We start from the raw sequence: 144,179 nt of genomic DNA on the forward strand, positions 1-144,179 counted from the left end.
GGTACACTTCTCTCAAAGAGAAGTATTATATACTTCTGGTATTAGTAAAATGTTACCGAAATCTTTGGCTCTTTTCACTCTCTCTTTATAAAGACTTACTTAGCCCGTCATGACAATATTGGAATTTTTCGGGCAACCATTATAAATGTTGACGGCATATCAACCCCAAAGGCCATGATGACCTTCTATAGGATGTAGCGAAACAGTATTCTATAAGTTGAAGGGTACGGACGTTATTCCGTTTTGGAAGATGTTTTTACATTTCTGGGTGCCATTTTTATGATGACCCTGGATTGCTTAAAGGGATGTACAATCCGTTATGTAGGGGCGGGGCCTATATCAAGTTTATCTTCTATCAAATACACTTTGAAATATTGTTCTTGCTAAGCCCCTATGTAATGCAATTATGATCCCTTTAAAATGTCCTTGCAAAGTTTCAGCTTCCTATGTAAAGAAGTTTCGGCCGAGAGTTCAATATTAGTCAGGAATTTTTCCTTACAGCCGCAAAACGTTTCTTAACGATTTTGTTGTTCTTTTAAAAGTCGAAATGCATTATTAAATGGTTATCTGGCTATTTCATTCTCCCTTTAATCAGCACGATAAAAGTGCGTGATCCGGTGGGCTATCATTCGGGGGTAAATAGCCTTGGCCGCGCGGAACGTTCTATTTGCCCCCGAAAATTCAAAGCCAGGATTTTCGGGGGCAAATAGCAATCGCCGCGCGGCCAAAGCTATTTGCCCCCGAAAATCGGGGCTTCGTTGTTTTCAGGGGTAAATAGCAGGCAGCCGCATCAAGGCTATTTAGCCCCGAAAATAGGGGTTCAGATTTTCGGGGGTAAATAGTGTTGGCCGCGCGGCGATTGCTATTTACCCCCGTAAATATAGGAGCCCCGATTTTCGGGGCTAAATAGTGTCCAAAGCAGTTCTGAACTATTTAGCCCCGAAAATCGGGGCTAAATAGCGTGACACTATTTGCCCCTGATTTTCGGGGCAAAATAGCAACGGCCGTAAAATTTATCCCAGGCTACAGCTGATTGATGTGTCCTAGCTGTCACAGATAATAATGTAGTAATTCATTGATCTACCAGTAAGATTAATAATTAATTTGAACATACCAACAGTATTCATAATGTCTGGCTTTTATCTCAAGTTCTCAACCGAAGTTAATGTAGCCTATTCCTATAACATGAACATAACGGCAACGCTACCTTGACCTAGGCTTAGCGAAATTGGCTTAGCGAAATTGGTCAATAATAAAATATTCTGTTGGCTTTTAAATTTAAAATTAATTTTAGTAAATTTCATTGACGTTTTTTGTTGTGAAAACAATAAAAATCATACCTAATTAGCCTCCAGTTTAATTCCAAATCCAAAATTTTAATTTTAACCGAGAGCTCAAACGCCATGTTTTTCTTGCTTAATATCCCTCTAACGGCGTGAATCACGACACAAACGCCGTAAGTCCAATATAAAAAATGAGGGCTAAAATGCGTGTCTCTAACAGTGGTAAAACGCCGTAATTCCAATACCCAAAACAACTTAAGTCAAAGATTCAAACGTACGAAATCTTAAATCAGCCACCTATGGATTTCAGCAGTTAGTGTTGCAACCGACCAGAGTTACTCTGACAACTAGCACTCTTGTTGATCACATATACACAAATATCCCAACAAAAATCATACAGGCAACTAACATCCCACTGGGTATCTCGGATCATGACCTAATCCTATGTATTCGGAAAACCAAATGTCCAAAAATCATAAGAAAAGTTACGCAAGTTAGGAACTATCGCAACGCTAATTCAGACTCCTTTGTTTCTGATGTTCGTTATAAACTTAGCAAGGAAATAGGAAGCATAACAAATGTGGATACTGCAGTTGAAAAATTATGTTCCTCGATAACTGACACGCTGAACGTTCATGCACCCTTTATAAACAAAAGAAACACAGTAGCAGACCCGCCTTGGTTAAACCGTGAGGTAAAACACCTCATGCACTTACGCGATGTCTGTCACAGAAAAAGTAGAATCCCTGGACTAAGATACTATGAGGTCATATACAAAAGATACAGAAACCAAGTCACCGAAAAAATTCGCACTGAGAAGAGAGACTACTTTGACAAAAATATCAATATTAAAGACAAGGGAACTAGCGGTGCTTGGAAAACTCTGAAGCCTTTCCTCAAAGCTAAAAACTCAAGCATCAACATAATTGACTCAAACGGTAGCACAATAACGACCTCGAAAGAAATAGCGTCAGTATTTAGTACATTCTTTGCCGTAGAATTACCTGCAACACCTGCACCTAAATACATACCACAATCATGCCCGGAAAGAATTAAAGAAACACTTCGCTTCCACTCTGTGAGTGAAGAATCTGTTTTCCAATATATAAAAAATATATCACCCGGTAAAGCCATTGGTCTTGATAACTTACCTCCAAAAATTATCAAATCATTAGCAGGAATAATAACACCCTTTGTAACAAAAACTATTAATATATCTTTTGAGACTGGTACATTTCCACTAAGCTGGAAAAGAGCGAAAGTTACTCCTATATATAAAAAGGGCGACCACATGAATATGGGAAATTACAGGCCAGTCTCGGTCCTACCATGCTTATCCAAACCGCTGGAACATTTTGCACAAGTGCAACTCTATGAATTCTACGAAAGAAACAATCTCCTGTACAGACTACAATCAGGCTTTGGACCAGGCTACTCCACAACAACGAGTATCTTCTACCTACTTGAGACGATAGTGAAGAGGTTAAGCAAAGGACACTATGTAGGAGTGCTCTTTGCTGACTTAAGCAAAGCCTTTGATACCGTAGACCACTGTGTCCTTTTATCCATACTGGAAAACAACAACCTGTCTGAGACTACTGTAAACTGGTTTAGATCTTATCTCACAGATAGACAACAGGCAGTGGTTATTGGTGGCGAAATTTCTACTGACTCCAAAGTTACAAGAGGTGTCCCTCAGGGAAGTATACTTGGGCCAACCCTTTTTAATACGTACACTAGTGACATAAATCAGCATCTAAAGTCAAGTATATCGAAGGAATATGCTGATGATGCTGCTTTAATAAACTCCGCAGATAATATTGTAGATCTAATGAAAGTTATGCGAACCGAGGCTGAAGTACTAAAATACACTTTAGGTTCGAGAAGCCTAATACTCAACGAATCAAAAACTGAATTTATGCTTTTCTGCCCAAACGGAAAACCATTATCGCCTGAGCAGGAGACCAAAATAGAAGGCACAGAAATCAAGAGAGTAACTTCCTATAAATATCTCGGCATCATAATAGATGAAACCTTATCATGGAAGCAATACATTGACTATGTCATCAGGAAAACAAATAGTAGGCTGGGCATCCTAAGGCCACTCTATACATCATTGGACTCCGACGTTCTAAATCTACTGTACAAAGCACTAATTGAACCAATTTTTACCTACGGGGACATTTTTTACAACTCGGCAAATGAGTCTTACTTGAAGAAACTACAAGTAGCCCATAATAATGGTGCCCGCTTCGCAGCCAAAAAGAAGAAACGCTCATCAGCAACAAATTCGCGAAAACAACTAGGATGGCTATCACTAAACCAGCTGTATAGACGAAATACTCTTATATAATGTACAAGGTATTCAAAGGCAAATGTCCAGAATACCTCCTTGACCACTTTATAAAGCCGTCCACGCTACACAAGTTTTCAACACGTGGATCTGACCTCAACTACCATGTTGAAAAATTAGAGACATCACTTCGTAAAAAAAGCTCCAAACATCGCGGTGTAACTATGTGGAACGATCTTAAACCGGATATAAAACAAATTGACTCTTTTAATAAATTTAAGGACGCGATTTCCAAACTGGTATTGATTGTGTAAATTGAGTTTTTATTTTATCTTAAAAAATCTACTATTGCTAATTTAATTTAATTAATGGACCTCTTTGTAAATCAGATTCACTGAAAGAGTCATCCAAATAAAGCCTTTTATTATTATTATTATTATTATTATAAAGTATGTGTTAATAATGATAAAAATCAATACTTAAACTTAATTTATCTTAATGAAACTAAGGAAAGGCACATCTATGGACTGTTATCTTTCATTTAAGATGGTTCCCAAACGTAAAGAATGAATAGTTTTCTTTGTATACAATCTCAATTAAGGTCATTTTTCAAAAAAATCCCATGTTATCTCTATGGAAGAATATAGTATTTTTCACCAAATGTCTTAATTATTTTATGGATTCTAAAACCACCCTTAACAACTTTTTTCTTTATAGAATTAACTATTAGTTGAATCTCTTTGAAATTTTAACCACAAAATTAGGGCCCAAATTTTAGTTCACTGGCAATATTTCAAAGCAGCAAACACAATACGAAAAAAGTTACGGCCAATCAAAGAACCCTCCTTTAGCATTAGAGACAGTATCAGGTCTTATCTAAGAGAGCGACCGCTCTCCTAGAATTTTAAATTGCCTCTTTTCCTTCTCATTTCCAAGTATCACATTATCTAAAATGTATAATGGAAGTTCAAATGAAGCCTTATCCGCTTTTCGTAATACCAGTAGTATCTACTTCTCTTCGAGAGAAGTGTACCACAAAGCGATGTATGTGTAACGTCATTCTTCCTAACATCGGAACGTTTGGAGCAAGGTTACTAATCGAATCACATATCCGATAAATAGTTCCCCCATCATTTCTCTATTAGCGCTTAACTATTTGGCAAAACGCTTTTGCAGATTTTTGACCCACCCCAAGACGAGGTTTGTGGGTTGATTGCTAGGGATTTAGTGCCAAACAATTATATAAAAAACTCTTGGTTTTTAACAAGGCCGAAAAAACAAACGATATGTGTGAGGTTTATCAATTGCCTGAAGTTCAGATATTGCAAATTTTTTTAGTTATTTTTATCCATTTAATCCTTAATCAATAGTAACTTCAATCAACTGATTTTACAGTTAGTCGATCTATTCACTCTAAATTAAAAAATTACATATCTATGCTTTTTCAAGACAATCACATTTTCCGAAAACATTTTATCATGAAATTAATTATTTAAAGGGAGTGCGTGTTGAGGTATCAATATTGAATATTTGAAATACACTTTCTAAGCGAACTTTAACATAATTCGAAAGGAAAATGTAAATATTTAATAGTGGATGCCAAACCAGGGTGTTGCACGAATTCATGCATTTAATTTCGTATATCGAAATGCTACATTTCTAATGTCGCGACTATGAAGGAAAGGTTGCACTTCAATTTCCCTCTCCGTACTTTAGAATTTCTTTGTCATAGCTCAGTTTTCATTGGAAACGTGTCACGGCTATATTTTTAGATCCAGCTTTTGTTCAGAAATACATTTCTTTTTGTAAATTCCCAGTTTTACTAATTATTCCCAAATGGTTACCTGCTCTCAGGTAATTCCGAGAATCCTTTCTTACGCTTATTCCTACGGCGGTCTCCTCAGTACTGGCTTGTCAAAGAACCCAATTTTATTACAGTCATTCATTCTCCCTATCTCTCTTTTTCTATACGAAAAATGTCCAAGCCAAAGTTTTTGGGTAGGGGTTAAACTGTACATATATCTGGTTAAGCATCTATATTTTTATTTTGTTGGTTCAGGCCATTTGAACAATATTTTTGTATTTTTTTTATCTCTATATTTGGAAAGTTGGACCATTCGCGTACCTGGTACAACTGATTAATTGCTCTCTCTCGGGAGACATTTGGTGCCGAGAAATTTACTCTCTCTCTCTCTCTCTTGTCGACCTTTGAACCTTTACCGGAGTTCGGAAAACTAAACCAATTAGACCAAATCTCGGTACACGATTGACTAAAGAGAAAGTATCCGCAAAAAAGAAGAATTGAGGGACTGAACTTGGAGGTCGAGAAGAATTAGTTCTTGACGAGGACTCGACCAGGAAGGAGAGCAACGTTTTGCTGCTCCTAGACTACGACAAGGAAAGAGCCCTCGAGACTTGGACGTTTTCAAGTTTCCTGTTCGATCGTCCTGAGACTTAGATTTTAAGAAGACCGCAGCGCGTTGAGACTTAGGCGTTCAGAGTAACCACGCCAATCGAAGTAGAACCACTGACCTGTCCCGTCTCTCGTCAGCTAAAAAGTAGCCCCTTCCGCTATTCTTGCTCGTTAAACAGAGAGAGAGAGAGAGAGCCAACGAGTTTTGGGTATTGTTAAAACAATTTTAAATTCGAACCATTAAGTGTTAATATTATTTTGGGGGCTAGTGTGCATGCGAATATTATTCTGGGGTTCCTTCTTTATATATCTATATAGTGTGGATTTTAATATTATTTTGGGGGTTAATGTAAATAAAATAGGGGGATTTAAATTAACTGTTTGTCTTTGTTGGTCAGGGCCTTCTGCCTTGATTAGTTGTTTTATGTTATTAAACTTGATTTCGCTTGGACATTGAAACCCGTACTAGTTTTTTCTCCTACCTTCATACCCTAGACTTAAATTGAACCCACAGTCAGATTACGAGAAGCCTGGTATTTTATGTTTTCCGCTAGTGCAGGGAAACCAGGAAAAAGTGATTACACAACTGGGGTAACTGGACTTAAGGACTTGATTTTCTGTCAAATAATGATATGCTCGTAGATTTTTCCGATAGTACTTATTGTTCGAAGGCCTATTCTACAGAAATTCACAGATTCGCCGACAACGTTGAAGAGCCTAATGTTAGTGTAAATAATTTTTAGTTGACAAGTATATGTTTGCCGGGCAGGACGATTCCGTTGATGCCGAAGAACTTGGTTGTTATGCCTTGAACTATGTAATAAGCGAGACTTCAAGTAACAGTAGTTAAGAGATGTTTATTGCGGCTAAGCCAAAGCTCGAATGAATTAGTACAATCTATGTAACTCTATAAGATAACTCGTGTGCACATGCGCGCCCTCTATGTACACGTGACTTATTTTGTAACATGTTCCTTTTTTTTCAACTTAAACAACTTAAACTAGGATTAGACAAACTGTTGATTATTAATATTACACTTGAACCTAAATTACACAAAACAAACAAATAAGGAAGGATTTTCTCTTAAAATGCTTGGTTTCTATCCGGTAGTTTCACTTGTCTCCCATAGCGTGTTCTTATATGTGGCGTTGTTGGTAATTGTTGCGTCTGGACTAGATTCGGTGTAAGATTGGTCCCTTGTCCTATGTTCCATGTGACGTGACCACGGCTTGTCGGTATAATAGGTGTGTTCCCGGCTGGTGATTCTAGTGTCCTACGTATTTCATTTCGGACGTCATCTTGAATAATTTTTCCGCCGTTGGTTTGAGATGCAGTTTGTTTCGTCGATATTGAGCACCTTCAGGTTTGCTAATAACATAGTAATCAGCTTTTCTCGTATGGCTGATAACTCTTGCTAATTTCCAGTTTCGTGGACTGACGTAAAATCTGACCCAATCGCCTACTTTGAAAGACGAGTTTTGTCCTTTCTGTTTCTAGGCATCTTTTAACATTCGTGTTCTACGTTCCTGAAACGCTTGCCATGTTTGATTTAAAACGAGGTTTTAGTGCGGCCCTGGTTGTTGTTTCTGGCGTGCGAATCATCCTCCCTATCAGCATCTCGGAAGGCGCAGGAAGATCTTGTAGAGTCGTGGCTCGATATTGTAGAAGGCTATACTGTGAATCGACCCCCGTTTGGCGCCCTTCATTAGCAAGTTTTTGACCGTTCGAATATGTCTTTCTGCCATCCCGTTAGCCAGTGCTTGAGGTCTTGTGATTTATACCCCATTGGAAGAGAAAGTCAGCGAGGACCGTTATCACTGATGATGATTTGAGGTATTCCATGTCTTGCAAAATGCGGTTTGGGCGCATTTATGACTGATTTGGCGTCAGTTAACTTTAATTCGTCCACCTCCACGAATTTTGAATGATAGTCCACGCTTAGTAAGGCAGGTCTTCCTTGATTATGAAACAGATCTACTCCAACTGTTTCCCAAGGGAGACTCGGTATTTCATGTGGCGTTGTTACTCTGTACGTATTAGCTTTTGATCTATTGAGACACGTGCTGCACCTTTGGATCGCTTTAGTTATTTCTTCTGTCATTCCTGGCCAATAGAGGTGAGTTCTAGCTTTCCGAATACAGGCATTAATTCCTTGGTGCGCTCCATGAAGTTGATTGATAATTGTTGGGCACAAAGCCAGCGGTACCAATAATCGTTCTTCTCGGTATAATAAGCCTTCGTTTTCATGAAGCTCTTCTTTTATTGTCCAAAAATATGATAATCCTGTTGCCACCCTCGATGCATATTTTGGCCACCCATAGCGAATATAATGTTGTAGTTTCTGCATGTCTTCATCTTTGAGGATACTTTGCCGGAATTGGTGCGATTTGTTTTCAGACAGTACTGTCATGGAGTGTAGCGCAGCCATTGGGCCTTCTAGAAGTTCCGTATTTATTTCTTTGGTTTTTGCAGGTGAGCGCGATAAGGCATCAGCGATATACATCTGAGATCCTGAGACGAATCGAAGTGTTTGATTGTAACGAGCTAAGCGAAGTTCCATTCGCGTTAATCTGCGGTGAGCGACTGTGCTCCTTGACAGTCAAAAGAATCTCGCTTTCTTTGGAACCGGCGCCACTAAAGAAATCTCGGATCGAGAGAAAAAGGATGGGGGAAATGACGTTGATGGCAGTGGACTGAGCCATACGGGCTGAACATATTCCCCAAAATCGGAAAGCGCAAAGTTCCTCTCTCCGTCGTCTGTAACGCGCGAAACCGTTGCAATCTTTTATCCTAATTCTATTGATTGATTTATAGAATAACTAAAACATTTTGAGTCGTCGGCACAATAAGTGGGAACCAATGGTATCATTGCCGTATAAAAGAAGACGTGGAACCAAAACACCCAAAAGTGACGTTTAATATGTCAATATGAAGAAAGATAAAATTCCACACTCGAATATTTATTCTAATACTTTTCATGCGAACAATTTTAATACCAAAAACAATATAGATTGAATAATCTGTCTTTGCACGTGCTCTTTCGAAAACAATTTGAGTTTAATTTTGGTGAAAAAACGACGTTAAATATTTTTTTAAAATAATTGATGTTTTATAATCATGTGTTTAAACTGAAAAATTTTCGGTCATTCAATTTTCTTCTCTTATCGTATACTTTTTCTAGTCTTCGTCCACTGAGACATTTTTTATTAATCTAATTAGAGACAAAACTACAACAAAGAAGGATCCAAAAACTTCTGCCGGCCAACAACGTGTTCTGGCCTCGAACGAAATTCAAACGTTTTAGGCTCTATTCCGACCGTTTTTGGGACTTGGTGTGATACAGGGGTATCCTAGTCGGCACTCCTCAGACATGATCCATTACAAGCAGGTCATGCTAGTTAAAGCTCTAGGGTTCCCTAAATCTACTTTACAATTGGATTCATATAAAATCATTTTTGAAACTTGATTAACAAGTTGCTCCTTTTATTATTTGATAATATAAAAGCCATTAGTGAAACTTTAAGGCATATGTTTAGTTTTAGACTTAAGCTAGATTCCCACTCGACCGAAAAAAACCGGCGGAAATCACACAGCCAACGGTAAAAATTTTAACTTACGCCGGCGTCCGGCGGTAGACCGTTCACACTTCGACTGAATTTTCAGTTTGGCGGTAGATATTTTTGGGTCACGTGACAGATTTGAGTTGTTTCCACAACATCGATTTCACACTCTGAATTGGTATCTTTGGCCCCTTGTCGCTTAGATCGTAAAATAAGGGATATTTTCTAACCTACTCAGTAAAGTCTTCCTTATTAACATCTTATCTCTTTTTACTTTCGCAAGTTTAAATTTTCTTTCTTGGTGGTACGTTTCCAATAAGCCTTGGTCAACCACAAAAAAATGGCGGCTATCAATCGATCTCGCGTGTGCGTGTGCTCTTGAAATTTATGACGTTGTCAGTGGGGTAATTTCATTGGCTGAGACATCGACGTAACGCCGAAGACGACCGAAAAAATAGAACACAACTTACGCCCGACCGAACGGAAATTCCGTCAGGCTCGGCGTAAAGATTTTTCGGTGAAACCCCTTTCTGCCGGGTTTCCGTCGTGTTTTCCGTCGAGTGGGAATCTAGCTTAATACTGCGATTGTAAAATGTATTTTGGGCTGCGCAAATGTTTAGGAACAGAAAAATTAAGAGCATTTAATAGAGTCGAGAGCGGAAGAATGTTAAGAACTAACTTGCGAATAAAAGTAACATGATTCAGTCATTAAATTTGAGGAGATCAAAGATTGTCAATAATAGTCCATAATTATAAATAGCTTTAGGCAAAAAGTATTTATGACTGAACTCTATAAAATTACGCTGTACTGCTTCTACTGTTTTTTAGGAGAAATTGGCTATACAGCTACCCCAGGCAACCCAACCAAACAGCAACCTGGAACGAACTAGGCTTAAATATAAGATGCGGAAATGACGAAGAGATTTCAACTGACGACAAACCTTAAGCGAAATCTTTAAGGAGCGACGACATAAGCTAATAGTCTTGGTGACGTGCCTACAAAAATGTAACTTAGCGTCGAATATAGTACTCAAATCTTTAGTTTAAGTTGCTTTGCGGATGGGTTTGGAGTCAATTAAGTAGGAGTTCAGCAACATTCAAACGAACTGGTTATTAGAAAACTATTATTCTTTCATTGATAAAACGAGACATTACCATGCAAAGACGGAAGCGCCGGTACTTTCATTTTAAGCCATCACTGCTCATTCCACTGATAGATTTCCTAACGTTCGGATTATTTTGGAAATAACCGAAATATACATTCACTTCTGTGTTTCTGAAACTCGAAAATGGGAATTTACAACCCATATTTATTTAAGAAATAATAAATTTAAATCATAAAGACAAACTACTCCCAAAATTATACATTTAATATTGCAAAACTCATGAACTTAAACATATTTTTAATTTTATTGTTTTGTAATAAACAATTTGTATGTTGTGTTTAAAACATGGTGGGAAATACATTTTAAAATCTATCTTTTAACACAAATATTCACCTTTTTATTAAGATTTGAACTAACATTATTTATATCTACACCAATGTTGTAAAACGAAGCATTTTAAATTTCGCGCCAAAGTGTAGATTTTCCCGCCATCTACGTGTTGCTGTTGGAAGAAAAACATCCAGTGGTTACCGCGCATGTCAATGGGCGGGGCTTTACCTTTCCCCACTCGGTCTATATCCCACTCTAGTTTTTTTGATAGATTATGAGGTGAAAAAAACTATGCCGTAAAAACTTTTTGCCGGAAATGATTAGTTAAAAAGTTATAGCAAAAAGAAAATTGGCATATATTAGCGCGGTACACATTTTATGGGCTACCGGCTTCGCCGGGACCCTCCACATATTGGCTAATATATGCCAATTTTCTTTTTGCGATAACTTTTTAACTAATCATTTCCGGCGAAAACGTTTTACGGCATAATTTTTTTCGCCTCATAATCTATCAAAAAAACCAAACCAGAAGAAAATCCGAGAAAATTTGATAGGAATATATGTAGATATCTCTTTCAGTAGATAATTGTTGATTTTGATTTTAAAGATTCATTGAGTTAACTGAAATACTGATACCCATTTTTTTAAGCTTTGATATCAACATCGGTTAATTTACGATATGGGCTTATGATTCTATCCTGTTTATGAGTTAATTCGTTACTTCAAGTGTCACTAGACAGTATCTACCTTCAAATTCGAGAGTTAGTAACTTTAAAACAATCTCCTCGTCACAGGATATCCGAGGGTGAATATATTACATCACTGATATGTGATATAATAAGGCTCACTATAGCTCAGTCGACTTTTGGCAAGGCCTAATACCGTTTTGCTTGACTGTCGTCGTCAAATTCCTTTCTAAGCATAGATCATATAGTGCCCACCCTTGATTTTTCTTTCTTAAAAAACGTTGGATTCGTAAACTTCGATGCGCACCATGATTAGGAGCATTAAAACACAAAAACAACACACTGACCACATACATTTTAGTTAATAACATCCAACTACAGCTGTTTTCGGGGAGCCTTGTGAGTTGCGACTGAATAAAAATAGAGGGCGATAAAGAAAAAACAACCCCCGGGTTAAAGGGGGTAATTTCGAGGGAACGAAATTCAAATGCAAGGCGCGTCCATTCAAAAAAAAAAAAAATAAAATTCTTGCGAATAAGGACGTTTTACGCAATTATAATATTGAAAATTTATACAATTAAATAATATTTAAGAAAACAAAGCACTCATTTTAAAGTCTAAACTTTAAAAATACTACGCTATGATATGGACAAAAAACGGGGCTTGGAGGGGCAAAAAAATTTTTTTTATTAAATGCCAAAAATACACTGTAAGCCAAGGCTTAGCTTTATTTCACCGCCTTAAAAAGTGCCAAGTTTAGAAATAGATTGTGGGACAATAAAAAGGTAGAACATGAAATTAGGTTTATGTAAAAGCTTGAAGCCAACATTATATTATATTATATTTAAAATCCAGCCTTGTGCAAATCCTCAAAAAATATGAAAATGACAATGAAAAAAAAAACCCACTCTCAACTTTTTTCCCCCTTAAAAAAAATGGCGGCGAAAAAAGGAGTTTAAAAGGCGAAAAGAGCTATCCAAATTACGATTTGGCCGGCCATCTGGCTGCCGAAATGTTTAGATAGGGTTTGAACCAAAATAAATGTTATTTGCAGTTACAGAATACTGATTAGTGCCATTTGGGGATGAATCGACCCCAAATCCAAAGCATTTGTATTAGGAACCATCCAAATGTAGTTAGAGAATAGGGTCCCAGATCCCGAATATAGGGAAAGGGAGTGAGCTGTCCAAGTGGAAAGAAGGGCAGATACTGAATTGAAAACCAAATTAGATGTATTCTGCTTTTCGAAATCGCTTAAAAGCGATTACATCGTCTTGCCTGCCAATTCGTCCATTTTCACTAACCCGATCTTTCATGAAAATTACGAGAAAGGGTTATTGATATGCGCTCCTTTCATAAATTTTTCAGTGCAAACTAATATAGTTTTAAATTTTATTTAGAATTCTCGTCTTTTTCGACAAGAAAGCGTTTAGTTACTATGATTTCCCAAGCGATTACGCCATGGATTTCAGTAAATGGGAACGTCCAATAAAGACAACGTCAGTCCTTACGTTATTCGCTGTCTGTAGCGCCTTTTACCTCACTTTTTCGGCTTTATCCATTTAGTTCGCCATGTTGTTTGTTGAAATAATCCTCGGTTGGAAGAAATATAGAATCGATTAAAGGGAAAATTGATTTCGAAATAATGGCAATATTTGCAACGACGTAAAGTCTTACAACTTTGAACCGAAAATAATTTTTTTATTGTTGTTGATTTAACAATTCTTTATAATTTAATTTAATTTAATTATATTAAACCTTTTTCAAATGGCTTGTAGATTTTATATCAGCAATAAAACGTAACCTTAAGTACGATGACTTAATTATTAAAGACTAAGCAATCTCTCGAAAAATGTAGGAGTTGTAACAATACGTTGGTATAGAAATGCTTCTATATTTATAAATGTGGTGTTTAACGATTTTCGAGAAACAAACAAAACTCAATTCATTAAAGACATTGAGAGCAATTAAATAAGCTTTGGAGGTACATTACTTCAAAGTCAATCATACGATATTGTCCTCTATCGTTTCGTTACGACTACGAAAACTAGTCAGGTCAAGCGCAAAAGTAAGCGAAACGCGAAGTGAGTAAATACACATAATGTAAGATGTTACCTGCAAAACATTTCTTGTCGTAATAATGATTTCGGGCAATAGGAGTTATTGCTATAAAAAATAACGCCTACGTAAAAACCTTATTTACGTGGCGCTTGGTTCGCAAGAATGCCAAAGAACGCTTCGTCGCTTTAGCAATATATTTTGGTAAAATTTGATAACTACAGCTACAATTCATTTTTCAAAAGCGTACATTTTTAATCTCCTTAAAAAGATCAATATAAATAATTAGGAAAACTAAATTTCCCATTTCTGTAAGTTTCAAGAGCGATTCATTCACTGCGTGAAGGAGTTCACAGATGTCGGCCGCCACTGCTAAATATGAAAAACTGTTTCCCGATAGATACTTCAAGTACAAGTAAGTACTTTGAACGTTACCGAGCCTTATGATTAGTTCTTTCATCGCACGCTAAACGCAATTAAGTATATTAATATTTTTCCGATTGATTGCTTTCGGTCGTAATGTTTTCAGAAACCGGGTATTTAACTGTCAGCTAATGAAGTAAATAAATGGAACGTTTAACGATGTTCGGCAAAACAAAGAAAATTGAAGTCCTTTCTAACATTAGATATATTCAGCATGATTAAAAAAGGTAATCATAAGAAGCTGTCCTTTGTTTTGCACGACGTATTCTAGACATGTCACGCGCAAAAGTAAGCGAAACGCGAAGTGAGTTAACAACTTAACACAAATAATGAAAGGTGTTTTTTACAAAACACTTCTTGCCGTTATTGGCCTTTAAAAATTAGCGAATGAGTTACAGTAAAAAAACGTGTTCACATGGTTCGGAAGAATAATAAACTATGCTTTGTCGCTTTGGCAACGGATTTTGGCATAATTTGATAACAACAGCGATAATACATTTTTGAGAATCGTATTCAAAGAGATCAATATAAAAAATTGGGAAAATTCATTTGTCTCTTTGCCTTGAACGTCATGGAAATTCCCAAGGGTGCAGAATTAACAACTGCAAGCAACAGAGTTGCACCGTTAGCGTAGAGGGAAATCCCTCTAAATTGTATGGAGTTCATCATACCCCTTAGAAGATTTTATCTAGAACACATTGTGTTCATTTGTTAGTATTCAGAGTTCAGCGTCCATATTCTCTTAAAATCTAAATCATTTGGACGAGGATCCAAATCTTAACGTTTGGATTGGTTCCATTTGGACAGGGCGCTTAAAACTGTATTCTCTGACCCAAATGCAAATCGACATTTGGATCTCTCGCCAAACCTTTATCAAAACCAAATGTACGTCACTTCCTCTTTCAATATGTAATTTTACTTAGTGTTTTTTGGTCTGTTCTTTTGCAGCGTTTAATATAAAAGTAAAATGTTTTTAAGCCTTGGATTTTTGCAGTTAGATTGTAATAATTTTGTAAAATTAAGAAACCTCTTAATTTGATAGTTTAAGGTTATTAGGCCTAATTCATATTAATTGGGAAAGTAAATTTGAATGAAAAATAGGTGGATATCTTTTATTAACTGGAAAATGATGCACACATTTTACATATAAATTTTGGAAGTAAACATTTATTTTGTGTACATAAAATTCAGCATTAATTTCTCTAAGGCAATAAATTAATTACCTACGAGGAATTAATTAGTACATATGTTTAATATTAGAATTTAACTCGTTTCAAAACTAATAAGGTTTTGAACCGGTTTTTTGCAGTTTAATTAATTAAATTTGTGATTGTCCATTGGTCAATATTGTAAATTAACCAATGCTGGAACAAATATTTTTTTAAACTCAATGAAACTGAAATATCAATCAATCATCTACTGAAAGAGGTATCAACCTACTTTTTTTTCAAAGTAAGGTGAATAAGGATTAGATGGCTTGCTGCTTCAAACAAGATTTTTAATCATGAAGAGAATATTTTGTTAATTTTAGTCAAATTTAGATATTCGGTAATCGAGTTGATATGAATAAAGCCCTTTTTGCTCATGTCTATTTTAAACTTTAATCACAGATTTCGATTACCATTTTACAAGCATAATAAACACTACTGAAGGGCGCAAATCTATCTGTGATCGGTAATGGTGACCAATATAGCAATTTGCCCAATTAATCGGTTTGAACTTCATTTGCACATTTCTACTCGTTAATTCGAAATGTTGCGAGAAATTTGAATGGAATATAAGTAGATATCTCTTTCAGTAGATAATTTTTGATGTTGATATTGAAGATTCATGGAGTTAAAAAATTGGTATTGGTATTTCAATTAAGCTTTGATATCAACATCGTTTAATTTACGATATGGGCTTATGATGGTAGTCTGTTTTTAAGACTAAATCGTTACTTTAAGTGTCACTAGACAGTATCTACCTCCAAAATCGAAATTTAGTAAATTTATAACCATCTCCTAGATATCCGAGGGTAAATTTCTTATATCATTGACATGTGATAATTTGACGAAGGCTTACTATAGCTTAGTCAACTTTTGGCAAGGCCTAATACCGTTTTTGCATGACTGTCGCCGTCAAATTCCTTTTAAAGCATAGATCATTAGATCATATAGTATCCACCCTTGACTTTCATTACGCAACACACGTTGGATTCGTAAACCTCGACGTGCACCACGATTAGAAGCATTAAAATGCAAAAACAACACACTGACCGCATACATTTTTGGTAAATAACAGAGTCACTACAGTCTACAGCTGTTTTCGGGGCTGAACGAGCGACCGAGAGGGCGTAAAAGAAAAAGCCTCCGGCGGCCGGTCTCTTAAAGGGGGTAGTTTCGAGGGAACGAAATTCAAATGCAAGGCGCGTCCCTTCAACAAAAAACATTGAATTCGTTTTACGCAATTACAGAAGTTCATTTACATCTGGCACTTATAATATTGAAATTTTATACAATTAAGTAATATTTAAGAAAACAAAGCACTACTTTCAAAGTCTAAACTTTAAAAGTACGACGATACGAGAAGGCGAAGTAACGGGCAACGAGAAATAAACATTTTTATAAACGGCAAAAATTAACGGTAAGCCAAGGCTTAGCGCAATTTCACCGCCTTAAAAAAAGTGCCAAGTTTACAAATAGATTGTGGGACAATAAAAAGGTGGAAAATTATGAAATTAGGCTTATATTAAAGCTTGAAACCTACTTTATATTATATTTAAAATCCATCCATGAGCAAATCCTCAAAACATATGAAAATGACAACGAAAAAGGACCCACTCTAAAATGTTTTCCCCTTAAAAAAAATGGCGGCCACAAACGGCCCAAAACGGGGTGAAAAGGGGAAAAGAGCTATTAAAGCAGTGTTATCTCACTATCGATAGGCCATTTCAACCAAAAGGCATTAAGAATAAACTATCGGATTATTATGAGGGAACTATACGTAAAAAAGGCCAATATTGGTCGCACTGATATCTACTAATAAAACAGTGTATCCATGCTAAAATATCGCAGATTGGGGTAGTTTTTAAAATTTTAAATTAAACATACTTAAAATTAATTTTTCTCAAAAACCTTAAAAATGGTCCTAGAAAAAGGTTTAAATTTTGATATAAAACCGTTCCCAAACGTAACGAACGAATATTTCATTTCAAAAGGGTGGCGACAATATGGCTAAATTTGAAAAAACGCCATGTTATTTCTATGGGAAAATTTAACTTTTTCACCAAAAGGGCTGATTAATTTTATGGAAATGAAAACCACCCTTAGCAACTTTATTTTTATACAATAAACTAATGGGTGGATCGTCTTGAAATTTTAACCACATATTGAGGGCCCGAATTGTAGTTCTGTGGAATGTTTTCAAAGCAGTTAATACGATACAAAAAAGTTATAACCAATCAAAAAAACATCCTTATACATTAAAGTCGGTATGAAGTCTTATCTAAGAGAGCTATCGCTCTCCTAGAATAATTTGAAAATATTCAAGATGTATTTTTTTCCAAGTATTCATGATGCATTTTTTCTCAATATATTCATGAAGAATTTTTTTTCAAATATTCAAGATGGATTTTTCTAAATATTCATGATAGATTTTTTCTTAGTTATCATGATTGATTTTTCTAAATTTTCATGATTAAATTCTGGAAAATATTCATGATGAGATTCTTAAAAATGTTCATGATCAAATTTTCAAAAATATTCATGATTCAAATTTTCAAAAATATTCATGATTCAAATTTTCAAAAATATTTATGATTCAATTTTTCCAAATATTCATGATAAAATTCCTGAATATTTTCATTAGTGAATAAACGTAAATCGTAACATCATCTCCAACGTAGGCAGGCACTTGTTTACCGTGATTATACACTTTGGCGTGGCTGATGAATTAAGTGATTGCCATGCTGTAAGCTTAAAAAACAAGGCAGTCTACCTACTCGGAAACAAAATACAAAAGGTATTTTTATCTCGTTTCATGAAGCCCAGCCCCTATTATTATTATTATTATTATTATGATGATGTTGATGACTGTGTAAATTCAAGTGAACTACTTATATAGTTTTTTATATACACATTAGAAATCCATTTCATTCATTTTTGGAAGACTACTTTTTTAAATACAACGTTCTATAATTAACCTTAGATTTAACAAAAAATATATGGCATTCTAAAAGTTAAAGTCATAGTTGTCTCATTTCAAAAGTGGTGGAAAAATTAAACTTCCAGACAAAAGGATAAGTATTCGAATATCAATATTTTCATGTCATTAGAACAAGTGAGTCTTTTTAAATTAAATAATATAATAATTCTAACCATTATCTTCGGAGAATACCATCCATTTCGCAATGAAAATTAATATTCGCATCCTTCTTCAAGAATTTGTCGTTGTTAGATTCTTCTCTAATTCATGTCATCATGAATCTTCATTCCCGATTTTCCGCTACATTTCCATGGTAGACACGTCACCTATTCTGCAAACTGGAGTTCTGCCACGATATTTATTCTCCAAGCACTCGAAACATTTCCTTACAAATTCCAACCAAACATTTATTACCGAAAGACACCAAACATTAATCACCAAAAAGCCACCCTCCCGGAAGCGACACAAAATATTGTTTCTTTAAGAGTTTAAAACATTTACTACAGAAAAGCCACAAAAGAATTAAACCCAAACCGCAATCTTCGCGCATTATAGAATATTTGCAAAATTTTTAAATTCGAAAACCCTTCCACTTTATCAATCACAACTTTTTTATTATTCCATATTCACAGACTTAACACTACCCTGCACACAAATCCAAAATTTCTACTTTCCAAAGCGCCATCCAAAACCTTTATTTCTAAGTTGGAACCCTATTGTCCTTTTAAAATCAAGACCCTACTGGCAATTAACTAATAAATTGCCACATTACTGAACGTAATTCTTAAAACATCAGAGTAAAACTATGCTATGGCTTGAACATCCTGTTTTTCTGATCGTAATGTTTTACTACTGAGCTAAGTTGATATAGAAGAAATAAATAATCGTTAGGCTTATTTGCCAATGTTTTGATCGTCATGTTTTAGTCATAACTTTTGATTGACTGAACCGATTGACAATTTGAAAACAGTTTTGGAATCTACGTGACAAGTTGCGTGCAACGATAGCATTGTTGATCCATTTGAAGCATTATTTCGTAACGTCATTATCGGGGGGTTTTACTATTTCCGCTTTGGCTAACGCCCTATTAGTGCCATAGTGTCATTTTTAATTTTAAAATAATCTTGAGAAGTCAACCTATTTAGAAAGTCCTATTTTGTTACTTCAGCTCAAATAGGAACAGAATGGCAGCCAAATGAAAATGTCCAGAAACTTTTGTCCGGGACTGTAACCCCGGCATCGCCGACAGGATGCAAAAGGAGATCACGGCCTTGGCCCCCAGTACGATGAAGATCAAGATCTTCGTTCCCCCCGAGAGGAAGTACTCTGTCTGGATCGGAGGATCCATTTTAGCGTCCTTGTCCACCTTCCAACAGATGTGGATCTTTAAACAAGAATACGACGCGTCTTGACCCAGCATCGTCCATCGTAAATGCATCTAAAGGGCTTCTTTTTAAGCGGCGTTGCCATTCCGGCGTTGAACGTCAGGAAACAAATCATTCCTTTATTACTTGTCCCCCACGTTCCTATTTATTGATTAAAATTAAAACCATGTAAATTTAATGATATTTTAATTTTTTTTGTTGCGCTATTGTTTCGCCCACCGCTCGTTTTCCTTAATTAAAATTAAACAAAGGAGAAATAATAAAACTTGCTAATTTTTTTGGAAATTTCGAACATTTTATTTTTATAAAAAAAATATTAGTTCATATTCATTTCATTTCTTTTTCTCGTTTAAGACTTAACGTTAATTCTAAAATCATTAAGAGTACTTTAGAACGAAATATAAGTCATCAAATTGCTAGTATTTCTACTTGAAACTAATTTTAATGACTCTCGAGGCTTTCTGTACATTTAAATGTATCGAATTTTTTAATAAAAAAAATTCGGACATTTCCCATATAGCAAAAACACGTCGTAACTACGGTTTTTTCAACACGTCTCTCACACGTCTAGCGTGTCACCAGTTTTCACGTGTTTTACACGAATTTATGTACCTTTGCAACACGACTCTTTTCAGTTAATTTTAAATATAAGTAACGTATGCTACTTGATAATTATAAAAATATAGTTTAAATCATTGTAAATGAAGCATTTTCATTTGCTGGAGTGCTAAGCCTTAGTCAAAATGAGTCCCAGGTGCCCCCCCCCCCCCAGGCAAGATTTGTTCTGTTTTGAGCTGTACCCAAAAAGGAAATTCCAAATGTGTAAGTATAGTTAAGTGAGTTTAAATTACTCCCAATAATTGTCAATTGTATTTCACATTTCTTACCATAGTTTACCTTTGTTAGAAAACAAATCCTTGAGATTGCTTTGACTTAAGAAAATCCGCCGCCGAGACTTCATTTAAAAACCAATAAAGTACATTTATGTGCGTTCAAAACATTTTAAAAGGTCTGATTATGACTCTGGATGTGGAAATGGCAAGAATATACTGAAGAAAGGGACGGTTCCTTCTGTATTTACGGGGGATTTTACCACTGGTACCAAAATATTTGACTCTGCAGACACTGTGGCTGAAAGTTTATATAATACCGAAGATCAGGAATCTGTTGTTAAAGATATGGTATCGGATATGATCACGGTTGTCACTTCAACAGAGGAGTACATGCCATCCGTAGCCATTTATTGTAATTGTGAATGTTCGAAGAAAGTGAAAGAGTTGGAAGTGCAAGCGATAGAGATGGAAGCGAAAGCGAAAGAGTTGGAAGCGAAAGTGGAAGAATTGGAAGCAAAAGGGAAAGAATTAGAAGCGTGCATCGCTGAACTAAACTTCAAAGTATCTATCAACAACTCAAAAAAGTAGAAAAGGACTCACTTGATGTAAAGCATAGGGCCAAAATTGCTGAGCAGAGCAATAATGAGGTTAAACCTAGTATAGACAGAATAAAGGATCACAACAAGGATATATATTATTCTGCACTGGCCTGCCTTGTTATGATAAACCAATCTGCAATACTTTTTTGATATCCCGAGATTGGAAATATCAGACCGCCATTATCAGCCGCGTTCAAATTCATAACTGAGGACCGTAAAAGTTGAATTAAATAATTGATTTAAATAACAAGCACAAGGCGTATGAAACAGCTCCAGCGAGAGCACCGTCGCCATTTTGGTGTACTTGTATTTCTATGGATTAATAGACTCCGGTAATGAACACTGAAATTTAATAACAACGGGTTTGTACAACGTCGTCATCCTGACCAAAACTATTGATCGCGTCTGCTAGAACTTAAGATGGAGTAATAAACATTTTAAAAATAGATAGGAACATGGAGTATTATACATTGAGTAGAACTAGGTTATGACAGGTGGACTAGGACAGTACAGTGGAGAAAATCCCGTTGCCGGTGGACGGCGAGACGGAAATGGTCGGGGGGTCGAGACTATAACCGAACCTTCGTTTGTCCCTGAATTAGGTTCCGCCAGCCAGAGGAAACCCTTACCGAAAAAAAACCTCTAAAAAACGTCTTCAGCCCAACCTAAGACGTGCTTTAGAGGTGGTATTTTCGGTAAGGGAAAGACCTCAGTCTACAGGTTCAGAGGGATCTAAAAAGAAAAGGAGGGTGAAGCCCATCATCGAGACGGACAAGTTACAAAAACAAATCAATCTTGATGAGATAATGACCCAGATATTGGCCGATCCTGAAGAGGATAAATTTTTTTCACTCTTTCTTTTCATTTATATACTAAACAATAAAAAATTTAAAATATCTTCACCCTCCCATAGGCGTAGAGTTCTATAGGCCCGTGGGGCCCGAGCCCCCTCAAAAATTTGTCATCCATAATACCGATTTCATGAAGATAGTGACTTCAAACTGATGATTACATTAAACTTAAAAATGACCCAACTGATAGGATAGATAAAAAAGCACATGTTATAGTTAATGATGCTATAAAAAACCAAGAAATAGAGAAAGATAAAAAATTTCAATATTTTCCACCAATATTAAAAATTCCCCATATATATGGATTAGTAAAAATCCATAAAAAGGACAACCCACTTAGAATAATAGTATCATCAATTAATAGTCCCACATATACTTGTGCGAAACAAATAGTGAGACTATTATCTCCGTTAATAGGAACAACCAATAATGGGATAAAAAACACCCAAGAATTTGCATCAGATATTAGAAACCAAGAACTAGATTATGATGATGAAATTTGTAGTCTTGATGTCGTTAATTTATATGGAAGTATACCAATACCGTTAGCTTTAACAATATTAAAAACAAAATTAAAATCGGATAAAACACTTAAAAATAGAACAACCTTGAGCCTCGAAACTATCCTAAAATTGACAGAAATTTGTTTAACAGACACATATTTTTTATTTGAAAATAATTTTTATGCACAAAAAAACGGCCTAGCAATGGGAAACCCTTTATCAGCACCAATAGCAAATTTAGTTATGGAACATATTGAGATGAGCATTTTAAGGAAAACAATAGTAAAACAAAATATAATATTATGAAAAAGATTCATGGATGATGTCTTCCTAATCAAGAAGAAATCGTTAAAAACCGAAAAATTGTTAGAGATAGTAAATAAAATACAGAAAGACATCCAATTTACATATGTAGGGGAAAATTATAAGTGCTTACCATTCCTAGACTTGCTAGTGAGACATAAAAATAAAAATTTTTCGTGTTCAACGTATCAAAAACCCACACATGCTAAAACCTTTTTAAATTTCCAATCATCTCATAGTGATAATATTAAAATAGGAATTGTAAAATCATTTAAAAATAGAATAGAAATTTTATCGGATGATCCGTTAAAGGACAAAAATAAATTTAAAAAACAATTCATAACAAGTGGGTACCCAGAACACATTGTTAATCAAATTTTGAAAACCATGACGTAAAGAACAATAACCCAAAAGAAAAAACAGAACACATAATTTCATTACCATATATTAAAGGAATATCAGAAAAAACGAAGAGGCAATTCAAAAAATATAATTTAACTTTAGTTAGTAAAATAACAAATACATTAAAATCTGAATTAATTAGAAACAAACCAAAAATAGATAAAATGAAAAAAACTGGAGTGGTATACGAAATTGAATGTAATTGCAAAAAGAAATATGTAGGACAAACAAAACGTCAATTGAGGAAACGACAGACAGAGCACAAAAATTGTGTTAAAACGTTTAATGAAAACAATGGGTTAGCGGTACATCTTAAACAAAATGACGACCATCAAATTGATTGGGATTCAGTAGAAATTTTATGTCAGGAGACGAATTGGTATAAACGTTGTTTCAAGGAAGCGGTTTATATTAAGCATAGAGCCAATTTAAATTTAGACCAAGGATCAATGAAAATAAATGGGTGGGGAAGTTTTCACTTACAAAAAAGAATATACAAAAAAAAATTAAGAGTAAGACGATATGGGGTAGTATTGCTTAAAAAAACATATGTAAAAAAACTGTAAAAAATTGTTAAAAATTAGTTCTCATTCGGATAATTTTATCACATTATTGTCAAAGTTGCAGCTGAAGAGGGACCGCGGTCCGAGAGCTCCTGCGTATATTTAAATTAATAAATAATTTTAAAATCTCCATGAAGTATCAGACTCATTTTATTTAAATTTAAATAATTAATAGAACCATGGACCAGAAGTTTAACATTTATGATTACATCACTATTATATGAAAAACTAACTGATACCAAAATAGCAAATGCTACTTTGCATTAACATAGCAGAGCGTGGTTTCGATCCACGGACCTCTGGGTTATGGGCCCAGCACGCTTCCATTGCGCCAATCTGCTTACATGATCATTGTATGAACAAACTAACTTATATCAAAATAGTAAGTGCTATTTTGCATTAATTTAGCAGAGCGTGGTTTCGATCCACGGACCTCTGGGTTATGGGCCCAGCGCGCTTCCACTGCGCCACTCTGCTTACATCGCCGTTATATGAAAAACTAACTGATACCAAAATAGCAAATGCTAATTTTCAATAACATGGCAGAGCGTGGTTTCGATCCACGGACCTCTGGGTTTTGGGCCCAGCGCGCTTCCACTGCGCCACTCTGCTTAAAACACCATTATATGAAAAACTAACTGATACCAAAATAGCAAATGCTACTTTTCAATAACATGGCAGAGCGAGGTTTCGATCCACGGACCTCTGGGTTTTGGGCCCAGCGCGCTTCCACTGCGCCATTCTGCTTACATCACCATTATATGAAAAACTAACTGATAGCAAAATAGCAAATGCTACTTTGCAATAACATAGCAGAGCGTGGTTTCGATCCACGGACCTCTGGGTTATGGGCCCAGCACGCTTCCACTGTGCCACACTGCTTACATCACCATTACATGAAAAACTAACTGATAGCAAAATAGCAAGTGCTATTTTGCTTTAATTTAGAAGAGCGTGGTTTCGATCCACGGACCTCTGGGTTATGGGCCCAGCACGATTCCACTGCGCCATTCTGCTTACATCACCATTATATGAAAAACTAACTGATACCAAAATAGCAAGTGCTATTTTTCTTTAATTTAGCAGAGCGTGGTTTCGATCCACGGACCTCTGGGTTATGGGCCCAGCACGCTTCCACTGCGCCACACTGCTTACATCACCATTACATGAAAAACTAACTGATAGCAAAATAGCAAGTGCTATTTTGCTTTAATTTAGAAGAGCGTGGTTTCGATCCACGGACCTCTGGGTTTTGGGCCCAGCACGCTTCCACTGCGCCATTCTGCTTACATGATCATCGTATGAACAAACTAACTTATATCAAAATAGCAAGTGCTATTTTTCTTTAATTTAGCAGAGCGTGGTTTCGATCCACGGACCTCTGGGTTATGGGCCCAGCACGCTTCCACTGCGCCACTCTGCTTACATCACCATTATATGAAAAACTAACTCATACCAAAATAGCAAATGCTACTTTGCATTAACATAGCAGAGCGTGGTTTCGATCCACGGACCTCTGGGTTATGGGCCCAGCACGCTTCCACTGCGCCACTCTGCTTACATCACCATTATATGAAAAACTAACTGATACCAAAATAGCAAATGCTACTTTTCAATAACATAGCAGAGCGTGGTTTCGATCCACGGACCTCTGGGTTATGGGCCCAGCACGCTTCCAATGCGCCACTCTGCTTACATAACCATTATATGAAAAACTAACTGATACCAAAATAGCAAATGCTACTTTGCATTAACATAGCAGAGCGTGGTTTCGATCCACGGACATCTGGGTTATGGGCCCAGCACGCTACACTGCGCCACTCTGCTTACATCACCATTATATGAAAAACTAACTGATACCAAAATAGCAAATGCTACTTTTCAACAACATAGCAGAGCGTGGTCTCGATCCACGGACCTCTGGGTTATGGGCCCAGCACGCTTCCATTGCGCCACTCTGCTTACATGATCATTGTATGAACAAACAAACTTATATCAAAATAGCAAGTGCTATTTTGCGTTAATTTAGCAGAGCGTGGTTTCGATCCACGGACCTCTGGGTTATGGGCCCAGTACGCTTCCACTGCGCCACTCTGCTTACATCACCATTATATGAAAAACTAACTCATACCAAAATAGCAAATGCTACTTTGCATTAACATAGCAGAGCGTGGTTTCGATCCACGGACCTCTGGGTTTTGGGCCCAGCACGCTTCCACTGCGCCACTCTGCTTACATCACCATTATATGAAAAACTAACTGATACCAAAATAGCAAATGCTACTTTGCAATAACATAGCAGAGCGTGGTTTCGATCCACGGACCTCTGGGTTTTGGGCCCAGCACGCTTCCACTGCGCCACTCTGCTTACATCACCATTATATGAAAAACTAACTCATACCAAAATAGCAAATGCTACTTTGCATTAACATAGCAGAGCGTGGTTTCGATCCACGGACCTCTGGGTTATGGGCCCAGCACGCTTCCACTGCGCCACTCTGCTTACACCACAATTATATGAAAAACTAACTGATACCATAAGAGCAAATGCTACTTTGCATTAACATAGCAGAGCGTGGTTTCGATCCACGGACCTCTGGGTTATGGGTCCAGCACGCTTCCACTGCGCCACTCTGCCTACATAACCATTATATGAAAAACTAACTGATAGCAAAATAGCAAAGCGTGGTTTCGATCCACTGACCTCTGGGTTATGGGCCCAGCACGCTTCCACTGCGCCATTCTGCTTACATGATCATTGTATGAACAAACTAACTTATATCAAAATAGCAAGTGCTATTTTGCTTTAATTTAGCAGAGCGTGGTTTCGATCCACGGACCTCTGGGTTATGGGCCCAGCACGCTTCCACTGCGCCACTCTGCTTACATCACCAATATATGAAAAACTAACTGATACCAAAAGAGCAAATGCTACTTTGCATTAACATAGCAGAGCGTGGTTTCGATCCACGGACCTCTGGGTTATGGGCCCAGCACGCTTCCACTGCGCCACTCTGCTTACATCACCATTATATAAAAAATTAACTGATACCAAAATAGCAAATGCTACTTTGCATTAACATAGCAGAGCGTGGTTTCGATCCACGGACCTCTGTGTTATGGGCCCAGCACGCTTCCACTGCGCCACTCTGCTTACACCACAATTATATGAAAAACTAACTCATACCAAAATAGCAAATGCTACTTTGCATTAACATAGCAGAGCGTGGTTTCGATCCACGGACCTCTGGGTTATGGGCCCAGCACGCTTCCACTGCGCCACTCTGCTTACATCGCCATTATATGAAAAACTAACTGATACCAAAATAGCAAATGCTACTTTGCATTAACATAGCAGAGCGTGGTTTCGATCCACGGACCTCTGGGTTTTGGGCCCAGCACGCTTCCACTGCGCCACTCTGCTTACATCACCATTATATGAAAAACTAACTGATACCATAAGAGCAAATGCTACTTTGCATTAACATAGCAGAGCGTGGTTTCGATCCACGGACCTCTGGGTTATGGGCCCAGTACGCTTCCACTGCGCCACTCTGCTTACATCGCCATTATATGAAAAACTAACTGATACCAAAATAGCAAATGCTACTTTGCATTAACATAGCAGAGCGTGGTTTCGATCCACGGACCTCTGGGTTTTGGGCCCAGCACGCTTCCACTGCGCCACTCTGCTTACATCACCATTATATGAAAAACTAACTGATACCAAAATAGCAAATGCTACTTTGCAATAACATAGCAGAGCGTGGTTTCGATCCACGGACCTCTGGGTTTTGGGCCCAGCACGCTTCCACTGCGCCACTCTGCTTACATCACCATTATATGAAAAACTAACTCATACCAAAATAGCAAATGCTACTTTGCATTAACATAGCAGAGCGTGGTTTCGATCCACGGACCTCTGGGTTATGGGCCCAGCACGCTTCCACTGCGCCACTCTGCTTACATCACCATTATATGAAAAACTAACTGATACCAAAATAGCAAATGCTACTTTGCATTAACATAGCAGAGCGTGGTTTCGATCCACGGACCTCTGGGTTATGGGCCCAGCACGCTTCCACTGCGCCACTCTGCTTACATCACCATTATATGAAAAACTAACTGATACCAAAATAGCAAATGCTACTTTGCATTAACATAGCAGAGCGTGGTTTCGATCCACGGACCTCTGGGTTATGGGCCCAGCACGCTTCCACTGCGCCACTCTGCTTACATCACCATTATATGAACAAACTAACTTATATCAAAATAGCAAGTGCTATTTTGCTTTAATTTAGCAGAGCGTGGTTTCGATCCACGGACCTCTGGGTTATGGGCCCAGTACGCTTCCACTGCGCCACTCTGCTTACATCGCCATTATATGAAAAACTAACTGATACCAAAATAGCAAATGCTACTTTGCATTAACATAGCAGAGCGTGGTTTCGATCCACGGACCTCTGGGTTTTGGGCCCAGCACGCTTCCACTGCGCCACTCTGCTTACATCACCATTATATGAAAAACTAACTGATACCAAAATAGCAAATGCTACTTTGCAATAACATAGCAGAGCGTGGTTTCGATCCACGGACCTCTGGGTTTTGGGCCCAGCACGCTTCCACTGCGCCACTCTGCTTACATCACCATTATATGAAAAACTAACTCATACCAAAATAGCAAATGCTAATTTTCAATAACATGGCAGAGCGTGGTTTCGATCCACGGACCTCTGGGTTTTGGGCCCAGCACGCTTCCACTGCGCCACTCTGCTTACATCAACATTATATGAAAAACTAACTGATACCAAAATAGCAAATGCTACTTTGCATTAACATAGCAGAGCGTGGTTTCGATCCACGGATCTGTGTTATGGGCCCAGCACGCTTCCACTGCGCCACTCTGCTTACATCACCATTATATGAAAAACTAACTCATACCAAAATAGCAAATGCTACTTTGCATTAACATAGCAGAGCGTGGTTTCGATCCACGGACCTCTGGGCTATGGGCCCAGCACGCTTCCACTGCGCCACTCTGCTTACATCACCATTATATGAAAAACTAACTGATACCAAAATAGCAAATGCTACTTTTCAATAACATAGCAGAGCGTGGTTTCGATCCACGGACCTCTGGGTTATGGGCCCAGCACGCTTCCACTGCGCCACTCTGCTTACATCACCAATATATGAAAAACTAACTGATACCATAAGAGCAAATGCTACTTTGCATTAACATAGCAGAGCGTGGTTTCGATCCACGGACCTCTGGGTTATGGGTCCAGCACGCTTCCACTGCGCCACTCTGCCTACATAACCATTATATGAAAAACTAACTGATAGCAAAATAGCAAAGCGTGGTTTCGATCCACTGACCTCTGGGTTATGGGCCCAGCACGCTTCCACTGCGCCATTCTGCTTACATGATCATTGTATGAACAAACTAACTTATATCAAAATAGCAAGTGCTATTTTGCTTTAATTTAGCAGAGCGTGGTTTCGATCCACGGACCTCTGGGTTATGGGCCCAGCACGCTTCCACTGCGCCACTCTGCTTACATCACCAATATATGAAAAACTAACTGATACCAAAAGAGCAAATGCTACTTTGCATTAACATAGCAGAGCGTGGTTTCGATCCACGGACCTCTGGGTTATGGGCCCAGCACGCTTCCACTGCGCCACTCTGCTTACATCACCATTATATGAAAAACTAACTGATACCAAAATAGCAAATACTACTTTGCATTAACATAGCAGAGCGTGGTTTCGATCCACGGACCTCTGGGTTATGGGCCCAGCACGCTTCCACTGCGCCACTCTGCTTACATCACAATTATATGAAAAACTAACTCATACCAAAATAGCAAATGCTACTTTGCATTAACATAGCAGAGCGTGGTTTCGATCCACGGACCTCTGGGTTATGGGCCCAGCACGCTTCCACTGCGCCACTCTGCTTACATCACCATTATATGAAAAACTAACTGATACCAAAATAGCAAATGCTACTTTGCATTAACATAGCAGAGCGTGGTTTCGATCCACGGATCTGTGTTATGGGCCCAGCACGCTTCCACTGCGCCACTCTGCTTACATCACCATTATATGAAAAACTAACTCATACCAAAATAGCAAATGCTACTTTGCATTAACATAGCAGAGCGTGGTTTCGATCCACGGACCTCTGGGCTATGGGCCCAGCACGCTTCCACTGCGCCACTCTGCTTACATCACCATTATATGAAAAACTAACTGATACCAAAATAGCAAATGCTACTTTTCAATAACATAGCAGAGCGTGGTTTCGATCCACGGACCTCTGGGTTATGGGCCCAGCACGCTTCCACTGCGCCACTCTGCTTACATCACCAATATATGAAAAACTAACTGATACCATAAGAGCAAATGCTACTTTGCATTAACATAGCAGAGCGTGGTTTCGATCCACGGACCTCTGGGTTATGGGTCCAGCACGCTTCCACTGCGCCACTCTGCCTACATAACCATTATATGAAAAACTAACTGATAGCAAAATAGCAAAGCGTGGTTTCGATCCACTGACCTCTGGGTTATGGGCCCAGCACGCTTCCACTGCGCCATTCTGCTTACATGATCATTGTATGAACAAACTAACTTATATCAAAATAGCAAGTGCTATTTTGCTTTAATTTAGCAGAGCGTGGTTTCGATCCACGGACCTCTGGGTTATGGGCCCAGCACGCTTCCACTGCGCCACTCTGCTTACATCACCAATATATGAAAAACTAACTGATACCAAAAGAGAAAATGCTACTTTGCATTAACATAGCAGAGCGTGGTTTCGATCCACGGACCTCTGGGTTATGGGCCCAGCACGCTTCCACTGCGCCACTCTGCTTACATCACCATTATATGAAAAACTAACTGATACCAAAATAGCAAATACTACTTTGCATTAACATAGCAGAGCGTGGTTTCGATCCACGGACCTCTGGGTTATGGGCCCAGCACGCTTCCACTGCGCCACTCTGCTTACATCACAATTATATGAAAAACTAACTCATACCAAAATAGCAAATGCTACTTTGCATTAACATAGCAGAGCGTGGTTTCGATCCACGGACCTCTGGGTTATGGGCCCAGCACGCTTCCACTGCGCCACTCTGCTTACATCACCATTATATGAAAAACTAACTGATACCAAAATAGCAAATGCTACTTTGCATTAACATAGCAGAGCGTGGTTTCGATCCACGGATCTGTGTTATGGGCCCAGCACGCTTCCACTGCGCCACTCTGCTTACATCACCATTATATGAAAAACTAACTCATACCAAAATAGCAAATGCTACTTTGCATTAACATAGCAGAGCGTGGTTTCGATCCACGGACCTCTGGGCTATGGGCCCAGCACGCTTCCACTGCGCCACTCTGCTTACATCACCATTATATGAAAAACTAACTGATACCAAAATAGCAAATGCTACTTTTCAATAACATAGCAGAGCGTGGTTTCGATCCACGGACCTCTGGGTTATGGGCCCAGCACGCTTCCACTGCGCCACTCTGCTTACATCACCAATATATGAAAAACTAACTGATACCATAAGAGCAAATGCTACTTTGCATTAACATAGCAGAGCGTGGTTTCGATCCACGGACCTCTGGGTTATGGGTCCAGCACGCTTCCACTGCGCCACTCTGCCTACATAACCATTATATGAAAAACTAACTGATAGCAAAATAGCAAAGCGTGGTTTCGATCCACTGACCTCTGGGTTATGGGCCCAGCACGCTTCCACTGCGCCATTCTGCTTACATGATCATTGTATGAACAAACTAACTTATATCAAAATAGCAAGTGCTATTTTGCTTTAATTTAGCAGAGCGTGGTTTCGATCCACGGACCTCTGGGTTATGGGCCCAGCACGCTTCCACTGCGCCACTCTGCTTACATCACCAATATATGAAAAACTAACTGATACCAAAAGAGCAAATGCTACTTTGCATTAACATAGCAGAGCGTGGTTTCGATCCACGGACCTCTGGGTTATGGGCCCAGCACGCTTCCACTGCGCCACTCTGCTTACATCACCATTATATGAAAAACTAACTGATACCAAAATAGCAAATACTACTTTGCATTAACATAGCAGAGCGTGGTTTCGATCCACGGACCTCTGGGTTATGGGCCCAGCACGCTTCCACTGCGCCACTCTGCTTACATCACAATTATATGAAAAACTAACTCATACCAAAATAGCAAATGCTACTTTGCATTAACATAGCAGAGCGTGGTTTCGATCCACGGACCTCTGGGTTATGGGCCCAGCACGCTTCCACTGCGCCACTCTGCTTACATCACCATTATATGAAAAACTAACTGATACCAAAATAGCAAATGCTACTTTGCATTAACATAGCAGAGCGTGGTTTCGATCCACGGACCTCTGGGTTATGGGCCCAGCACGCTTCCACTGCGCCACTCTGCTTACATCACAATTATATGAAAAACTAACTCATACCAAAATAGCAAATGCTACTTTGCATTAACATAGCAGAGCGTGGTTTCGATCCACGGACCTCTGGGTTATGGGCCCAGCACGCTTCCACTGCGCCACTCTGCTTACATCACCATTATATGAAAAACTAACTGATACCATAAGAGGAAATGCTACTTTGCATTAACATAGCAGAGCGTGGTTTCGATCCACGGACCTCTGGGTTATGGGCCAAGCACGCTTCCACTGCGCCACTCTGCTTACATCACCATTATATGGTTAGCATGGACTTGATCCAGCGGCCAAGAGTGGCGCTGATGCCAAATCTCTCAACAGCTTCAGTAATAACCGAGCTAGAGACCTTGTCAAAGGCCCCCTCGATATCGAGGAAGACAGCCAGTGAAATTTCCTGAAACTCGAATGCCCTATCCAGGCAATTCGTAAGGCCGTGAAGGGCCGTCTCAGTGGATTTGCCTTTTTGGTAGGCAAATTGTGAAGAAGAGAGAGGAGTTACCGAAAGTACCTCGTCTCTGATGTACCTGTCCACCAACTTCTCCAGAATTTTGAGGAAGATTGAGGTCAGGCATATGGGTCTAAATGCTTTCGCCTCGAGATAGGAAGCCTTCCCGGGCTTGGGAATAAAGATGACCCTAGAGCGTTTCCAGTCACGAGGTATGTGACCGAGAGCAATGCAAAGTCTGTAGATCTTGCATAGCGGAGAGGCGATGTGGTCTAAGCCCTCCTGCAAAAGCAGAGGGAAGACCCCATCGGGTCCCGGAGACTTGTAGGGCTCAAAACAGTTGACAGCCCACCGAAGCTTGGGAATCGTGACAACCTGTCTGGCTACAAGCCAGTCTTCCCTCTTAGCCCTGTGCAGGACGGTATGTTATCGATTGGGCGTGTTATCAAAACAGCATTGTCCAAAACGGCTTTTTCATAAACGCGTTTGCCATTATAGCCATTTCTCGTTATAGCGCATTTTGATTACAGCGTTTATATCTTGAGCGTACGAAAGTACGCCTTTTCCAAAATGTTGTTGTTTATCTTCATTAACTTCCCAAAATAATATGCCTTTTCCAAAAAATTATATTTTATATTTACTTCCGATAAAACATTACTCCTTTTTGCATAATATTGTTCTTTGTCCTATATACTTAATATAATAGAGATTTCCCTCCCTATCATTCACAGTTTGGTCGGAAACAGCAACCGCTGTTTTGGGAAATAGCGCTGTATTGAGAAACGCGGAAACAGCAACCGCGGTTTTGCTTGTACGCGGTTTTGCAAACCGCTGTTTTGGGAACCGCTTTATTCCAAAACGCTCTTTTGAAACCCAAAAAACCTATTGTTTTCGATTAATTTCACATTAAATATGGTTATTAAAGGAATAGCGACGTGATTTAAAAATTATCTCAAATCTAAAGAAAACCTTACTTTTTTGAGAGTTTAAACTCTTCTGATTCCAAAAATATGCTTGATTAATATTTAAATATGAAGGAAAACACAGAAAAAACACTTTGAAAACTTGAAATTTGGGGGGCAAAAGCAAATTTGCGAAGAAGATTTTTGGCGGGTTTTCTCCTTGCTACGTCACTCACGGCATCTCGCGGAAAAGCCAAGCGCGCGCGCCCGAGACTCCCGAGTCTACTAATGCTGCGCGCGCGCGAGCAAACAAAATATAGAACTATCTCTGCGCGCGAGTCTGAATAAATTAGGCTTAACGCGGCGCGGCGACATTAACAGGCGCGTCACGTGAGCGACATCTAGAGTGAAAGTTTCTCCTTACTACGTCATCAAGCGAAACAAATTTTTAACTAGGCCTTTTCCAAACACTAAACTTTGATTGCAATTTTACAAATTTCTACGAAACCAAATACAAAAGTAAACATATCATAATAAACTAGATTTTTCAAGGATTTTTTTAGCATTTTAAGTTTGTGGGTGACGAAAATTATGTCACTAACACTTTAAGTTGAAATTAACAACTTATCTTCTTTTACTAGTGTTATTTCAGTTTATTATACGAGTTTGAACAAGAAATTCTCCCTAACTGCAAACTTTAGAGGCGTGACTGTTTGACTCTTGCGGAACGATCACTATTTTGCCCCATAACTTTTAAATATCGCTCCTTTTCAAAATGGGGAAAAATGCTTTTAAATGACAATTTAATTAATCGTAAGAATTAAACAGGAAAGTGGAGGCTGGGTGAAAGATAAGTGTAGTTTTAATTTTAATTTGTTAGTTTAATTATAAGATATCCATGAATTTACCCAAAACACGAATCTTTCACATTAATTAAACTTGATTGAGTTTAATTTAACGACTTATCTTGTTTATCTAGTGTGGATTTAGTTTATAATACAAGTTTCAATAAAATATTAACTTTAATTGCAATCACCCTAAAATTTTAATGTATGCGCTTTAGATGTATTTTAACGATCATTTAAATTAATTTGAAAGTGAAATAGGAAACTACTGTGGCTGTACGAAAAACTTGTGATGTTTTAATCTTAATTTGAGCGTGTTTCGTGAGAGTGGATTAAGCTTAAAATTTATTTGAATTTTTTACCCTAATTGCAATGTTTAGAGCAGTTTAATATTTTTGCCATATATTCGTCATTAAGGTACCCTGAACTTTTGAATTTCGCGGCAATTAATGTACTTTAAAGATAGTTTAAATTAACTTAAGTGTGAAATAGGAAATATTGGGCTTTACCAATGGCTTGGGTAGTTTTAATCATAATTAAACAGTTTATTTAAAAGTTATTTGAGATTTTATCCAAAAATGTATATTTTGGTTTAATTTCACGTTAATTATATTAAATTGAGTTAAAATTAACGTAGGATTGTGTTTTGGCAGTGTACATTTAGGTTATAAAAATGAGTTTAAATGTATGCATCACCTTAATTGCAATTTTTAGTGGAGTTTTAGATTCTCATTTTACGCTAAAGTTTTGAATTTCGCGCCTATTAAGGTACTTTGAAGATAATTTAAATTAGCTTATGTGTGGGGCTTTACCAACGGCTTGGGTAGATACAATCTTAATCAAGAACATCATTTAAGAGTTATCTGAGTTTTCATCCAAAAAATGTATATTTGGGGTTTAATTTCACGTTAATTATACTTAATTACGTTGAAATAAACTTGTCGTCAGTGCTCATTAAGCTTATAAAATGACTTTCAACAATTACTTCACCTTAATTCTAATGTTTAGAGGAGTTTTTGATTACTTCCAACACATTGCGTTCAATTTTTATCATATCCTGTTCTAGGTTTGTGGTAAGGTAAAGATTATCTATACAATATGTTAATGAATGATGTTATTCTATAGTTTAGCTTAAATACCAGTAATTAAATCAAATACCTATACAATTCATAGCAATTTAAACCAATAAACAAACGGCAATGGGGACTATGGAAATAGCAAACAACGTAACCCTCCGTTTCTAACGTGGTTACGTTGAGAGAATCTGTGATGTAAACCTGAAAATTATTTCACTAATTAAATTATATAACAACACTGTCCTACTGCATTAACCAGTACCACTGCTACTTATGAATTAAACAATCCACTGTTGGTAACAAATGATAACGTAACATCACAGTATGACTGATTCAATATGATCAAAATTGTTTTAACGAATAATCTGGTCCTCTACATTGGTTTAGTTTCAGGAATTATATCACACACCTTCACAATTAGTAGCATTTTAGTGAGATTAACAAATAATGAAACCGTGTAAACAAGACTCTTTTAACTGCCGTAGGGAAAACACATTGAGCATTTTGTCATCTTTCCTGTAATATTTTGAAGTTGAATTCTTCACAGGGTGAAAACACTACCGTTGATTTCTAAACCATAATAATTTGGATAGATATGCCATTTTTTACTTAAAACTAGAAGCGCCAACAAACAGTCATGATGAATACAGTATTAAGAATTTAAGTAGCGTAAAACCTAGGCCCTAGGTCTAGGATTTGTAGCATGAATCGAAGCAGACTGCGTATTTTTGTAATTCCAATCCAAAACAGTGCTGGAAATAAGCTTTCTTATAATCTTTAAAAGGAAAGACACTATAAACACTATATTACATAGACAAACTAAAACTTAAGCCTTGGCCGTAAAGAACGTCGAAAAGCTTACTTTAAATGATATAAAAACCTCTATTAACTGTAATTATTTACCTGAATTACTTTTCTAGACGAAAATTCGACCTGATAACGTCGTATTTCTTATTAAGGGTGCTACAGTTAATTAGAAAATACATATAAAGATGCTCAAGCTCGGATGAAATACCAAAGTAATTTGTTAGCGTCTACTGCTAAGAAATTAGGAAAATCAGCAAGAAAGCCAACATTTACATTATGTCAACGTAACTTGTTAGCACCCACAAACCTAGGCCATTCTAGTTGTCAACCAGAACGGAATGAAGAAATAGGTTGAAGCGCGCTATAAGGTTAGGCTGACCTCTGACCCAAAAGTAATTTTTTGACGTACTTTGTTAATTAGTTGAAGTACAATACTTAGACTTCATTAATTAAAAATCGCAACAGGTAAGTTTCTCATTTAAGAAATGCTTGTTAATTTAGAAGTATTCCGAAAACAAACTTCGCTATAGTTTTTCCGTATGGCCGGCTTCAATTGCCTTAAAAAACCGAAAATTTTTAAAAAATATTAAAGCAACGAAATATAATATAGGAGAGGAGTGAAAGATCCCCCGCTCCACAAGCGTAAATACCTATCTTCCCCCAGTAGTCTAGTGGAAGGGGCGATTTCCTTTCCGACCCTCTTTGTAGGCACATATAGTATAAATACATCGTTGGGTCTCTAACAGTAACAAATAACATTTTTCTTGAACCTTTCGACGAAAATATGTCAGCCCACCAGAGCCACAGTGCAAATGCTCAGGCGATTAAAAGGAAGGCTTAAGATATTGAAGAGCTTCGGGAGGAAGTGAAAAGATTAAAGGAAGAAGTTGAGAAGCTAAAGGCAAAGCCGTTAATGCGGAATGCTGCGGTTCAGGTCGACCAGGAGTCATTTTCACTAATTAGGGAGAAAGAAAGGAAGAGAAAGGAGAGAGTAGAGAAGATTATTAAGAGCAGAGTCCATCGACTTGATCTCCGAATGCTTACGCCGCCGACGCCAAAACTAGGTGTCCAGTATTTGGATTAATCAATTTCGATAAAAAAACGGCCCTTTTAAGGGCCACCCCAAATTTTGATATGGGTTTGACCTTAAAATGTATTGTGCCAAATTCCAATATTTTTTCCTGGGTTCTCGAGCGACTTGGTAATTCCCTCGAACTCTTTTTCGATGTTATCATGAACTAAACCGCAATGCTCACGGAAAAGCCCTGGGAAGGTGAGAGAGATGGCTTCGGTTGGAAAATAGCAAAAACACACTCTCTCTCGCATCTCTCAGATTTTCCATACTTCTTATTGGCCAAAAAAAAGGTTTTCAAGTCGTTCAAAAACTATAAATAGGAAAGGGCGCTCTCCAATGTCCATTCTCTTGCGACTTCTCCTCCAAGACTAGTACGTTTTCAAAGCCTTTTTAAATCTTCACAGTTTCATTAAGACTTTAATTTCCTCAACAGTCCTAGTACTGTTTCCAAACAGCTTTTTTAAAAGCTAAAATTCAATTTAAACTTGAATTCGTTTTAAGTTGCGTGTTTTGTAAGATTTTTAAAACTTTAGCGCGCGAACGCCTCTTTTTGGACCACCTGATTAGAAGAATTAGAAGAATTAGAATTTCCGTATTTTTTATTCAATTACATACTTTCAAATATGGTTTTGAATTTTTTAAGTGGTTATCCCCTTGACTATATTCCGTATAATTTATTTAACCTTAAATTTTTGATACAATATACGCCATATACGAGGGGCTATCCACTTTCAATATGTTTTGGAAATTCATTAGTGGTTATCGCTTAGAGGCTAGACCAGAGCTGTGCTAATTAGCTGACAACTAATTGAATTAGAATTAGCAATTAGATAAATATTTATGAACTAATTAGTTAGCCAATTAGCAATTAGACATAGAATATAATTAAATTCAATTGCTCTGTGAACTAAATTCCGTAATATCCCCAATTCATGTATTTAACTTACTAGATGGATGAGTTCAATCAGTTGCTGAATTTTTATCGCGGCATGCAAGATGTAAATAAATTTAAACAAGAAGGTAAATAGCTTATTTTTATACTTTTTATGATTTCGGGTAAATCAGAAAATATATTCCTTATCTGTACAGTTTTGTCCACGGCAAACGAGAGGTTGGCCGAAGAAAATGGTTTGCTGACCAGTAAAGTGAACACATTGACTGTGGAAAATGAGTCCTTGCATTCCCAAATAAAGACCCTGCAAGAAGCTCTTAAGGCTCGTTTTCAATCAAGCTTTTCTCAGTAAAAAAGCGCGCTTTTGCTTTAAAAATTCAAGCAAAACGCGTAAGCGAAAATGGTACCCGTTTTTGCGTGAGCGTGAAGCTTCCTACACCACGCTTTTGCGTCAATATTCGTTAAAGCTCATATCTATTTAGGATAGATATTTGCTTGAGCTTTGCGCGATCGGAGCTACAAATGTTCTGACGTCACTACTAGGCCTCCAATCACAGTTGGGTTTAGGACGACGAGGGTGAAAATCTCCGATTGACAGCGGTTTATAAAAGGATTTTAGATATTTTATTTTGATATCAAACGGTAATGGCACCAAACAAAAAAGAGTTGAAAGAACTTCTAAAATTAGAAAAAGAATGCGAGAAAAAGAAGGAAGCGGAAGTGAAAGAGGCGCTGATTTCTTTAGTACAAAACCATCCAAATATATGGAACCGAGGCTTAGTTGAGTATAAAGATAGGGACTTAACAGAAAACTCTTGGAAGGAAATTTCCATGGAACTGGGGTTGTCAAGTGAGTACACACATTAATTGCCTATTAAACGATAAGTTTTAAGTAATGTTACTTAATCTATTCATTAGAGGATCTTTGCAAAAAGAAATGGAAGTCTTGTTTCGACACATTTCGAAATCATTACCACCTTGCGACAACCTCCAAGAGTGGGCAAGAAGCCGACGATTCACTTTTAGATTCCATTACCTGGCCTTATTTTAAAATGTTGATGTTTCTAAAAGACATAGTTAAAAGGAGACCGTATGTATAATATTTAGTAGCCTAGAACTTTCCACACTTTCACCCTTGTCCTTTCAAACACAAACTATTCTAACCAGAACCAAACCCTGTTATATATTTGTGAGGTTTTTAATAATAGTACTATCGTATATTATTGTTAGCACTATCTCCAATTTCTCCACTGCCAAATTGAATGTGGAAGATAACTCGACCAAGAGTACGGAGGAAGAAATTTCCTCGACATTGCCCAAGGCTGCGGGTGGAGATTCTGGGACATTCACTTGCTCATTCATGGGTAAAGAATTCACTGTGAACGAGGAAATCTCGGATCACGAAGACGATAATGAGATTCAGGACCTCAATAACCCAACCCCTGGATCGTCAAAAATAAACTCAGGGGAATCAAAGAGTTCGGAAGAAGCCAGTAGTGAGAAAATTAGTGTGGCCAAAAGGAAACAGATGTATGACAGAGCTGCAGAAAAATCGAAAAAAAAGAAGGAATATCATTCCATTCCACCTTCTTCAGTTTTAGAAGCCTTGGCGGAATGTAATAAGTAGGTATTTAAAATAATTATCAGCAAATATTCTGCAGAAAATTATGAAACACATTTTCCATAATTTTCAAACAAAACACATTTGGAACGGACTGACGTATATGCATTTATCTCTAAAAATATGCTTATATTTTGAAAGCCATTCTCACTGAATTTTATGAATGAACCGAAACTATTTCTGAGAAAATAATTAGTTTTTCTTGACTTTTGATTTGATTTATTTGATCTTATCTTATAATTAATATATGTTTAATTTCAGACAATTGAATAAGCCTGATGATTCAGCAACAGCATTCGCTGATTATGCGGCAAGTTTATTGAGAGATGTTGATCCCAGGAAACGACGCCGATGTGAAAGAGATGTAATTGACATCATAATAAATTATATTGAAGACAACAATTAAGTTTAGCAAATATTTTAATAAAATTTTATGATCTCATTCATCAGTCGGTTTTTTTACACCCTTCAAATCCCATTGCCAGTCTACGCTGCCTGCTCCTTCAAAATATTTCGCATAATTATTCCTAATCTCGGCCACTTTCCTGCTGTAATTTCTTGCTGATGTAGCCTTTGGCATTTGAAATGCTTTCGCTGGGTCAGCTCTCAGTTTATCATGCAATTTGCCTTTAACAATTTTTCCTGTTTTATCAACAACATCGGCAAAGTCATTTGGACAATACTGTTTTTGTTGCAACTTTTCTTCTTCGATTAGCAAAAAATTGTGTAAAACTACACAGGCTCGAATAACTTTATCAACATTTGTTGGTTTCAAATGAAGGGGTCTTCGGAAGACCCTCCAACGTGTAGTTAGTATGCCAAATGCATTTTCACTGCACCTCCTGAAAATGTGGACATATTTAATGCAAAACTAAAATATTTAAATATTAATATAATATATACCTAGCTCTACTTAACCGATAGTTGAAAATCATTTGAGAATTTGAAAGACGACCATCTCGAGAATAGGGTTTCATGAAATTGGGTAATAATTGGAATGCATCATCTCCGACAAGTACGTGAGGAGAAATTATGTTGGTGTTTGGCAAAATGACTGGCGGTGGAAATTCAGCTTCGTTATTCTCAACAGCTTGTCCAAAAGAGGACGATTTAAATATGCCACCATCAGAATGGGACCCATATCCACCAACATCGACAACGAGGAACCTGTATTTAGCATCTACGACTGCCATCAAAACTATGGAGTTGAAACTCTGACCAAAAGAATCATAATAATTATACAAAATTTAGAATATAGGCCTACATATACTTTTCACCACCTTGAAAGGCTTACTTTATAATTATAATACAAGGTTCCACTGTTTGACGGTTGTTGAATCATTACATGCTTGCCGTCAACGGCACCGCAACATGTAGGATAATTCCATCGTGTGCGAAACTCGGCTTCGGCCATCTTCCAAATATCTTCCGTGGGTTGCTAAAGATTTTATTATAATTATAATTTTGAAAAGGGATTTCTATATTCAAAACAATTCTTACTGCTAAATACAAAGGTTGGAGAACATCCCAAAGGGCCTGACAGGTTTCTTTAATGATGTTGTGAGTTGTAGTTTTTCCAAGGCGGACGGCATATGCCATGGAATCGAATCCATCTCCAGTAGCCAAATATCTAATATTGAAATCAAATTATCACATGTCGATTAAAATTTTTATTAAGATATACCGCAACGTAAGCGCAAGTCTTTCTCCTGGGGTAATTGGTTTTCGACCAGGAGGATTCTTCTTCAGATGAGATGATACCAACTCCAAAAGTTTATCAAATAATTTTGGTTCCATTCTCGTAACATTTGAAAACTTTTTTCCATCTGTTGTTCTCATAGTTCTCATCTAATTAAGTTTAAACAATAAGAAATTCAACATGTAAATACTGTTAACAAATATTTCAAGGCTCATGTCAGGAATAACATATTTACATACCAGAGTATTATAATGTCCTTCGACACTTCGTTTCCTCCAAATAGGGTGAACCCACCATCTCTTACGTTTATATTTTTTTGGCATTTAAGGTAATTACATAATACAATTGTATTAATAGTAATGTATCCCTCGTTACAAATTATTTAAAATAAAAGGGGATTCTCCCGAGGGCCATAAAATGAATAAAGATAACTTACAGTTTAATATCCAAATTCAACAACGATTTTATTTAGTTAACTGATATAGGGATAAACCCGTAACCGACTAGTACAAAAAACGCTCCGTCTTAGGAGAAATCATAACAAGAACTGATTGACAAAATATAAACTAAACTTGATCACAGCTTTGGAAGAGGGAGTGGCTTGTAACATGGAGGCTAGATATGCCCTGCCAGAACCAACATGTCCTCCAACCAACATGAAGCTCCAAGAATTCTGGCAGCCATGTTACATCCCCCCTCTTTAGGAACTTTTGTTTATACAAGAATATAGAATAGAAAATTCTTTTCAGTTTAGGGTTACCCCGAGGAACCCTTAAAATCATTAGCAGGGGTATAGGTATTTTTAAGTTCGTTCACAAAATGTTTTTCACAGAAAAATGATTTTTTCTTCATTGGTGCTGCATGAGCTTCTGTTCAATCTTCATACCCGAAAGGCTTCCCTTTTACTGTGATATTAGTCTCTCCTTACGGAGGATCAAAGTATATATGGGTAGTGGACGTCCACCTTCGGTCAACTAAAATTAGATATATTAGTAATTTCTCTTTGTTGCTTGGGAGATAAATTCCCAAGGGAAAACAGAGATTGGTTCTCGGGAAAAACAGAAATATTCCCTTTTTAGGTTCAGGACGTTATTATTATTAAGGTAAAATTGGACCTCATAAGGTGACCTTAACCTTTTATTATCAGGAGGTCGATAATAGATATCAACTTCATTACCTCCGGGCTGAACCGTCGCCCTCTTACATACCTCTCTTCGCCATCCCAATTTAAAAGGTTCTAGATAAATATCGGGTAATGTAGCCCTATTTAAACGAGGAGTTCTCATAGACTCCGACAACGTGGTCGATGAACTGTCAGACGCACACAGCGATTGGGATTGCGAGTGAGGAGGCTGTTCAGGTGTTGATATTTCTTCCGAAGGAGTAGAATTCTGATCAGGAGGTACTATTTCCTCCGAAAAACCAGAAGAAGGAGAATGGTGTAACGCCGGTTCTGATACTGATTGGTCAGTCGTTGATGTGTGTTCCGGCGTGAGAATTTCTTCCGTAAAACTGGAGGTTGACTTGTGTAGCTCTGGTTCCGCGACTGATTTTTGATGATCAGACGGGGAAACCTTCCCTGCCGCAGAAGGCGGACTATCCGTAGATGGATGATTGAGCTGGAAAGATCTCATATCATGATAGGTATGGAGGAGGAGAGGAGGGTCTTCAAAAAGGGCCATGCCCGGTTCACTATCAGAGTCCGTTGGTTGCTGTGAATCATCTGGAATTGCAGGAGGAATCTGTTGATCCGCTGCTTGATCTTCTAGTGGACTTGATGTCGAAGTTTGGGAGACATCTGGAATAGCAGGAACGATCAGTTGATCGATTTCCTGTCCTTCCTGAGGCGGTGACGGTGAAGTAGAAGATGATGATGATTCAGATGAAGTTGTTGGATTACTGGGCTCATCTGCAACCTAAGACTGAGAAGAGGGGGCATTTCCGGCGTTATCAAAGACAGCTACGTTAGTCCAGTAGAGTTTTAGATGCTCTAGATTGACTTTTCCTACATTCTGCCCTGAGTTAGCGTCTTCTAACTCGTAGACAACGGGAGAATGTTTTGCTACTATTATAACGGGACCTGCCCATTTGGTCAGCTTTTTCATAAGCTGACCTGTCGTACTTGATAAAGGATGCGTTTCCGTCCATACTAATGTTCCTACCTCAAACTCTAGAGGGTCATGGCGGAGGTCATAGTATATCTTTTGGTGGGCTTTTGCTAACTTAGACAATTCATTACTGAATTCTAATTGTTCCTTAAAAACCTTCAAAGCCTTACTACGACTGGGGTCATCAGGGTCCTGAATGGGTTCTTCAATGTCTAAATCCCAAGGGAGACGTGGCTCCCGCCCTAAATTCAAAAAGAAAGGGGATCTGCCCGTGGTTTCATGGGGTGCGGAATTGATAGCAAATTGAAGGAGGTCAAGGGATTCATCCCATCTATCATGATGATTCCCTACATAGAATGATATTAGTTCACCTAATAGTCTGTTTACTCGTTCGGTGGGATTTCCCTTAGGCGTGTAGGGGGTGGTAAACTTTGGGTTTATTCTAAAAGCTCTGCACGTCTGCAGCCAAAGTTTCGAAGTAAACTGTACCCCTCTATCACTAAGAATAGCTTTTGGTGCTCCCCACCTAGTAATAATAGACTTGAAAGCCTGACACAAGTCTTGGCAGTAATAGTTTTTAGTGGAATCATTTCCACGAATTTAGTCATATAATCAACAAAGACTATTAAATATTAAAGTGGTGTCTACTCTGAGGGAAAGGTCCCATTATGTCGACACTGATTTGGTCCAAAGGACTGGTTATTTCAGAGGGTTGCAAAAGCCCTGGCTTTTTCCTATTTCTAGCCTTAAATTGTTGGCATAAAGAGCATCCTCTAACATAGTCCTGGACATCATTAGCTATGGTTGGCCACCAATACCTAAATATCACTTTACTGAGGGTCTTATCTTTGCCCCTGTGAGCTGATAGTGGGTGGTCATGCAATAACCTCATGGCTTCTAGCCTTAAGCAAGGAGATAAATAATTTTTTTCAGGATAGTTCCTGTATGGTCTTCTATAGAGAAGATTATTTCTTAATTCGAAAAGTTTATGCCTAACGGGGTTAGGTTCTTGCAAGGAATTAATAATAGGGGAAGCAAAAGGGTCTTCCCGTTGGTTTTTTCTTACATCTTCCGATGTAAACACAGAATATAAGGTTCTAGGACCTGGGGGACGTATACGACCTTCGATAGAATCGCTAGAGGACGTACTACTACTACTGGTAGTATTTGTACTTGGGCTACTACTAATTGGATCCACATTACTAGCAGAATTCGAAGTAGAGGAGCTAAAGCTAATGCTTAAAACGTTTATCGGAGCTCTCGATAAAGCGTCTGCTACTACATTTTCTACTCCTTTCTTATGCTTAATAGTAAAGTCAAATGTGATGAATCAAAAACTCTTTGACTTTTATTAACATAAATTGAACATAAATTAAATATAAATCATAAAGACGAGACTGAACCATGAGGTTCAGCAAAAATGTTGACGACTACATTGTACCCGGGTGTCAATGCGAATGCGTTAATACAAGGTAAAATTTCTCTTTTATTCCTTCTCAGTGGGATGCTAACTCCTTTCCGCAAAGGGGGGAAGGGTGGCAACCGGAAAGAGCTGGATATTCGGGGCTACGATAGTTACTTGACGGTAGTGGACTGAGCATAAACCAGAGGTTTGAAATTTTTAGCTTTCGTCCACTGTCGTCTTCAACGGTTTCTGGGCGAAACCGCTGCAAAAGGAAGCGGGTCTCACCCTTCAGTTGAAAAAATGTCGTTTCGCTCAAAAAGAAGCTACCATATTTGGTCACATAGTCAATGAAAAAGGAGTGCATATAGATCCTTCTAAGATAGAAGCCATTCAGAATTTCCCTCCACCTAAAAATGTTAAGGAAGTCCAGAGATTTTTAGGGATGGCAGGATGGCATAATAGGTTTATTGGTCACTACTCCCAAATAGTAGCCCCTATTAACAAGCTTAGAAGGAAGGATCAAAAATTTATTTGGGGTATCGAACAGCAACAGGCGTTCGAAAAGATAAAGGAAGAAATCTGTAAGGCTCATCCCTTAGCTTCCTTTAGAAGGGATTCCCCGTGCATTTTAACTACTGATGCTAGTGATGCAGGGCTAGGTGCCCTTCTTTCCCAAATACAAGATAATGTCGAAGTTCCTATAGCTTATGCTAGTACAGGACTAAAAGATGCGGAAAAGAGGTACTCCACTAGCGAGAAAGAATGTTTAGCCATTTTTTGGGCGGTTAAGAAATTTAGGCCCTTTCTAGAAGGTCGTAAATTCACTGTCCTCACTGACCATCAGGCTCTACAATGGTTATCTATATCTATATAAATCAAAGTCCTGACTGACTGACTGATTGACTGACTGACTGACAGACTGACTGATAATCAACGCCCAGCCCAAACCGCTTGATCTAGAAGGCTGAAACTTTGCAGGATTGTTACTCATAAGTAGTAGGCGCGTACTAAGGAAGATTTTTCCCATCCGACGCCATCTTAATAAATGGCGCCCAGAAATGTAAAAAACCTTCTCTATGCAACAAAGTCCGCGCGCTTCAACTGAATTCGCAAATATTTAGTACGCCGGTTTCCTTTAATTTAAAGACGAGCTGAGTGATCTTTCGGGTTCGATTTTTTGCCATCTTTTTAAATGGCGGCCGAAAAATTAAAAACCCTTCTTTATGGAATAATGTCCGCATGAAAATTAATATAAAAATGTCCCTAGGGGCTGACGGGCAACGCCGAGTGCCTTCGCTCCTAGGGTGCTACAAAAATATTAGTTATCAGTAAAATCTACCCATTCTTTATGAAGTTTTGATGGAAATTCTTATTACACGCGAGCCACGCCGCGGGTAAGAGCTAGTTTAACATAAGGGAACCAAATTCTCGACTAATTAAATGGGCTATGTACCTTCAGACATTTGACTTTACTATTAAGCATAAGAAAGGAGTAGAAAATGTAGTAGCAGACGCTTCATCGAGAGCTCCGATAAACGTTTTAAGCATTAGCTTTAGCTCCTCTACTTCGAATTCTGCTAGTAATGTGGATCCAACTAGTAGTAGCCCAAGTACAAATACTACCAGTAGTAGTAGTACGTCCTCTAGCGATTCTCTCGAAGGTCGTATACGTCCCCCAGGTCCTAGAACCTTATATTCTGTGTTTACATCGGAAGATGTAAGAAAAAACCAACGGGAAGACCCTTTTGCTTCCCCTATTATTAATTCCTTGTAAGAACCTAACCCCGTTAGGCATAAACTTTTCGAATTAAGAAATAATCTTCTCTATAGAAGACCATACAGGAACTATCCTGAAAAAATTTATTTACCTCCTTGTTTAAGGCTAGAAGCCATGAGGTTATTGCATGACCACCCACTATCAGCTCACAGGGGCAAAGATAAGACCCTCAGTAAAGTGACATTTAGGTATTGGTGGCCAACCATAGCTAATGATGTCCAGGACTATGTTAGAGGATGCTCTTTATGCCAACAATTTAAGGCTAGAAATAGGAAAAAGCCAGGGCTTATGCAACCCTCTGAAATAACAAGTCCTTTTGACCAAATCAGTGTCGACATAATGAGACCTTTCCCTCAGTGTAGACACCACTTTAAATATTTAATAGTCTTTGTTGATTATATGACTAAATTCGTGGAAATGATTCCACTAAAAACTATTACTGCCAAGACTTGTGTCAGGCTTTCAAGTCTATTATTACTAGGTGGGGAGCACCAAAAGCTATTCTTAGTGATAGAGGGGTACAGTTTACTTCGAAACTTTGGCTGCAGACGTGCAGAGCTTTAAGAATAAACCCAAAGTTTACCACCCCCTACACGCCTAAGGGAAATCCCACCGAACGAGTAAACAGACTAATAGGTGAACTAATATCATTCTATGTAGGGAATCATCATGATAGATGGGATGAATCCCTTGACCTCCTTCAATTTGCTATCAATTCCGCACCCCATGAAACCACGGGCAGATCCCCTTTCTTTTTGAATTTAGGGCGGGAGCCACGTCTCCCTTGGGATTTAGACATTGAAGAACCCATTCAGGACCCTGATTACCCCAGTCGTAGTAAGGCTTTGAAGGTTCTTAAGGAACAATTAGAATTCAGTAATGAATTGTCTAAGTTAGCAAAAGCCCACCAAAAGATATACTATGACCTCCGCCATGACCCTCTAGAGTTTGAGGTAGGAACATTAGTATGGACGGAAACGCATCCTTTATCAAGTACGACAGGTCAGCTTATGAAAAAGCTGACCAAATGGGCAGGTCCCGTTATAATAGTAGCAAAACATTCTCCCGTTGTCTACGACAGGGTTGCCACAGTACCTGGAAAACCTGGAAAAGTCAGGGAATTTGAAAAAGGGTGTAAAAAGTCAGGGAAAAGTCAGGGAATTTGAAAATTGTCGGAAAAGTCAGGGAAAAGTCAGGGAATTTCCGTTGCATACCGACTTGAGAAAATCTATAGTCACGACCAACTAGGCGCACCAGCTTAAATACGCGACAATGATAAACATAATCCCGGATTCTAAGCAGGCAGCCAGTTAAAAGTTGGCCATGTAGTCTAGTAGATATTATTCCCCCTCGAGCAGCCAGTTATAAGTTGGCCATGTAGTCTAGTAGATATTATTCCCCCTCGAGCAGCCAGTTATAAGTTGGCCATGTAGTCTAGTAGATATTATTCCCGCGCGAGCAGCGTGATCGAGTAGGCTATTACTTTCTCAGCAAAACCAAGCGAAGAGTCGTCTGCTCTTCAGGCTATGTATCCAAGGGACCGGGACTTAAAACTGTATGTCTGATGGTAAGAAATATACAATACAAATTTTAGTTTACATGAATATTATTAATGTAGTTAACAAAAGCGCATCTCAGTTTCATAATCTGTGAAAAATGCCGAACAAACTGACTAGATTTAATTTGGATTGGATAAATGAAGAACTTCACGAAGAATGGGCTTTGTGGCTGAAGCCTGTAAATAATGATATATTTTCTGCATACTGTAAGGTTTGCAATAGAAAATTTTCCCTAAGTAACATGGGCGTCCAAGCAATAAAAAGTCATCAGACAAGTTCTGGCCATAGGAAAAAAGTTAATCAAGGAATTGCTTGTAAGGAACAAACCAAAATAGACTCTTTACTAAAAAAGAAAGAACTTGCATGCGTCGGTGAAGATACAAAAATGAAACCAGAATCTTCGTCCAATGTATTCGCAAGCTCCTGCCCTTCCACTTCTACTGGCGAAGTCTGTGATAACTCAAAGAAAGAGACTGAAAATCAAATAACGTCCAAGAAAAGCTCAATTAGCAATTTTCTACTGAAGGAAGAGGTTATTAAAGCTGAAGCTTTGTGGACAATGCGACTTGTTATGACTCAAGCATCATATAATTCTGTAAACCATGACTCCGAAATTTTCAAAAATATGTTCCCTGATAGTCAAATTGCTGAGAAATTTAGCTTAGGACGAACAAAAGCTAGTTATATCGTTACTTTTGGATTGGCACCTTATTTTGACAATGTTTTGCGCCAGAATTTGGCAACTTGTTCCCTTTATGTTGTTTGTTTTGACGAAGCTCTAAATAAAGTAAGCCAAAGAGGCCAGATGGATATACACGTGCGGTTCTGGAGTGGAGTTGGTCAAACTTCAACACGGTATTTGAAGTCTGTTTTTATGGGTCATGCTAAAGCTGACGATATACTTGCGAAGTTCAAAGAAGGCCTTGATGGTTTGCCACTGGAAAATATGCTTCAGATCAGTATGGACGGACCAAATACTAATTGGAGTTTTATTACGAAGCTTAAAGCAGAATTAGAAGACGGCTCACAGGCAGATATCCCTAAGTTGCTCGACTTAGGTTCATGCGGCCTACACGTTGTTCACGGCGCCCTTCAAACTGGTCACAGAGCTGTTAAGTGGAACATTAATAATTTTTTAAGAGGTATTTATTACCTTCTCAAGGACTGTCCAGCACGGAGAGCAGATTATACATCACTTACCGGAAGCACAACTTTTCCAAAGAAGTTTTGCCAAGTTCGTTGGGTGGAAAATGCCTCTTGTGCCGAAAGAGCATTAACCATTTACCAATTCATCAAGAAATTCATTTCGTCGTCAAAATTGCCAGGGACTATTTCAGTTGAAAACGTAAAAAAATGCATGGAAGATCCTTTGATGCAAGCAAAGTTGGCATTTTTTAAGACTGTGGCTTCCGAACTTGAGCCATTCTTAAGAAAATTTCAATCTCCTGAGCCCTTGGCGCCTCTGTTGTACATGGATCTCATGAACCTTCTTCAACTTCTCTTGCGACGATTTGTTAAAGGAAACATAATCGACAATGCTACAACTTTGAAAAAGCTTCTTGCAATTGACTTTTCAGAAAAATCAGAAAACCTGCTTCCGTATAGAGATGTGGATGTAGGTTTTGGTGCAGCAAAATATTTTGGAGAGAAAGACCTCAGTGAACGTATGAAAGTCGAATTCAAAATGGAATGTAGCAAATTTTTATCCGCGACTGTCTCAAAAATATTGGAAAGATCACCATTAAAATATAGCCTTACGCGATGTATATCTGCGTTTGACCCAAGAGTCGTCATTGAAAAACCGGATATCGCCAAAGATCGTGTAAAATTAGCTTTGAAGATTCTTCACGAAAGCAACCGAATTGACGAAAGTGTTGCTGAAAGATCGAAACAGCAATTCGTTTCTTTTGTTAGACTGGTAAAAACGAAGCACAAAGAAATTTTTAATAAGTATAAGGAGAAGCATTTTGCCCTTGATCAATTGTATCGTGATATATTTGACGGTGAAGATGACTTTAAAGATCTTTGGCAAGTTATAAAAATTGTTTTAATTTTATCACATGGAAATGCCTCTGTTGAGGGCGGATTTTCAATCAACAAAAGTTTACTTGTTGAGAATTTACATGAAAACTCAATTATCGCTCTGCGACAAGTCTACGATGGAGTTAAAAATCTTGGAGGAATTAAAAATGTTACAGTGGATGCAAGTTTAATAAGGTCCATTCGTGGATCCAGAATTCGATACCAGCATGAATTAGAAGAAAAGAAAAAAAAAGAGGAAAACGCAGTTAAAGTCGCAGATACTAGAAAAAGACATCTAAAGACGTTGAAGGAGCTTCGAGCAAAGAAATCTAAGTTAAGTCAAACCCACATACTAGAAAACGAAGAGGTGGACAAAGAAATTCTAAAATTGGGGAAGACCTTGAGTCATCTTTTGCCATGAACATGTTCAATCCTATATTATTCTAGTCTTAAATACAAGTGATTTTTTTAAACTGTTTCAGATAGTTCCTAATAAAGTTTCAAGTATTAAATAGTAATTCAATTAAAAACTGTGATAAATTTAGCATAATTGTACAAAGCAGATAATAAATAAGGAATTTTTAAAGGTTTCATTCTGACTTTTCAGCTAGTGTAAATTTCAAAATTGGCCAGGGAAATTGGCTTTGGATGGTCAGGGAAAACCTGGAAAAGTCAGGGAATTTTGAAATGAAAAATCTGTGGCAACCCTGTACGAGTTAGAAGACGCTAACTCAGGGCAGAATGTAGGAAAAGTCAATCTAGAGCATCTAAAACTCTACTGGACTAACGTAGCTGTCTTTGATAACGCCGGAAATGCCCCCTCTTCTCAGTCTTAGGTTGCAGATGAGCCCAGTCATCCAACAACTTCATCTGAATCATCATCATCTTCTACTTCACCGTCACCGCCTCAGGACGGACAGGAAATCGATCAACTGATTGTTCCTGCTATTCCAGATGTCTCCCAAACTTCGACATCAAGTCCACTAGAAGATCAAGCAAAGGATCAACAGATTCCTCCTGCAATTCCAGATGATTCACAGCAACCAACGGACTCTGATAGTGAACCGGGCATGGCCCTTTTTGAAGACCCTCCTCTCCTCCTCCATACCTATCATGATATGAGATCTTTCCAGCTCAATCATCCATCTACGGATAGTCCGCCTTCTGCGGCAGGGAAGGTTTCCCCGTCTGATCATCAAAAATCAGTCGCGGAACCAGATCTACACAAGTCAACCTCCAGTTTTACGGAAGAAATTCTCACGCCGGAACACACATCAACGACTGAACAATCAGTATCAGAACCGGCGTTACACCATTCTCCTTCTTCTGGTTTTTCGGAGGAAATAGTACCTCCTGAACAGAATTCTACTCCTTCGGAAGAAATATCAACACCTGAACCGCCTCCTCACTCGCAATCCCAATCGCTGTGTGCGTCTGACAGTTATCGACCACGTTGTCGGAGTCTATGAGAACTCCTCGTTTAAATAGGGCTACATTACCCGATATTTATCTAGAACCTTTTAAATTGGGATGGCGAAGAGAGGTATTTAAGAGGGCGACGGTTCAGCCCGGAGGTAATGAAGTTGATATCTATTATCGACCTCCTGATAATAAAAGGTTAAGGTCACCTTATGAGGTCCAATTTTACCTTAATAATAATAACGTCCTGAACCTAAAAAGGGAATATTTCTGTTTTTCCCGAGAACCAATCTCTGTTTTCCCTTGGGAATTTATCTCCCAAGCAACAAAGAGAAATTACTAATATATCTAATTTTAGTTGACCGAAGGTGGACGTCCACTACCCATATATACTTTGATCCTCCGTAAGGAGAGACTAATATCACAGTAAAAGGGAAGCCTTTCGGGTATGAAGATTGAACAGAAGCTCATGCAGCACCAATGAAGAAAAAATCATTTTTCTGTGAAAAACATTTTCTGAACTAACTTAAAAATACCTATACCCCTGCTAATGATTTTAAGGGTTCCTCGGGGTAACCCTAAACTGAAAAGAATTTTCTATTCTATATTCTTGTATAAACAAAAGTTCCTAAAGAGGGGGGATGTAACATGGCTGCCAGAATTCTTGGAGCTTCATGTTGGTTGGAGGACATGTTGGTTCTGGCAGGGCATATCTAGCCTCCATGTTACAAGCCACTCCCTCTTCCAAAGCTGTGATCAAGTTTAGTTTATATTTTGTCAATCAGTTCTTGTTATGATTTCTCCTAAGACGGAGCGTTTTTTGTACTAGTCGGTTACGGGTTTATCCCTATATCAGTTAACTAAATAAAATCGTTGTTGAATTTGGATATTAAACTGTAAGTTGTCTTTATTCATTTTATGGCCCTCGGGAGAATCCCCTTTTATTTTAAATAATTTGTAACGAGGGATACATTACTATTAATACAATTGTATTATGTAATTACCTTAAATGCCAAAAAAATATAAACGTAAGAGATGGTGGGTTCACCCTATTTGGAGGAAACGAAGTGTCGAAGGACATTATAATACTCTGGTATGTAAATATGTTATTCCTGACATGAGCCTTGAAATATTTGTTAACAGTATTTACATGTTGAATTTCTTATTGTTTAAACTTAATTAGATGAGAACTATGAGAACAACAGATGGAAAAAAGTTTTCAAATGTTACGAGAATGGAACCAAAATTATTTGATAAACTTTTGGAGTTGGTATCATCTCATCTGAAGAAGAATCCTCCTGGTCGAAAACCAATTACCCCAGGAGAAAGACTTGCGCTTACGTTGCGGTATATCTTAATAAAAATTTTAATCGACATGTGATAATTTGATTTCAATATTAGATATTTGGCTACTGGAGATGGATTCGATTCCATGGCATATGCCGTCCGCCTTGGAAAAACTACAACTCACAACATCATTAAAGAAACCTGTCAGGCCCTTTGGGATGTTCTCCAACCTTTGTATTTAGCAGTAAGAATTGTTTTGAATATAGAAATCCCTTTTCAAAATTACAATTATAATAAAATCTTTAGCAACCCACGGAAGATATTTGGAAGATGGCCGAAGCCGAGTTTCGCACACGATGAAATTATCCTACATGTTGCGGTGCCGTTGACGGCAAGCATGTAATGATTCAACAACCGTCAAACAGTGGAACCTTGTATTATAATTATAAAGTAAGTTTTTCACGGTAGTGAAAAGTATATGTAGGCCTATATTCTAAATTTTGTATAATTATTGTGATTTTTTTGATCAGAGTTTCAACTCCATATTTTTGATAGCAATCGTAGATGATAAAAACAGGTTCCTCGTTGTCGATTTTGGTGGATATGGGTCCCATTCTGATGGTGGCATATTTAAATTGTCCTCTTTTGGACAAGCTGTTGAGAATAACGAAGCTGAATTTCCACCGCCATCCATTTTGCCAAACACCAACATAATTTCTCCTCACGTACTTGTCGGAGGTGATGCATTCCAATTATTACCCAATTTCATGAAACCCTATCTCTAGATGGTCGTCTTTCAAATTCGCAAATAATTTTCAACTATCGGTTAAGTAGAGCTAGTTATATATTATATTAATATTTAAATATTTTAGTTTTGCATTAAATATGTCCACATTTTCAGGAGGTGCAGTGAAAATGCATTTGGCATACTAACTACACGTTGGAGGGTCTTCTGAAGACCCCTTCATTTGAAACCAACAAATGTTGATAAAGTTATTCGAGCCTGTGTAGTTTTACACAATTTTTTGCTAATCGAAGAAGAAAAGTTGCAACAAAAACTGTATTGTCCAAATGACTTTGCCAATGTTGTTGATAAAACAGGAAAAATTGTTAAGGGCAAATGGCATGATAAACTGAGAGCTGACCCAGCGAAAGCATTTAAAATGCCAAAGGCTAAATCAGCAAGAAATTACAGCAGGAAAGTGGCCGAGATTAGGAATAATTATGCGAAATATTTTGAAGGAGCAGGCAGCGTAGACTGGCAATGGGATTTGAAGGGTGTAAAAAAACCGACTGATGAATGAGATCATTAAATTTTATTAAAATATTTGCTAAACTTAATTGTTGTCTTCAATATTATTTATTATGATGTCAATTACATCTCTTTCCCATCGGCGTTGTTTCCTGGGATCAACATCTCTCAATAAACTTGCCGCATAATCAGCGAATGCTGTTGCTGAATCATCAGGCTTATTCAATTGTCTGAAATTAAACATATATTAATTATAAGATAAGAGCAAATATATTAAATCAAAACTCAAGAAAAACTAATTATTTTCTCAGAAAAAGTTTTGGTTCATTCATAAAATTCAGTGAGAATGGCTTTCAAAATATAAGCCTATTTTTAGAGATAAATGCATATACGTCAGTCCGTTCCAAATGTGTTTTGTTTGAAAATTATGGAAAATGTGTTTCATAATTTTCTGCAGAATATTTGCTGATAATTATTTTAAATACTTACTTATTACATTCCGCCAAGGCTAATAAAACTGAAGAAGGTGGAATGGAATGATGTTCCTTCTTTTTAAGCATGGGCGAATACCAGTTTTTGACTGTCGAGACGAATATCGAATAGTGAAAAATTTTCTTATCGAATACCGAGACGAATAGTTGTTTGGGAACCGAATATCGAATAATTAGGCTTAACTTAAAATTGCCCTTATCGAATAGTTATCGAATAGTCAGAAATAGAAGGATTAATTAAAATCAATTTAAATTATATTTAGAATTTAGATGCGCTATAGAGTAGTAGCACTTCAGGCCTATTTTCCCATAGAAACTTATACATTAAAAAGTGTAACTGCCATTACTTTTTTAAAACATTTTTAGGGTTAATATTTTTGTTTTCTTGAATAGTTAATCGAATATTTAACGAATAGTTAATCGAATATTTAACGAATAGTTAGTCGAATATTTAACGAATAGTAGGCCCGAATAGTAAAATTCACTATTCGTTATTCGTTCGAATACCCGAAATGGGGCTTATCGAATATCGAGACGGTTATTCGTCTCGATATTCGATCGAGTTATTCGTGTTACTCGAGTATTCGCCCATGCTTACTTCTTTTTTTTTGATTTTTCTGCAGCTCTGTCATACATCTGTTTCCTTTTGGCCTCGCTAATTTTCTCAGTACTGGCTTCTTCGGAACTCTTTTGATTCCCCTGAGTTTATTTTTGACGATCCAAGGGTTGGGTTATTGAGGTCCTGAATCTTATTATCGTCTTCGTGATCCGAGATTTCTTCGTTCACAATGAACTCTTTACCCATGAATGAGCAAGTGAATGTCCCAGAATCTCCACCCACAGCCTTGGGCAATGCCGAAGAAATTTCTTCCTCCGTACTCTTGGTCGAGTTATCTTCCACATTTAATTTGGCAGTGGAGAAATTAGAGATGGTGCTAACAATAATATACGATAGTACTATTATTAAAAACCTCACAAATATATAACAGGGTTTGGTTCTGGTTAGAATAGTTTGTGTTTGAAAGGACAACGGTGAAAGTGTGGAAAGTTCTAGGCTACTAAATATTATACATACGGTCTCCTTTTAACTATGTCTTTTAGAAACATCAACATTTTAAAATAAGGCCAGGTAATGGAATCTAAAAGTGAATCGTCGGCTTCTTGCCCACTCTTGGAGGTTGTCGCAAGGTGGAAATGAATTCGAAATGTGTCGAAACAAGACTTCCATTTCTTTTTGCATAGATCCTCTAATGAATAAATTAAGTAACATTACTTAAAACTTATCGTTTAATAGGCAATTAATGTGTGTACTCACTTGACAACCCCAGTTCCATGGAAATTTCCTTCCAAGAGTTTTCTGTTAAGTCCCTATCTTTATACTCAACTAAGCCTCGGTTCCATTTATTTGGATGGTTTTGTACTAAAGAAATCAGCGCCTCTTTCACTTTCGCTTCCTTCATTTTCTCGCATTCTTTTTCTAATTTTAGAAGTTCTTTCAACTCTTTTTTGTTTGGTGCCATTACTGTTTGATATCAAAATAAAATATCTAAAATCCTTTTATAAACCGCTGTCAATCGGAGATTTTCACCCTCGTCGTCCTAAACCCAACTGTGATTGGAGGCCTAGTAGTGACGTCAGAACATTTGTAGCTCCGATCGAGCAAAGCTCAAGCAAATATCTATCCTAAATAGATATGAGCTTTAACGAATATTGACGCAAAAGCGTGGTGTAGGAAGCTTCACGCTCACGCAAGAGCGAGAATGAAAACGGGTACCATTTTCGCTTAAGCGTTTTGCTTGAATTTTTAAAGCAAAAGCGCGCTTTTTTACTGAGAAAAGCTTGATTGAAAACGAGCCTAGATTAAATGAAATTACTATAAAAGCGCATGCCAGGCTAAGCATGTAAAACATTAAACTAAATTACAATAAAAGCGCATGCCAGACTAAGCATGTAAAACATTAAATTAAGATAAAAGCGCACGCCAGACAAAGCATGTGAAACATTAAATTGCAATAAAAGCGCATGCCAGACTAAGCATGTAAAAAATTAAATTAAGATAAAAGCGCACGCCAAATTTTGCGTGTTATAAATAATAAATGAAATGAAACAAATAATGATTGAGAAAAGCGCATGCCAAATTAAGCGCGAAATAAATAATTCATGAAATTAAGCAATACAGTAATAAAAATAAGCAATACAGTAATGAAAATGTACAATGAAAATGAGAAACAAAATAGAAAAAGGTGCATCTTAAATTAAGCACGAAATAAATTATAGAAAACAATTTGCATATCAAGTTTTGCATGCAATAAATAAATAAAAAAAGAACCAAAAGAGGACTTCACGGAAACATGCGTGCAACTAAGGTTTTCAACGCTTCAGCCTGGACCATTGCAGCTTCAGCCTGAAGCTTAGCAGCCTCGGCTTGAATTTTAGCTGCCTCAGCCTTCAACCTTTCTGTTTCATTTTTGTGCTTCTTATTTTCAGCTTTTCGTTCCATCTTAAGTTTCTTATATTCAAGCCTGGCCCCTTCTTGTTCCAACCTCACCCGTTCATTTTATGCCAAAACTCCCATTACGGAGTGAAGGTGTTCTTCACGCGCATTAGCTTCTTTGCAGATGCCAGAAACTCTTTTTTGAAGATCAAAGGTCTCTTGCGACTGTTCCTGTTAGGCAATTCAGCAGTAAAAGAACTGTGTTCAGTTATAATACCAAATACTAAGCAGCGGACGATCACACTGTAAGTGTAAGATGTACGTCATTTATCCGCTGTTGTGTTAATGAAACAATTTCATTCGCAGAGCAATGTATTTTGCAAATAAATTCTCGCAAGATGCAACGAATGTTGCGACAAAAGGTGATGTCCTCTTGTGGGGTTCAAATGTTTAAGAACCAAACAAGGTCATTATTTACCCATTCCATAGATGACGCCAAATAACTGTGTCGAAGATTATGTTCGATACCACAGCAGACGGTACCAAACATATGAGGAAATAACTAATCACAGGTAACGTTATGATGAACGCCTAGCCACGGGAGTAAATTACCCAATTCATAGAACACTGATAGACATCCATATTGTATAGTATACGACTTACAATTGGTATCAGACTGTTTAGACGGTGAAAACACATCGAACGAGTAAGACGAGGATTGTCTCGCAAATTCGATATACGAATAATCAGATACATTTGAAGCACATAAATCGAAATAGCAGCAGAACGCAAATAGTCTCGAAGTTAAAGTCAGAAATAATAAAGAGTAAACTATACCTACGAGACCAGGCAGATACGAAACCTTCATTTTGAGAACTACGGGCCTCGGCAAGCAAAATTCAATGCGACCGCACAGTACGACAGCACACTAATCTCTCAAATGTTGTATTGTATAATAATAATCTTAAGCTTTTGATTATGAAGGGATATCCACACGAAGCCTATGGCCTTCATGTTCGTTCAACTGGACATTTGGCAACTACAGGTAAATTACCCGGTCGTACACTTGCATTTCTACTGGGAAAAGTCTTTGAAAGCGTATGATTATTATGTTTATACGACAATAAAAACTATAGTATATTACAATGTGAGACGAAGTCACAAATATCGGCATTTTTAGGATTGTTTATGAAACTATCAGTGAACGTTGGTAAGGTGACAAATATTTGACAACTAGGCCATTTGCTACAGTATGTTTAGGTTACTTACACGACTTCGTAGGGTACAGGTTGTGAGGAAGAGCTGCAAGTTTCGCTGTAAATGTAACAATAACTCTGTTAATAGTTACTAGACCAACAAGTAACATTCTACAATTGTCCAGGAACCCTCTGAAGAAGAGTTAGGTCACAAACAACATTGCATAATTCCACAAGGTGCTTGCTTTCACATCTGAGAGCCGGTTGGCCTCGTAGTAAACAGGTAAAACAAATTATAAGATTTCAAGCCCACTTTTGATGTAAATCCACCGTTTAGAGCTGACACTAACTTTAAAGATGCAATACTTATTGCTGTCAAGGAGTACACAAATATTGTGTCAGTCATCGAACATTAGCAAATCAGGAACTCTTTTCTTAAGAAGCCAATGTTCATGGACAGAGCAATTCTTGCAGTTTAGGCTCTAATCATTTAGGTAAAATGCACTGGGATGTAGGGCTTGAAATAATTATGTGGCAAGCATTACATTTTAGGGCCTTGATTTACAAATAGATACAATTGCGCAATAGGTACCATTAACAATAATCTCTAATAGGGAACAAAATTGTAGGAATAACAGCGGAAAAGACCACTTCACACAGGTTCGCTTCTGATGCTTTTGAAATAGGGAATGGATTGGAAAAGTTTCTTAAACAGTGATGAAAATACGTACATAACACGTTAGGTCACACCTGTCATTAGATGGGACTGTTGGTACAAACAATAACAATAGGATGCGGAAAATTCTGAAAGAGGTAGTTCCAAATGCAAATGCTCTCATTTATGGATTAGTGAAACCATTTTAACTCACGATCTTCCAACCTTATCAAGTTGAAGGAGTACCTTAATGTATACTTGTACAAAATATGACTTACCAGCATAATTTGTTTACTATTCTTACCATATATCTTCGGATTACAATAAGTTACTTACGTTTCATTAAATTGTGGCGCTGACGAAGGTCCTGGAAAAGAGGGTATATCCGAAAGTTTATAGCCTCCGGCTACCCCAAAAATGGAGGCCCTAGGAATCAATGCACGTTTCAGGTGGAGAATTTCATGCATTGTTCTTCTATTTGAGCTTTCATATTCGGCCAATAGACAGATTGACATGCCCTTCTTCGACATTTTTCAATACCCATATGGCCATCGTGAATTATTTCCAACATTCGTTTCCGCAAGGCCGTCGGAACGACAATTCTGGAGCCTTTTAGTATTAGTCCGTTTGCTTCTGTCAGCTCTTCCCGTACACTTGCATAACTGCTTGTTCGCGCGCTCTTCTTTTTCCAGCCCTCTCGTATTTGTTGTATCAGATCCTGGAGGTCCTTGTCCTTGCGGGTTTCGTCTACTAAGCGATCCATCATTGACTTGCTCACTGGCAAAGACTGGACTACCGCATTCACGTGGATTTGTACTTCCTCGTGCGTTCTGTCATCTTCTCCTGGTTTCTGAGCTATGCTGGCCCGTGACAGTGCATCTGCCAGAATTAGACTTTTCCCTGGTGTGAAGGTGAGCGTGTACTGGTACTTCATCAATTTCAGAAACAGCCTTTGCAGTCGCGGTGCGACTTCAGCTATGGGACTTTGCCATAGCTAGCAGCGGTTTGTGGTCAGTTTCGAGGATGAAGCCGGACCCGTAGACGTAGTTATGGAACTTCTGACAGCCAAATACTAGCCCCTAACTTTCCTTTTCAATATGCGCGTATCTTGTTTCCGCCTCAGTCATGGTTCGTGAGGCATAGGCTATCCGACACTACCTTTCACCGTGTAGCTGCATCAGCACGGCTCCTAGCCCGTCTTTTGAAGCGTCGGTTGAGATTTTCGTAGACTTTTCCCGATCGTAGAACCTCAGTATTGGCTGCTTGGTTAGGACCTCTTTAATGTGATTCCATTCTTTATGATGTTCGGGCAGGATTTGTTGGTCGTCTACATCCTTGTTCTTAAGACTTCGTAGGTGGACTGTGTGTGCTGAGAGGTTCGGAATGTATTTTCCAACGAAGTTGACTATGCCCAACGCTCGTTGCACTTCTGCTTTCGAAGTTGGGGTTGGCATTTCCAAGAGCGCCTCTACTTTCTTTGGATCAGGTTTTACTCCGCATTTGGATATGATTTCTCCCATGTACGTGACCTCTCTTGCTCTGAATACACACTTCTTGGCATTTGGCGTCGCTTTAGTTGCTCTCAACTTTACCAACGCTGCTCTGAGGTTCCGATCATGTTCCTCCACCGACATACCCCATACCAGGACATTGTCATGTATTGGTCTTGCGCTTGGCACCCCGTCAAAGATTTGGCTGAAGTGCTTGAAGAAAATTTCTGGAGCGGCCGCTATTCCAAACGGAAGTCTCTTGAAGCAATATCTTCCGAACGGAGTGTTGAAAGTTGTGAGCAATTGACTTTGCTCATCCAGTGAGATTTGATAGAAGCCCGATGCTGGAGTGGCAGAAGATTCGCTTGGGCTCCCGTGTCCAATTTGCACGGTACTGAGATACCATTTATCGTAACTGGTACTATCCAGTCACTCTTCTCATTCCGGGTTTCGATCGCATCGATTATGAAGTCGTCGTCGCTGTACTCTACTTGTTGTACCGCATCTATCTTCGCTTTCCAACATGCGTCAGCGAAGTGGTTTTCTCACTGACAACTATGGCAGATCTTCCCGTAAGCCGGACACTTGCTACGGTCGTGCGTGCCCTTGCATCGCTTGCAATCTTTAACTCTCACGCAGGGAGCCCAGTCGAAAACTTAAAATCCTTATAGGATAAATAGGATTTTTTTTGAAAATTATAGGATTTTATAGGACCAAAAATTGGTTTTAATAGGAAAATATAGGACTATTTTCTCGTGTATAGCACTATATTTGGCTTAAATTACTTAATAAATCTTGAATATATGTATAACAAATTGAGTTTTATTGTGAAAAAAGGAACTTTATTAATATTATATCACAATATCATATCACATTACTTTTTTGTAAATAGTAATCATGTAAAATACAAGAATTTTTGACTAGACTGCTGCTTGCGCCTAGGCTTGCTTAGCTTTTTTCGAAAAATGAGCCTCAATAAGAGAGCTCTGACGTTTTCTCAGAGTTTCCTCTTTTTTCTTAAGATTTGTTGAAGAATCTGAATCTTTTTTAATTTTTTCATTGAGTGTTTCAAGAATGAGTTGGGCAACGGTCACTGCGGTAAAGTCTTTTTGTAGTATAGCATTCTTGACCTTTGTGTTAGCTTCTTCGGGGAGTGTGTTCGTAACCGCCTCTGACTTATCCTTTTCTTCTCTCAAATTCCTCACTGTTTTAGTTAAGTTAGACAATTCTTCTTTCTGTTTTGATAATTTTTCCATTTCCATTTTCTTCTTAGCTTCTAGTTCAAGATTTTCATCAGATTCTTTTCGCTTAGCCTTTTCTTCTTCTTCTTTTAACATTTCGAGCCTTAGCATATAAGATGAATGCGCTTGCTTTGCTTTTATTATTAGTTCCTTGCTTATTAAACTTTCGAATTTCGCGCCTATTAATGTACTTTAAAGATAATTTAAATTAACTAAGTATAATGAGATAGAAAACATGGGGCTATACTAACAGCTTGTGCAGTTTTAATCTTAATTAAGTATTTTATTTCAAAGTTACTCAAGTTCTCATCCAAATATGTATATTTCATGTTTAAATTCACGTTAATTATACATAATTAAGTTGAAATTAATGAAGGATTGAGGTTTGGCAGTGTTGATTTAGCTTATAAAATGAGTTTCAAATCACCTTAATTGTAAAGTTTAGAAGAGTTTTTCATTCTTGCCAACACAATGTGTTAAATTTTTATCATACCACGTGCTAAATTTGCGGTAACATAAAGATCATCTATAACATATGTTAATGAATGATTTGATTCTATAGTTTAGCAACTTTGGCTTCAATAACAGTAATTAAATTAAATACCTAAACAATTCATAGCAATTTAGACAAATAAACAAACTGCAATGTGAACTGTGGAGATAGCGAACAACGTAACCCTCCGTTGCTGACGTGGTTACGTTGGAGGAAAAATCTGCGCTGATGTAAACATGGAAATTATTTGACTAATTAAATTACATAACGACACTGTCCTCCTGGATTAATCAGCACCACTGTTACTTATATTTATGAATTAACAAAATACACTGTTGGTAACAAATAGTTAAGCTGCGCTAACGTAAACATCACGACTCTGCAGTAGGGAAAACATATTAAACTTTTTGTCATCTTACCAGTAGTATTTTGAAGTTTTCGATCTTTTCACAGGGTGAAAAGCATTATCTTTATTTCAACACGTTAATAATTTGAATAGGTATGCCATTTATTGGAAGCGCACACGGTAAATACAGCATAAAAAGCCTAGTGTTAACCCGGTTAGGCTATGTTTCTAGCATAAAATTGAGCAGACTATACACAGGATTCCAAAACAAATGAGAGCTGGAAATCAGCCTTTTTATTAATCTTTAAAGAGTAACTAAAATAGGGTAATGGCAGCCCTCTGCCTTCGACTGTATTAAGCTCTATGAGGAAATAACATGGGGTGCTATTAGTCTATACAACTTAAGCCTTGGCCGTAAAGAACGTTCAAAAACTTACTTTAAATGATATAAAAACCTCTGTTAACTGTAATTATTTACCTGAATTACTTTTCTAGACGAAAATTCGACCTGATAACGACGTATTTCTTATTAAGGGTGCTACAGTTAATTAGAAAATACATATAAAGGTGCTCAAGCTCGGTTGAAATACCAAAGTAATTTGTTAGCGGCCACTGCTAAGAAATTAGGAAAATCGGCAAGAAAGCCAACATTTGAAATATGTCAACGTAACTTGTTAGCACCCACAAACCTAGGCCCTTCTAGTTGTCAACGAGAACGAAATGTAGAATTAGGTTTAAGCGTGCTATAAGGTTAGGCTGACTTCTGGCCCAAAAGTAATTTTTTGACGTACTATCTTAATTAGTTAAATTACAAAAATTAGAATTCATTAATTAAAAATCGAAACACGTAAGTTTCCCATTTAATAAATGCTTGTTAATTTAGAAGTATTCCGAAAACTAACTTCGCTATACTTTTTCCGTATGGCCTATGACCATTTCGTTAAAAAAACCAAAATTTTTTAATGCTTTTTCTATGGGACGCTAACCCTAAAAACTGTGAATTTTCCTTTAACATTACGGAAGGGTGTCATGTCATATCTACAAGGGCCTACCGGCCCTGTAGAATAAGATGAATGCGCTTGCTTTGCTTTTATTATTAGTTCCTTGCTTATTGGAAATCCATGAAGGACCTTTTCATAACCATTGATGGCGTCTTTGGTTGACATTACCGCGTTAATTGTTTGAAGATTCATATGAACTCGGTCTGGTGTGATTACTTTTGCCGATTTGGAAAACCCTCGTTCAACTTCAGCGTTACCATGTGGTATCACCAAAGCGGCTCTTACAACTTGCATGACTGTAGGATATTTGGGAGTATTTAGAGAAGATTTAATTTCTCCAATATTTCGCCAAAAATGATCAACTCTTAAGTTAGTATTCTCTTGGAGAAACCGAAGATCTTGAAATTTTAGTAATTTCCATTCATCTGTCAAAGCGGGGCTCATCTTTATATTATCCTTTAATGGCAAAGCTTTAACCACAAAGAAAAGATCCTCCAAACTCCTAGTTTTTTTTATTTCTTCTGGTTTTAAAAACCTAAGATGTTTCACCGTCATGTTTGATAAGCACGTCTTTTTCAATAAATGATCAGCAATTCTTGCGAAGCATTTTTGGGCTGAAATTAAGAACAGCTTTTGATCTTTTTCAGCTAGCGTTTTAAGATCTTGTTTAATGATGGTTCCCATATCCATTTTGTTTATTGGAAGTAAATTTGGGTTGTCTTCCAGCTTGAGATCAATTTTATGTATTTTGAACTTGTTTGCTTCCAAAACTTCAGGTTTTACAATTTTAGACAGGATAATAATTGCCAAGTCTCTTACTTCTTCATAGAGTAAATGAATCATTGGCATCATTGAAACAATAAGAGGCAGCGAGAGAAGGCTTGGCAAGCCGTAATCACCAAATGGATTTCAGAAATGAAAACTTTTTTACGCAATATTTGGCATATAGCCTGATACTTTTTGTTTCCTCCAAGACCCAACTCTTTTTGCTTTTCTGGCTTCGACAATTCTTTCAAAAAGTAGTCTTTTAATGGTTCAATTTGTTCAAGCAAACGCTCAGCAGCTGGTTGCAAAGTTAACCATCTTGTCTCCACGTGCTTAATAAAACAGTGTATTGGAACTTTATGTTTCACTTGTATAGCCTGAAAATCTTCCACACGAGCCGAAGATTGCTTGAACCAGTAAAAAATAAAAACTGCCAAGTCTGAAACGTCATGGCCAAATTGGTCTATTCCTTTCTTTAAGGCGTTGTGCATGGTATGCAAGTTGCAACTACCAATATCCATAATGTCAACTTTGCAATCAGTTGGTCTAGAATCCAGTACATTTTGATTCACAAGTCTCCATACCTTTTTATTTACATTTGGTCCATCGCTTCCCAGAGAAACCATACTCTTCATGGCCAACGTGTTGGTTTCCATACAGTCAATAATATTACTTGATAAGCATTCACCTTTCGCGTGTCCCATTAAGTATGTTTGAAGGTGACGAACCACAACTTCATTATTTTTTTCAGACCAGAATCTTATTTTAATCATCAACTCTTTCTTATTCTGCGAGTTTGTAGTTTCGTCATATTGAAGACTGAAAAATTGACTAGGAGAGGTTTTCAAATCCATCAACATCTTCTCGTGAAAATAAGGTCCAATTGCTTCTGTGATCAAATATGAGACTTTCGTGTGACTCATGTTAAATGATCCATCGGGAACAGCTCCTGGGAACATGGCTTGGAACATTTTCCCCATTCCGTCACAAGACGCAAAAGACCAGTTTTGAGCTACAACTTTTAGTGCCCAAAGAATTTCAGCCTTAGCTTGTTGATCCTTGTGGCTCACCAAGTTGAATGAACATGCGGGCTTTTCATTATTCTCATTATCCTTGACCAGTACCTTCAACTCGGTCTGATTTTCCAAGTCCTTTAACTTTTGTAAATGTTTCTTTCCCGTTGAGTGCTGTTGGAGCTGCGTAATGCCTTGATTAGCAATTGAAAAATCATTTTTGCACACTTTGCAGTACGCCGAATTGTTTGAAACTTTGCTTCTTGTACACCATTCTCCTATTACCGTCTTCCCATCACTCCTATCAAGCCAAGAATCACTGAACTTTGTTTTGATTTTAGGCATTATAACTGCTGCAGGTATACTGTTCCAATACCAAATCTTTTGTAGCTTTCTGTAATCTTGAACATTAAAAATATTGTTATTAGCATTGTTATTTCACAATTCATGCTAAAAATAGCCTTACCAAAAATTAAATACGCCCAAAGCAGCCCAAACCTAAGTGGGGGCGCGCGTATAAGAAAGCGCGGGAAAACGGTTTAGCTTACTCTAGCAGAAAATCGAGAAATTATAGCAGCCGACACGTTTTCTCTCTTTTTTCTTTCTTTTAACCATTGGGCTGTAAATAAGGAATTATTTTCGACTCGACTCTCGCTGGATATAATGCCTTAGAGAAAGAACACCTCTCCACTCTGAAAGTGCATTTACCGTTTTTACCTCCTAGTTTCGGCGCACTTGAGATATTTGTTTTACTCATTTTGACGTTAATTTTTTGAAAACTTAAACGAAGTCAAAAATATAGGATATTATAGGACCTTTTACGAAAATATAGGACAATATAGGATAGGTTCAAAAATATAGGATTTTATAGGAATTATAGGACCACTGGGCTCCCTGCTCACGGGACCAGACGTTCCTTGTTGCGGTTGACTGTCCTTCGTCTGTTTGTGTGACCTTGGTTGTTGCCGCCGCCTGTTGCCTCCCTCGTTTCGTCGTGGACCTTTTCCCGTGATGGCCTCAACGCAAACCGCGTTCGTCGTACTCTCGGTCCAGGTCTGCATTTGATGGAGCATGGTTTCTGTCGCTTGACATAACTGCACTTTTCTCTTCAGGGTTAGGTTTTCACTCTACAGGATAGGCAACTCCCTATCTCGAACGACAGCTTAATCTATATATACTTCGCTCCAGCATCGGTTGTCAGCAGGTGCAAAGCTAGGACTCTATGTAGCCTAGGTGTGTACGTTATTAAGAGACTTTGTTAAATTCTTAAAATTTATATTTATTCTATTATATTTCCCCCAGCTTTTCGCAACTATAATGTAGTTTTCACCAATCTTATATACAGGGCTTTAGGAAAGTAATCTAGGGTCATGTTAATTAAGTTATATTTTTTAAAAAGTAGACGAAATAAAGAATGAGGGCGAAGAAAAAAAAGTTGACGAAAAAGTAGTAGAAACCATCGTCGAGGAGCAACCCTCCACCGAGGAGAGCGCAAAAAATTAAAATAATAAAAAAAAATTAATGTAAGTCACGTTCAATTTTTTAACTTGAATACAATTTGAGTATTATTTCAAGAATAATAATGTTGAGATTATGTTTTACGTAGGTTCCAAAATAAACTTTTGTTGCCTGGATTTTTTTTAATTTGTTTATTTGTTCACTATTTTTTTTTTCATTTTTTTTGAACTTCTTTAAAAATAAAAGGAATTAGAAAACATTACTTGAATTTTATTGAATTTGAAACTAAAATCCGACTCAATTTACATCAGTTCTTTGAAATATTGTTTGAACATGGATAAAGGATGTCCGTGAGGAAAACTGTTTTCACGCTATGGGATAGGCAGCTTCCTATCTCCAACGGCAGCTTATTCTGTATTCTATGAGAGCGGTAGCTCTCTTAGATAAGACTTCATACTGCTCTTAATGTATAAGGAGGGTTTTTTGTTTGGATGTAGTTTTTTTTGTATTGTACTAATTGGTTCGAAAAAAATCCACTGAACTACAATTCGGACCCTTAATATGTGGTTAAAATTTCAAAGAGATCCATTAATTAGTTTATTTTATAAAAAATAAAGTTGCTAAGGGTGGTTTTCATTTCCATAAAATTAATCACAGATTTTGACGAAAAACTGGAAATTTCCCATAGAAATAACATGGGAAATTTTCCAAAGTTACAAATTTTGTCCATACCCTTACAAAAATAACTATACGTCAGATAGATTTGAAAACGGTCTTAAATGAAAGCCCCATATCCATAGTTGGCGCCTATTTTTTTTCATCAAGAAAAATTAAGTTTAAATACTGTTTTTCATAGTTTTAATTACATGCTCCGACTTACGAAGTTTACCCTGAAACTGTGGAACCTGCGACTTTTTAGCATGAGTTATGTAGTGTATGAAGCGAGTATGGTCGTTTTACCGCGGTTATAATCAAATTCTTAGAACAAATAGCTAGATTAATGGACATTTTATCTTTTCTCTGCTTAGGTTAAAGCTATTTAAACTTGATTACCTTGTGGGTGCTTGTGGGTGCTTGTAGGTACTTGTGGGTGCTTGTAGGTACTTGTGGGTGCTTGTAGGTACTTGTGGGTGCTTGTAGGTACTTGTGGGTGCTTGTAGGTACTTGTGGGTGCTTGTGGGTTCTTGTGGGTGCTTGTGGGTTCTTGTAGGTGCTTGTGGGTGCTTGTAGGTGCTTGTGGGTGCTTGTAGGTGCTTGTGGGTGCTTGTAGGTACTTGTGGGTGCTTGTAGGTACTTGTGGGCGCTTGTAGGTACTTGTAGGTGCTTGTGGGTACTTGTAGGTGCTTGTAGGTACTTGTGGGTGCTTGTAGGTACTTGTGGGTGCTTGTAGGTACTTGTGGGTGCTTGTAGGTACTTGTGGGTGCTTGTAGGTACTTGTGGGTGCTTGTAGGTACTTGTGGGTGCTTGTAGGTACTTGTGGGCTCTTGTAGGTACTTGTGGGTGCTTGAAGGTACTTGTGGGTGCTTGTAGGTACTTGTGGGTGCTTGTAGGTACTTGTGGGTGCTTGTAGGTACTTGTGGGTGCTTGTAGGTACTTGTGGGTGCTTGTAGGTACTTGTGGGTGCTTGTAGGTACTTGTGGTTGCTTGTAGGTACTTGTGGATTCATGTAGGTACTTGTGGATTCATGTAGGTGCTTGTAGGTACTTGTGGATTCATGTAGGTGCTTCTAGGTACTTGTGGATTCATGTAGGTGCTTGTAGGTACTTGTGGATTCATGTAGGTGCTTGTAGGTACTTGTGGATTCATGTAGGTGCTTGTAGGTACTTGTGGATTCATGTAGGTGCTTGTAAGTACTTGTGGGTACTTTTAGGTACTTGTGGGTGCTTGTAGGTACTTGTGGGCGCTTGTAGGTACTTGTGGGTGCTTGTAGGTACTTGTGGGCGCTTGTAGGTACTTGTGGGTGCTTGTAGGTACTTGTGGATTCATGCCCCGGGTACTTGTGGGTGCTTGTAGGTACTTGTGGGTGCATGCCCCGGGTACTTGTAGGTACTTGTGGGTGCATGCCCCGGGTACTTGTAGGTACTTGTGAGTGCTTGTGGGTGCTTGTGGGTGCTTGTAGGTACTTGTGAGTGCTTGTAGGTACTTGTGGGTGCTAGTAGGTACTTGTGGGTGCATGCCCCGGGTACTTGTGGGTGCTTGCCCAAAGTACTTGAGGGGGCTTGCCCCGGGTACTTGTAGGTACTTGTGGGTGTTTGTAGGTGCTTGTGGGTGTTGTAGGTGATTGTGGGTGTTGTAGGTGCTTGTGGGTGTTTGTGGGTACTTGTGGGTGCTTGTAGGTACTTGTAGGTACTTGTGGGTGTTTGTAAGTATTTGTAGGTGCTTGTGGGTACTTGTGAGTGCTTGTAGGTACTTGTGGGTGCTTGCCCCGGGTACTTGTGGGTGCTTGCCCCGGGTACTTGTGGGTGCTTGCCCCGGGTACTTGTGGTGCTTGACCCGAGTACTTGTAGGTACTTGTGGGTGCTTGCAGGTAATTGTGGGTTCTTGTAGGTGCTTGTGGGTACTTGTGGGTGCTTGTAGGTGCTTGTGGGTACTTGTGGGTACTTGTAGGTGCTTGTGGGTACTTGTGGGTGCTTGTAGGTACTTGTAACCCCCGCGAATTCCAACCACTAGCATAGCCCACTCGATCACGCTCTCTTTTCCCCGGCTACATATTTTGAAGATGGCATTTTTTAGGCGTATTAACAATCTTGGATCATCTTTGTGAACTTTTAGGGTAGCCCTGACTATATTTTGTTTAAGGTTTTAATCAAAAAGACGTTAGTTTATGCTACAAAAAAGTTTGAAATTGACAATCTCGGATCGTCTTTGTGAAGTTTTAAGGATATCCGAATTTCATATTAGACTTATGACAATTTTGAACTAAATGTTAAACGGACATAAATCAGCATTTTTAAAAATTTTCTAAAATTGTCAATTTGGTCCTATTTCTGGAATTTTTAGGGGGGCGCCTCGCGTTTCATTAAATGATTGTAAAAAATGTATTATTCTAATTACAATAAGAATACAAACTTTTAATGATTTACGTTTTATTTTTGAAGTATCATTATAAATAAATGTCTGATTGAGCTAAAGTTATGGTCCCCTTTATATATGTTTCTGCTTAGTGCAGATTTTGAAAATGTAAAACAGTTTCTTAACATTCTTAATTAAAATGAAGACTGAAGGAACAGATATTAATCAAAAAATGTCTTAATTAGAATCAAGACCTAAAAAGTATCGATAAGACTGAGGTTATCACTTGTCTGAATGATCAGATATTAATTTTTCTTTTTAATTGAAACTTAAATGCATGCTTAAGAAAAAACAACGTTCCATTACCGTTTTCCGTTGAAATAAATTATTTTACTGGTAATCAATTTCAAAAATTTACTTATCTCGGCTTTTCGACCACAATTCCATTCCCCGAAAACATTTTATCATTACATTAATTACTTTTGGGAGATAACGTGTCAAAATAGCCTATAAAAGAAGAAAAAACTGTAAAAGCGGTCTGTTTAGCCATGATAACAACCTTTTAAAAGTTGCAAGCACTATATAACCCTTTCGAGACTAACTGGACCTGAGCACACTATAGCTTAACCTGCTACTAGTACGACCAGAGAGAATTGATGTAATCTGGAGTTGAAATTTCATCATGTGCGACTTGCGGCCCTGAAACTCTCCCATAGTCCCAATGTGTGTAGAACATAATTTTTTCGCTGTTATCTGCCAAAATCAATCTTTCTAGGTAGTGCCGCCTGCTAACTTGAATTTTTCATGATATAATAAGGTTTGAATGAACAAAATTCTAGATTACTATTTTCACTACTATGTCCCTCTGCTAACTTGAAGCAAACTTTCCTCTCTTTCTGCTGCTCATTACCGGTGCCATTCCCTTGTCTTTCTGTTCGTTATAACTACTATCATGAATATATTTATTTCAAACCAAAATATAAATAAAATGGATTATTTTTCCTTTTGTGCTACTTAGAATTTTCAAATGTATATAATGTTGTGCCGCGCCATATCAAATTGTCTCTAACCATTGTTAGAAACTAGAGAGAGAAATTGGGCAGTAACACTGATCATGCCCTGAACTATGAGAAAGAACAATACGACGGTTGACTAAAGTACACTTGATATTACATCATTTTGCAAAACCGCGAGTAAAAATCTTACTGTCCCTATTGAATTTGGCGCCATTGGTTTTAGAATAATTAAAATGTTCCACTGCAAAGCGTGCCGGTCACAAATGGGGATGAAACGTCTTTAGGAACCTTTTAAAACGCAAAACCATACACGTACTCTCCCAAAAGTAATTAATGTAATGATAAAATGTTTTCGGGGAATGGAATTGTGGTCGAAAAGCCGAGATAAGTAAATTTTTGAAATTGATTACCAGTAAAATAATTTATTTCAACGGAAAACGGTAATGGAACGTTGTTTTTTCTTAAGCATGCATTTAAGTTTCAATTAAAAAGAAAAATTAATATCTGATCATTCAGACAAGTGATAACCTCAGTCTTATCGATACTTTTTAGGTCTTGATTCTAATTAAGACATTTTTTGATTAATATACTCTGTTCCAGACCAAGCTTTACGCGTCCTGACAACTGAAGCTGTAACAGAGTATATACCGAATAATAAGAATAAGCTGCTGCCTATAAGTTGCCTATCCTGTAGCACCAAGGATGTACTAATACCGCTATAGCCCTTTTACATATTCAAATAGATGAATCATAAATAAATTCCTTGATTTTCGGTTTTTACTAAAAATTGGCGTAAAAGATTAATTGAAAACCAATCGGCTAATTAGCTAATCCTAAATTTAATTAAATTTTAATTAGATAATTACCTTTCCTATGCATACTAATTAATTAAAATTACTTCTCAATTAGCACTAAGGTAATTAAAATTCAATTACCATTTTCAATTGGTAAATGATGCTAAATAATTAGAATTTTAATTAGCTAACAACCTCCATCTCCGCCTCCAAAAGGTGAAATCCACGTTCATGATGGAGGTTGTTAGCTAATTAAAATTCTAATTATTTAGCATCATTTACCAATTGAAAATGGTAATTGAATTTTAATTACCTTAGTGCTAATTGAGAAGTAATTTTAATTAATTAGTATGCATAGGAAAGGTAATTATCTAATTAAAATTTAATTAAATTTAGGATTAGCTAATTAGCCGATTGGTTTTCAATTAATCTTTTACGCCAATTTTTAGTAAAAACCGAAAATCAAGGAATTTATTTATGATTCATCTATTTGAGTATGTAAAAGGGCTATAGCGGTATTAGTACATCCTTGGTGCTACAGGATAGGCAACTTATAGGCAGCAGCTTATTCTTATTATTCGGTATATACTCGGTTACAGCTTCAGTTGTCAGGACGCGTAAAGCTTGGTCTGGAACAGAGTATATACAGAATAAGCTGCCGTTGGAGATAGGAAGCTGCCTATCCCATAGCGTGAAAACAGTTTTCCTCACGGACATCCTTTATCCATGTTCAAACAATATTTCAAAGAACTGATGTAAATTGAGTCGGATTTTAGTTTCAAATTCAATAAAATTCAAGTAATGTTTTCTAATTCCTTTTATTTTTAAAGAAGTTCAAAAAAAATGAAAAAAAAAATAGTGAACAAATAAACAAATTAAAAAAAATCCAGGCAACAAAAGTTTATTTTTGAACCTACGTAAAACATAATCTCAACATTATTATTCTTGAAATAATACTCAAATTGTATTCAAGTTAAAAAATTGAACGTGACTTACATTAAATTTTTTTTATTATTTTAATTTTTTGCGCTCTCCTCGGTGGAGGGTTGCTCCTCGACGATGGTTTCTACTACTTTTTCGTCAACTTTTTTTTCTTCGCCCTCATTCTTTATTTCGTCTACTTTTTAAAAAATATAACTTAATTAACATGACCCTAGATTACTTTCCTAAAGCCCTGTATATAAGATTGGTGAAAACTACATTATAGTTGCGAAAAGCTGGGGGAAATATAATAGAATAAATATAAATTTTAAGAATTTAACAAAGTCTCTTAATAACGTACACACCTAGGCTACATAGAGTCCTAGCTTTGCACCTGCTGACAACCGATGCTGGAGCGAAGTATATATAGATTAAGCTGTCGTTCGAGATAGGGAGTTGCCTATCCTGTAGAGTGAAAACCTAACCCTGAAGAGAAAAGTGCAGTTATGTCAAGCGACAGAAACCATGCTCCATCAAATGCAGACCTGGACCGAGAGTACGACGAACGCGGTTTGCGTTGAGGCCATCACGGGAAAAGGTCCACGACGAAACGAGGGAGGCAACAGGCGGCGGCAACAACCAAGGTCACACAAACAGACGAAGGACAGTCAACCGCAACAAGGAACGTCTGGTCCCGTGAGCAGGGAGCCCAGTGGTCCTATAATTCCTATAAAATCCTATATTTTTGAACCTATCCTATATTGTCCTATATTTTCGTAAAAGGTCCTATAATATCCTATATTTTTGACTTCGTTTAAGTTTTCAAAAAATTAACGTCAAAATGAGTAAAACAAATATCTCAAGTGCGCCGAAACTAGGAGGTAAAAACGGTAAATGCACTTTCAGAGTGGAGAGGTGTTCTTTCTCTAAGGCATTATATCCAGCGAGAGTCGAGTCGAAAATAATTCCTTATTTACAGCCCAATGGTTAAAAGAAAGAAAAAAGAGAGAAAACGTGTCGGCTGCTATAATTTCTCGATTTTCTGCTAGAGTAAGCTAAACCGTTTTCCCGCGCTTTCTTATACGCGCGCCCCCACTTAGGTTTGGGCTGCTTTGGGCGTATTTAATTTTTGGTAAGGCTATTTTTAGCATGAATTGTGAAATAACAATGCTAATAACAATATTTTTAATGTTCAAGATTACAGAAAGCTACAAAAGATTTGGTATTGGAACAGTATACCTGCAGCAGTTATAATGCCTAAAATCAAAACAAAGTTCAGTGATTCTTGGCTTGATAGGAGTGATGGGAAGACGGTAATAGGAGAATGGTGTACAAGAAGCAAAGTTTCAAACAATTCGGCGTACTGCAAAGTGTGCAAAAATGATTTTTCAATTGCTAATCAAGGCATTACGCAGCTCCAACAGCACTCAACGGGAAAGAAACATTTACAAAAGTTAAAGGACTTGGAAAATCAGACCGAGTTGAAGGTACTGGTCAAGGATAATGAGAATAATGAAAAGCCCGCATGTTCATTCAACTTGGTGAGCCACAAGAATCAACAAGCTAAGGCTGAAATTCTTTGGGCACTAAAAGTTGTAGCTCAAAACTGGTCTTTTGCGTCTTGTGACGGAATGGGGAAAATGTTCCAAGCCATGTTCCCAGGAGCTGTTCCCGATGGATCATTTAACATGAGTCACACGAAAGTCTCATATTTGATCACAGAAGCAATTGGACCTTATTTTCACGAGAAGATGTTGATGGATTTGAAAACCTCTCCTAGTCAATTTTTCAGTCTTCAATATGACGAAACTACAAACTCGCAGAATAAGAAAGAGTTGATGATTAAAATAAGATTCTGGTCTGAAAAAAATAATGAAGTTGTGGTTCGTCACCTTCAAACATACTTAATGGGACACGCGAAAGGTGAATGCTTATCAAGTAATATTATTGACTGTATGGAAACCAACACGTTGGCCATGAAGAGTATGGTTTCTCTGGGAAGCGATGGACCAAATGTAAATAAAAAGGTATGGAGACTTGTGAATCAAAATGTACTGGATTCTAGACCAACTGATTGCAAAGTTGACATTATGGATATTGGTAGTTGCAACTTGCATACCATGCACAACGCCTTAAAGAAAGGAATAGACCAATTTGGCCATGACGTTTCAGACTTGGCAGTTTTTATTTTTTACTGGTTCAAGCAATCTTCGGCTCGTGTGGAAGATTTTCAGGCTATACAAGTGAAACATAAAGTTCCAATACACTGTTTTATTAAGCACGTGGAGACAAGATGGTTAACTTTGCAACCAGCTGCTGAGCGTTTGCTTGAACAAATTGAACCATTAAAAGACTACTTTTTGAAAGAATTGTCGAAGCCAGAAAAGCAAAAAGAGTTGGGTCTTGGAGGAAACAAAAAGTATCAGGCTATATGCCAAATATTGCGTAAAAAAGTTTTCATTTCTGAAATCCATTTGGTGATTACGGCTTGCCAAGCCTTCTCTCGCTGCCTCTTATTGTTTCAATGATGCCAATGATTCATTTACTCTATGAAGAAGTAAGAGACTTGGCAATTATTATCCTGTCTAAAATTGTAAAACCTGAAGTTTTGGAAGCAAACAAGTTCAAAATACATAAAATTGATCTCAAGCTGGAAGACAACCCAAATTTACTTCCAATAAACAAAATGGATATGGGAACCATCATTAAACAAGATCTTAAAACGCTAGCTGAAAAAGATCAAAAGCTGTTCTTAATTTCAGCCCAAAAATGCTTCGCAAGAATTGCTGATCATTTATTGAAAAAGACGTGCTTATCAAACATGACGGTGAAACATCTTAGGTTTTTAAAACCAGAAGAAATAAAAAAAACTAGGAGTTTGGAGGATCTTTTCTTTGTGGTTAAAGCTTTGCCATTAAAGGATAATATAAAGATGAGCCCCGCTTTGACAGATGAATGGAAATTACTAAAATTTCAAGATCTTCGGTTTCTCCAAGAGAATACTAACTTAAGAGTTGATCATTTTTGGCGAAATATTGGAGAAATTAAATCTTCTCTAAATACTCCCAAATATCCTACAGTCATGCAAGTTGTAAGAGCCGCTTTGGTGATACCACATGGTAACGCTGAAGTTGAACGAGGGTTTTCCAAATCGGCAAAAGTAATCACACCAGACCGAGTTCATATGAATCTTCAAACAATTAACGCGGTAATGTCAACCAAAGACGCCATCAATGGTTATGAAAAGGTCCTTCATGGATTTCCAATAAGCAAGGAACTAATAATAAAAGCAAAGCAAGCGCATTCATCTTATTCTACAGGGCCGGTAGGCCCTTGTAGATATGACATGACACCCTTCCGTAATGTTAAAGGAAAATTCACAGTTTTTAGGGTTAGCGTCCCATAGAAAAAGCATTAAAAAATTTTGGTTTTTTTAACGAAATGGTCATAGGCCATACGGAAAAAGTATAGCGAAGTTAGTTTTCGGAATACTTCTAAATTAACAAGCATTTATTAAATGGGAAACTTACGTGTTTCGATTTTTAATTAATGAATTCTAATTTTTGTAATTTAACTAATTAAGATAGTACGTCAAAAAATTACTTTTGGGCCAGAAGTCAGCCTAACCTTATAGCACGCTTAAACCTAATTCTACATTTCGTTCTCGTTGACAACTAGAAGGGCCTAGGTTTGTGGGTGCTAACAAGTTACGTTGACATATTTCAAATGTTGGCTTTCTTGCCGATTTTCCTAATTTCTTAGCAGTGGCCGCTAACAAATTACTTTGGTATTTCAACCGAGCTTGAGCACCTTTATATGTATTTTCTAATTAACTGTAGCACCCTTAATAAGAAATACGTCGTTATCAGGTCGAATTTTCGTCTAGAAAAGTAATTCAGGTAAATAATTACAGTTAACAGAGGTTTTTATATCATTTAAAGTAAGTTTTTGAACGTTCTTTACGGCCAAGGCTTAAGTTGTATAGACTAATAGCACCCCATGTTATTTCCTCATAGAGCTTAATACAGTCGAAGGCAGAGGGCTGCCATTACCCTATTTTAGTTACTCTTTAAAGATTAATAAAAAGGCTGATTTCCAGCTCTCATTTGTTTTGGAATCCTGTGTATAGTCTGCTCAATTTTATGCTAGAAACATAGCCTAACCGGGTTAACACTAGGCTTTTTATGCTGTATTTACCGTGTGCGCTTCCAATAAATGGCATACCTATTCAAATTATTAACGTGTTGAAATAAAGATAATGCTTTTCACCCTGTGAAAAGATCGAAAACTTCAAAATACTACTGGTAAGATGACAAAAAGTTTAATATGTTTTCCCTACTGCAGAGTCGTGATGTTTACGTTAGCGCAGCTTAACTATTTGTTACCAACAGTGTATTTTGTTAATTCATAAATATAAGTAACAGTGGTGCTGATTAATCCAGGAGGACAGTGTCGTTATGTAATTTAATTAGTCAAATAATTTCCATGTTTACATCAGCGCAGATTTTTCCTCCAACGTAACCACGTCAGCAACGGAGGGTTACGTTGTTCGCTATCTCCACAGTTCACATTGCAGTTTGTTTATTTGTCTAAATTGCTATGAATTGTTTAGGTATTTAATTTAATTACTGTTATTGAAGCCAAAGTTGCTAAACTATAGAATCAAATCATTCATTAACATATGTTATAGATGATCTTTATGTTACCGCAAATTTAGCACGTGGTATGATAAAAATTTAACACATTGTGTTGGCAAGAATGAAAAACTCTTCTAAACTTTACAATTAAGGTGATTTGAAACTCATTTTATAAGCTAAATCAACACTGCCAAACCTCAATCCTTCATTAATTTCAACTTAATTATGTATAATTAACGTGAATTTAAACATGAAATATACATATTTGGATGAGAACTTGAGTAACTTTGAAATAAAATACTTAATTAAGATTAAAACTGCACAAGCTGTTAGTATAGCCCCATGTTTTCTATCTCATTATACTTAGTTAATTTAAATTATCTTTAAAGTACATTAATAGGCGCGAAATTCGAAAGTTTAATAAGCAAGGAACTAATAATAAAAGCAAAGCAAGCGCATTCATCTTATATGCTAAGGCTCGAAATGTTAAAAGAAGAAGAAGAAAAGGCTAAGCGAAAAGAATCTGATGAAAATCTTGAACTAGAAGCTAAGAAGAAAATGGAAATGGAAAAATTATCAAAACAGAAAGAAGAATTGTCTAACTTAACTAAAACAGTGAGGAATTTGAGAGAAGAAAAGGATAAGTCAGAGGCGGTTACGAACACACTCCCCGAAGAAGCTAACACAAAGGTCAAGAATGCTATACTACAAAAAGACTTTACCGCAGTGACCGTTGCCCAACTCATTCTTGAAACACTCAATGAAAAAATTAAAAAAGATTCAGATTCTTCAACAAATCTTAAGAAAAAAGAGGAAACTCTGAGAAAACGTCAGAGCTCTCTTATTGAGGCTCATTTTTCGAAAAAAGCTAAGCAAGCCTAGGCGCAAGCAGCAGTCTAGTCAAAAATTCTTGTATTTTACATGATTACTATTTACAAAAAAGTAATGTGATATGATATTGTGATATAATATTAATAAAGTTCCTTTTTTCACAATAAAACTCAATTTGTTATACATATATTCAAGATTTATTAAGTAATTTAAGCCAAATATAGTGCTATACACGAGAAAATAGTCCTATATTTTCCTATTAAAACCAATTTTTGGTCCTATAAAATCCTATAATTTTCAAAAAAAATCCTATTTATCCTATAAGGATTTTAAGTTTTCGACTGGGCTCCCTGCGTGAGAGTTAAAGATTGCAAGCGATGCAAGGGCACGCACGACCGTAGCAAGTGTCCGGCTTACGGGAAGATCTGCCATAGTTGTCAGTGAGAAAACCACTTCGCTGACGCATGTTGGAAAGCGAAGATAGATGCGGTACAACAAGTAGAGTACAGCGACGACGACTTCATAATCGATGCGATCGAAACCCGGAATGAGAAGAGTGACTGGATAGTACCAGTTACGATAAATGGTATCTCAGTACCGTGCAAATTGGACACGGGAGCCCAAGCGAATCTTCTGCCACTCCAGCATCGGGCTTCTATCAAATCTCACTGGATGAGCAAAGTCAATTGCTCACAACTTTCAACACTCCGTTCGGAAGATATTGCTTCAAGAGACTTCCGTTTGGAATAGAGGCCGCTCCAGAAATTTTCTTCAAGCACTTCAGCCAAATCTTTGACGGGGTGCCAAGCGCAAGACCAATACATGACAATGTCCTGGTATGGGGTATGTCGGTGGAGGAACATGATCGGAACCTCAGAGCAGCGTTGGTAAAGTTGAGAGCAACTAAAGCGACGCCAAATGCCAAGAAGTGTGTATTCAGAGCAAGAGAGGTCACGTACATGGGAGAAATCATATCCAAATGCGGAGTAAAACCTGATCCAAAGAAAGTAGAGGCGCTCTTGGAAATGCCAACCCCAACTTCGAAAGCAGAAGTGCAACGAGCGTTGGGCATAGTCAACTTCGTTGGAAAATACATTCCGAACCTCTCAGCACACACAGTCCACCTACGAAGTCTTAAGAACAAGGATGTAGACGACCAACAAATCCTGCCCGAACATCATAAAGAATGGAATCACATTAAAGAGGTCCTAACCAAGCAGCCAATACTGAGGTTCTACGATCGGGAAAAGTCTACGAAAATCTCAACCGACGCTTCAAAAGACGGGCTAGGAGCCGTGCTGATGCAGCTACACGGTGAAAGGTAGTGTCGGATAGCCTATGCCTCACGAACCATGACTGAGGCGGAAACAAGATACGCGCATATTGAAAAGGAAAGTTAGGGGCTAGTATTTGGCTGTCAGAAGTTCCATAACTACGTCTACGGGTCCGGCTTCATCCTCGAAACTGACCACAAACCGCTGCTAGCTATGGCAAAGTCCCATAGCTGAAGTCGCACCGCGACTGCAAAGGCTGTTTCTGAAATTGATGAAGTACCAGTACACGCTCACCTTCACACCAGGGAAAAGTCTAATTCTGGCAGATGCACTGTCACGGGCCAGCATAGCTCAGAAACCAGGAGAAGATGACAGAACGCACGAGGAAGTACAAATCCACGTGAATGCGGTAGTCCAGTCTTTGCCAGTGAGCAAGTCAATGATGGATCGCTTAGTAGACGAAACCCGCAAGGACAAGGACCTCCAGGATCTGATACAACAAATACGAGAGGGCTGGAAAAAGAAGAGCGCGCGAACAAGCAGTTATGCAAGTGTACGGGAAGAGCTGACAGAAGCAAACGGACTAATACTAAAAGGCTCCAGAATTGTCGTTCCGACGGCCTTGCGGAAACGAATGTTGGAAATAATTCACGATGGCCATATGGGTATTGAAAAATGTCGAAGAAGGGCATGTCAATCTGTCTATTGGCCGAATATGAAAGCTCAAATAGAAGAACAATGCATGAAATTCTCCACCTGAAACGTGTACCAATACACGCAACAACAAGAACCTTACATGCTACGAGAAACACCAGACCGACCGTGGGACCGGGTAGCCACGGATATTTTCCATAACGGAGGGAAAAAACTTCCTGTTGGTCATAGATGCATACTCGAGTTACATAGAAGTGGAAGAAATACAAACCACGTCAGCTAGAACGGTAGTCAGCGTCCTGGAACGAATCTTTGGACTAGGACTGTTCACGAGCTCGAGCGAGCCGAGTTCGAGCCGAGCCGAGCCGCCACTTTTGGGGCTCGATTAATTAACGACCGAGCTTTTTTATGGTCGAGCCGAGCCGAGCCGACAGTCACTGATATAGTGCTTTCATTTTAGTCTTTATTCTCTCCACCAATAGCGTTCCGTTGTACTTTTACATGAAATAAACCTAACTCGTCTCTAACCTTGAGCATATTTTACCGAGCGGGTTTTACTGAACCACTACATTCCTAAACATGGGATGGTATTTATAGTTGTTCTCGAGTTTGACGTTGGTAGTAGCAATTGTTTTTAAACATGTATACAGGGTGTTTCTGATAAGTCTGCCATAAATCAAGGGGCGTGTTCTTTGGGTCAAATTGAGTGGAAAGTGTCAAAGAACATGGGGTGTACAAGAATTTGCAACGAAGATATGGCCCCCCAAACATTGGCCCCTAAAACAAGAAAATATTCGAATATGTAGACTAAAACCAATTCAGCCTTATCAACTTGTTTAGAAATAATGAGACAATTTCAATAGTTTCCCTCTAACATCGTTATTGAACTTTCACCTGGCAGAAGTGTATTAAATGAGTAGAAGTATGCCTACTCTAGTAAAGTAAATTCAAAGTATCATGGTACCTTTCGGTTGGTATTACTTTTATTCTTAACAAGTTAACATGGACGTTACAGGTATTGTTCAAAATGTCCACCAACGGCGTTAAGACAAACATGAACCCGTCTTTCGAAAGATTCTTGGACATGTTGGAAGATTCCTGGTATGTTCCTGATTGTTTGACAACCTTCAATAATTCGTCTTCGCAAGTCTTCCTCATCACGGACTTCATTCTTGTACACGATGTCTTTGAGATGACCCCAAAGATAGAAATCGCACGGATTTAAATCCGGAGATCTGGCTGGCCACGCAACTTGGCCTCCACGCCCAATCCACCTCAAATTAAACGTAGCATTAAGATGTTCTCTAACTGCACGGCTGAAATGTGGGGGTGCCCCGTCGTGCATAAACCACATGTTACGAAGTAATGCTAACGGTATGTCCTCGAGTAGTTCAGGTAAAGTGTCTCTTAAGAACGTGAGATATGCTTCACCATTTAGTCTGGGAGGAAGAAAATGCGGACCTAGTAAATGATTACCGACAATGCCGCACCATACGTTTAAAGAAAATTGCTGTTGGTGACTTCTAACACTAGTTGCGTGTGGGTTTAATTGGCGCCATTCGTGGTGGTTGTGATAGTTCAGAATTCCATCCCGGGAAAAATGTGCCTCGTCGGTTACTAAAAGGACCCGTGGAAATTGATTGTCCTCTACTCTGGCCAAAAACCACTCGCAAAAGTCGATGCGTCTTGGATAATCTGCCGGGTTAAGAGCTTGCACCTTTTGAATATGATACGGGTGAAACTGATGTCCGCGGAGAATTCGCCAGACCAAAACGTGATTAACATGTAATTGTCGTCCAACTTGTCTGGTACTTGTCGAGGGGTCCTCATCGAACATGGCAAGGACGTCTTCCTCGATTTCCTCCATGTCTTCTGGAATGTCTCGCTCTCGAACTTTGTTGGGTTGTACTTGTCCGATGTCCCTCAAGCGCCTGTCAACAGCCTCGAACGTACGACGATTTGGTATGCGTCGTTGCGGAAATTGTTCCTGGTATCGCCGCTGTGCTTCCACTGAATTGCCCTGCACCAGTCCATACATGAGATGCATGTCTGCATATTCTGCATTGGTATACGCCATACTGTACTACCACACGTTCGTTCGAAGTGATACTGTGACGTTATCAACAACATCGCGTTACTTTATAGCAAACCACCGTTTAGTTTTTACGTTTGCGTCATGACTGTCAGCATTGTTTTTTATTCACGGACTTCATTCTTGTACACGATGTCAAAAAAATCTTTGAGATGACCCCAAAGACTTTTTAGCAAACCACCGTTTATTGTTTACGTTTGTGAATAAAAAACAATGCTGACAGTCATGACGCAAACGTAAAAACTAAACGGTGGTTTGCTATAAAGTAACGCGATGTTGTTGATAACGTCACAGTATCACTTCGAACGAACGTGTGGTAGTACAGTATGGCGTATACCAATGCAGAATATGCAGACATGCATCTCATGTATGGACTGGCGCAGGGCAATTCAGTGGAAGCACAGCGGCGATACCAGGAACAATTTCCGCAACGACGCATACCAAATCGTCGTACGTTCGAGGCTGTTGACAGGCGCTTGAGGGACATCGGACAAGTACAACCCAACAACGTTCGAGAGCGAGACATTCCAGAAGACATGGAGGAAATCGAGGAAGACGTCCTTGCCATGTTCGATGAGGACCCCTCGACAAGTACCAGACAAGTTGGACGACAATTACATGTTAATCACGTTTTGGTCTGGCGAATTCTCCGCGGACATCAGTTTCACCCGTATCATATTCAAAAGGTGCAAGCTCTTAACCCGGCAGATTATCCAAGACGCATCGACTTTTGCGAGTGGTTTTTGGCCAGAGTAGAGGACAATCAATTTCCACGGGTCCTTTTAGTAACCGACGAGGCACATTTTTCCCGGGATGGAATTCTGAACTATCACAACCACCACGAATGGCGCCAATTAAACCCACACGCAACTAGTGTTAGAAGTCACCAACAGCAATTTTCTTTAAACGTATGGTGCGGCATTGTCGGTAATCATTTACTAGGTCCGCATTTTCTTCCTCCCAGACTAAATGGTGAAGCATATCTCACGTTCTTAAGAGACACTTTACCTGAACTACTCGAGGACATACCGTTAGCATTACTTCGTAACATGTGGTTTATGCACGACGGGGCACCCCCACATTTCAGCCGTGCAGTTAGAGAACATCTTAATGCTACGTTTAATTTGAGGTGGATTGGGCGTGGAGGACCAGTTGCGTGGCCAGCCAGATCTCCGGATTTAAATACGTGCGATTTCTATCTTTGGGGTCATCTCAAAGACATCGTGTACAAGAATGAAGTCCGTGATGAGGAAGACTTGCGAAGACGAATTATTGAAGGTTGTCAAACAATCAGGAACATACCAGGAATCTTCCAACATGTCCAAGAATCTTTCGAAAGACGGGTTCATGTTTGTCTTAACGCCGTTGGTGGACATTTTGAACAATACCTGTAACGTCCATGTTAACTTGTTAAGAATAAAAGTAATACCAACCGAAAGGTACCATGATACTTTGAATTTACTTTACTAGAATAGGCATACTTCTACTCATTTAATACACTTCTGCCAGGTGAAAGTTCAATAACGATGTTAGAGGGAAACTATTGAAATTGTCTCATTATTTCTAAACAAGTTGATAAGGCTGAATTTGTTTTAGTCTACATATTCGAATATTTTCTTGTTTTAGGGGCCAATGTTTGGGGGGCCATATCTTCGTTGCAAATTCTTGTACACCCCATGTTCTTTGACACTTTCCACTCAGTTTGACCCAAAGAACACGCCCCTTGATTTATGGCAGACTTATCAGAAACACCCTGAATATTAATCGAGCCAGTAGGGTCTTCGTGCCGATACTGGCTCTGGTACAGTGGAAGGCAGGGGAGGATTGAGGATTGAGGACAAGTACAGTGGAAGGCAGAGAGGAATGAGGATCGAGGATTAAAGATTGAGGATTGGACGATTGCAAGATGGCGGGTGAGAAAACAAGATGGTGGATGAGAATTTGCACGTAAGCACCCCTCTCTCAGACCTGCAAGGGGTGTTTTTGATTGACAAGTCAATGAAGCTTGTTCGATTCTCGGATGTAGAAGTACAGTCCCCGACAAAAGTTTCTTGACATTTTCATTTGGCTGCCATTTTGTTCCTATTTGAGCTAGAGTAACAAAATAGGACTTTCTAGATAGGTTGCCTTCTCAAGAGTATTTTAAAATTACAAATGACACTGTGGCGCTAATAGGGCGTTAGCGATAGCGGAAATAGTAAAGCCCCCTGATAATGACGTTACGAAATAATGCTTCAAATGGATCAATAATTCTATCGTTGCACGCGTCTTGTCACGTAGAATCCGAAACTCTTTTCAAATTGTAAATCGGTTCAGAAAATCAAAAGTTATGACAAAAAACGTGACGTTCAAAACAATAGCAAATAAGCCTAACGATTATTTATTTGTTCTATATCAACTTAGCTCAGTAGTAAAACATTACGATTAGAAAAACAAGATGTTCCAACCCAAGAATTTTTAGTTCCACACTGACATATGAGAAATGGGAACTTATGAATTAGACTCAGTCTTCGGAAATGGAGGATTGTTGGTGGCGGTTTGTAAACGTCTAAATATTTAGAGATTTGGATATGTTTAAAGATTTTTTATAATTTACTAGTTGCTTATACAGTGGGTGGATATTTAGGGATAATTCTTTTGACGGATATTTTACGGCAGACGGCGTTATGTGTTGAATTGGTATTAAAAGTTGGACGAGCCGCGGTATTGGATGATGGACAGTGTTTCAAAAATATACTTTGAGAAGGTTTAAGGAGCAAAATAGGTGGCAAGACTAAAATACAGGTGTAACAGAACTTATTTGACGTTTGGTAATTAATTTTTGGACGCCTGAGAATTGGATGTTGAGAAATGCTCTGAAAATAATATTGTGGGAATAATATTTCGACGGCAAATTCATGAGGATGGTTGAGAAGACATATTGTTCAATTCAAAGTGGATAAGAATGGTTTGAATTATAATAATATATGTATACAAGTTAAATTATTCGCAAGTTCTTATGACATGAAAATATTTTACGACGTGGATAATTTTAACGTATTTCCTGCTTTCTCGGCTTTATTCTGCATGTTTTCTTATTCCCAGCACATTTTAAACGTGATAACTATCCCTTTAAACTTTACTTAAGAATTTGGTTTTTTGAAAATTATGGCTGTTTTTGGAACATAGAGCAAAAAAGAGAGAGAGGCCCTACAAACGATAAAAAGCACAGCGTTTGCAATTGTGTCGTGTTTCAGCGTATGAAGGTCGCTCTATATATTTTTTAGCTTAGAGTAGAGCAGTTTCAATGATCATCGGAAAACAATCAGACTCAATAGCCTATACTTTTCCTGCTATAATATAGTCGGTAAGCGCCTTGGTTTGTGACATTGAGAATTTAGTATCTCAATTTTTCTATCGTTAATTTGGCAAAAAAATAAATTGAGTCCGCTTCCATTATTAACCTTGACTATTTCCCCTAAAATAATTTGATATTATTCTTTTGTAGTTTAAAGTTTACGTTTCATAATCTATATGGATAGAGAGACACTTAGATTTACACAATAATCTAAGACGCCATGGATTTTTTACTTGAAATGAGAAATTTAACGGGCGCCCATGTATAGAGTTAAATACCATTTTCTTGCCCTCTCAAAGGTTGAAGCTTCTCCAAGGTTGTTCGGATAAAAATTTTATTTTATTTATGTATTTTATTCGCAGATGAAGTTTTACTGAAATTATTTCATGAATATTTAGAAAAGAATTCATCTAGAATATTTAGGAGAATTCCAACTTGAATATTTAGGAGAATTCCAACTTGAATATTTAGGAGAATTCCAACTTGAATATTTAGGAGAATTCCAACTTGAATATTTAGGAGAATTCCAACTTGAATATTTAGGAGAATTCCAACTTGAATATTTAGGAGAATTCCAACTTGAATATTTAGAATAATAAAATCCATCTTCAATGTTTTCAAAACAATAACCTTTAGTATTTACAGAGTAGCAAAAAAAAACTACCGGTGTTGCCCATCGAGATATATTATTGCATTTCAGGCCGCCATTTTTAACGAAGGTGGAAAATTGAGCTTCAAAAGACATGAAGTCAGTCTTACGGATGTTGGGAACCAGTGTTTTAAATGTTATAGCTTTGGTTGAAACACGTAGACGCCGCCATTTTTCAAGATGATGAGGAATAGAAGAAACCTAAGAGCTCGCCTACTGCATTTGAGTACCGTCCCTGCAAAATTTCATACCTCTGATAAAGGAGTTTGGACTCGGAGTAGATTATCAGTCAAATTGTAACTATAGATGTTAAGCATACAAGCTACTGAGCTTTACGTAGGTGTCCTTGTGAATTAAATTAAAATTTCGAGTTTAAATTAAACTTGTTGTCTTAGATTAGTGGTGTCTTCGAAGTTTGAGTAATTAATGGTTTAGAGAACACTTAAGGACACGGGTTCGATTTGTTGGTTTATTTTTTATTGTTTCCGGTTGTAGTATACTTTTGATGGTTATTTACTTTTGCGAAAAACGCGATAGAGGTTTGCGTGTAGTTCAATGTCGACATTTCCGTTATTGGAAGTAATTAGGTTTTAAATAAGATCACAGGACAACTTGTGCAATGAACTTTAAAAGAACTATACGATCATATTTAATTCTTTCTTTATTAAAACTTGAGCAATGAAAAACCAGTTGACTTCGCCAGTTATTATTTCAGTATTTACATGTGTGGACACCATTATACTAAAACCAATAAATACCAGTTAGAAGTAATTCTTACGATATTTATAATACAAGATTTTAAGAAAATTTTAATGAAATCTAATAATAGATCTAAACATACTCTAACAAATTACACAAAACAAATTAAAGTTTTTACATGACGTAAATGCGAAGTTTACGCTGTCATAATGTGACCAATATCCCTGGTTTTCGTAAACCTCCCGAACTCTACTAGGCATTGAATGATGATACGCCTGGAATAGTTCCACGTTCAACTTGAGATCGCGCCAAGAATATTGTATTCAGTCCCCGACAAAAGTTTCTGGACATTTTCATTTGGCTGCCATTTAATTTCTATTTGCACTAGAGCAATAAAATAGGACTTTCTAGATAGATCTGCTTCACGAAATTATTTTGCGCAGAAATATTGCACAGTTGCATAATTTGGGTGATAGTAATACCGGAAATGGTAAAGACCCCCGATAATGACATGACGAAATAATGCACCAAATGGGTCGACAATGGGGTCATTGCACGCGTCTTGCCACACAGAATCCAAAACTATTTTCATATTGAAAATCGGTTTAGAAAGTCAAAAGTTATGACCCAAAACGCGACGTCCAAAATGATGAAAAATAAGCCTAACGATTATTTTGTTGTATCAGAATCAACTTAACTCTGTAGTAAAGGACAAGCGGAGATAAACAAGATGGTCAAACCCTACTAAATGTAATTTCACCCTGAAATTCAGAAATATTAAAAGCGATGACTTAACCACGTGACCAGCAAACCCTCAATAATTGGTTCGTGCCAACGGAAAAGAAAAACGCGCCTCGGGAAAATTCGCAAAAATAGAAATAGCACCCACAACGCAAAATCGCGAAATTCGCCAAAAAAAAGAGGAAAGGTTTTTCCTTTTCCGCCAAATAATGCGAAAAACGCATAAAATTCGCCCAGTGAAAACCGGGTGTTACGCAATAAGGGAAGAGACTAACATGGGAATGAATGTTCAGGGCGGTTTGGAAATTGAGAAATGTTTGAATTACAATTAGAGTTTGCATAAATGGTATTCAGTGAATTAAATATAATACACGAGTTTTGTGATAGGTTAAAAGTGAGAGGATTTTCGAGAAGAAAACGTTTCCAGAATTTTGCATGATGGTATTTGGCGCCTGGGAAAATAAATGTTTGATCGATACTATTTGGGTGGCTTTTCGTTTTATTATTAACACATTTAATTTTCTAAGAAGGAATGGAGAACAGGGTTATTTTGGCGCACGTCATTGTCCACGACCCCCCTTCCCCGCGACGGGGGGGATGAAAGAAGAGGCGAGTCTTATTTTCCTTATAGCGAGTTAGCAACTAAGGCCCATTGGTATTTTTTGCCGTCTCCGTCAGCAGCGTTGGCAAAACATAGTTTAAGTGAGCCATTAAGATAATTTAAACGTTTCATTATGTGTTGAAGGGAGGGGCTCTATACAGGACTTACGAGGTTACCTCCCCTTTTCAGAGAATTCTTCAGTCAAGGCTTCAGAGGCACGTTTACTCACTCTCCATGTCAGCCACTAACAAAGGCACGCCCGGCTGTCACTCGCTATGGCAGCGCCCTAGAGGAAGCTTCTCGTAAATCACGTATACTGGGCTAGGAGTTGGACTTAAGTTTAATTATACATTTGAAGCGTTTAGAGAATAAATGTTTCGAATGCGGAGCAACGTGTATTGAAGGTTGTAAAACTCTTAAGGAATAGATGTTAGAATGGACTTTAATAGACCAATTCGGAAATTACACACAGATAAAATAACACGCAGGGGCGAGGCTGCCATCGGGGTAAACTGCTTCACGCCAAGAAGCACGGCTATATTGGGTCCCGAGCTCACGCCATGCAGGAGGCTATTGCCAACTCGCACTGCCTCTAGCGGAGCTTCTTAGAATCACGAGTTTACCCCGATGGCGGGCTTACCCCTTGAGTGTTGGCTTATGCCAAGGAAATTTCAAATTGGTCTATAATAATGTTTGATCGAATTCCAGTGACATAATATCTGAAATAGATGAAAATCGAAAATGAAGAATATAGAAAAAGTGTTACAAATTATGGGGAATGGTTACAAGGGCCCTTCATTTAATACTTCGCGTATGTTTATCAATCTCAGGGATTCTAGATGTAAGAGGGATCAGAAACGAGTGGCTCCGGCAGCGGTGTGCCATGCGCAGTTGAGCCGTGTTTCACCAGCTTTGGATTTGTTTTCAATTTGTCCTTGAAAGGGACCACTAGCCTTCGCCTCTACTAGTTAAAAGACCCCTCTGCCCGAGCCAGATGTTTAACTTTGGTTATATGTCCGCTTCCGATACCTCTTACATGTAGAATCCCTGATGTAATTCAAATTATTGAAGTATGTTTACGGTTATGACTACAATTATTCTTATGACAGAAATATATTTATGTGCTAAAGTTTTCTATACTTTCGAGCTTTATCGGTTTAGTGTTGAATTTGCTTAAATCCTGCACATTTGAAAATTAACAACTACCTCTTTAAACTTTCGTTGCCTTTTTTGCAATGATACCTAAGATTGAATTTTGGAACGTAATATTTGACAAAAATAAAAAGCCCTACGTAATAGTAGAACGGTTGGTATTCGTGAAATTTACAGAAAATGTCTCTTTCGTATTGTGTTTTCAAGAAGGTAGGTTATTATGTTTTTTAACATTGTAACCGTAGGGTATACCAAGAATCGGACCAAATAATCGTAGTACTACTTTACAACTGCAACCTTAATGGTTTGTTTCAAATAGTATTTGAATTTATATATGTGAATTTTAGGCAGATTGTGGCGCAGAAATGTGTAAAAACACACAGAAGTAAATCTAATGAAGTTAATATTTACGGTGAAACAATTCAAGATGAATTAAGCATTGTGTATAATCTCGCAAAGTATTTTCCTAAACGTTATCGGAGACCATATAAAGTTGTAACTTTATTATATGCCTACTTAGGACAATTGTTGTTTTCCCCCAAAGAAAGAAGTAAAGATCATGTGTCAACTCAAAGTTCATAATTTAAGGATCTAGTTTCATTTTATTGGAAATAGTTTTAACATAAATCGAAAATGTGTGGCCGCTGTATTTTCGAAGTATGATGACCGCATTCGAACCAAAACAAAATAATGTTACTTAGCATTGGACATTATAGAAACATAGCTGCATATATTTTATAAATCGGGGTTATTTAACTTGGCATACTTGGAATAAAGAAAAAACAAAAAATAAATGGGCTTATTGCACAAAACGACGTTTCAATAACGCGACCAATATCCTTGGTTTTCGTAGACATCTCGAATCCTATTAGGCATCGAGTTGTGGTAGGACTGGAATAACTCCACGTTTAATTTTAGATCTCGCCAAGCATTTTGCACAGCTTCCAGTAATTGTTCTGCATTTCTAACGTTGACATGGTCAACGTTTCGGACCATTTCCGCCCAGAGATTTTCTATCGGGTTCATGTCGCACCCTTTTGAAGGCCAGTTCATAACCTTTACGATACATTAACAGAAATAATGTAATGCTATTGTTAATTAAGCTGTGATAGAACATTTAACATCGGTGATAAGACACTTACCCTAAAACCGTGAGTCGCACTAAGCCTCTCCAGCGCTTCTGTGGCCAATCTTGCCGTATGTATTGGAGCGCGGTCGTGCATGAAGGTAAAGTTTCCGTCGGGAAACCTTTCCAATATGCTGGGCAAAGCGTCGTTTTCCAAGAGTTGGACATATCGTTGGGCATTGTTTCGTCCTTCGATATGAACCAAACATCCGGAATTCACCGCCGATAGCCAACCCCAAACGTTTACGGAAAATCGACCACTGCGTTGAACCTCGATGATGTAGGGCTCTCTGTAGCGCATGCCAACAGGTCTTCTAACCCATATCTTTAAAACGTCAAACATACTTGATTAATGGTGAGCGAGTGTAAAGTAATAAATACTCTAACGATAGGCTTTGTTACTCTATGTCTATCTCCTCATTCAACACACTTCCGAACTAATTAAAATTACCTGGCCATTATGTCCAACGACGAAACTCTTCTCATCCGTAAAGACCACGGTTTCCCACTGCTCCAGTGTCCAATTTAAATGCTCTTGAGCAAATTCGAACCTCGCTTGTCGGTTTGCCGCAGTCAACTTATCTTTTTGGCAAGCGACCCTTCCGTGCAGCCCTTGGCTTGCCAAGGCTCTTCCCACAGTTCTTACACTGGCTTGCAGCTCCAGTTCAGCTCTAACGAGCCTTGCGGTTAAAAAAGGTTGTGCCCTACTCGTCCGACCTATCAGACGGAGGTCTCTGTCCGTTAGGGCCCTTGGTCGTCCGGCTCTCTCCCTATCAGCTCCACCGTTAAATTCATTATTTCTTTGACGATCAATCCATGTAGCCACTGTGGTCGGTGAAACATTTAATTGCCGCGCTATTGCTCTATTGCAAAGACCTTGCTCATGAAGTTCAACAATTTGACGACGAATTAATACTCTATCAGCCATTTTAATTGTTCGGAGAATATGAAAATTAACTGATAAAAAGAGTGGTTTGCGGTCTCTTTTATATAGTAAACTTGGAATAGGTGAAAATATTTTTTCGTCGAGTGGAAGATAAAAATTAGTTTTTGGTTGAAAATAGACATTCTTAAAAACTTAATTTAACGATGGAGGTGATAGGCAAAGAATTGGACGACCAAAGATTTGACGTCCGAGAAGTTTTTTAAGCGTGATACTTGTGAGCAACTTCAAATAAGTTTAAAACCGTAAGATGAACTTTGGTGAGACAGGGTCTTCTTGAACGCTTCGCGTGGCACTTAAGAAACGTGAAGTTTATTTTCTCTAAAAGTCTAAAGAGGCTTCAATTTGGAACAGAGCAGGGTTGTTGATTTTTTTGATTTTTTCAAAAAACAAAATAATTGATGTTTTTATTTAAATCGGATTTTTTTAATTTTAATTGATTTATTGTCTTTTTATTGAACTACTAGATAGTAAATTACCAACATGAAAAGTCTTGAGTCAAAACTAAACAAAAGGAAAATAATCATGACATTTAAGCAGCTATTGGATATTGTTGCTATTCAAATGCTTGTATAAAAAAACTAGCTTGACCGCTATTTCATTTCTTAGCCTATCCAGCAAGACAAACTGAAGTTCTGGGAAAAACTTAAACTGAAATATAACAACACTATGATTGTTTTTAATTATAGGTCTTTTCTAGTTAAGTTTCTTCTCGAGTTTCTTAACCTACTTCTTGGAATCTTAGAAAACATTTTTTAAAAATAAAAATATATTCTTGATTTTAATCAAATGATTTTTTTAAAAAAAATCGCTTGATTTAAATCAAACAACCCTGGAACAGAGAACACAAATTAGACACTCGAGCAGTTAGTGTAGACTTTACGAATGATAAACGTTTCATCGTCGGACACGATGGCCAGATAATTTTTTAGAGGATGGATGTGCACCAATTTATGCCCATCCACACGAAAGGCTTAATGTGGTTTAGTAGGGTAAAAGTCTTAAAACGGAAGTTAAAGAATGCCATTTTTTAACACTCAAATAATAGAATTTATATGTTGCCTTTCATAATTTCTCTATTAGGTGATGAAATGATCTTCAAAAAGCTGCGATATCAAATTATGAATGGTTTTAGCATTTTTCAAATATTATAATTTTTATTAAGCGCTATTATTGCTATTTTAGAGGAAACCTTTTCGTATGTAAATGTTGTAATAATATTGTAAAATATAATGTTTACCAAAAGTTCTACCGCTAAAAATGTTAAAAATCAATTTCTATTTATGTAAAAAGGCGGATCTCAGTCTCTTTTTCTTTCCAAGGGTTTTCATCCTACTTCCGGGTGTCATAGGAGCATGGATAAAGAATTCGCGTGAGGAAATTTGTTTTCACGCTATAGGATAGGCAACTCCCCTATTTCTGACGACAGCTTATTCTGTATAATCTGATTCAGCTTGGGTTGTCAGCACGCGCAAAGCTGGGTCTCTATGTAACGTAGCTTTGTTCGTGATGACAAGAGACGGAGAAAATAATAATTCTCTGGATTTAAAATATCCGCGAGTTTTAGCTCAAATGTATGGGCGGAAATTCTAGTAGGCTTCGAAAAAAGTTGAAGTGCCTCGACTGTCGAGTGTAGACTTCATAGTCGAGCCAGTGACTTTTAAAATTTCAAGTAATACTAATTTAGACTATTAGAGAAGGATGTTAGAGTTAGTATTATAATTTTTATTATGTTTCTAAATCTTTTGGGAGTCTCAAGAAATAATTTTCGCTATTTTTAATAGCACAACGTTCTTTGATAATGTTTGAAGGACCCACCAATTGATTACAAACGACTATGCATGTATTTGAAACTAAAGCCTACAGGTCCGTGATTTGAGGTAAAAATCTCGCGGATATTTATAATCCTTTTTTTTCTTCGTCTCTTGTCAGCATGCACAAAGCTACATAACATGGAGACCTAGCTTTGCGCGTGCTAACAACCGAAGCTGAAAATAGAGTATATACAGAATAAGCTGCTGTCGGAGATAGAGGAGTTGCCTATCCTATAGCGTGAAAACAAATTTCCTCGCGCGGATTCTTTATCCAAAACAGAAGGTTGAAATTTGGCAAAGAGTTTCCTGAGACCCCGTGAATGGTATGAGTTATTCTAAAACTCCCACAAGTGTTCTTTCAGTGGTTGAACTTATTTCTCCCTTGAAATGAATAAAAGTCAACGAATTAATTAGAAATTGTCCAACGCCTGATCTATTGCACTACCGGATTGCTGAAGTGTTTCGGATTATATTGATAATGTATTTTTTCTATGATGGGGATAATTATCGGGGGGTTTTTCACTTTTCTCGGATAGGGTTAACAACCGAGGATTTTGTCTGGGGATGGGGGATTTTTTACAATTTCAGTAATGGGAGATTATGCCTGGGGTTCTTTGTCTTGGAAGTGTTTAGTCCGTATACCCATGTGAATCGATAAAACCTAAAAGGTAATTTTCAGTTCTTATATGTAAATCGAGATATTGAACAGGTTTTGAACACACTACCAGCTGTTTATACGTCAATCAATCCTGTATCGCGTTTTTTGCATAAGTTAATAAACCGTCGTAAGTATACCAATACAGAAATTAGTACTGGAAGACCAGTAAATCAAACCCATGTTCTACAATGCCCTCTATACCATTTGTTACTCAAATTTCTAAGACACCACTAATCTAAGACATCGAGTTTTTTTTTACATTGGGACTTTCAATTTAAATCTTAAGGACGTCTAGTAAAAGTCAGACACTTTTAGGCTTAACATCTATAATACCATTCGTTATAATTTGAAAATATTCAAGATGTATTTTTTTCCAAGTATTCATGATGCATTTTTTCTCTATATATTCATGAAGAACTGTTTTTCAAATATTCAAGATGGATTTTTTCTTAGTTATCATGATTGATTTTTCTAAATTTTCATGATTAAATTCTTGAAAATATTCATGATTAAATTCCTGAAAATATTCATGATGAGATTCTTAAAAATGTTCATGATCAAATTTTCAAAAATATTCATGATTAAATTTTTCCAAATATTCATGATAAAATTCCTGAATATTTTCATTAGTGAATAAACGTAAATCGTAACATCATATCCAACGTAGGCAGGCACTTGTTTACCGTGATTATACACTTTGGCGTGGTTGATGAATTAAGTGCTTGCCATGCTGTAAGCTTAAAAAACAAGGCTGCCTACCTACTCGGAAATAAAATACAAAAGGTATTTATTTCTCGTTTCATGGAGCCCAGCCTCTATTATTATTATTATTATTATTATAATGTTGATGACTATGTAAATTCCAGTGAACTACTTATATAGTTTTTTATATACACATTAAAAATCCATTTCATTCATTTTTTGAAGACTACTTTTTTAAATACAACGTTCTATAATTAACCTTAGATTTAACAAAAAATATATGGCATTCTAAAAGTTAAAGAGATAGTTGTCTAATTTCAAAAGTGGTGGAAAAATTAAACTTCCAGACAAAAGGAGGAGTATTCGAATATCAATATTTGCATGCCATTAGGGCGAATGAGTCTTTTTAATTTAAATAATATAATAATTCGAACCATTATCTTCGGAGATTACCATCCATTTCACAATAAAAATTATTATTCGTATCCTTCTTCAAGAATTTGTCGTTGTTAGATTCTTCTCTAATTCATGTCATCGTGAATCTTCATCCCCGATTCTTCGCTACATTTCCATGGTAGACACGTCACCTATTCCGCAAACAGGAGTTCTGCCACGATATTTATTCTCCAAGCACTCAAAACATTTCTTAAGAAAATCCAAACCAAACATTTTTATACCGAAAAGACACAAGAACATTAATCATCGAAATTATTTCTTTTTTTTTGAAGTAAAAATTTACGAAATATTGAAGCAGTATTCCAAGCATAGCGAATATACAGTAAAGCAGACGACATTTTACATCCAATAAGGATAAATCTTGGATACATGGAAATCAGTCAATAAGGAAAAGAACTGGAAATGAAGTCTACGCTTGAGCTGTTTACCGTTCATTCTGAAAGCTATATTCACAATTGGTTTGAAGTGTAAACACTATCGTCTTGTCTCACCTCAACATTATTCTTAGTTTGCCAACATGAATGTTAACGTTAAATAACACCAAAGCTAAATTGTAGCTAGACACACTAATAGTCAATGCGCACCATAAAGAGAATAAAAAGTCTGTAGCTACTACCCATTTACCACTAGGCCTTTTACTATTCTGATTGCCACCATGATCTTTTCTTCTATTATAAAATCTTAACCTGATTATTTAAGAGTGTATTTTGTTAGAATTATCGGCTAAGAAAAGACACAACCCATCTTTATGACAACAAAAGAGAACTAGAACTTATTTACTATATACAAGAGGAGCAAAACAATATAAAGAGTACAAAAATAAGGAGGACGTGTTGCCATCTATTGGTAAATGTTATTGGCGGCATGTTTGAATATCGTAGGCCTATGTCTTGAACGAGTATTCGCGACTGTTAATCCAATAACACTCTCCCTCGAATGCTACGTTTAAGTGCTGTTTAATCTTACACATGAACTGTGCTGTTTCATCTTCTTGCCGGTTAAGGCTTTCGTCATCATATCTGACGGATTGTCAGTTGTCTTCAAATACTGGAAAATTACTCTCCCTTTTTCCACGATGTCTCGCAAAAAGAATTTCTTCAAATCAATGTGTTTATTTCTTTCCGATGTAACTTGATTGTTGGTTAAGTGTATAGCTCCTTGATTATCTGCGTAAATCGTAAGAGGTTCTTTTACTAGCTGAATGTGACCTATTTCGGTCAAGAAATTTTTCATCCATAATGCTTCTTTCGATGCGTGACACATGGCAATGTACTCTGCCTCTACTGTTGACAACGCAACCATGGTTTGTTTCTTCGAACTCCAGCTAACGGAATTTTTGCCTAGTGTGAAAATATACCCGCTAAACGATTTACAGTCGATACTATTTGAGCCCCAATCGGCATCGGTATATCCTTCTATTTGAGAATCGCTTCCCGATTTGTAAACCAATTTATACTCTCTAGTCCCTTTGACGTATCTGAGCATGTGCTTTATTCCAGAAACGTGCTCTTCATTTGGATTTTCGTTGAACTGACTCATGAAAGCTGTTGCGTTGGAAAGGTCTGGTCTTGTTCCTCCAGCTAAATACAACAGTTGGCCTATAGCCTGACGGTAAGGGAACTTCACCTTTGCGTCGATCCGGGTATCTCCTTTCTTATACTTCACGCAAGGATCTAAAGGACTAACTGTCTTTTTAGCTTCAGACATTCCGTAGCTCTTTAAGATCGTGTCAATAAAGGCATGTTGGTCGAGACAAATAGATCCGTCTTCGTGGTGAGCTACTCCGAAGGACAATATGAAGTTGATCTTTTCTAAATTTCTCACGTCATATTGTGATGTAAGTTGTTTTTCAAAGTGATCCAATGTTTCTTCCTTTTCCGCGATTGTTTGGAGATCGTCGACGTACACACCAACTATGATCTTTTCCTTCGTATTAAAGTAAATACAGGGCTCTGCTTTTGAGCGAGTGAATCCCATCGACTTGAGAAATCCGTCCAAAGCAATATTCCATTCACGTCCAGACTGGTGTAAGCCATACATTGCTTTCTTTAGCTTACAAACGTAGGATTCTTTTCCACGTACGATGAATGGATACGGCTGTTCCATGAACACATCGTGTTTTAGAGTCCCATTCAAGTAAGCTGCTACGATGTCAAAATGTCGATCTTTCCTCTTCAGAACGGTCTTTAAAGCTAAAAGTATTCTGATTGTTTTTACTTTTATGACTGGGCTGAACGTTTCTTCATAATCGATGCCAGGTATTTGGGTATATCCTCTTGCTACTAGTCTTGCTCGGTAACGAGTAAGTTTCCCATTTTGATCGGATTTTCTTCTAAAAACCCATCTTGTGCTTACTATGTTGACTCCATCCGGTTTTATGGTTAGATCCCACGTGTCATTCCTCTTTAAATTTTGAAGTTCTTCGGCCATCGCTTTTCTCCATTCATCGCTAACTGCTCTACTTAAAGCTTCGCTCACATTTTGTGGGTCGTCATGTATGTTGGAGCTGGAGCCCTCATCAAAAACTGCTCGTAGCTGATATTGTCTCTTCTCTAGCTGTCTCTGAGAGGTCCTTATCCCTAGCTCTTGTTCTGCTTGAAGAAGTGGCAGTAGCGTTCTGTCCTCGTCGTATCTTACGAATGCGTCGTCATAGAGTTCTGTAAAACAGTCTTCATTCTCTGTTCTTGGCTCTTCTTCTCTGTGTTCTCCTGACTCGACTTCGGTGTTTTCGCTTGTTATCCTTTGTTCTTTATTCTCGTCTTCCTTTTCTTCAACTTCTGAGAATGTTAACGGTACTTCTTCTTTGGTAGCGTGGTCTTCGGTTTGTTCATTTTTCTTTACGCAAAAAGGAAATATATCTTCTTCAAAAGTGACGTCTCGGCATATGAAGAAAATGTCCTTTTCTACATTCCAAAGTTTATAGCCTTTTGTTACAGTGGAATATCCAACAAAGGTACACTCAATGGCTTTAGCGTCTAACTTCGTTCTAAGTGATTCATGCACTCTAGCCCATGCCCGGCATCCAAAAACCCTCAAATGACTGAGGTTTACTTTGTTAGTACTCCATAGTTCTTCTGGGACATTTCCCGCTCGACTCTGAGACGGATATTTGTTTCGGATGTAGGCTGCAGTTGATATGGTATCTGCCCATAGATTATTTGGTAGTCCAGATTCGAGCAGTAGACATCGAGTCATATCCATAAGCGTCTGGTTTATACGCTCCGCAACACCATTCTGTTGTGGGGTTCTTGGGACGGTTAATTGTCGAGTTATGCCAAGTTGGCGAAGATAGTCGTCGAAAGCATTGCTGCAGTACTCGCCTCCATTATCGGTTCGAAGAACCTTTATTTTTGTTCCGTGCAGCCTTTCAACCTCTTCTTTGTATTCCTTGAATTTTTCAAGCGCTTCTCCTTTGCGTTTCATAGGATAAACTCTCACGAATCTCGAAAAATCGTCTATGAACGTAATAAGATATCGGAAACCTCCCTTGGACATGGGACTAATAGGTCCAACTACGTCTGAATGAACAAGTGCAAGAACCTTTTTCTGTTTTTTGTGTCTCACTTGATGTGAAAGGTTTGCGTTTCATTTTGCCTCGCATGCAAACAGAGCATAATTCATGACTGTCCGGGTCTGATTCGTGCGATTCGTCTTCTTCTTCTGGCTCAACTATGATTTCCTTCACTGTTGGTAAACCTTCTACGGCCCGTAAATGAAGATGTCCCATTCTCCTATGCCACAGCTTTACGTCGTCTTGTTTTGCTTTGTAGGCTGCAGGTAACAGATCTTCTTTCTCGCTGACATCTTCTCTCTCTTGACAAGTAAATAATGAACCTTGCATATGTGCGATCAGAAAGGGTTTATCGTCCCCCTCATCAGTTATTTTTGCTAATGCACCCTCAAATGTTACGCGCATGCCCTTTTCAAGAATTCTTCCGACTGACAGAAGGTTACAGTCGAGCTCTGGGACTAGTAAAACTCGGTCTAAAGTAATGGAAGCCCCTCCGTTTTCGTCATGAAGCGTCATTGCGAGTTTACCTTCTCCAATTACTTGTAATTTTTTGCTATTGGCCATTTCAACAAAAGAAGCAACTAACTTCACTTCTACTAGCTTCTCTCTGTACGGTGTCATATGATTTGTGGCCCCGCTGTCCAAAATCCATTCACCATGTTCATTACATTTCTTCTCTTTTGCACAAAGTGCCTTCCGAATATGTACTTGTTCTACTTCTTGCGCAACTTTGGCTTTGGAAACGTTTTCGGCGTTTTCCTTTTCTTCTTTCAATTGCGCTTTTACGTTTTCACAATCTCTAGCAATATGACCTAACTTTCCGCAAGAATAGCAGATAACCTTCCTTTCTTGTTGGCTTTGGTTACGTTGATTGTGATATGTCGGAGCAAAGGACCTTGGGTTAGTATAAGTCCCTTTTCGATCTTCTTGATCTCTGCCAAGTGGTTTGGTTCTAGCTGTGTATTTTTTGTTCTTCGTATATAAAGCTTGTTTTACTTCTTTCGCGTCTTCTTCTTTCAGGTGTGATTGATTAACTCTTCTCTTCTCTTCAACAAGTAGTTTTGATTTCACTTTCTTTGAGTCTATCGCGTTGGGATCATGTTCTTAACATTGTATGGGTGCTTCGTACGCTTCCGGCAAACCAAGTAGCATGATCATCGCTAGCTCTCTATCAGTGAAACCATAACCACACGCTGCTAGCTTTCTGTGGAGATCCATGAGGCGTCCAAGATATTCTTTCATAGACTCGTCTTTCTTCAATCGAACATTTAAGAATTCCCGCATAACATGCAAAATATGCAATAACCCGTGTCTTGTATTTAATTCTTCAAGGCTTGTGATGCACGACACAACTCGCCTATGTCGTCAAGATAATGATCTTCCACGATTAAAAAGAGAAAGCTTAATGCCTTTTCATTAGTTTTTCTGTCTGCTGCTGACATAACAGTGCCAAGACCAGGGTCTATTGCTTCCCATACGCCTTTTTGTATAAGCGCCGCCTTCGCGCGTAACGACCATGCATGATAGTTATCGTCACTTAGCTTTGGTATGCGGTATTCTTCCGATGAGCTTGCCATAATCGTCTTGGGCCTTGGTTCTTCAAATAGAGTTTTGTTCCCTTTTCAAACTTAATATTTGGTATAGTTTCCTTCCGGCGTTGAAACTTGACTTCTCCCTTTTCTTCTTCTTCTATTATTCTTCGTCTAACTTTATTTAATGCGTGACTGAACCCATAACCTGTTAGAATTATCGGCTAAGAAAAGACACAACCCATCTTTATGACAGCAAAAGAGAACTAGAACTTATTTATTATATACAAGAGGAGCAAAACAATATAAAGAGTACAAAAATAAGGAGGACGTGTTGCCATCTATTGGTAAATGTTATTGGCGGCATGTTTGAATATCGTAGGCCTACGTCTTGAACGAGTATTCGCAACTGTTAATCCAATAACATATTTAACTTTCGGCTCACTCTGAACCGTTGATGTCTCTAAATTTAAGACACGAAAATCAAAGCCCAAAGTTTACTTCACCTCAGGCCTCATTTATTTACTCTTTGTTTCACTAAGCCTATTGCGGATATTACTTGATATACCCGCCGGAGTCTAGGTCTTAGTTTTCTTCATGAAATCACTAAACCAAGGATTATTCTATATAATAATAATAATAATAATCTAAGCTTTGTCTACGAAGGGATTTACACACTAAGCCTGTGGCTTATTTACAGGTGGGCCCCTTTACAATGCATAGAGGGGTGGTGGCTAGCCCCTATGCCACAGCTAACCGACAGCGCCCTATACTAACTATTACCGTTAATCCAAAATACTGCTGCCTTTTCCAAATTATTGCTTGTTTATTGCCACCTGTTATGCAATATTGCTATTTTAGTTTCTTTCTACAACCCTCGTTTTAGCCAGTAGCGTAAATCGTACGTATTTATCATATTAAACTTAACCCCTTTTACCATTGTCGATACCCCCTTTATTAAAAATGACTTAATTTGATAGTTTTTAATCCAAAATACTGCTGCCTTTTCCAAATTATTGCTTGTTTATTGCCACCTGCTATGCCCAATATTGCTATTTTAGTTTCTTTCTACAACCCTCGACCCTCGTTTTAGCCAGTAGCGTAAATCGTACTTAATTATCATATTTAACGTAACCCCTTTTACCATTATCGGATATGCGAGGTGGAAATTTATTATAACAGCTATAGTTTTAGCTTGTAAAGCTAGGTGTTTCTTTAATTTGGGGATGGGTTTGTGATCAAGAGAGTCCGCAACGTAATTCCCGTAATTCTGACTGATAGTACTTTGTAATAACGTTTTAATGGCGCTGGGGGCGGAGTTAAGCCCGAATTGCCAAGTTAATTATGTTTAAGACATTAATTGTTTAGTCTCTGATGATTGATCTCCCAAACATTTCTGAAGTATCCCGTTTTCTTTTTCGTAGTTTCAATCTGGTCGAAAAGGTCGCCGTAATGCTAGCCAAATCCCAAAAAACCTTAAGCGAAACATGGACCAAAATTGGCCTATCTGAAAAAGACCAATTGGACAGACTTCAAAACCTCTACAATTATCACGAAGACCTTCAACATCAAATGGTGAACGAGGAGGAACATCTGCACCATCGAATAGAAACCATCGTTAACGATTTAAAAACAGAGTAGGTCGATCTCTGCCAGCAATTAAAAGTGGACCAGGAGTTAGATGTTAAGGGCATGGGACACATGGGACTCCTACAACAGGAGTTCCATCTGAAAGGAAGAGTCGAAACTCTTTTGAAGAGCAAGGACGAACGCTTGGAGCGGCTAGCCACTTTACTGGAGGAGGAACGAGTACTCTGCCAGTTACTCAGCATGCCTCCAATTGCTAATGGAACAGCCAGGACTGGTGACGAGGATGTTGATGAAGCCAATGTTCCTTCCGAAGAACAATTGAATGAAATAAAGCAACATATCCTGATGTTGCAAGACGAAAAGGTAAAAACATTTTTATGAACTCCGTTGATTAGTTCCTTAATTTCTACAAGAATGTCTGAAGCAGCACGCCATCTAGTAGTTAATTATACATTAACATTTTTATAATATACTAGCTGTTACCCACGGCGTCGCTCGCGTATAATAAGAACTTCCATCAAAATGATACTAAGAATGGGCAGATTTTACTGATGACTAATACTTTTGTAGCGCCCCAGGAACGAAGGCACTCGGCGTTGCCCGTCAGCCCGTCGGAACATTGTTTTATTACTTTTCACACGGATATTATTCCATAAATAAGGGTTTTTAAATTTCTGGCCGCCATTTTAAAAGATGGCAACAAATCGACCCCGAATTAAGCAGGTAATTAAGCTAAATTACCGATGGCAAGTAATTAAGCTAGATTACCGATGGCAGGTAATAAAGCTAGATTACCGATGGCAGGTAATTAAGCTATAGATTACCGATAAGCATATGACATTTGTTGGTGCAAAAGTGTAAGACATCTGTTTGTGCTTAGATCTATGGAATATTTTTGTGCACAGGCCTACTTAATCTTTTTTTGGTAAAACTACCGCTTGCTCTGTGATGTGCTTCTGAAAATGACGGGAAAGCAATTTGAGTTTGACTGGACGTTGATTTTCAAGTAAAGCAGTCAGGATTGAAGTTATGTAATAGATGGTTGGTTAGTTGAAAAGCTTTAACTAATGAAAGTGCAACGCCCTCAAACCTTTTCTCTCCTAAGGTTTCAAAACTATTTTAATTAATATTAAGACTGAAGTACAGATATTAACAAGTTGGGAAAACCAAAATATTACCTCTCCGAGTCAAGAGGAGAACTACTTCAAACCTTAATTAATTATGGAATTATTTCTCTTTTCTATGTTAAAATTTACGAATTATTAAAGTAGTATTGAAGGCAAAGCGCATATACAGTAAAGCAGACGACATTTTTCATCCAAGTAAGATATGCCTTAGCTTTATTTTCTAATCTCTAAAGCCAGGTTTATGCCATCTACAGTTGTAGTATAGCTTAAGTAATATATAAACAGCCATTTCAAATTTCAAATAAAAATATTAAAATTGTTTTTGGAATATCAAATGAAGCAGAGCTTTATAGTTACAAAACTATGTGAATTCTTCGAAATTACAATAAAATCCCTATAATCAATTTATACTAGGACAAAAACAAATATAAAGGTATTATAGGATTTCTTTACATATCTACAGAAGGCGAACTACTAACGTGGCGCATTAAACAACGGACGGACGCACACACACAGATAAACTCATAGTGCTATTTAACTCTTCCTTTATTAATTTGCAACCCTCTTTTCTATTCGTTGGTGCTGAACGCGCACCGCCGCTAAGGTAAAGGATGCTACTTTAAACATGTTACTAATATTGATTAACCAAATGAAAACAAGGAATTGAGCAAGCCAGTGTTCTCTTTAATTTCTGGGTATCTTAATTAATAACAATTTATACTTAAACTAGGTGTAGGCTTAAGACTATATCGCTATCTAATAATATAGCCAGGTGCCATCCTACTATTACGATTGCATGAGACAAAGAAAATAATGATCAAAATGTGAGACACTTATCACTTCGCGACACATCGGTGGAGGGCTTCTGAAATCGTTCTCTACATCCGTCCTTTGGACTCAGACATACGGGGTGGACGTCTACAGTTGGTGTCCTTGTATGTCGTTACATAATAATAGTTGGCGTGGCCATCGCCTTGGCTATCATCATTATGACCTCAGTTCTGACTCCTGTTCTCGTCCCCCTTCGGTTCTGAGGTACTTCGGAACGCTTTCGGGAACCAGTCTCCCGTGATTCCAGCCTAGTTAGTTTAACCTGGGTCGTTCTGCCATTAACGTTTCTAAGTACTCCGCTCCGCTATGTTCTCACAGTAAAAGTCTACTGCTTTAGTCATAGTCTATTAACCGACTCTTGGATTGTTGTTCCGTCCGACTCGGTATCTTCGGTCCTTCTCTTCTGTGGTCTCGAAAACAACTCGCATCCTCTTTTTACCCTTTTTTCTGATGTTGTTAAAGTAAGTCACCAATCATGTCGGTCAACATTGGTGAGGCTGGTTTGTAACCCGTTATTAGTGGCTCTTGCTTTCGCGCTAAACGATGTAAGTGGCTAGCACCTTCGCGGTAACCAATGACGTCAATGCGAGGGCTTTTTAACCCTGGAGTCGCGTTGTCTCATGACCTTTCAATGCCATGGCTTTTTGTAATCCTGGCGTTGCGTTGTCTCATGACTTTTTGGACGGCTCCAGATTACCTGGCTTTAAGCATGCATGGGCCTACGTGTCTATACAGTCTTTTCGAATCGCAGCAATGGAAAAGAACAGCGCATTTGCGTGAATTTTAATTTATATTAATTAATATTCATATTTTTTTTCGTATTAGTTTAGCAAACTGATCCTCATAAATAGCGCTCAACGCTTAACCACGTAACAAAGTCAAATTATCAACATCAATAATTAAGTAACAAAGTCAAATTATCAACATCAATAATTAAGTAACAAAGTCAAATTATCAACATCAATAATTAAGTAACAAAGTCATAAATTCTCAACATCAGTAATTTAGTAACAAAGTAACAAAGTCATAAATTCTCAACATCAATAATTAAGTAACAAAGTCAAATTCTCAACATGATTAATTATGTATCAGAGTCATAAATTCTCAACATGATTAATTATGTATCAGAGTCATAAATTCTCAACATCAATAATTAAGTAACAGTCATAAATTCTCAACATCAATAATTAAGTAACAGAGTCATAAATTCTCAACATCAATAATTAAGTAACAGAGTCATAAATTCTCAACATCAATAATTAAGTAACAAAGTCAAATTCTCAACATGATTAATTATGTAACAGAGCCATAAATTCTCAACATCAATAATTAAGTAACAGAGTCATAAATTCTCAACATCAGTAATTAAGTAACAAAGTCATATTTTTTAGTATCAATAATTAAATAACTAAGACAAATTCCCAACATCGAAAATTATATAACTAAGTTGTAATTACGTAACTAAAACGCATATTTTAAAGAAACCAATAATAAAGTTTGTTCATTATAAAGCCCTGATAATTGTTGCTGTCTGATAAGTACTGTTCTCTAGTGTGAGTGTTGGGCTTGAAATAATACCAATTTCTGACCCTGCATTAACGGATTAAAGACACTGTCCTATCGTATAAGGTAGTCACAAGTAATTTACTGACAAAGTCGATGTATCATGGAAATATTCCAGAATTGACACACATTCATGAAGCCAAAATACCCAGCGGATTTTACAGTTACACCAATGTTGCTTCTATTTGATAATTATGTGTTCGAAAATCTGACAATTTCCCTTCAAGAAAGCAAATCGTTTGGGAAATGGAAGTTAACGTTACTTTGCTCTACACATCCAGTGACTTTGCCCGAAGCTCAGTTATCCACCAAGACTTACTAAACGGGATCGTTTGGGAAATGGCAGCGAACGTCACATCATGCCACACATCCAGTGACTTTGCCCGAAGCTCAGTTTTCAACCAAGACTTACTAAACGGGATCGTTTGGGAAATGGCAGCGAACGCCACATCATGCCACACATCCAGTGACTTTGCCCGAAGCTCAGTTTTCCACCAAGACTTACTAAACGGGATCGTTTGGGAAATGGCAGCGAACGTCACATCATGCCACACATCCAGTGACTTTGCCCGAAGCTCAGTTTTCAACCAAGACTTACTAAACGGGATCGTTTGGGAAATGGCAGCGAACGCCACATCATGCCACACATCCAGTGACTTTGCCCGAAGCTCAGTTTTCCACCAAGACTTACTAAACGGGATCGTTTGGGAAATGGCAGCGAACGTCACATCATGCCACACATCCAGTGACTTTGCCCGAAGCTCAGTTTTCCACCAAGACTTACTAAACGGGATCGTTTGGGAAATGGCAGCGAACGTCACTTCATGCCACACATCCAGTGACTTTGCCCGAAGCTCAGTTTTCCACCAAGACTTACTAAACGGGATCGTTTGGGAAATGGCAGCGAACGTCACTTCATGCCACACATCCAGTGACTTTGCCCGAAGCTCAGTTATCCACCAAGACTTACTAAACGGGATCGTTTGGGAAATGGCAGCGAACGTCACATCATGCCACACATCCAGTGACTTTGCCCGAAGCTCAGTTTTCAACCAAGACTTACTAAACGGGATCGTTTGGGAAATGGCAGCGAACGCCACATCATGCCACACATCCAGTGACTTTGCCCGAAGCTCAGTTTTCCACCAAGACTTACTAAACGGGATCGTTTGGGAAATGGCAGCGAACGCCACATCATGCCACACATCCAGTGACTTTGCCCGAAGCTCAGTTTTCCACCAAGACTTACTAAACGGGATCGTTTGGGAAATGGCAGCGAACGTCACATCATGCCACACATCCAGTGACTTTGCCCGAAGCTCAGTTTTCCACCAAGACTTACTAAACGGGATCGTTTGGGAAATGGCAGCGAACGTCACTTCATGCCACACATCCAGTGACTTTGCCCGAAGCTCAGTTTTCCACCAAGACTTACTAAACGGGATCGTTTGGGAAATGGCAGCGAACGTCACTTCATGCCACACATCCAGTGACTTTGCCCGAAGCTCAGTTTGCCACCAAGACTTACTAAACAGGATCGTTTGGGAAATGGCAGCGAACGTTTTTTTGGACCAGGTTTGCATTTCAGTTTGCGCAAACGAGCTTCTTGAATATATGTGAAGAACAAGAAACTATGTTACTTGCGTCATTCGAACTCTCCCGTGAGTCGAATGCTTCAACATTGTAAACACATTGACTAATGCAGTAAGAAATGTGACAATTAAACGCAATTTGTCCTTTTTTAATCCTTTAACCCTTGATCAGAAATTCTCAATTATTACAAAATCTTGACATATACATACACCTAGACAACAGAACTTGATAGACAACAACAACGTTAAATGATACAGGACTCAAAGTAGGTATCGCCAGGAAACCAAAAAACGGACCTGAAACATTTTAATAGCAAATTTACATTAACACTCCCCTCCCCCTCCCCGAATCAAAAGTAACAATCGGGAGAGTTCTCCCCCTTAATTACGTAACGAACTATATTGTATACTATAATTTCGCTACTTTAAATCTATCTCGTCTATTGCCCTCTAAATAATGTGAACATAGTGGAAATAGTATTAGTAAAACTCAATGGAAATGTATTCATTGATAAAACCCAAAGTACATAGAAATAGAAACAAAAAGTACACTTCGTTGAAACTTGCTAGTGCCATGTAATATGCGGAGTCCTCCTTTATCTCAGAATAGTGTTGACCCCCTCTGCACAGGGAACAAGCCGTGAATTGGCTCATAAAGTAGCAGATGCTAGCTCTAGTACCAAAAATTAACGTTAGGATAGCCAGCATCATCTACTACTTTCTATAATTTTCCAGATCGGTTAGTTCATGTAATCGGTTAAGCGGATTGCAGTTTGCTTCTCAGTTTACATGTAGTCTACAGTCAATGGAAGGGAATTGTTAATGAAGTGTACTTTTTGTTTATATCTATACACTTTTGATGAAACCCTGTTCTTCTAACGTAATTTGTGAGCAGGCTCAATGAGATTTATTTATTCCACACAGGAATATTTTAATCTGAATTTACACCTATTGCGTTATTCCACACAGGAATATTCAAATTTGTATTCACACAGTTTTCTTTATTCCGCACATCAGGTTTGAATCCACTAAGAGTAAAATCCCCAATTATTACAAAATCCTGATATTTACATATATCTAGACAACAGATCTTGATAGACAACAACGTTCTCCCCGTAACAGACCACTTCATTATTGACATGGGTAAAGAGAACTTAACAGGGCGTAAGGGTGCGTCAAGAAGCACCACTAGAGGCATTGCGAGTTAGCTAGCCTCCGAGTGTAGTTAACTCGGGCTCCATCAGACTTTGCCACTTGGCAAGTCGGAAGGAACCCCTCCGCCACTGCGCGTTGGTTTCTCTACAAGCAATTAAAGGAATGGTCTACAACGTAACAATCACTTCTGAACCCTAATGTTTAATAGCAATCTTACATTACATCTCCCCCTCGGAACAAAAGGAACAATCGAGAACTCTCCCTTAATTACGTAACAAACTGTTTCGACCTCTTGTATGCTAGAATATATACTAAAATTTTGATACTCGTCCATTTTTCCTCTACTTCATAAGAACATAGTGGAAGTTGTACTAGTAATCCTCAATGGGAATGTCTTTCATCATAAATTTTGACTATCTTTAATTATGCTATTAGGTTTTTGTGTCAAAACATAATTTGTTACGTAAAATTTCCCATGACCTTCCCACCTCCCAAGGTAACAATTAGCAACATTGAATCAAACCCCCTCCAACCCTGTTATTGTTAAATAATTTGTGAACGGCCCCAAAGCCCCAATAAGATTTTGTTATTCCACACAGGAATATTGCAATTTGAATTCACACAGAATTCTTTAGTCCACACAGGAATATTGCAATTTGAATTCACACAGAATTCTTTATTCCACACAGCAATATTACAATTTGAATTCACACAGAATTCTTTATTCCACACAGCAATATTACAATTTGAATTCACACAGAATTCTTTATTCCACACAGCAATATTGCAATCTGAATTCACACATAATACTTCATTCCGTACAGGAATACTGCAATTTGAATTCACGCAGAATTCTTTATTCCACACAGGAATATTGCAATTTGAATTTGCACAGATTTCTTTCTTTCACACAGGAATGCAAGCCATTTAGGAAGTTGGCAAATGGAACCCCAGAGTTAAAGGGCGTTTTTTGCAAGCCATTTAGCAAGTTGGCTAATGGAACCCCAGAGTTAAAGGGCGTTTTTTGCAAGCCATTTAGCAAGTTGGCTAATGGAATCCCAGAGTTAAAGGGCTTTTTTGCAAGCCATTTAGCAAGTTGGCTAATGGAACCCCAGAGTTAAAGGGCTTTTTTGCAAGCCATTTAGCAAGTTGGCTAATGGAACCCCAGAGTTAAAGGGCTTTTTTGCAAGCCATTTAGCAAGTTGGCTAATGGAACCCCAGAGTTAAAGGGCGTTTTTGCAAGCCATTTAGCAAGTTGGCTAATGGAACCCCAGAGTTAAAGGGCGGTTTTGCAAGCCATTTAGCAAGTTGGCTAATGGAACCCCAGAGTTAAAGGGCGTTTTTGCAAGCCATTTAGCAAGTTGGCTAATGGAACCCCAGAGTTAAAGGGCGTTTTTGCAAGCCATTTAGCAAGTTGGCTAATGGAACCCCAGAGTTAAAGGGCGTTTTTGCAAGCCATTTAGCAAGTTGGCTAATGGAACCCCAGAGTTAAAGGGCGTTTTTGCAAGCCATTTAGCAAGTTGGCTAATGGAACCCCAGAGTTTAAGGGCGTTTTTGCAAGCCATTTAGCAAGTTGGCTAATGGAACCCCAGAGTTAAAGGGCGTTTTTGCAAGCCATTTAGCAAGTTGGCTAATGGAACCCCAGAGTTAAAGGGCGTTTTTGCAAGCCATTTAGGAAGTTGTCTAATGGAACCCCAGAGTTAAAGGGCGTTTTTGCAAGTCATTTAGCAAGTTGGCAAATGGAACCCCAGAGTTAAAGGGCGTTTTTGCAAGCCATGTACGTAGTTTTATACAGGCATGACGTGTAATAGAGTAGTGGCGGTAGAGAGGAAAGTAGACTACCTATTCCCCCCTTTGGTCGCGCTCTTGTAAAAGAAGAAACTGTAAGCGCCCAGTAGGCGGACTAAGAGATAGAAGGGTATGACGTTTCATCTTACCTTACCGCCACCGCTCTATTAATTAATTACAGGCTAAGACCCTCCCGGGTAAGCCAAGTAGATACAGCCACCCTCTCCACCCACTTTTATCTACTACTGGTTTTACTGTGAACAGTCGCTTGATAAATATATTTTTAGACACCAAGATTTGCCAGCTTTAAATTTCTTTTTTTTTTCGACAAAACATATTTCTTTGTGATAAGAATAATTGTTTTCTCTATAAAAGGCTACGTATCGGTCTATAAAGCTCTGTTTTCAAACCATAAATATAATTATCAATGATAATCTGTTGAGTATTTTCACTTGAGACGAGGTAACAATGCTAGGAATTCCATCAACTATTAATTAACAAAGCTATTACAGCTAGGACAACAGACACCCCTATTCCTTTTTAACAAAACATATTCCTTTATGATACGAGTAGTAAGTTTCTCTGTAACAGGCCTCGAATCTGTCTCGGAATAGTTTGTTTCCGAACGCTAAATCTAACTGGCAATGATAGTCTGTTGAAACTTTCTCTTCAAGGCCAGGCATAAGTGTCATATCAAAGGAATCAAAGAACATCTTCAGTGCCGTTTTACTTTTTAAAAAATTTATGTTAAAATCTCCCACAACAACTGTTGGAACAGAGGCATCATATCTAATATCGAATAAAGGATTAAAATCCTCAAAAACAGATCTCAAACTCGCTCCGGGCGATTTATACAACAAAACAATAGTCATCGGTTCATTTTCAATGGAAACATCCAACCAGCAACGTTCCACATGCGAATTTCTGAAAGGTCTATCAGTTCGCAAAACCCTATTATCCAAATCGTTAACAACATTTTCGGGTGTATCTTTTAAATAAATGGAAGAACCAAATGCAATTCTACGTGCCGTTCTTGGCAGATAAATACCGCCCACTTCCTTAAAGGATGGCACACTAAAATCATCGGTATCTTTCTTCCACGTTTCAACAAAGCATAATAACTGGGCATTTTTTATTACCGTGTCTGCTAAAATATCATCCAAATGCGCGTTTAAGGACTGCACATTATGAACATAAATGTAAACACGTTCGTTCAAAAACGGTAATACAATACTCCTCGTAGCTCGTAATCTTTGAAGTTCAATTTCTACTTGATTGTTCTTAGGCGCATTTGGAACTTGAAATTTACCCTCAATATACAAACCGGAGGCGTTTCTAGCCCTACTACAAGCAACGTATAAATGAGTTCTCTCTAATTTCATTCTGGGATTACAATGCACTACTACGGACGAATATGTATCGCCTTGACTCTTGTGTATCGTAATAGCCTCAGAAATTACCAAAGGAAACTGTCTCCTAGAGACTGAAACATTATTTTGCCTCCATTTTCTACTAAATGCCTTAATAACCTTCTCGACAGGAGTCCAAGTCCTGTTACAGTTATTCTGCTCGTACAATCCAAGACACTTTTGTCTCAAACACTTCCCAACATTAGCATCAGCAAACTCAATCCAAACCCTGAACGGAATTTGTTCCCCGAGCCTATTTTTACCGTACTCTATCTTCCTTAACCAACCTGTCGCACCATTCGTAAGTCCATCAGACGTATCGACATTGTTAGTCATCATATATCTCGCACCACAAGCGAGTGTTAGTTCTTTAGGGAGACCATACGTATCAGACGTTGCTAACGTTTGAATTTGGGAAAGAATGTTACTTTTAACTTCGCTACTAAGATCACCATTTACAACATCTACTGAAAATGAAATACACTTTTCCGTACTCATTTTTAATAGAGTCTCTTGGTTAAATTGGTTGACTTCAACGTTAGTAGGAAAAAGATGTATCGCTTCTTTTGGCGGTACACGCTCTCTGTTTACTTCCAAACTTACGAATAAGTCAATATCATCCTGATTCATAGTTCCCACAGCCATTCTATTCAAAGCTTCCGCAAACCTCTTATCATCTTTTTGCCTCATAATTTCTTCAAGCTCACTAAATTGGAATTCCTCCCATATTGGGTTACCAATTAAAGACGCATATGGATTGTCACTATCACTTTGACTTTGAAAAGCGAAATGATCCCGGACGGGTCTAAGTTGGTTAAAATCTCCAACTAAAAGTACAGAGACACCACCAAAATAACCTGGGCAACCCATTATCTCTTGCATTCTCGAGTTAACTCGGTTAAATACCTTCGCACCAACCATTGATATTTCGTCAATAATTAATAACTTCACTTGACCATACATCAATCTACAATTGTGAAGAGTTTCACTTTCTAATCTGGAAATGTTTCCGGCAAATTGGCTAACAGGTAGACAAAAGGTACTATGCAAAGTCGCCCCACCTATATTAAAGGCAGCCTTGCCCGTAGGTGCGCATCGCAGAACTTTAACCTCCGAGGGATTAGACCCTGGTTGCTTATTGTAAAATCTAGTAACAGATTCAAATATGGCACTTATCAAAACGCTTTTTCCAACACCAGCGCCTCCTGTAACAAATAGCCGTAAAGGCGTTTCTTTGCACTTTAAATGGTGCAGAACTTCATAAAATATTTCTTTCTGTTTCAAATTCAGCTTTCTAACAAGAGCATTGTATTCTGAATCATTAACTAACGTGACTGATGGAGCAACAGTTTTTTCCGCATTACCATCAAGAATATCTCTGTTAATATTTCCTATTGCCTCTTCCACTGTATTAATTAGAAATTCAGAATCTTCAACAATTAAGGACCTATCTATTTCATTTTGATGCTCCAATTCAGGTTGGATATTAGTAAGATCAGCTTCAATAGCTTCACTTTCGAAATCTCTCACAGCCTGTTCAATAGCTGCTTCGTCAATTTCATTATGAAATTCTTTTCTACATTCCGTTATAATCTCAAGTCTAAGCTCATACTCAGATCTTACATCCTTTGTCAAAATATCTCTACTCTCATCACGCCAAGGCGAGAATAACATTATTTGTTCACGATAAAACTGCTCGGGATCTTTCACTAAATTGAATCTACGATACCGTATTATTTTAGAGTGCCCGCGTTTTCTAATGAACCCTGAATCATTTTTCAGTTTTAACCATTTACCACATTGAACTTCATCGTTCTCACCGTCATCAATATGACTTTGAGTTTTCGAAACTCTACGACTTTTGGAGAATTCATACCAAGCCGCAAATTGAGCTAACGTTACTGCCTCTAAATGATCTGGCCTTTGAACGTAATGGTCTAACATTCCAGAAGCGAAAACATCCATACTATCTTTGGACAATTGTTCAAGCTCAACTTTACTTTTGAGAATATGAACACGATTTTCGGGCACATTTGTATTAACATAAATGCAAGCCCGACTACACCTGGAGACTGGAATTTGTAAAACACTATAAGCCGCTTCCTGCGCGCTTACCTCGTGCGCGTTCAAAAACTGATTAGCAATCACCTTCAACTTTTGCTTCACCGTGCATTTATCTGACTGCGCTCGTTTAGCAGCTTCACGCAGAAGCGTTGACATACCACGCTGAGATTTCCCTATATAAGACACGATATACATAACCAGAGCGTATGGATCAAGTACAAACTGAATGTCCATATTCGCTTGCCAGAGGCGCAGAGTGCACGGGTTGTACGGATTAACCCTAGTATCTTTAGGGTGTCTTTTCAATAAAACCACTTTCCTTTGGAGGTCATACGTAACGGCTTTAATATACTCGTCTTCAGTTATACGCAACTTTTCCAAAAACTCCTCAAAACTATCTACCCACAATTCTTTTTCTTTCGATTGTAAAAGCTCACGCAATTTCTTGGAATTGTTCTAACACTTAAGTTCTTCGTCAAGAGTACCGGGTTCTCTTAAACTCGGATCATAAATAATAGTTCTAGGCATGGGAGGAAATGGAATTCCAAAACGACAAACTGAACTATTATTAACCTTCTTCCTACACGTTGTCGTGTGTTTATGCATTTGCAATGACGTTAACAAATCCCCATTTTCATCGTTCAATATACCAGCGCAAGAAATAACTTTATCAATATATTCCTCTACCTCTTTAACATTTGACAAGTCATCTTTAAGCTTAGGCGCATCTTTAATCCATATCAACCCATGTTGATGAGGAGAGCCTCTTTGCTGTATTTCAACTCTGAAGTAATAATCTTCAATAACACCAAGAGGGCCTAGCTTTTGCAGAGCTTTAAGAAGAGCCCGAAAACGGTGGTCAAAATATCTAGCACAAGTAACAGGATCATCCTGAATCAACTTTGCCTTTTCCGAAAAACTTAAATTGCCAATATCATCATTCGCTAAGCGATCCTGACCCGAAGTCACCCTCAATATGTTCAAAAGCTCAGGCCATTTGCCTTCTGCAGCTGAAAACGTTATAAAAAAGGTAGCCGTACCAAGCTGCCTAATCATAGCCATCAACTCTTTCTGCCTATGCTGCCAATATGAAGGCGAGGACTGCAAATTTTCTAATACTCTAAAACCATCATCCTGCTTAATAATTGAATCGAGTGCGCCAGCAGACGATAAAAACCCAGCAGTGTAGTTTGAGCCATCTTTTCTCTTGGTTTTTCTCATACAAACTTGTATGGAATCTCTAACTTTCATAGTTTCCAACTTAACAAAAGTGTAAAACAATTTAGACGGATTTTTAGCACAACGCCTATCAATATTACGAAGCTCCCACTTGGCAATGTCCCCAAAACTACCTTTAACTTTAAGGTCTCTCTTCTGACCCACATAAATACAGGGGAATGACAATTCCTCCGCGTCCTCGTCATAGAGTAAAGACATTGGCGTTTGACCTTCACCAGGAGCAAACTTAACATGCATGGTATTAGTGGGTAGGAAATCAGACAATGACACTAACAACGTGTCTTGATTCCCAACTGGGAATGAATTAACTTCGTTAGATTCATTCCAAATTTCATCGCTATCATTCTCATTCTCTACATTCATTGACCCTTGTGGGTTTTCACTTAATGTATCACCATGGTTTAACTGACGGTCATTTTCGTCAACAATAAATTCAAGTTCTTCTGGAATTGGATCTAATATATCGCTCCTAACGGTTATCCCATGCTTAATATACAACGGTGTTTTCACCAAAACCTTAAGAGCTTCGTGCATTTTTTTCGGCCTAACAGTTTCAAACAAATAGGGTGTATTATATTGCATTCTTCTCATAAACTCAATTTGAATAGTATCTGTTTCACGTGGTAACCTAGGTAACACTGAAACGGTAGACTCTACATTTATAGGAACGTTGACCACGTTTCCCTTAATCCCCCTTTGTTGATCACAACCTAACCTTCTTATTTGCATAAAAGGTATTCTTGGTGAAATCATTCTTTCCTCCAAATTAGACAAATTAACTAGTTCTGCCGGAATTTCAGGGAATTCAAATCCATATTCTCTGGAAAACTTGGGGATTTCGTTCTTTTTCACAGCTTTATTACAAGTACTACATAAAAATACTTTGTCACCTAATTCACGACCGTGAATACCAGGGACAGCCAGAAACACCGCAGACTTAACTAAGCTACCCGATGCTTTAAAAAAAAGATTTGAGCATCCTTCACATGGAAACGTTGGACCTTCTTTAATACTTTCAAAATAAGTCTGCTCTATAAACAAAGGATTTGTCCTCCTTTCAGCCATAGACAATCTATTTCTAGAACGCTCTGGGTTTCTAACATTTACATTTTCACGCCTGGCAGCCATAGCCAACTGATTTCTAACACTTTCAGTTTCAACGTACTCTAAATCTTGTCGTTTATTAGCCATAGCCAACTGATTTCTAACACGTTCAGTTTCAACGTACTCTAAATCTTGTCGTTTATTAGCCATAGCCAACTGATTTCTAACACGTTCAGTTTCAACGTACTCTAAATCTTGTCGTTTATTAGCCATAGCCAACTGATTTCTAACACGTTCAGTTTCAACGTACTCTAAATCTTGGCGTTTACTAGCCTTACTCAACTGATTTCTAACACGTTCAGTTTCAACGTACTCTAAATCTTGGCGTTTACTAGCCATACTTATCTGGTTCTTAACTCTTACACTTGCTCTATACCGTTCATCCAGCCTTTTAACTCTCTTGGTCAGTATACCAACTTGGTGTTCCCTTTCACGATATGACTCATTCTCCCGCTTTTTGGCCATTGATCGCGCCTCTTTCATTCTATACTCTTCATTCTGTCTCAAAATTCTCATTCTCTCTAACGGATACACATTACCATGAGACGTACAAGGTAATTGTTCATCGTTCGCTACCATTGTCGAACTATTAGCATTATTACTAACTAAATTCATAGGTTCATCGTCAGTAACCAGCTCTGGGTTTACAAAAGAGCGATCTGAAAGAGAACTACCGTGGCCGACTGGCGACGCCATAGAACTATCAAACATATTAGAACTGGACGTTCTAGCACCGCTACCTTCACCCTTAGCTTTTTTCTGAGCTGCTAAAACTCGTCTCCTTTCATTTTCTCTCTTTTTAAACTCTGGATCCGATCTTTTTGCCCTCATCCTTTCCCTAGCTTTACGCTTTCGCATTTCCTCCTTACTCTCAACATTATCTTCCTCCATTTTACATACAAAAAGTCAAATACTCACAAAAAGAAGCGGCAAAAACCTGCTGGCTCTTTACAACCACTTAATTTCACTTTATCTCCAACTTCCAACAATAATAATATACCGGTAGTTTAATTGACAACCTACTAGCATAGAAATTCTTATTAAGAATGGCTCCCGCGGGCTAAAAAGGTCAATTTTCAACTAGGTGGGCGTTATCTCATTAGATTTAAAAAATATCATTTTTGTGATTTTTTTTCGAACTGTTATCTAAAGCTAGATGGTTTTAAGTCAAAAACAAGGAGTGTAAACACAATAGTGGAAGCTTTAATCTTATTCAAAACATAAATATCAATTTTTATCTCTACAATTTGCTTAAAAATGTATTTTTTAACCCTGCCCAACATTTCGGATTTTTCTAAAGCAATCTTAGAATCAAAGCTCATAAAATATTTTTAACAAAAAATAAATGTTTAAAATTCTTATTAATAATAAATCAAGAGGATTAAAAAATGTTAGTTTAATTTAAGCTTTTATCTTGATTACACTCTACAGCTACACTACTCTTACACAAACAAGGAGTATAAACCTATTAGTGGAAACAGTATTTTTATTCAAATATGAAACAATCCCGCTTATGTTTATCATCTCTGGGCATTGGTAAAAATTCACTCCATTACTCCTAGGTATTCACAGGATTTTAGTTCTTTATAACTGAAATTCATCTGATTATGTTTTAAAAAAATATTTTTCCTTATCATTGTGGTGTTTCGCGACGGTAAAAAATATTTAAATACGCCGCTAATAAAATATATAGTTTCAACTTCTTAATTCTTTAAGAAAAGAAATTTAAAACACCCAAGGAGTATGAACAGAGGTGTGGAAGTTTCAAATATGGCCGTGGATTGAAAACATCTTTCTAATTGTGTACCAACAACGCGAATGTGCCCAAAACACACTTACGATAGTATCGCACTTACCAACCGTTACCTCTCTAACTGAGACAGTGACACAACAAACTGCATTTGTTATTTATCCTAATTCAACTCCTCTACTCCGTCTCTATTAACATCAATACTCGACCTATTTTAATTTTCTAGAGTTTCCATGATTAGTAATACAGTGGGCGAAATTCTTAAATACTCGCTCTATATTAACTATGAAATGTGTACAGTGTATCGACTTTATACGCAATCTTCATTACTCGTCCTATATAAACTTTGACTATATGGCTTTAGTTAGCACAGATTTTACTTAAATAATTTAATAAATATAATTAATATTAAATATTTTCTTCGTTAGTTGTTCGCCTTATTGAGCGTTACATCGCGTTTATAAAGAACAATTAGACATTCTTGAGAGACTTGACTAATATTGGCGTTTGAAATGAAGCATACGCCGGTTGCATTACCTTACTCAAATAGGTAGTATATAAGGGTGTCGAACTACAGCTAATAGCAAGAACAACCGCAATTGCGAAAACCTTTGGTGGCGATCCCACCTTAGGGAGGCTAGACGTTTCTCGTAACCCTAGCTGATCGCCGCGAATGTCTTAAACCCAACGATGACGATGGAGTAGAAGCCAGGTGTACAGACTGGTGTCCAAGTGGAATGGACGAAGACCAGAAGATGGTGGTGATTAGAAGCCAGTATGTACAGACTGGTGTCCGTGTGGGATGGACGAAGACCAAAAGATGGTGGTGATTAGAAGCCAGTATGTACAGACTGGTGTCCATGTGGGATGGACGAAGACCAAAAGATGGTGGTGATTAGAAGCCAGTAAGTACAGATTGGTCTCCATGCGGGATGGACGAAGACCAAAAGATGGTGGTGATTAGAAGCCAGTAAGTACAGATTGGTCTCCGTGTGGGATGGACAAAAACCAGAAGATGGTGGTGTGAGAACTCAAGTATAGGAGCCATTTCCGTGACTGTGAAAGCAGTTCGGAAATGGCGAACACGTTTGCTCCGATTTGGAAACTGCGAACGCGGTCACGTGGGTGTAACAACAGACAGACAGACACACACACACACACACGTCGAAATTAGATCCTCTCCGTGACATACGTCACTCGGAGAGGTAAAAATAGACAGCTTTTTAACTCTTTCCGTTTTAATTTTGAGTTTAGAAACAAGATTATCTTAAATATTAAAATAAATATAATTAATATTAAATATTTTCTTCGTTAGTTGTTCGCCTTATTGAGCGTTACATCGTGTTGATAAAGAACAATTAAACATTCTTGAGAGACTTGACTAATATTGGCGTTTAAAATGAAGCATACGCCGGTTGCTTCACCTTATTCAAATAGGTAGTATATAAGGATTTCGAATCGCAGCTATGGATAAGAACAGCGCAATTGCGTGAACCTTTGGTGGAAGCCCCGCCATTGGGAGGCCGGACGTTTCTCGTAACCCTGGCCGATCGCCGGGTATGTCTTAACCTATGGAACGCCGTTTCGGCCAAAAATATAGTAAAATAGTCTTTATATGCCTAGTAACAGGTTGTTTCATAAATGGAAGGTTCTTGATGTACATCGTACCAGGTTGTTTCCTAGATTAGGGCATCTTTATATACATCCTATCAGGTTGTTTCCTATGTCAAGGGTTCTTTATATACATCGTACCAGGTTGTTTCCTAGATCGAGGGAATTTTTATATACATCCTAACAGGTTGTTTGCTATGTAAAGGGTTCTTTATATACTTCGTACTAGGTTGTTTCCTAGATCGAGGGCGTCTTTATATACTTCGTACTAGGTTGTTTCCTACGTCGGGGGTTCTTTATTTACATAGTACCAGGTTGTTTCCTAGATCGAGGATATCTTTATATACTTCGAACTAGGTTGTTTCCTACGTCGCGGGTTCTTTATATACATAGTACCAGGTTGTTTCCTAGATCGAGGGTATTTTTATATACATCCTACCAGGTTGTTTGCTATGTAAAGGGTTCTTTAGATACTTCGTACTAGGTTGTTTCCTAGATCGAGGGCGTCTTTATATACTTCGTACTAGGTTGTTTCCTAGATCGAGGGCGTCTTTATATACTTCGTACTAGGTTGTTTACTACGTAAAGGGTTCTTTATTTACATAGTACCAGGTTGTTTCCTAGATCGAGGATATCTTTATATACTTCGAACTAGGTTGTTTCCTACGTCGCGGGTTCTTTATATACATAGTACCAGGTTGTTTCCTAGATCGAGGGTATTTTTATATACTTCGTACCAGGCTGTTTCCTAGATCGAGGGTATCTTTATATACTTCTTACTAGGTTGTTTCCTACGTCGCGGGTTCTTTATATACATAGTACCAGGTTGTTTCCTAGATCGAGGGTATCTTTATATACTTCTTACTAGGTTGTTTCCTACGTCGCGGGTTCTTTATATACATAGTACCAGGTTGTTTCCTAGATCGAGGGTATCTTTATATAATTCGTACTAGGTTGTTTTCTACGTCGCTGTTTCTTTATATACTTCGTACTAGGTTGTTTCCTGCGTCGAGGGTTCTTTATATACATAGTACCAGCTTGTTTCCTAGTTAGAGGGTATCTTTATATACATAGTACCAGCTTGTTTCCTAGTTAGAGGGTATCTTTATACACTTCGCACCAGGTTGTTTCATAAACGCAAGGTCCTTTGTGTAACTCGTCGCTGGTTGTTTTCTACAAACCAGACTTTTTGTATCTCGTGATAGGTAGTTTCACGAATGAACCTGATTTTTTTCTTTGTCTATTCTTGAAATTTAAAGTTCAGATTTCTACCGTTTGTCGGCGCCATGCCATATGAATTTTAGAATTTGGGTCTTTGCAACATCGCTTTGCAAATCTAAAATGTTCCAAATTTAATTCAAAGCCTCTTCTATAGTGAAAAGTTACATTATATTAGCATAAGGACATCATCTCTCTAAGGGCCCAAGCGCATCTATTAGCAAAAACATCTAGTTCTGCTAGATGTGACGTAGATTTTGTATAGGGGCTCCTTCCGAATTTTTCGTGAAATTCGCGGGACAGAAAAATAATTTTCAAAATCAGCCACGACCGATATCCTAAGCCGGTCGTGGTCTAGACGCGAGCTCTGAGATAACGCTCCCAAGCGGTTGGGAATCAAACTAAAACAGGCGGGTAGGCGATAGAGGAAGGACTGAGGGGAAAAATAAGTACGAGAATTTCCACAACCCCCCAGCTCTCTCAGACACAAGAGGTAAATTCGCGCTTAGTAAAAATCACGAAGAGCTGTCGTGAGAAATCTTTGCAGGAGGGAAAAATGTTCAATGCCGGGTTACTCTGCAGCGAATGCGCTCGGCCTCTGTTTAGGCTATACAATTATTATACCACTTGAGATGAGACGGATGGCTGACCAAATCGGACATACATACATTTCAACCGTAACATAGAATCTTGGGCCCTTAGAGAGAGATAATGTCCTTATGATATTAGTGTTTGAAAGGCATTGACATCTTTTCGTCCTTCGGAAGTTCAGACCCTGCTTGTCTTGGCAGTATATCTGAATCGGCAGTATATCTGGAGCTAAAAGAATAGTTGGCTGACGTCGCAGGAGAAATCTTATGCCCAACGATAGGAGGCCATATTACCGTTCTTAAAGAAAGATCTTGTTTAAAGTGTAACTACCTTCGTAAAACCCGACTATGCATTCAAAGTTCGTCTTCTTGATCGCTTTGTTTTTTCTTTTAATTGTTGATTGTTTCGCTAATGATATTTTTGAATACATGTGTGAGCTTGATGGTTTATATGAATCTATTCTACGATGCCGATACAACCAAGATATTAACGTGATAGAATTGTATCACTGACGCTTGGAAGGTCATTGCAATATTATTAGAAGATTTATTATATCTAATTTAAATAACGAAGAGAATTCTTTACGAAACACTTTGAGTGGTCTTCTGAATATACTCTATGAGCAATTATGTAAAATGCTCGAAGATTTGCAAACTGTTTTGAGCTCCAATGTGGATTTAGTGTCGGACCCTTACACATGTCCGGTCATTCGAACTGGTGCGATTGGTAGACCATCTTTTGAAGTCACAAGACAGCAAATTAGTTGGTGTCGTGACACATTGAATCTGTCGTGGCAAAGGACTTCGGAGGTTTTGGGAATTAGCATAAGAACGCTATTTCGGTGTAGAGTATCTTTAGGCATTCCATTTGCCGAGCACTGTTCAGATGAAATTCTGGATCGGAACATCATACGAATTTTAAATAACACACATAACGTTGGTGAAACATACGTTATTGGTGGACTGAGAAATATGGGTGTTTGTCGTCACGTTCCTCGCTGGAGAATTAGACAACGTTTAAATGTTTTAGATCCTGTTGGACGAGCATTGAGACGTAGAACAACTATTGTCAGAAGAAGATACAAAGTAAAAGGGGCGAACGCTTTATGGTAAATATGCGCACCAGTTAAATACTTATTAATCAAAAAGATGCATCTTTATAGACTAATACAAAATATTTTATGTTTTTACAATGAGTTTGAACGATCTATCATTTATTATTCAAGTTTTAACTGTCTTAGTTGCATGTCAAGGGTTTTATACTGTTCATAAAAACCACTTTGATAGTTATTGCGCTTAATTTTCACTTTAAACAGGCACATGGATAGCAATCACAAGCTTATCAGTTGGCGATTTGTCTTCCATGGATTGATAGACGGCTATAGTAGATTAATCATACACGTTTTTTGTGCAACAAATAACAGAGCTGCCACCGTATATGATCTTTTTATTCGTGGAACGAGAAACTTTGGTCTGCCGTCTCGCGTTCGTGGTGATATGGGCGTGGAAAACATAAACGTTGCTCGATATATGCTTGAAAGAAGGGGTTTAAATAGAGGAAGCTTCATAACGGGATTGAGTGTCCATAATACGCGAATTGAGCGACTCTGGGCTGAAGTCAACAGGGTCGTTTCATCATACTATAGGGATTTGTTTCATTTTATGGAGGATATAGGAATTCTTAGTCAAACAAACGAAATTCACTTATATTGCCTCCATTTTGTCTTTTTGCCAAGAATCACAAGGTCATGTGACGAATTTATAAATGAATGGAATAACCATTCTCTTAGAACAGAACATGGGTATTCTCCCTTACAATTATGGTCCTTGAACAGGCTTAATGAATTTAGGAGGGAGGAAGAGGATAGAGAATATTTCACTAACCCTAATTTATATGGTGTTGATGAAAGTTCGAGTCATTCATATATAAATAGGATTAACAACGTTGTGGTACCTGAAAATCATTATCAACCTACTCCCGAAATTCAGGCTCTTCTGATGGAAATTGATCCTCTTTCGGAAGACAGAAATCATGGGATAAACCATTATTTAAATATTTTAACGAGAATTAATTATTAGATTTTATAAAAAATCAAATTTTTCCTTCAGTCTATATTTATAATTTTATAAATTAAGAGATTTGTCCAAAAATGTAGACTATTTTGTTGTTTCATTCTCCCTTTAATAATAACGGGCTTGATTTCTACGAAGAGGGGTAACATTTTAAAGAACATATTAGAAAACTTCGGGTATGTATTGACGCGTAGAGCTTTCCATTGAGCTATAAATTTACTGTATTAATGGTACTAATTTCCAAGTTTTCGCTTAACCACTGAACTTACACACACTCGTAGGGAGAGACAATTTCCCAAATTTTTATCATTTTGGCCTTGATCTTAGAATCACTTAGCCTGGCCTAAAAGAAAAACCAGAAAAATCCTTGCTCTCTATCAATTTAACTACCACACTATGTTCTTGGAAATTATTCGAAGACGGCAAAGCTGACCTTACAATGTCCCAGGTCTCTTATCAAACATTTTAAACCCCTCCCCCTCTAACAGTGTGGTGAAGTTTTATGGGTTACCAAACAGCATTTATGTTGCAATATGCGTATTAAATGAGAATTGCCAGATCATTTTCTATCGAAATAGAAAGAAAAATATTTACATTTCCTTTTCAAATAACACCACGGGATTTGAATGTACAGCCCGTTATAGGCTAATTAGGGTTCTTTAGAATTTCTAAAAAATCGTTGTTTAAAACCCGTAAGTGAAGAATTTGGAAACTTTTATAAAACTAACGAAAACTATTCTGTCATTGGTTGTGAAATTTTTTATTGGTCAAAATGTATTAAATCAATTTGTTCACCCATTTCGTTCTTCATTTGAGAATTATATAAACACAAAACATAAGATTTGCGTTCTACTTTTATTTAAAGTTTTTGGAGAAAAGATTAAATGTAACCAAAACCCGGGCTACATTTAATACCCTCCTGCATTGAAATTTTAAAATCCGTGTAGCTTTCGTGAACTATTGGCAACTTCATAATCAGTGCGCATGTGTTAGACATTGGGAATCTGCTTGGAGTTCCAGCACTTTCAATTATTTCGTGTAGGAACTCTATAGTAGGCTTTTGAGGAAATCCTAAAGGGGGCTCATTTTCCGCCCCCGTAATGAAGATAAGTATACCTTCCAGGGACACTTCAGACTCGCCTTCTTCGACATCTATCAAAAAGTCTCGCCAATAACCTACAGCTATATTCTCTAAAGCGAACTTATTACTTCCACGCTCAGAAAAGTTAATTGTTAACTTTGAATTTATTTTTCCCTGGTTATTTTCATGCTAGAGTCATGTGTCATGATTGGTCTAAATAAATCGGGAAAACCTTTAAGAGCCCATAGTAATCCTAAATTTGATAAACCTTCTTTAAATTTGCTTATATTATCCAAATGGCGTCCAAGCACTAAGTAAAAGGTTATATCTTTGAGCTGCCTATCCTTCTCGGATATATCCAAAATTGGTCTTTCACAATTAGCCAATAACCTGATGTCGCTTAAACCTTCTAAGACCTCGAGAAGTTCCTCAACTGTTTCAACGCCACTTATAGCGAGGACCCTATCTCGTAGCTCTTTGTCTACAATATGAGAAGGCTCAACTTTCACATCTGAAGGCTCATGGTATAAACTTTCGTAGACCCGAGAAGAAAGACACTGAGGTCCAGGACCTCCGTGTACAATGGACAAAGCAATCGCATACCTCGCATAAAAGTTCAAGTTTTGAGAAACTGCTGCAACGTTCATGTTAATACTTCGCTGCGTTATAGGGCCTTCAAAAACATTAGACATCATGATTTGATTAATTAATAATCTCAAGAATTCTCTAGATGGCCCACCGACATCAGCGGCACCCTCTGATTATCTGTGAAAACTACGTTAATTTTTGCGGCTGGATCGAAGGACTTTCTTCTAAAAGCTCGCAGTGTTCCATCAAGCACATTTGTTCGATTAACATTGATATCATTCATTTTCAAGGATGATATCTTGGAATTTAATTCCAAAATTATGTCTTTCAGCTCTAAAGGCTCCGAATCAATGGATTTTGTCGCTTCTTCAGGGCTTCCCATAGTATTTATTGCGCCAACTTCTAAAGGTTCCGTTATGATTGTTTCTAAGGTGCTCGTTGTGCCAAGTTCTAAAGGTTCCGCTGCAATTATTTCTGAAGTGCTCGTTGCGTCTAGTTCTAAAGGTTCCGCTGCAATTATTTCTGAAGTGCTCGTTGCGTCTAGTTCTAAAGGTTCCGATGCAATTGCTTCTGAAGTGCTCGTTGCACCGGAATCTAGAGCGCTCGTCCTAAAACTGCTTGTAGCATATTCATTTCGTGCATCTAAAAAAATTTCATATTTTCTGTAAATGAATTATTGTCATACGTGCGAGGGCGAAGTGCAAATATACTGAGACTTATTATTGGAGTTTACCAGATCAATTTAGATATTTTTTAAAAACTCTGGACCAGATTTAGTTAGGACGATTCGCGAGTGTGAATTTTTCCAGATTTACCAAGAATATTTTATCAGCTAACTATTTAAAGGCCGAGTTCCACCGAAAAGGATTCTAGCGAACTGAAAAACGAACATCGATTCTATCAATGGGGCGACCATGCCAATTTTCGAGCGCAATTTGCAAGGGTTCTAGCTAACGGCAGATAAACAATAGAAAGCATTTTTATTTTTTCCCGTCCGAATTTTCCATTCCCCTCAAGTAGGGCTCGGGGATCGGTTAACTATTATTCAAATAAATAAACATACTAAAATTTGTAAAACGAAGATTATATAAAAGTATTTCGTCTTGATTTGTTTTGGAAAAAGGTAGAGTGATGCAATTATTAATCGTAAGTATTTTTTCCGAAAAACTAAAATTTTCAACATAATCAAAATAATTTTACTCCAAAAAGTTTTTTTGCGATACGTTTTACTCGATTTCGAATAAAAAATTATGATCCATACATTTCTTGATACAAATGTGGTTTTGGTTTCTTTTATCGATTAGTATTTGGACGAGTAACCGCCACTATTATTTTTTTACGATAAACTCTGATCTTTTTTAAATTGTTTGAGCTCATTACTAACGAAAATAAGCAAAGTTTTAATCATTGACAAATAATTGTACAGTACTAAAAAACCTGATAAAGATATGAACTATCAATATGATTGGCAATATTATCAGAAGTATATAATACTTATCTTCGAGAGAAGTGTACCACAAAGCGTGGTAACATGAGAACATTAAAAACAAGGTTACTAAATCGAATCACATACACGATAAAAAGTACCCTCATCATTACTCTATTAGCACTTGAATATTTCCCAAGGCGTGCACTATTAAAAAATGTTGTCCAAAATTGGATGTAAGTGGATCCAAACGGCTGACTTTGAGACAGCACAGTTTTTCATCTATTTTTGGATAACGTAACTAGTGTCCAAAAACGGATTGTCGAATGATAAGCCAGATTTGGAGTCTCATCCAAAATTGGATTTAGAGTCATCTATTAAGGGATCAGTTATTACCCAGAAATGGTCAGGATATTATTCACACATCAATCAAGCCCACATTGCACAAATTTCTAACCGATATAGGACTAAAATCAAACACTCATTTAAGAAAATTTCTAACCGATATATTGGACTCATATTGAAGACAATATAGAGGCTAGATTTTTTACTTCACTGAGTGATGATTGTTTTTGAAACGTTCTGTTCTCGACGTATCCATCTGTATGTTTTTTGTTGGTCTGTCTGAATGTTATTACACCCCAGGGAATCGCGTTCGCAGTTTGCTAATCTGAACCAAAGGGTTCTCAATTTCCAGATCGTATTCACAGTTGACGGATATTTGAAAAACTGTACTGACCACTATTCTATTAACTGTCATCAACAATCTAACTACACAATTATAAGGTCTTTCAGACACTCGCGAAAGACGCATACTTTAGGAAAAACTAATCTTAAAACGATACAACTAGAAGAATAATAAGTAACTTCAGATAAAATTAATTAATATCATATAATTTTAATAAATTATTTGAGAAAACCTCTCTTAACTGAAAAATCTGTAGTCAAAGTTTATAAAGGACAAGTAACGAAGATTGGGTATGAAGTCGAAAGACTGGATACATTTAATAGTTTGTATAAAGCGAGATATTGAGACTTTACTCCACTGTACCATGAAACTCTTTCCAAAGTTAATAAAGGATGAGTATTGATATCATTAGTTAATAAAAACGGAATGGAGAAGTCTTTTAAAAATTTAGAAGTAAATGATCATAAGATGTTTTAAGTGTGTGACTCTCTGAAATATCACTGCCTTCTCTAATACTAGGCCTTGAAATGTACAACAGAAGCATTTTTTGTGACATTTTGATTTTGCGCTTAGTAACCGTTAGATGGCTCTTTTCTGAGGCGAATTTTCGCGATGTCGAAAGTAAATTCGTACTGCGCAGTCTCGCATGACGTCACGTCTTTCGGTTGTGGCGGACCAGGAAGGGAAATAAGGATTTTTTAAACTGGACTAAATAACCTGGTCCATGACCATTGACAAGGGCACATCGTCTGCTAAACTAGAGAAGTGGATAATTAAATAATTGGAGGTAATGTCTGTGTCCGAATTCAGCTGCCAAAGAAATCTACTCCTATTTCTCCTAAGCTCGCTCATTGGGCAATCCAAATCAAACTTAAAAAGTTAGTGCCATAATTTTCGTCATCCACAAACTTAAAATACGAAAAGAATCCTTGAAAAATTTAGTTTATTATGATATGTTTACTTTTGTATTTGGTTTCGTAGAAATTTATAAAATTGCAATCAAAGTTTTGTGTTTGGGAAAGGCCTAGTTAAAATTTGTTTCGCTTGATGACGTAGTAAGGAGAAATTTTCTCTCTTGATGTCGCTCACGTGACCCCTGTTAGTGTCTCAGCGCCGCGTTAAGCCTATTTTATTCAGATTCGCGCGGCATTAGTATACTCGGAAGTATCGGGCGCTCGCGCTTGGCTTTTCCGCGAGATGCCGTGAGTGACGTAGCAAGGAGAAAAACCCGCCAAATATCTTCTCCGCAAATTTGCTTTTTGCCCCCAAATTTCAAGTTCTCGAAGTGTTTTTTCTGTGTTTTGCCTCATATTTAAATATTTATTAAGCATATTTTTGGAATCAGAAGAGTTTAAACTCTCAAAAAAGTAAGGTTTTCTTTAGATTTGAGATCATTTTTAAATCAGTTCGCTATTCCTTTTCATTGGCAGTGGCAGTTTTTGGGAAAAACTTAAGGGTTGAAATTTCCATGCAGACGCCATTGACACTTGTCAAAACATATACCAAATTTAAACTAGTATTTTTCGAACTCGGAAACCGTTCAGCATCATGAACCGGTTTATTGACCGGTTTTTTGCTTTCTTTTTCGAGACGAACTTAGCAGATTACACTTCGTCGTAGCTAACAGTTTCCCATTGTTTTAAATTTGCCGAGAGTTTGAAACGTCAGTCAAGCGACATCTAGTGCCATTTGTGAAATCCTAACTTCCACCCTCCTTTTATTCCTATCGCAAGGGTTGGTATTAGAGAAGGCAGTGGAAATATAGTAGGCGGTAGGAACGAGTGCATTTTTACTTCTCCTAAGAGACAGCCTATAGAGAATAGGTATGTTGGTGATCCTCAAATATTGTTTCACTTCCCATTTTTACCTTGACCCTTTTATATTACACTAACTCCACTTTTTTCGAGTCTCGGACGTTTATGTTTAGATAATATGGATGGGTTTCGCAACAAGAATCGAAAGCGTCCATTTTCGAATTAAAAAGATAGCATTATCTATTATTCCCTTCTGATGTTACACATTAATTTTTGCTTTTATCGCCATTTCGACGATATGGTAAGAAAAAGTAATTTTCAAGCCCGGTAATCAAAGACGTTAAGTTCATAAACACTTAATTCAGTTTGCCTACTAAAACCTGTGTAATTTTGCTACTAGTTTAAGGTGGTATCGCGAGATCCCTATAGCAAAAACATCACAGATATACTTTTTTTGGTGTTTGGAGTAAATTATTTTGCTATAGAATCCACTAACGTAATAACTATGGCTTTTTGGAATTGGGTTTTATCGAAAAGATAGTAACAATAAGTGAGTTAGGCGAGCTTGTGATAAATAACTGATACGGAGAAAAACGTATACATGTTAAATTCTGATAAAAAATAATAGTGACAATATTTCAGATGAATGTCTACTACAAAAAAATTATTTGGATACTTTTTACAAAGCTTAAATTTCAAAATATTACGCTTAAATTTAAACTTCAAAGCAAGTGGATTTAGAAAATAGAAAATATTTTTAATTTAACCGAACGTAGAGTACGACCCTTTTTTCTACATAATTTTTTTTCGGAAAATTTTGTCGATTGAATACATTTGTCAGTTAAAATCTTACTAAGAATATTCAATCTCAAAAAATATCATCTAAAATTGTTGTATTGTTTAAACGAATAAACTTCTGAATAGCTTTCGATTATTTGTAGTTAATCGTATTTTTCGAAAAAATCGATCAAAAAACCCCGAGCCCTACCCTCAAGAAAATCCTCTATTCATCTTCAGTTGGCTAGAACCCTTCAAATATAGCCCCAGCTGGGATTCGAAATTCTGCACGGTCGCTCCATTGTTAGTCTCGCTAGAACCCTTTTCGCTGAACTCAAAACAGGTAATTAATGTTCAGAAAGAAAGAGATTTATTCTGGCGCTAACTGAGGGTAATCCTTGAATGATAAATAATGGCAAGTTCGCCCCCCCCCTTATCGCATATTTCAGACTGACGATAATAACCTAATCTATCCTGAAAGACCTAACCAAAACTGACCTTACCATAGCCAATTAACGAGTGAGTATTTTGGGAAAGTGGATTCAGATGTCTGGGCTATTTTCTAAACAAAAACCTACAGGAAGAAATTAGTTCTGGAAGTTCATCATTAGCATCCGGAGCGTCCGTATCGTTGGTATCGGAAATTGCAACAGACGTTTTAGGACGAATGTATAGAGTTGATTTACCCCAGCATCTATGAACCATATCGCCAGTTAAACTGAGTCCAGGGGTAATTCTTGGCTTAACCAAAGCTGATCCTGAAAGTCGAAGTAACTCAATTCTAAAATAAAAATTATCATTGCATTATTAATTTGCTTCTTTGTTTTAATACCTAATCACATTAACCTTACCAACCGTATAACCCTTGAGTGGGTTTCGGATTGATATCATAGAGTAATGTCAGTTCTACGTATGCAAACGTCATACCCTTCTATCTCTTAGCTCAGTGTCATCCCCCCTACCAGGCGTGTACAGTATCCTCTCTTACAAAAGCGCGCCTAGAGGGAGGGATACACAGTCTACTCCCCTCTCAACCGACACTACTCTATAGCCACATATTATAAAAAAAGTCATTATCCCAAAATGTTTATTTTATATTTAAATAAGTAAAGGTCCCGACTGACTGAGAGAATCCCTGAAGTATAAAGTTTTTAGCCACATCGTATGGTGTACATCTGCCATGAGTCTCTTACTTTGACCTGCCCTTGCCGTACCAGACTACCGCTTTTGGCAGTATAAAATATTTCGTTCGTCATTGAAGGGAAAGTGAAAGGGAGAGAATTGTGGTGAAGGTGATATTTTTCGTTCGTCTTCTTAAAAGGAATGGAATTATATAGTAAGGTTAAGCTATATACTCTCCCTTTAAAATTCCCCTCACCCGCCGTCAATACTATTTTACGCTTTCAATCACGCTCCCTTATCCCCTATTTCAACATTCAAAGAAATCGAGGTAAATTTTGAAAGCAAAAGCTAGTATTTACTAACGTTATTTTTAGAATGGTCTTAAGGCACGGGATATTACAATTATTTGGTGTTTTACCGAATTCTTTCTCTTTCAAACGCTTCTGGCCATAAGTTCATGTTAGAAATTTATAAGATGCGAAAATTATGCGTCGGCATAAGTCTATGTTGTAAACTAAAAGTTTCTGTACGTATATTAGTCGAGCGTTAAGTACATAATCATTTTAGCACTGTTAAAGGTAACTCGATCATCGAGGGGGTAATCACTAAAACTTTCTGTTCTTCTATTAAGGGTTTCTAGTGTGGGATCATTTTAGCATTGTTAAAGATAACGCGTGGTTTTTAGACTGGTCTTACGGGTAATCATTTTAGCAATGTTAGGGGTAGCGCATCGAGAGGCTACTCACTCAAAATTTCTCTTTATGTCGCACTATTATACATAAATAAATTTATTGAAGTAACGATTACGGGTAATAATTTTAGCACAGTTAAAAGTAGCGCATCGAGGGCTATTCACATAAATTTTATGTACGCCTGTTAAGTACGGTACGATGTGGCTAGTATTGGGTCGTCTTGTTTGATAGTACAACCATAATTATCATAGTTTTGTTCCTTCCTAATTGCCTGACATTTCTTTATAAGTTTAGGTAATAATCAATTCAACTCACTCATCGTTTTCTTTCAATTTTCCAGGGAAGAGTTTTATCATTTCATCAATCAGCTTCTTAGAATCCCATTCTTTGAAGAATTGGACGGCGAATAAAACAAAGCCGTGTTTATTCAGACTGGTTTTAAATCCTCCCCTTGGGACATTGTTGCATGTGCGCTCGGGCAATAACGTGACATTCAAGTTGAAGCTGGGATACGATTCCAATTCAGACTTTGATTGAGAGCTTAAAATTTAAATTTAATATTAGAATTCAAGGTATTGGTTAAAGGGAAATGTTGGTTTAATCCGTAAGTTAAAAACTTCTAAGCCTTCAAATAAATTGGCAGCATGCTATCAGAATAGTCTTTTCCATTACTGACGTTTGGACACTTTGTGCATCATGGACTTGCGCGCGCAAACGCTAATGTGAAATAATTTAAGTATTTTATTTTAATAATGCTTTGTGAAAAGTGTCTACATTCGAGGGTTAAGCTGTAACCTTGAACTAAACGAAATGCTTAAATAACTACGCATTCATTTATAATTACATTCCTAGTTAAAAATTAATTATAATAAATTGTTCTTACTTCAAACTTCTTCCTCTTTTGCGTTTTCTCCTGTTGGAAGCACCCGTATAACTGAACTGAGCATTCGATGTGGTAGGTTCATTCATATCAGACTCTGCTCTCCTTAGACTTTGTGATCGAGACCGAAACATCGCACTTATTTCTCTATCCACAGTTCCAAAGCTGCTGCGCCCTTGGTTTCTCGAATCTTCGGATGTCACGTTCGAAATATTTCCCGGGCTTACGGTTGATGATAACAAGTTCATGAATTGTGGACTAGCAATTATATTTTGAATAACGTGTCTGACTAAGTTAGGAGTAACACTCATATCTATATTGTACTGTAAGCACGAAGACGAAGCACGTGCTTAACCGAGTTGTGCGGAATTATTAAGGTGGACACCGTGGACTCGGTGCCGGTGGAGTAAAAATTTTTTGGGGTCTTGGGAAGGCGAAGTTGAGTTTAAGGTGGTTAGGCCTACATCAGTGAAAATCCTTTCCCTTCGACGAAAGTAAAATTTCCAGACCGACTCGATCCCCCTTCTTACAAAATAAACCTGAGATCTAGCAGTGCCAATAGAGAGATTGAGCATTCTCTTAGCGTAGCTACTTCCAATTTAGCTACACATACGCGTGTATCTCAACGAGTTTAAAATCTAACGATTCTTTTTTTTTTCATTTAAAATTTAAGATCTAAAAACTTGAGAGCGTCTGTGACAATACTAAACTGTTAACTAAATTTCCTTTTTCATAATAACTGCAATACAATTTGTTCTTTAGATAAAAAATAAGCAAACAAGATTAAAAACAAGTTGGGAAAACCAAAATAAACCTCTCCGAGCCGAGACGAATTTACTTTCTAAATTCTAATCTAAACACAGGTGCACCAGCCAGTGAGAAAAACCGGAAATACGTAGTTCAAATTGTCGGGATATTGCGAAGGTCATTTGTTTAATCGTTTAACATTTCCCTGTGTATCCTCATAATTCTAATGAGGACCTAATATCTATCACTTAAAGTAACAGGCGGCTCCATTATCACCCCTAGCATGCTGGCTAATCTTCTGGACACGAATTTTACCTTACCAAAGGCAGGAACCAATCAGACCTAATGTACTAGGTCCCATTGGTTCCTGCTTTGGTTTAACTAGCCTTTGCCAAGCTTAGCCAACGTGTAGCAGAAAAGGAATCTTTCAGAGGCATCAACGGAGCCCACCTTTGCTTTAAGTGTGTATTTAACTTTCGGCTCACTCTGAACCGTTAACACCTCTTGAAAGAGGACACGAAACAAGGTCAATTCTAGTTTAAATCTAGGGTTTCTTATTCCATAGACCCAATCGCTTCAACACTTATTGAGACGAAGTATTAAAATCCATATTATGTAGTGAAATTAAAAGTTACGTTTACACTATATATAAATGTAGTAAAGCTGAATTAAAAAGTAAACACCAAATTTGAAATGTTAATATAAAAGATGTTCTTGGAATATTGAGATGAAACAGAGCTTTATAGCTACACAACTACTAAAAGAATCGTAATGCCGAAAAATATTTAAAATATTTCCATTTAATATTCTGCAAAAAGGAAATGTTATCGTTTTGTAAGAGATCTTATCATCCTACTCGCTTCATATTAACTTTGATATGCGTGTAGTGTTTCGATTCGGATGCAATCTTCATTACTCGTTCTATATAAACTCTCACTTGTGTCATTACATAGAAATAAGTTTATCTTAAATAATTAAATAAATATAATTATTTTTAATTATTTTAATCTTCAATAATTAACATTAATAATAGTTAAATCGTTTAAAATAAAGTTATTCCTATTATCTTTTGAAACTTTTCTAATATTGACGTTTAAATTGAAGGGTACCCCTCTTGCCCGCTTTCTTCAAATTTTGGGGTATATATACGATTCGTTTCCATTATAATAATAGATAAAAACGCATTCGCGTGAACCCTTGGTGGAAGCCCTGCCCTGGGGAGGCTAGACGTTTCTCGTAACCCTAGCCGATCGCCGCGTATATCTTAAAACCGAACGATAACGATGGAGAAGAAGCCGGAATGGACAAAGACCTGAAGATGGTGGTGCATAGAAGCTGGTGTCATTGTGGGATTGACGAAGAACAGAAGATGGTGGTGCTTACGAGCCAGCAAGTACAGGCTAGTGTCCATGTGGGATGGATAAAGACTAGCAGACTGTGGTCCTTAGAAGCCAGTTAGTAAAGACTGGTGTTGGCAGATGAATGGCCAAATTTCCGTGAACCGCGAACGCGTTCCGGAAATCGGGTATTTGTTTGCTCCGATTTGTAAACTGCGAACGCGGTCACGTGGGGTCTGACAGACAGACAGACAGACACACAGACAGACAGACAGACAGACAGACAGACAGACAGACAGACACACAGACAGACACGTCCAGTGCAATACCTCTCCGTGACGTCATCGTCACTCGGAGAGGTAAAAATAAAAAACACTTTATCAAATAGTCATTACATCTGTGGGCCTATTTTTAATCTAAAATAACTGCGTTGGTTATTACATAACCATAAAGAGTAATTAAAGGATTTTCTTTACAAACATTAGTTTTTTACACGCATAAAGGGGATGCTTAACCACTCTATTACACTTTTCGACGGAATAGGTGGGTGGGGAACCTTTAGTATCTGGAGAATAAAGGGGGAAACCCTACCACGGAGGGGCTGACCTTGCTACTGGGCCATCAAATTCTAAGAATCCATTTGTTGTAAAATTCGGGTTGAAATATCAGCAGCCACAAACTTGGGCGGAGTAATACTAACAGCAAAAATTCCGCATGAAAAAAAAACTATGCGTATCAAGGTGAAATCGAATGTCAAAGGACGTATTCGTGTTGAAGTGAACAAGTTGGGAAACCAAAATAAACCTCTCCGAGCCGAGACGAATTTACTTTCCAAACACAGGTCCGCCAGCCAATGAGACAAACCGGAAATACATAGATCTAATCGGCGAGATATTGCCATGATCATTTGTAAAGTTTAAAGCGTTTAATAATTTCCTGCGTATCCTCAATAATTCTAATGAGGACCTAATATCTATCACTTAAATGTATATTTAACTTTCGGCTCACTCTGAACCGTTAAGACTTCCTATAAGAGGACATGAAACAAGGTCAATTCTGGTTAAAATCTAGGTTATGTTATCTCATAGACCCAGTCGTTTCAACACGTATGGAGAGATGAAGTATTAACATCCTTATTATTTTATGAAGCTAAAAGTTACGTTTACACTATATATAAATGTAGTAAAGATGAATTAAAAAGTAAACACCAAATTTTAAATGTTAATATCAAAAGATGTTCTTGGAATATTGAGATGAAACAGGGCTTTATAGCTACACAACTACTAAAAGAATCGTAATGCCGAAAAATATTTAACTATTTCCATTTAATATTCTGCAAAAAGAAAATGTTATCGTTTTGTAAGAGATCTTTTCATCGTACTCGCTTTATATTAACTTTGATGTGCGTGTAGTGTTTCGATTTAGTTGCAATCTTCATTACTTGTTCTATATTAACTCTCACTTGTGTCAGTACATAGAAATAAGTTTATCTTAAATAATTAATTAAATATAAATGATATTAATTATTTTAATCGCCAGTAAATAACTTTAAAAATAGTTAAATCGTTTAAAATAAAGATGTTCCTATTATCTTTCGAAACTTTGCTAATATTGACGTTTAAAGTGAAGGGTACCCCTCTTGCCCGCTTTCTTCAAATTTTGGGGTATATATACGATTCGTTTCCATTATAATAATAGATAAAAACGCATTCGCGTGAACCGATGGTGGAAGCCCTGCCATTGGGAGGCTAGACGTTTCTCGTAACCCTAGCCGATCGCCGCGTATATCTTGAAACCAAACGATGACGGAGGAAAAGAAGCCAGAATGTACTGACTGGCGTGCATGTGGAATGGACAAAAGACCTGAAGATGGTGGTGCATAGAAGCTGGTGTCAATGTGGAATTGACGAAGAACAGAAGATGGTGGTGCATAGAAACTGGTGTCAATGTGGAATTGACGAAGAACAGAAGATGGTGGTGCATAGAAGCTGGTGTCAAGGTGAAATTAACGAAGAACAGCAGATGGTGGTGCTTGGAAGCTAGCAAGTACAGACTAGTGTCCATGTGGAGTGGACGAAAACCAAAGCTGGTGGTGTTGGAACTCAAGTAGAATAGCCAGAGGAGACAAACACAATTTTCCAAATTTCCGTGAACTGTCAATGCAGTCCGGAAATTGGGAACACGTTTGCTCCAATTTGTAAACTGCGAACGCGGTCACGTGGGGTCTCACAGACACGCACACAGACAGACAGACACGGCCGGTGTAATACCTCTCCGTGACATACGTCACTCGGAGAGGTAAAAGGCTTGGTTTTTGCTTTCGCTGTCTATAGACTGCGGAAGCATTGCAATTACCCCTTACGGCTGGGCGCCTTCTCCCCCCCCCTTCTGCCCCCAATTCTTCATGTGACCTGGGAGAATTCATCATAAATAAAGTTACTTTCATATCAAACTTCCCGCTAGAAATACGAACTTCAGCGACATCTATACAAAGTCCCGTAAATATTTTACTATTGAAGAATTAATTTTATGGCACGACCGGGATTTGAACCCGCCACGTCTGTATCCACACAGGCACCAGAGTACAACGCCTTACAGACTGAGCTATTGAGGCTTAGTACCTCTCTGCGATTTTCACCAACAGTATCTCACTCTTCCCTCGACAGGCTAGCTATTTTTTTGCCAGAGAGAAAGAGAGAGAGAGAGAGAGAGAGAGAGAGAGAGGAGGGGGACCACGTGACTCTCGTTACTAGAGTTTAGAACGGTCGACGACTGCCGCGCCCGCGTCTCAATTTCTTTTTAGAGCAAGGGTGTTTTATTTATCGGCGGCACATAGCTGTTACTAGAACTACAAAGTTTGTATGAGGCGTTAATATTTAATTTCGGTTTAGGGTTAGGCTGTTTTCGGTGTTGCTAGAACGGTTGTATGCGGCGTTAATATTGAATTTCGGTTTAGATTAAGTTAACGTACTGAAACAACAACTAATGATATAATTGCGTTCACTCTTATGGTTTTAATTAGATTTATATTAACGAACTCCAACAACAACTAATATTATAATTACGTTCACTATTATTAACGTATCAGTAAGTTTATCACGCTCACGTTGGTAAACTTATTCAAACTTCAAATGATATAATTACCTTCACTATTATGATTTCAATTCGATCGCTTAAAGGGGCTTTACGACCCCTCTCCCACGTTCCGAACAGCCCCTTTAAGTTAAAGTACTCAAACGAAAAAAAACGACGTATCAGTAAGTTTATCACGCTCACGTTGGTAAACTTATTCAAACTTCAAATGATATAATTACCTTCACTATTATGATTTCAATTCGATCGCTTAAAGGGGCTTTACGACCCCTCTCCCACGTTCCGAACAGCCCCTTTAAGTTAAAGTACTCAAACGAAAAAAAAACGACTTAAGTTGATCACACTCACTTGAACAAAAAACTAATGAAATAATTACGTTAAGGTACTATTTAAGTTACGCGATTGGTATTCAAGTTAACATACTTTTTAAGTTACGCGATTTCAGATTAGTTTAACGATTACATAAATCCAATTAGAACTAGAACGGAGCTATTTATGTTAACATAATCATAAGGTTAAGCGATTGCAGATTAATTCATATCTGCCTAAAATTTAAACTCTTCTGACTAATACATAAGTCGACTGTTTTAGCAATAAGCTTTATATCAAAAGGTGTTAAACAATTTTATTTCAAAAAATAACCCTTAATAATGATTTTGACCATGCACTTTCTAAGGTTATTTTCAGTTACAATTTTTCTTTTACAAAAATTATCATTTGAAGTTTAGATTTGCCTTTAAAATCTAATTATAAATTATTTAATTAACTTTTATTAATTTAATTTTAACTTTTAAGAGTAATCAATTACTAATCATCACTTATCTTAAGAAAAAAATTCAACATTATTTTTAATATTGAAATACTTTTCTCAATCAAAATAAATTAAGAACTGGTAATATAATAATTACAAACCCTAGTTCAAAAATAAATGTCCTTGATTTCTATCACCAGAAGGATACACAATTACCTAGAAGGCTAGAAATCAATTAAACCATGATAAAATTAATTTATCAATATCATCGCATCCCATTCTTAAATGCGACACGTAACAAAAATGATACAATCTTCAAATTCACTTAATCTGCACAGAAATACAAGTTACAACTACAAGTTCACTAACTTACCAGAACGAAATCTGACGCCTACCACGTTGTTTTAATTAATATAAAACTTAATTTAATCATATCATCATCCATCTACTCGGATTCGATACACAAAAGACCGAGGCTTAACGTAGCTCGCGGCCATCTTTCTTGTTTACATGCGCTCGTCCAATGAGATAGAATATATATATTAATTTTATTAAACCTAGAGTCACAACGTGAGATCACGAGATCGACGTTTCGCGATACACCTTTTGTCGAGCATGAATCTTTATCAAATACGGGTGGCGCCACCCTAAGAACATTTTTATTACCGTCTGCTGCTATAATCTGTGTAACAACTAATAAGCTGTCAAGATAGTTTTTAAACGTGTTAAATAAAATACGCGAGTTAAATAATAAAAACTCTAGTCCTTTTTAATCTAATAAATAGATGAAATAAAATCATAACGATGTTTCTGATTGCAAATAAACGAGTAAAAGTTGTAATTAGTTCCGCGAGAGGGTGACAGGTGGCGCTGTCATGTTTTGATAAATGTGCTTGATAAACACAATGTGTTTCGCGGTAAGCCGATTTGAATTGTAACTCTATCTATCTCATTGGGCTCGTCTAGGTTTGGAAGGAGGCTCAAAATTCACACCCCTTTTTATGGACAAATAAGGTCTAGCTTTTTTTTAGTAGAGTGGAAGCTACGAGTCTCTACTCCTACAATACACATCCGTGCCTTCAGGCTAGGAAATAAGACTGGTATACTGGTTAAAAACCAGTTTATTAATAGCTTGGACCAGTTATTTTTTATTCATAACGTGAGACTCACTGGTCCCAATGACTAGTTTATTAATTCCTACTTTTATTAAAAGTTGATATAGGGACCACTATAATTATTTTAATTTTAACATAAATTTCGACTCCAGTTGTGCATTTTTGTATACACTCCTAGGCTGAGACTGGAGAGAGTCCAGAGAGATTTTTTTTAGAACAGAACAGTGATGCCAGATTGAGGAAAATTTCCCATATCTAGAGAAATTTTGACTCCTAAAAACGGCAAAAAGGGAAATTCCACCAAAAATTTGATAAATCTAGGAAAATTCTATGGTACGAAATATTTTATTGAAAGCCAACCATCTCAACATAAAAAATTAAATAACTTCATCAAATTGACTTATTAATTACGTTGGATTCACACTAGATGGAACCAGAAGAAATATAAATAGGGAAAAGTGACTTTTCCCGGGACCAGTTTAATATTTAAGACACCAGGGGTCACTGCTCACTGGTACGGAGGACTAGTTTCGAAAAATACCTTATTCCCAAGCCTCCTAGCCTTGCGTGTAATCATAGCCCACTCGATCACGCGCATCACGACGCAAGCCGCTCGCGCTATAGTGTAATTTAGGTGTAACCGTTAAAAATTGTTGACTGGGATCCTAGAGTAAGAGACCCAAATAAAGCTTGGGATCCTTGAGAAAGACACCCATATTAGGTTTAGGATCCTAAATAATGAAGCCCACATATATATTACAAGATGAACGGTAACCCAAATCGAACTACTTGATCTACAATATCCAGATTGAGCCACCTACAACTGTCAAGTTCAACAGTGGGCTTGGGAACCTAGAGTAAGAAACCCATATAAGGCTTGGAATCCAAGACAAATATTTTTTGTGCAACAAAAATGATAATTTAAGCTTCAAATTTTTTTGTTTTTGCTTTTGCGATTCGAGTGGCAAAAGCATTTGTCTGACCCTTGCTTTCTGGGTGCCTTTTCCCCTTTTTATTCGCGTGCGGAATCGCATTGAAATTTATAAATAGTACCTAGAACCATACCTAGGTGGCTTTGCAACCTCCACTGTATTTTAGTTATTTAAGAAACTATTAAGATAAGTGATGATTAATAATTGATTACTCTTAATTTAAGTTAAAATTAAGAGGTAAACCAATTATTTTTATCGTTTTGAGGCAAATTTAAACTACCAATGATCATTTTTCTTTGTCAAAAATTGTAACTGAAAATAACCTTAAAAAGTGCTTGGTAAAATTTGTTATCATGGGTTATTTGGGTAATTAAACGATAATAGAAATATTTTATAGCGTATACTTATAATTATCTTTTTGTTTATCCAAAATTGTAACTGAAAATAATCTTGGAAAGTGTTTGGTCAAAATATTCATTAAGTTTTTCAAACGGCAATAAAATATAATGCGAATATAAAAACAAATTACTGTACTTAATTAGTTTTCTTAAAACATATGTTTTAAAAACAAAGTTATCATTAGTGTTTATGTGAAAAAAAATCACACTAAATTAATTTCATTCATAATCGAAAGGATATTTAATAAATAAGAAAAGAATAACGCAAAATACAATTTCCGGGGTCGTAGAAGTTTTAGCCGCTAGAGGGCGCAGCGAAAGCATAATCTGGCCGGGGCCATCTTGTTCATTTATTCAATTCGTAAAATGAAAACGAGGTCTAAACCATCTTTGTGTGTCACAGTATATATGCCCTTAAGATGCCTGTGTAAAAAGAAACAGTTGCACTTCATTTTTCGAGGGCTAGCCTATTGAAGGGAAACTGAAGCCCGATTACACTGTGTTTTTCATCCCTTGCCAACCAAGTTCGAGAGTAAAACTAACTTATAACAAACTATGTAAATTACAATTATAAACCCTTACAAGGTAACCTTGGCTTAGACGAGCAAGGATCAGAGAGTGAGAAAAGGTTGCTGTAGTCTGAATGGGTTTGACGTTTCACGTAGACGCTGCTTTTTAAAACGTGTAGTCTTCAAAAACTGTTGCAATCTACAGTGTCTCCTTTGTATGGGACAATCCCAACCTTTTTAAGCAGAAATATCTGCCCTATAGACGTGTTATTTTGTAATTAAGCTAATGTGTATAAAACATTTTTGATAAGTTGTTTCTAAATTTTAATATCGAATTCATTAAAATTAGCCTTTTATCACACTTCATTCTACCTTTAATTGACATATAAAAGCTAGTAACTGAAAAACTGACCGACCGAGCTCATAGCGGGAATGGGACTATACCGAGGGGTCGGTCATTCATGAAATCCCGTACGCTACCTGTGAAATCCAACTTAAGAAATTCGAAATCATATAAAAAATCCGAAATCCGCAACGAAATCACAAAATCAGTAAAGAAATCATAAAATCAGTAAAAAATCACAAAATGAAGAAACAAATCACGAAATCAACATAGAAATCACGAAATCAGAAGCGAAATCACAAAATCAGAAACGAAATCAGTAAAGAAATCGTGAAAGTCTAATAATCCGAGGAAATCACGCGAAAAACCTCAAAATCCATCTAAATCAGGGGAAATATCGCAAAATCCGTCGAAATCACGGTAAAAATAGCAAAATCCGACGGAATCACGGGAAAAATCTCAAAATTCAACGAAATTCATTGGATTTTATCGAATTCTGAAATCAAACAAAATCCGACGAAATCAAAGCAAATCCCATGAAATCAAATGAAATCCGACGAAATCAAACAAAATCCGAAGAAATCAAATTGAATTCCGAAATCCCATACACTTTTTCCAAAACGTCCAACCCCTCGGACTATACCATAACTGAAAGACTGAAGGTGATATTTTTTTTTAACTATGCCTATAATATAGGCCTAAAGGTTCCTTCAAATCTGTAGTTAGGTGTGTACTTCTCTAATAACCCCGCCCCTACCGTTGCAAACCATGCCTGAAATTCGGCTTAACCAATTTTAAAAAGAACCTGTGTTTTCTCCCTATAATATTTTTCTGAAGTTCATTTCTTTGAAGCCATGCAAATGGACCTTCATAACATATCTTGGACACCGTTAAAATGATGCCATCTCACAAACAAGAGTTATAAAGTATATAAAAAATGTTATGTTTATCATTTAAAACGGAATTGTCATCGATATGACTTAAGTTCATTATGACTACTTAAAAAAATTGATGATCCAACTTATGAAAAAATCAACAAGTTTTATTCCAAGAGAAAACGTTCATCAAAAAAGTCAACTCAACTGACTCTTTTTAAAATAGATCTTACTTCCCAATAAAAAGGAGGGAAAACCCCAGGGGGTTCCAAGATATTTCTATCTAATTCATATGGGCTGGTGTTGGCCTATAGGCCTATACCTTTACGCCTGAGCAGTCCAACAATTCTTGAAAGCAAAGAAACATTTTTCCCGAAATATAGTAACCGAAAGTTATATCCCAATTTCCCAAAAGTATATTAAACGCTACATTAAGTTGCGACAGGAATTATGGTACGAACGTCCCTTTGGTATTTGTATAGTTGAGGCGATATACGTGAAAACACCGAGAACGTTAGGCTTAAAGTATAGTACTCAGGGGCGATCCCCCCCTAAAATTTTGTTGAGTTGGCAAATTGACGCTCACTTGGCAAAAAGAAGATCAGGGAAATGTCAGGGAAAAATATTTTGGAGTGAAATTGAAATTTTGGAAAGCAGTATCAGAATGACAGGAAAATGTGTGATCCGAGATTTGAGCAGAGCCCAAAAATCACGCTCGCTCCGAATATAACTTTAATGGAATTCAATTCAAACAAATAACAATAATGACTCTTGTCAAAATGATTCGAGACATTTTACCGCATTTTACAATATTCATTGTATATACGAAGGAGCATTTGACCTCATTATCTCAACCCATAGACTGTGGTTCATTACAAGATACACTTTTATAACATCTTTAATTACAAACAGAAGTCCGAATAATCCGAATTAAGGAAATTAGTGAAGTGATTTGCTTTGAATGAGTGTTGGCAACATAGTAAGATTTTACCCGACCATTTAGTAATATTTAGTTACTTTCGGTTCACTATTTTTTAAATAATTATTGACTTTTTCACTTACTAGTAAATTATGATCAGGCATGCGTATTATCCTATAATTTCGACAATTTTATATAATAACTAGTTTCAAAGTCTATGTTCGCCATGTAAGTTATTGCAAATGGTCAGGGAAACTTGATGAATTTGATCAGGGAAACTTGATGAATTTGATCAGGGAAACTTGATGAATTTCATCAGGGAAACTTGATGAATTTGATCAGGGAAACTTGATGAATTTCATCAGGGAAACTTGATGAATTTCATCAGGGAAACTTGATGAATTTTATCAGGGAAACTTGATGAATTTGATCAGAGAAACTTGATGAATTTGATCAGAGAAACTTGATGAATTTGATCAGGGAAACTTGATGAATTTGATCAGGGAAACTTGATGAATTTAATTAGGGAAACTTGATGAATTTAATTAGGGAAACTTGATGAAGTTGATCAGGGAAACTTGATGAATTTAGTCAGGGAAACTTGATGAAGTTGATCAGGGAAACTTGATGAATTTAGTCAGGGAAATTTGATGAATTTAGTCAGGGAAATTTGATGAACATAGTCAGGGAAATTTGATGAATTTAGTCAGGGAAGATTGATATATTTAGACAGTGAAATTTGATAAATTTGGTCAGGGAAGTTTGATAAATTTGGTCAGGGAAATTTCATAAATTTAGTCCGGGAAATTTGATAAATTTAGTCAGGGAATACCTGGAAAAGTCAGGGAATTTCATTCCAAAACTATTTTACGAACCAGAGTATGATACTACATTACGTGTCGCTTGGCAAATTTTTGCTTTATAGTTGGCAAAATTAGGTGGGCTCCCCCCCAAAACCTTGTCCCTTCGGAACGCCCCTGATAGAACTTTGAGAAGATTAACCAAAAAAAAATAACACACATCACAACTACTGGACGTAGTAGGTTCAAATTTGGCCAAAATCTAGTTAATCACATAAAAAAAAATTCAATCGCTTTTAAACCTCAATATTGGGACCCCGGGGAAACCGCTCAGAAGTGAACGTAAAATTTCCTGTGGGCGTAAGGCATTACTGGTTACAGAGCAGCACGAGAATCGAAATTAATGCGTCTTATATTGTTACAGTGGCTAGGAGTACCTCATTCTTTC

At 37.6% G+C, this 144,179-nt stretch overlaps 5 protein-coding genes, 1 long non-coding RNA gene and 1 other non-coding gene across 7 annotated transcripts; 3 read left to right on the forward strand and 4 right to left on the reverse strand.

Moving 5' to 3' along the window:
* Positions 1 to 24,181: 24,181 nt before the first annotated feature.
* On the reverse strand, positions 24,182 to 24,253 carry TRNAM-CAU (transfer RNA methionine (anticodon CAU)). Its single transcript has one exon. It is a non-coding gene; the product is annotated as a tRNA-Met (tRNA).
* A 14,521-nt stretch (positions 24,254 to 38,774) lies between these two features.
* LOC149667064 (uncharacterized) lies at positions 38,775 to 40,382 on the forward strand. The gene is made up of 4 exons (XM_089841747.1): positions 38,775 to 39,169; positions 39,238 to 39,409; positions 39,550 to 39,942; positions 40,202 to 40,382. The coding sequence occupies exons 1-4, from the start codon at positions 38,965 to 38,967 to the stop codon at positions 40,344 to 40,346; spliced, it is 915 nt and encodes a 304-aa protein (XP_089697873.1). The 5' UTR covers positions 38,775 to 38,964; the 3' UTR covers positions 40,347 to 40,382.
* An 8,077-nt stretch (positions 40,383 to 48,459) lies between these two features.
* Positions 48,460 to 50,931, forward strand: LOC149667065 (uncharacterized). Its single transcript, XM_089841683.1, has 2 exons — positions 48,460 to 48,484; positions 48,548 to 50,931. The coding sequence occupies exon 2, from the start codon at positions 48,586 to 48,588 to the stop codon at positions 50,929 to 50,931; it is 2,346 nt and encodes a 781-aa protein (XP_089697809.1). The 5' UTR covers positions 48,460 to 48,484; positions 48,548 to 48,585.
* An 8,758-nt stretch (positions 50,932 to 59,689) lies between these two features.
* On the reverse strand, positions 59,690 to 60,178 carry LOC149667066 (uncharacterized). Its single transcript, XM_089841684.1, has one exon. The coding sequence runs from the start codon at positions 60,176 to 60,178 to the stop codon at positions 59,690 to 59,692; it is 489 nt and encodes a 162-aa protein (XP_089697810.1).
* A 1,992-nt stretch (positions 60,179 to 62,170) lies between these two features.
* LOC149667067 (uncharacterized) lies at positions 62,171 to 63,838 on the reverse strand. Its single transcript, XR_016368296.1, has 3 exons — positions 63,293 to 63,838; positions 62,580 to 63,175; positions 62,171 to 62,501 (listed from the first exon to the last, which is right to left on the reverse strand). It is a non-coding gene; the product is annotated as an uncharacterized LOC149667067 (long non-coding RNA).
* An 825-nt stretch (positions 63,839 to 64,663) lies between these two features.
* Positions 64,664 to 65,938, reverse strand: LOC149667068 (uncharacterized). Its single transcript, XM_089841686.1, has one exon. The coding sequence runs from the start codon at positions 65,936 to 65,938 to the stop codon at positions 64,664 to 64,666; it is 1,275 nt and encodes a 424-aa protein (XP_089697812.1).
* Positions 65,939 to 79,807: 13,869 nt separating this feature from the next.
* LOC149667069 (uncharacterized) lies at positions 79,808 to 80,296 on the forward strand. Its single transcript, XM_089841687.1, has one exon. It carries the CDS (start codon positions 79,808 to 79,810, stop codon positions 80,294 to 80,296), a length of 489 nt encoding a protein of 162 aa, XP_089697813.1.
* The last annotated feature ends 63,883 nt before the right edge of the window (positions 80,297 to 144,179 follow it).

Source organism: Phalangium opilio, unplaced genomic scaffold, assembly GCF_054372755.1.
Source record: "Phalangium opilio isolate 3A_F unplaced genomic scaffold, DU_Popi_V2 ptg000060l_1, whole genome shotgun sequence".
NCBI lineage: Eukaryota > Metazoa > Arthropoda > Arachnida > Opiliones > Phalangiidae > Phalangium > Phalangium opilio.

Coding starts and splice junctions, on each gene's coding strand:
- LOC149667064 (XM_089841747.1), top strand. CDS start 38,965: ATGGCACCAAACAAAAAAGAGTTGAAAGAACTTCTAAAATTAGAAAAA. Junction 39,410..39,549: donor GACATAGTTAAAAGGAGACC/GTATGTATAATA, acceptor TATTATTGTTAG/CACTATCTCCAATTTCTCCA. Junction 39,943..40,201: donor GCCTTGGCGGAATGTAATAA/GTAGGTATTTAA, acceptor GTTTAATTTCAG/ACAATTGAATAAGCCTGATG.
- LOC149667069 (XM_089841687.1), top strand. CDS start 79,808: ATGAAGTACCAGTACACGCTCACCTTCACACCAGGGAAAAGTCTAATT.
- LOC149667065 (XM_089841683.1), top strand. CDS start 48,586: ATGCCGAACAAACTGACTAGATTTAATTTGGATTGGATAAATGAAGAA.
- LOC149667068 (XM_089841686.1), bottom strand. CDS start 65,938: ATGCCTAAAATCAAAACAAAGTTCAGTGATTCTTGGCTTGATAGGAGT.
- LOC149667066 (XM_089841684.1), bottom strand. CDS start 60,178: ATGAAGTACCAGTACACGCTCACCTTCACACCAGGGAAAAGTCTAATT.